This window comes from Podarcis vaucheri, assembly GCF_965113315.1.
Source record: "Podarcis vaucheri genome assembly, chromosome: 2".
In the NCBI taxonomy this organism is placed as follows: domain Eukaryota; kingdom Metazoa; phylum Chordata; class Lepidosauria; order Squamata; family Lacertidae; genus Podarcis; species Podarcis vaucheri.
This window is the reverse complement of record NC_138760.1, coordinates 117,581,399-117,721,878: the sequence shown is the minus strand read 5'-3', so window position 1 is coordinate 117,721,878 and position 140,480 is coordinate 117,581,399. Positions and strand designations below refer to the sequence as shown.

The following is a 140,480-nucleotide window of genomic DNA, read 5'->3' as shown; positions in this document are numbered from 1 at the left end:
TTGTACACTTTACTTGGCTGGCGAACGGTATTGCAAAAGCCAGAGGATTGCCAAATTCAAAGAATGGTTGTGTTTTACATAACATTTCAGAAAATGTGAATTGAGAACTTTCTCCTTTGTAAACCGCTTAGAGTTTTGTTTAAATATAAGCAGTATATATAATTCGTACAAATAAATAAATATATGTCAACTGAATCATATTTCTCCTCCAACCCTAACATAGACCTCCATCCCATGGCTGGAGGAGAGGAGAATACAAGAGTGAAATGAAGGGACTCCTCCACACATCCTGTTTATTTTGTATTCATCCTTGTTTGTCTACACAAAGCTAATGCTGAGGTTAGACCAGGCATAGGTAAACTCAGCCCCCCGGATGTTTTGGGACTACATCTCCCATCATCCCTAGCTAACAGGACCAGTGGTCAGGGATGATGGGAATTCTAATGTCAAAACATCTGGAGGGCCGAGTTTGCCTATGCCTGGGTTAGACTATGTCTGGCTTTTGTGAAGCATTCATTCCCATTTCTTTGCACTGAGGTTATGCAACAATATGCATTCATCCTCGTTTGCTATTGCACTGCTTGTACGCCTTCCTTTTCACCCCAACCTGCCCTTGTACAGTGGTACCTCAGGTTACATACGCTTCAGGTTACAGACTCCGCTAACCCAGAAATAGTGCTTCAGGTTAAGAACTTTGCTTCAGGATGAGAACAGAAATCGTGCTCTGGCAGCACAGCAGCAGCGGGAGGCCCCATTAGCTAAAGTGGTGCTTTAGGTTAAGAACAGTTTCAGGTTAAGAACGGCCCTCCAGAACGAATTAAGTACTTAACCCGAGGTACCACTGTATTTTAATGTTGTAACCCAATCTGGGGCCTTAGGGTGAAGGGCGAGTAATTCATAATAATGACCAGAAAAAGTGAAAAATTGCAAGCTAAAGTTACATGCCTGGGTAGGCCTGCTGGCAGGAAAACATTTTTATCAGGAGCCGAACACAGTACAGTCAATGGGCAGGGAGTTCCGGGGTGTAGGTGCTGCCACACGAAAGGATCGATTTCTTACAAGTGCATAAGGGGCCAGTTCTGCAGATCAAAGCACAGACTTCCTCGCCACTTCTCTGAGTCCCCAACTGCTTTTCAAAGAGCCTCTTTTTTAAAAACCTAAAAACAGATATCCCATTAAACAGATATTCGTCCCCTCTGCACAGCTCATATTCTAAGGCCTTTGGAAAGAGCTGGCATCACGTAAACCTATCACACATCTCCTCAAATGATTCTATTCAAGCCTGACTTCCAAGATCACTGTTCTCTGTGTCCATAAGGGACCATCACCAGGAAGCAAAGGCTGCAGTAGAAATTCGAGAGAATTGCAGGTAGCATCTGTTCTCTTGACCACCACATCCCTTCCCCCCACAGCCTCATTGCCACTCTGGGGCAGGTTAGCAAAGGGATTTCCAGGGCTCCATGCTCTATTCTGCAGCTGTTGCCATCTCGGCCCCTGACCCCCAAAAAACTGCAGTCATACCTCGGGTTACGAACGCTGCAGGTTGTGAATTTTCGGGTTGTACCGGAACAGGTTACTTCTGGGTTTCGGCACATGCGCAGAAACACAAAATGATGTCACGCACATGCACAGAAGCACCGAATCGTGTCACGTGCATGTGTAGACACAGCGCTTCAGGCTGGGAATGCTGTAGGTTGCAAACGTGCGTCCCGCACGGATCATGTTCGCAACCTGAGGTATGACTGTAATTAAGAAGGCATAGGGGAATGGAGAATCGGGGAGGGGGAGAATATGGGTGGTAGAACAGAGATAAGGTGAGGCCTGTTTGGAATGGGGAGGGGGCAAAACTCAGAAACATATAGCAGGGCCGGTGAGGATGCTATGGAAGTCTCCGAATATTTGTTATAGGAAATTGCAGGTTGTTATGCATTTATTCATCTTTTTTTTAAAAAAGAGAGAGAGAGAGAGAAAAGAGTAAACTTTCTCCCTTCTGCGAAATTGCATCATTATGTTTATTTATCTAAAGTATTTATACCACTCTTTTATACTTTTAAGCTTGTAACAATTCAATCAGTGTTGGTAGTAGCAGTACTATTCACACTGTATCTTCCTATATACATAGAAATGTAAGGTATCGTCACGCTCTGCAGTTTGCTTTGCCGCCAGTAGGTGGCCATGCCAACTGCAGCATGGGAAGTCGTAGGCAGGCCCAAGTGAGTTGTTTAACAGAGGAAAAGAGGCCTTTCACACAGCAGTTTAGCAAACCGCTGAGTGAAGCGTCTACCTTCCCTCTGTTAAATGCACCAGTAGTAAGAGGAGGGGCTTGAGGAAGTTGTGGGGGGATGTGGTGGGCTGTGGGTGGGTGGAGGCAAGGAGGTGGATGAGCTAAGGGGATTCCATAGCTGGCAATTTAGCATCCTTAGAAAAAGTTCTTTTCCTTTGGCCACCTGCTTAATCTCTGAATATGATCTTGAAGAATATTTGTATGCCAGAGAATACAATACCGTTCTTAATCCTAGAAGTGTGCTGTGATCTTTTATCTGTAATCTGTAGGGTTTGGAAGCAACCAAGCCTGGGATACACTCTATGCCAGTGGTGGCCAAACCTGGCCCTCCAGCTGTTTTGGGACTACAATTCCCATCATCCCTAGCTAACAGGGCTAGTGGCCAGGGATGATGGGAATTGTAGTTCCAAAACAGCTGGAGGGCCAGGTTTGGCCACCACTGCTCTGTGTAGTTATTCTGCTTTGAGGAGGTAGTTGGGTCTGAATCCGATCTATTAATTCCAAAGCTCTGTTTCCTCTCCCCCCCCTTCCCCATTGGTTATGGGGGGAAAACTAAAAATGGCTGTAATGTTTTATTTCCTCTTCACAGAAGTGGATGAAACTTTTGGGTAAAATTACAATTAACCAGTACAGTAAACACTCAGGTTGCGAATGTGATCCGTGCGGATTGCACGTTCGCAACCCGCAGCTGTGCATCTGCGCATGCGCGGGTTGCGATTCAGCACTTCTGCTCATGCGCAAAGTGCGATTTAGCGCTTCTGTGCATGCGTGACTGCCAAAACCCGGAAGTAACCCGTTCCGGTACTTCCGGGTTTCGGTGGTCCATAACCTGAAAAAAACGCAACCTAAAGCGTCTGTAACCTGAGGTATGACTGTATTTAAATCAGCCACAAAATTAAAAGACGCCTGCTTCTTGGGAGAAAAGCAATGACAAACCTAGACAGCATCTTAAAAAGCAGAGACATCACCTTGCCAACAAAGGCCCATATAGTTAAAGCCATGGTTTTCCCAGTAGTGATGTATGAAAGTGAGAGCTGGACCATAAAGAAGGCTGATCACCGAAGAATTGATGCTTTTGAATTATGGTACTGGAGGAGACTCTTGAGAGTCCCATGGACTGCAAGAAGATCAAACCTCTCCATTCTGAAGGAAATCAGCCCTGAGTGCTCACTGGAAGGACAGATCCTGAAGCTGAGGCTCCAGTACTTTGGCCACCTCATGAGAAGAGAAGACTCCCTGGAAAAGACCCTGATGTTGGGAATGATGGAGGGCACAAGGAGAAGGGGACGACAGAGGAGGAGATGGTTGGACAGTGTTCTCGAAGCTACCAGCATGAGTTTGACCAAACTGCAGGAGGCAGTGGAAGACAGGAGTGCCTGGCGTGCTCTGGTCCATGGGGTCACAAAGAGTCGGACACGACTAAACGACTAAACAACAACAACAACAAATAAATAAATAAATAGTTAAATGATGGAATCTGCTCCCCCAGAGGCGGTGATGGCCACTAACTTGGAAGGCTTTGAAAGAGGATTAAACAGATTCATGGTGGTTATCAGTGGCTGTTAACCCTGAAGGCTATTTTCCATCTTTACTGCTGGAGGCAGCATGCTGTTTGAATGCCAATTGTTGGCAACCTCAGAAAGAGAGAGTGCTGTTGAAGCTTTTAATTACTTATTTAGATATTGCTTAGTGCCGGACAAGGCTTCTGAGTGCTTTATTTTTAACTGCACAGCCATTGAAACATAAACATCCTTTCTGAACGTCAGCTTTTTTTAATCCCTCAAGTTTAACTTTCCTTCTTTTCCAACCCCCAACTCCCTTTCCTCTTACTAATTAATACGGGGACGTTTCAGCCAATGGCCACAAGGTGGAACATTTCGCATATGGCACAAAGCATCCGCTTCTCTTAAAATTTAAGGACAGGGTGGGTGCTATCCAGGCCTAAAGTACCACAAGAGGAAACTTGCAAAGCTCGATTTTGGACAAGATGCAGACGGGAAGGAAAGTAAGAGACACTTTTGCTTCCTGCACCCACTGTGTCAGCATCAGATCTGAAGCCTCCTTAACTTTGGCTGAAGGGTAAGTCACAAGGATCACCATCGTCAGCTAATATTTTCTTAAAACAGTTATATGTTGTTTTCCCAACACATGCTCAAAGCCTCTTAGAACAGCGGAGAGGGGGCGGTTTTAAAACTACAAGAATAAAATAAAAAAGCAAGAAAAGCACACAAACGGAGCAACTACACCAGCCGATCTCAGGGCTTCTTCAGATCACCTGTTTATTGAGAATTCACTTTGAGGTTAGACTATGTCTTCTGATTTGTTTGTGGGGAAGTTGCATGAGAACGAGCAGCCATTCTGATTTCCTCTCGATTTGCTTGAATGGTGTTAATACATCTTCCTGTTGATCCTTTGTTCACCTCACACTTTTCTAACAACAACAACAACAACTTATTATTATTGATAATTAATAATAATAATTTATTATATTTGTTAAACACGTTATCCAAAAGTCTCCAAGTGGCTACAATACCGTTAAAAACACAAATACAGTGGTACCCTGGTTCTCAAATTTAATCCGTTCTGGAAGTCTGTTCCAAAACCAAAGCGTTCCAAAACCAAGGCACGCTTTCCCATAGAAAGTAATGCAAAATGGATTAATCCCTTCCAAACAGCAATTTAACATGAATTTTGCTATCTAATGAGGCCACTGATCCATAAAATGAAAGCGATAATCGATGTACTGCACTATAAAATAAATAAGACAGTATTGTAGATGACAAAAATTAAAATTATTATTTTTTCTTACCTGCACTGATGATAGTCATTGTTTTATCCATTTCCGCAGTCACACAATCAATCAATCATAAAACGAAGAATGAACCACAGTCACAAAAATGAAAAAGCCACACAAACAAAAACGCAAAAGTATAGCAAAAACAAAAGCACCAAATATAAGCTCCAAATATCACCTCAGAACACTGCAATCAGAAATGGAAGGCTTCGATTGCATTGGGGGAGAAGCAAATTAGCAGCGCAACAATGAGAACAGAAGGAAGAAGGCTTTGATTACAATGGGGGGTGCAAATTAGCAGCACAACAGTAAAATCGGAAGCTCCGAAGCACGTTCGGGTTCCAAAGCAAAGTTTGCAAACCAGAACACTGACTTCCGGGTTTGCAGCATTCGAGTTCCAAGTTGTTCAGGAGCCAAGCTGTTCTAAAACCGAGGTACCGCTGTAAATACAGTGGTACCTCGGGTTACATATGTTTCGGATTACATACGCTTCAGGTTACAGACTCCGCTAACCCAGAAATAGTACCTTGGGTTAAGAACTTTGCTTCAGGATGAGAACAGAAATCGTGTGGCGGCGGTGCGGCAGCAGCAGGAGGCCCCATTAGCTAAAGTGGTGCTTCAGGTTAAGAACAGTTTCAGGTTAAGAACAGACCTCTGGAACGAATTAAGTCCTGAACCTGAGGTACCACTGTAGATGATAGCCAAAAATGAAACAATGGGAAACCACCCCTCATAACAGCCAAAGGAAGCCCTGTCAGCACATTAATAACAAACAATATCTTCGCACCATCTTAGTCTATCAGAAGCCTGGTGGGAAATGATAAGTCTTGCATTCCTCATCCATTTCCTAGTCACACTCTGACCTAACCACAAAAGCCCTGAGCAGATTTGTTGCACTAGGGCAGGGGTCTGCAACCTTTAAGACAAAAAGAGCCACTTGGACCCGTTTCCGAAGGAAAAAAAACTGGGAGCCGCAAAACCATTGCGACATTTAAAACAAATATATCTCCGGAGCCGCGCTCTGACAGCGGGCGGGAAGGTGACGTCAGGACGGTGCGTGACTAACGCACGCACCGCCCCCATGCGACGTCACAGCCAGTACAGCGCCCTCCACAGTGGGGAGTGTCGGGGCGCACAATGCGCCTCCTCCCCTCGTTAGTATCCGCCCCGGAGCCGCGGCAATGGTGTAAAAGAGCCACATGCGGCTCCGGAGCCGCGGGTTGCAGACCCCTGCACTAGGGCTACAGCGTGCTTTAATCCACTTTAATTGTGCAAACCTAAACTTCCGGTATGTGCTCTTGCAAAATGCCGACAGACAGACTGGAGGTGACCAGGGACATCCCTCTTTGTGAAATCCCATAAGCCAGACCAGAAGGAAGGTTGGGCAGCACTTTGGAAAGGCTAGAAAGTATTGATGCAGTCTAGGGAGTCAGTGCGTCAGACCAGGAACTGGGAGAACAGGGTTCAAATCTCCACTTGGCCATGAAGTTCGCTGAGTGACCTTGTGCCACTCACTCTGACCTACCTCATAGGGCTGTTGTGGCGATTAGCAGATGAGGAGGGGGAACTGTGTCCGCCACCTCAAGCTTTTTGGAGGAAAGGTGGGATTGGAAAGAAAGGTGAATAGTTCTCAAGGGAGCTCAGTCCTCAGATTCAGGGTGAGTCCTGCTTCTTGTGGCGGACATTATATTAACGTGGATAAATGTGATTGAAGCAAGTCTGGAGTCAAGGACTGCCAGAGGGTTACTAGAGGAAGAGACAGGGAACCCTAGCTATTCATTTGGTATCATATTAATCATCATCATCATCATCATATTTATACCCCTCCCTCCCCAGCCAGAGCTGGGCTCAGGGTGGCTAACACCAGTAAAATTAAACTAAAAACATAATAGGAAAAAAACAATCAATTTAAAATACAGGTTAAAATGCAATTTCAAATGCAGCCTCATTTTAAAAGTAGCCCATAGATCAAAACCATGAGAGGAGGGAAACATAATAATAATAATAATAATAATAATAATAATAATAATAATAATAATAATTTATAATTTATATCCCGCCCTCCGCAGCTGAAACCAGGCTCAGAGCGGCTAACAACAGTAAAATGATAAAACATTATAAAATCATTTCATTATAAAATTAATTCCAATCAGATTAATGGCAACCATTGGGCTAGAGTTCTGTGAGGATTGCCAAAGGAGGGAGTCAGACTGAGTCCAAACCAAAGGCCAGGCAGAACAGCTCTGTCCTGCAGGCCCTGCAGAAAGATGTCAAGTCCCGCAGCGCCCTAGTCTCTTGTGACAGAGCTTTCCACCAAGTCGGGGCCAGTACTGAAAAGGCCCTGGCCCTAGTTGAGACCCTTGAGGCCCTACTTGTGGCTGCCTACATGTGAGGGGGTCAAGGGTTCGCACCCACTCTCTGTGACCCCTGCGCACTGATGTGCATGCCAGCCAAACCTTTTGCAGCCAGGCGTTTAGCATTGACAGCCTTCTCAGATACAGAGGTGCACACGCAAGACTAACTCCAGACGGGCAAGAACTCTGGCCAATCAGGGGTTGTGTTCGCAGGGAGGAGTTCCTCCCTCCTGCATGTATTACCAAACAGGCAGCTGAGGGAAGGTTACCAGATGTCCCCGTTCCCTGGGGACAGTCCCCGGATTTACAAATCAGTTCACAGACAAAATCCATCTATTTAGTAAGAAGTTGAAAAGTGTCTCCGGATTCATTGAAAAAAATCTGGTAACCTTAAGCTGAGGGGTATGTCCATTGCAGGTGTAGGAATGCAGGGTAATTGGCTAATTGGCACAACCTCCCTTTTGCTTTTACACCTTCCACATATGACGTGTGAATATAGGGCTACAGTCTTGCAGGTATAGGGATCCCAGGGCATGCTGGGTTCGTAAGCCAAAACCAGCAGACTGATTTGGTCTGGAAATGCAATAGCAGCCAATATCTCTGACAAAGCAAAGATGGTTAAGGTTGCCAAAAGTTGTTGAGGGGTTTTTTGGTTTTTTTTAAATGGCGATTTTTCTTTTTACAGTGGTGCCTCAGGTTACAGACGCTTCAGGTTACAGAGTCTGCTAACCCAGAAATAGTACCTCAGGTTAAGAACTTTGCTTCAGGATGAGAACAGAAATCGTGCGGTGGCAGTGGGAGGCCCCATTAGCTAAAGTGGTACCTCAGGTTAAAAACAGTTTCAGGTTAAGAACAGACCTCCAGAACGAATTAAGTTCTTAACCCGAGGTACCACTGTAATAAAAATAACCACGCTTGGATACAACTTGTGCTTCCCTAAGATCCAAAGTGCCGCCTTTTGGAAATTTCCCCCAGACATCAATTCTGCCTTTGAAATCCTGGTAATAGCTGGGAAAATCTGGACGTATGGCAGCCCTACATTTGTATTCCAATTAATATCAAAATGATAATGATTCAGAGTCCCCTCTCTTTCTCTAACCACCACTTCCCCTATATTCTGGTTTTCATCCCCCATTCCTTTTCCTTACCCCACCCCCACCCTCGCATGCTGTTATTCGCCTGGCAAATCCCTTTCCACCGAAGGATGCTTAGCTTCTGCTTAGAGTGGCAGATGTTTTCTTCTTGTCTCATTCCCCTAGAGAGAGCAGAGGCAAGTTTTCAGGTGATGGGGGAGTGTTTACTGCGGGCAGATCCATAGCGCAGATTTAAAACACTTGTTTAAAAGCACTTTACTTCCCCAAAGAATCACAGGAACTGTTTGTCAAAGGTGATGTGAATACCACCTCTGTCGAGGGCAAACTACAGTTCCCAGATTCTGTGGGGGAAGCTGTGCGCTTTAAATGTGCATTGGATGTGCTTCAAATAAATGGTGTGGATATGCCCTTAGCTCAAGGAGCAAGAAAGCCTCAGCCTGATTCAGATGTAACAAATTGTAGTTTTGGGACTACAATTCCCATCATCCCTGACCACTGGCCCTGTTAACTAGGGATGATGGGAGTTGTAGTACCAAAACATCCAGAGGGCCAAGTTTGCCTCTGCCTGTTATAAACCACGGTTTGCCTGATTGGGAATAAAGTCATGGGCCCATGTTTTCCTTGCTTCATATTCTGCTTCAGCAAGAATTTCCAGGTTTCTCAAACCAGTTTCTGAATTGGGAAACTCTGAGCTCCTCAAGCAGAGGTGAACTAGAAGACAGACAGGCTGGGAATGAAATGCCCCAGTTTATTTCATGGCAGGGGAGATTACAGTGGTACCTCGGCTCGGATTAAGTGCTGAATTCGTTCTGGAGGTCCGTTCTTAACCTGAAACTGTTCTTAACCTAAGGTACCACTTTAGCTAATGGGGCCTCTCGCTGCTGCTGCACGATTTCTGTTCTCATCCTGAGGTAAAGTTCTTAACCCAAGGTACTATTTCTGTAACCTGAAGTGTCTGTAACCTGAAGCGTATGTAACCCGAGGTACCACTGTATATCCTTTATTAGAGTATCTCATATTTGCCAGTGCCTTACATGTTAAATAAATAAACTCTCCTCAGAGAGAAACCCAAATAATCTTAAACAAAAGGTTATGTTAGAATGCATGGCTTAAACTTATTTGAAACTGGTTGTCTGTTCAGAACCCAATTATTTAAATCATAGCGGTATGTGTACTTGGAAGGACCTACTATCTTACATTAATGGTACCCATAAAAAAGAGGGGAAGGAAGGAAGAAATAAGGAAGGAAGGAAGGAAGGAAGGAAGGAAGGAAGGAAGGAAGGAAGGGAGAGATGACCCCACTGACCCCAGCTTCAGAGTTCAGCTACCCACCAGGAGACTAAACCTTCTCTCTCTCTCTCTCTCTCTCTCTCTCTCTCTCTCTCTCTCTCTTTCTCTCTGCCCCAGAGGAGATGCCACCTCGTTAGACAGAGCCGCTAATCATCTGGCGTCCAGGGCGATTATCTGGGATGGGTCACATGATTCCAATCCCAGCTGACCCCCTCCGCACCCCCCCCCCCGCCCCTGCTGCTCCGTGGACCGGCTTGGCCAATCTGACTCAATCAGATATTCCGACTCTGACAAACTAGAGACCTCAGCAAAGCCCCAGAGCAATCCTGGCCACGCAGACGGCGGCGGCAGCAGCCGTAGCCGCAGGAGCCCTGGTTTCCTCACCCAGACCTTCTGCTGCTCTCTAGCCCACTAGCCTAGTCCCCTCCCAGAAAGCCCAGATGTCCTGAGGACACCCCCCCTGCCTGCCATCCCTCCCCCTCCAGAATTACTCTCCCCTCCTGGCCGCCAGCTCCACTGTTTCATTTCACTGGAATTAAGGCTTTCTCCTGCACTCTCTCTTGAATCCCAGTTGCTCCCTCTTTCCAGAGAAGCTCTCGGGGGTCCTCCTGGCTCCCCCTGCTGCGAATTCCCTGGCCTCCTGAGGACCCCTGAACCCCACTCCCAATGAGCTCTGGGCTGGCGGCCCCACCCCTCCCTCCCACCCCAGAGGACCCCCCTCCTCCGGCCCGAGGCACCCGCCTCCCGCGCCCCTTCCTCCGCAGCCTCCGGACGCTCTTCGAGATCCTGGATGACAAGCGGAGTGGGACCGTCCACGTCTCGGAAATCGAGAGCCGCTGGGGCCGCGGGGGCTGCGGGGTGAGCTCCCCGGGGGACAGCGAGAGGTGCCCGCTCCCTGGCGGTGTGCTCCAGGCCTTGCAGCAAGTGGCAGAGCCTTGCGGAGGGTATTTGAGTTTCCCCCGCCTGGTGGCCGGGCTGAGAATCGCCCTCCTCCGGGCCGAAGAAGAAGAGGAGAAGGAGGCCGAGAAAGCTGGAGAGTTGGGCGCTGGAGTCAGCGGGCAGGCCGGCGATGGGCAGAACTCAACTTCACAGTCGATGAAGAACTTGAGTCGGATACGTAAGTGAGAGAGGAAGAAGCCAGGAGGCCTGGGCTTGGGGTCAGGGGTGCTGCTGTGGGGCTGGAGCGCAAAACCAGGATTCCTGAATAGTGGGAACTGGGGTGCTTTTACAGTGGTACCTCGGGTTACAGACGCTTCGGGTTACAGACTCCGCTAACCCAGAAATAGTACCTCGGGTTAAGAACTTTGCTTCAGGATGAGAACAGAAATCGTGCGGCAGCAGTGGAAGGCCCCATTAGCTAAAGTGGTACCCAGTGGCGTAGCGTGGGTTGTCAGCACCCGGGGCAAGGCAAGTAATTTGCGCCCCCTAACCCGTGGATTTGCGCACCCTAACCCTAACCCCATATGTTGCGCCCGGTGCGGCCGGCCCCCCCTGCACCCCCCACGCTACGCCACTGGTGGTACCTCAGGTTAAGAACAGTTTCAGGTTAAGAACGGACCTCCAGAACGAATTAAGTTCTTAACCTGAGGTACCAATGTATTCTTGGGAAAGAGATTGTGGCAGGAGAGAGAAACCTCAGGACAGGAGTTGTAAGCCAACGTGGTGCCCGTCAGATGTTTTGGACTACAACTCCCATCAGTCCCAAGGAGCATGGCCAATGGGAGAGGACGATGGGAGTTGTAGTCCAAAACATTCAGCGAACACCACATTGTCTACCGCTGCCTTAGGACTCCTGGGTCCTCTGGGAATGTGTGTGCCAGTAGCTTTGAGGAGGTGATGGAGGGGAACTAGGCCTTCTGATGTCTCACTTGGGCTCAGTTTAATGAACTGATTACCAGAGGGCAATTAATTAAATTGGACTTGGACTTGCTAGCCTGCACCTTTCTGCCATGCTCCTGCTTCTGTTCTTGGGGGCGTGTCCTGCAGAATTGGGGATGAGCCTGCCCATGTGAAGACCACCTGGTGGAAACCTTTACACATATGGTTCTTAATTGTAAACTATATGCTGATCTCCGTCAGCAATTTCTAGATCAACTCTGCATCCCCAAATGGAAACCAGAGTTGGAGGTCATACATTTTCTATTACTGGGGATTGATCAGGAGCTCACCAAGTTAGTGGCTAAATATCTCTATTTGGTTTTTTGTCTTCGAAATACACTGCAGACGTCTGATCTCCCCAGAGACCTAGAGATGTGACGATAGACTGCTCTGCCTCCTTTCTTTCAGCAAATGTTTTGTGCCACTGGGGAAGTGGTAATTCTGTATGGATTTGTTTTGGATGTCTGTATGTGATGCCAATGGAAGGTCTGATGATGATGAGAATTGGGGAAGGGCAGAGCACATGGTTTTGCAGATTTAACCCCAGCCTCTCCAGGTAGGGTTGCTGGGGAGAGTTCCCCAAATGCTGCTGGCATTTGTTCTGTGTGGAGAATGTGCATAGCGATGAGCTCGGTGGACTGACTAAGCCCCTATAATCAAAGTGGGATGGGTGGTCCTCATCTGGCTGTTGCAGAAGAGAGTTGAGTTCCATTTGGCTCCTTCCGAATTGCTGGGTCTACAGGGCTTAAGCGACAAGCTGGAAAGCTGGTTATTGGGACAGGACAGGATGGGAGGGAGGTCAGGCAATGAGGAAAGTTGATAAGGGAATCCAGAGTTTGATGCGGGGGGTCTGTTCACATTATTCCCTTAGAGCACAGTGAAGTTGCTGGAGGGTTTTTGGGTGCGTTTCACAGCTCTTCTCGGCTGCTCACGTCGGCATAATGTATTTTCCTTGTGCAGACGTGGTTCCCATCTTGGGCTAGGGACGAATTAGGACTGCAGTCAGCACAGGACACATTTTGGATAATGTGCTGTGTTGGGGGATTGAAACCCCAGCATTGGAAATGCAGTGAGTACGCCGTGAACAGGAGTGTGAACACAGGTTTTGTAACACACACACACACACACACACCAGCAAGGCAGGAGACCTTCCTTCTTTGTTGAGTTTGTTTTCGCGTTGCCAGCTGTCCGGATCAGCTTGATGTACAGAAGTCAAGAGGTAATGCTTTTCAATGGCCATACCGCTTTCTAATGTTTCCCTAAGGAGTATCTGTGTTAGCCTTTTGCAGCAAGAACAACAAAGAGCCTTGCGTTTGCCCTTTTAAATGCTAACAAATTTATTGTGGCATGAGTTTCTGCGGACTACAGTCCACTTCATCAGACGTATGGGAGTGTCCATTAAATGGCACAGGAGCTTTAAAAGCCCTAGCTAGTGTGACTTGGGTTGAGAGAGACGGAGCAGTGCGGTGGTTAGCACAATGAAATCCCATGACATTCCCTGTGTGCCGCTGGGCAAGTCCCTACCTCCCCGCCTGATCTACCTCGCAGGGTGGTTGTAAGGATAAGAGTGGGAGAAGAATTATGTGCACTGCCGTGAGAAAGCATTGTGTTTCCCATACATTCTGATCAATTGTGTTGGGAGGGGAGGTTCCAAGTCAGACTGGCGCCCTCTCCTCTGCTCCTGTACTAGTTGTTGTTGTTGTTGTTGTTGTTGTTGTTGTTGTTCTTCTTCTTCTTCTTCTTCTTCTTCTTCTTCTTCTTCTTCTTCTTCAGCCAGTGCGGTGTAGTGGTTAAGAGTGGTGGACTCGTAATCTGGTGAACCGGGTTCGCTTCCCCGCTCCTCCACATGCAGCTGCTGGGTGGCCTTGGGCTAGTCACACTTCTCTGAAGTCTCTCAGCCCCACAGAGTATTTGTTGTGGGGGAGGGAGGGAAAAGGAGATTGTTAGCTGCTTTGGACTCCTTAAAGGTAAAGGGACCCCTGACCATTAGGTCCAGTCGCGACCGACTCTGGAGTTGCGGCGCTCATCTCGCTTTATTGGCTGAGGGAGCCGGTGTACAGCTTCCGGGTCATTTGGCCAGCATGACTAAGCCGCTTCTGACGAACCAGAGCAGCGCACGGAAACACTGTTTACCTTCTCGCCGGAGTGGTACCTATTTATCTACTTGCACTTTGACGTGCTTTCGAACTGCTAGGTTGGCAGGAGCAGGGACCGAGCAACGGGAGCTCACCCCGTCGGTGGGATTCGAACCGCTGACCTTCTGATCGGCAAATCCTAGGCTCTGTGGTTTAACCCACAGCGCCACCCATGTCCCTTCTTGAGACTCCTCAGGGTAGTGATAAAGCCGGATATCAAATCCAAACTCTTCTTCTTCTTCTCCTCTTCTATACGTGCCTTTCACCCTAAGGTTCCCAAGGCAGCGTACAGCATCAAAACACAATATTAAAAACAGTTTAAAACAACTCGCTACCATAAAAAGACCTGTGGGGGCATAGGGCGGTACCCAAATTTATTTATTTATTTAATAAGAGGGGTCCAAAAAACCCCCACATCAAACACCCCACACACCTCAGGTGTCAAAAGCCAAGGGAAAAGAAGTGCCTTTATTTTGCTTATTTGAGGCACAGGAGAGTCAGAAAGGAGCAAATAGTAGAGCTCTCTTGAGACGGTACCATTTTGGGTGGCTGGGGACATTGTCCTCTTCAAGTGCCCCACATCCAGAGCTCCCCCCAATAGAGAGAGCAAGCATGAGAACCCTGGCCCAAAACTATTCACCTGGACCTGTCGTTAGCTTTTTTTTTTACAGGCATAAAGTGTTTGTTGTGAAGTCCAGGTAGCAAGCTAACCTCCTCCCACCTATCACCACGCAAGATGCAAGTTCTGCCTCTCAATTTGGGGGTGCAGACCCTGCGGCCCTCCGGCCCTTGCCACACTACATCTCCCATCCACCCCAGCCGTGATGGTTAAGGAGTGATGAAGAGCCATCGTTCAGCAACACCTGGGTCCGTCCCCCCCCAGATTCACTCTAGACTTGCAACACTTCTTTTTAGGAGCAGGCCCATCTCTCTCTTCTTTGCTTGCGTGGCACGCTGCTTTGGACAGTGGTCAGCCAGGCGGGGCATACTGCAGGTTGTGGAGATTTGGGGCAGCTGCTGTTTTTGCAGCATGGCAACAGAAGGTTGTGTTTGTGTATGTCTTTGGAGCGGTGCGATCAAGAGGGAAAGGGGGAAATGAGAAATACAGTGGTACCTCGGGTTACAGACGCTTCAGGTTACAGACTCCGCTAACCCAGAAATAGTACCTCGGGTTAAGAACTTTGCTTCAGGATGAGAACAGAAATCATTTACTGGGCATTGTGGGGAGTGATATAAATAGAAAGGAATGTAAGCTCTTTTTATATGCAATAACAGCAGCAAGAATATTACTGGCCCAAAAATGGAAGTAAGAAGAATTACCGACGATTGAAGAATGGAGGATGAAGTTAATGGACTATGCAGAACTAGATAAACTAACAGGAAGGATTCGAAACCGGCGGGACCAGAAATTCACGGAAGACTGGAGTAAATTTACAGACTATTTGAAAAGTATTTGTGAAGATCAGACGGCGCTTGTAGGTTTGCAAGATGTTTTGTGAGGAGCATCATTGGAAGTATTGCAAAAATGGAGAAGGGGAAGGATGATTTGTTAAGAGATGTAAAGGCAATATAAAGTTAAGAAATGCCTAAGAAGTGGTTAAAACAGTGGATCATCAGAGGTGCTGATGGAAGTCTAAAAAGATTGTATGTGATAAGTTTTGTGGTACATTTTATAATTTATATGTTAAAATAAAAAAAAAGAAATTAAAAAAGAGAGAGAGAACAGAAATCGCGTGGTGGCAGTGAAAGGCCCCATTAGCTAAAGTGGTGTTTCAGGTTAAGAACAGTTTCAGGTTAGGAACAGACCTCCAGAACGAATTAAGTTCTTAACCCGAGGTACCACTGTAAACACAGCAAGGGAGAGGGGGAAGGTGGATGTGGGGGGGGGCACCTCTGTTTTTCCTCCTCTGCAAACACGCTCTTTCTCTCCCTTCTGCCTCTGCGCCTCTGGCAAGCCTGCGGCAACTCAGCCGCAGCACCATACGGCCAGGGGTTTAGCACTCCTGATCCTGTCTCCCCAGCCATAGAGACGACCAATCCTCTTAGCCGGCTTCTCTCATCCACCCCCTCCCACCCCCAGCTCCCCAGTAAGGCGCTTTTGTTAATGGGCCACGCATTGGACAGCCCCAGAGGCTGGAGTTGAGGAGTGGGAGTGGGATTAGACTGCATAAATAACCTGCCTGCCCACCCCCACATTTCTCCTCCGGCCTGCCCCCCCCCCCGGCAATATGTGCAGTTGACCATCATCCTTCGGTTTCTCTGTTAGGCATGCCAGGATTTCAAACAGTTAGCCCCACCCTGCTTGAAACCTGGCAGAGCTGCTGCCAGTCCGTGTGGGAAATACTGAGTTAGATGGACTAGTGGTCTGACTCCGCGTCAGGTATTCTTGCTGGCCTCTGTCTCGAGAGACAGCGGAGGAGTGCGCATTTGGGCAGGGGCATTCCCTCAGCTGGTGTGTTCCCATATCGCCTGCAGCTCTCTTTGCAAAGAGCAGTGACCACATTATCACATGAGCACTGTTCCGCAGCATTCAATATTTTCATTTACATACATTCATTTGAAAGGAGATGGGTTTATGAAGCAATTCTATATCCTCCCACCACGCTGGCAAAGAATTCTATGAAACAGTAGTCTATACAGTGATACCTCGGGTTACATATGCTTCAGGTTACAGACGCTTCAGGTTACAGACTCCGCTAACCCAGAAATAGTGCTTCAGGTTAAGAACTTTGCTTCAAGATGAGAACAGAAATCATGCTCCGGTGGTGCAGCGGCAGTGGGAGGCACCATTAGCTAAAGTGGTGCTTCAGGTTAAGAACAGTTTCAGGTTAAGAACAGGCCTCTGGAACAAATTAAGTACTTAACCCGAGGTACCACTGTATCCAGAATCACTGTTCAGTGTTGGACATCATATTTGCTGAATACACAAAGCTTCACAGCTTGTCTGTCATCGTACAAAGTCTGGTAGCTCGCTTTATTTAAAGATTTTCAGAGACTTTGAGACTAAAGGTTTCATTTTGGACTTGTTATGGTTTGAAGGAATTCTGTAAAATATTGTTTATTGCATATGTACATGGTCACTGTGTTGCCTAGACATTGCTGACATTCTCTTTGCAAAGCAAGCTGGGTGTATTTGGGTCGATTTGCCTGTGGTTCGTTCTCTCCCTGCACTCACGGCCCCAGAGTTGTGGTCAGGGCCGGATTGAGGTTTGATGAGGCCCTAAGCTACTGAAGGTGTTGGGGCCCTTTATATGTCCAGCTGTCCTTTGTCAACAACAAATTATCACTGTTTTTTGAGTTGAATATATGCTATATGGACCTAGCAGGCATCTAAAGCCATTTGCCCATGTTGCCATGCAACCAGTCCATGCAGAATGTTGGCACCCTATATATGGAAATGAGCAAACCTGTGATATTATAGGGACCAGGATAGCAAGCAGGGCCCATGATTTACATCATAGGAGCCTACACAACACAAAACACTGTAGTTGTATGTAGGTTTTCTTTTATTTGCTTTTTATCTTATATTTTGGAAATGTACATCCAGATTTTTTTCCCTTTAAATTTTTTGGGGGCCCCCCAGGGAGCAGGACCCTAAGCTATAACTTATTTAGCTTATACATAAATCCAGCATTGGTTGTGGTCCCTCACTTCTCACACGTCTGAAACCCTCCCCACCTCCTCCCTCCACGGCAGTGAACTTTTCTCTCCTGTGTCTGCTGGATTCTGCAACACATTCATCAGGGTGGATTTGATTTAAATCACTAGACAGAAAGACTTGTTTTAAATATTTTCTTTTTTCTTTTTTACAGAAAGACTCATTCTCGCTGGTCTAATCTTAATATTTACAACCAGATGAATGTTTCAATTTTGGTAGTTCAGTGTAGTTTCTACCGTTATATCAGAAATTACTGATTTGGTTATACTATTGGAAATGCACAGACAGATAATTGTGAAATTATTGCAAGGTTTAATAAGTTAACTGTTTCTATTTGGGCAACTTTTCTGCTTTACTTTATTGGAAGGAGAAAAACAATCATTTCCTTAATAACAATTTAAACAATTTGTTTAACTAAAACAATAACATTATAGCATATGTATCCAGGTTTGTTAACTGATGAGGTTAAACAATTTTTTTAAAAAAAACACAACTTAGACTGAGTTTTAGTACACATGAAAAGCAAATCCTTATTTCCTGATGAATAGCCTTTGGACTGTAATGCAACTAAATAGAAAACTATCTTTAGGGGGGGAAAATCTCCAAAACTTTTTTATTTTAAAAATCCAATTTAAATTTAAAATATCCAATTTTTAAAAATCCGATTTTAAAAAAATAATCATTGATTTTTATCCACCCTGACGTTTATCCCTCCATACTAAGTACGTGAAGAAGAGCCCTGCTGGATCCAGCGAAAGATCCACCTTGTCAAAGGGCAAAGGACTGTAACCATGAAATTAGTGGGGGGTTTCTTGCGGAGGGCAGGAAAGTTTCCCTGAGAGGTGTCATCAGACCCCTGGGTTGGGGATGAGCCCCCTCTTTGTGAAAGGCTTGCTGACACGAAGAAAGTGAGCAGGTGAAACTCTGGATTAGGAGAAGCATCATCTGGTCCTTTTCTGTAGGGGAGTGGGGCAACCTTCTGGGGTTCACCTGCCAATGGTGGGTGGGGCCAGAGGGGAAAGTGGGTGGAGCAAAGCATGCGAATTTTACCTTTGTACGGCAGGCTGGTTTCTGCGCACAAACATCTCCGTTCTCTATCCAGGCAGACAAGACGCATTGTCAGAGTTCAAGGACACATTCCAGCCATGCAAAAAACACTTGAGGAGGGTGGGAGAGCAAGGCTGGTCAAGGGGTGTGATCTGGGAAGAGGGCGTGTGACTTGGGAAGAGTCTCAAGGTCCATTTGGTGAGGCCTAGAAGGATCCATTTGGCCCGCAATCATGACCGCCATGGTTGTCACTTTCAAAAGAGGGCAGGAGTGCACCTGTGCCTTTAAGATTTCTACAGAAGTTCAAGTTGCCCACTCTAAATACAGCTGTTGGAATGAGAAGTAGTTTATGAAATGAATGTTCTGGGCCAGGCACGGGCAAACTCCAGCCCTCCAGATGTGTTGAGACTACAGCTCCCATCATCCCTGTCCACTGGTCCTGTTAGCTAGGGATGATGGGAACTGTAGTTCCAAAACATCTGGAGGGCCGGAGTTTGCCTTTGCCTGTTCTGGGCCGTTGTACAAGTTAGCAAACGATAGAGCCGGGCCGGCACACAGACACACAGTTGTTGTTTTTCTGCATTAAAGGGTAACTCATTTTTGCTTTGGCATACATCAGTTTATCTTGGCATGTGCTTGCAAGGGGGCGGGGAGGGCAGGCCTTCTCCTTGCCTTAACTTGATCCTGGCGGGAGATTCGCAAATGCATGCCAAGTTGAATGAAATCAGAGCGGGGAAGAAGAAAAGGCAACGGGGGTCTTCAGATCCAAGTCGGTGGGAGTGGGAAGTTAGCACTGGGATAAGTAACAGGATTCTATAGGTTGGGATCGAAAGGCTCCTGGATCTATTGCCGACTGGCAGTTGATATCCCAGCTGCTGTCCGCAGCGGCGTAGGGGAGAGTTTGGCAGCTCTCAGTGCCTGGCGCTGGGCCACGGGCATCCCTCCATCTGCTGAGTTGGCCGGGAACTGCCTTATTGTCTGGGAGGCAGACACTCAATCTGTAGCAGCCGACTGGCACCATACATCCCGTGAACTGTGGATCTTGTGCATCAGCTGAGCTCTGAGCAGAGCTTTGCCGGGTGAGCTTCTGCACCTTCCCTTGCCTCCTTCTTTGCTTCCTCACTGCCACTTAATGGCTCAGACTGTGTGCTCCTCCTCAGGCAGTTTTCCTACCTGACTCTGGTTGAGAACCTGCAGAGATGTGGGTGCTTTTGGAATACATTTTGGTGCCAGTGCAAGAATTAGTGTTGGCGCTAAGGGATTCCCCAAACTCCTTCCCCCATTCACCCCCAAATCTGCTCTGTAGGGCTAGGAGAAAATTTTGGGGGGGCAGGGGATGCAGAGGGAGGAGATGGGGAAGGAGAAATCCTTGCACTGATAGAGAAAGATAAAGGTAAAGGACCCCTGGATGGTTAAGTCCAGTCAAAGGCGACTATGGGATTGTGGCGCTCATCTCGCTTTCAGGCCGAGGAAGCCAGCTTTCCGGGTCGTGCGGCCAGCATGACTAAACTGCTTCTGGCACAATGGGACACTGTGATGGAAGCCAGAGCGCACAGAAATGCAGTTTACCTTCCCGCCGCAGTGGTACCTATTTATCTACTTGCGCTGGGGTGCTTTCGAACTGCTAGGTTGGCAGGAGCTGGGACAGAGCAATGGGAGCTCACCCCGTCACAGGGATTCGAACTGCCGATCTTCTGATCAGCAAGTCCTAGGGGCTTGGTGGATTAGTGCCACATACATCCCATTTCATGTTTTTTTCCCTGTGAGAAAAGGATGTAGGACTTAGGTGGGCCACTGCCCTGATGCAGTTCATCTTACCTTCTTACAGTGAAGCAATTTATAAATTGTTTTGTTAAATATATGCTCAGTAGGCAGGTAGTCTGGAATCACCCTTATGTTGAAAAACCAACACCTTAAGTTTTGCCCAGAAAACAATAGTGAGAACAGGAGAGGAATTGGGATGGGGAAAATGTCTCCACATGGATTCAGGGCAGTTCTGTGGTCCTTAAGGCCTTGGAAAGGAGCCACAGAACCTCCACCTGCCTGACAGCCTTAATGTAGGGATGCTCTTAAAGGCACAGGGTCACGGCCATTTAAAAAGGGGAGAGAGGCCCCTATTTGTCTTTCGACGTGGTTCACTCCCCTTCTGAAATGGACTTCTCCCTCTTTGCCACATCCCAGTTGCTTTAATTAGAGCCACTAATTACAGGGGCTCATTGATTAACTGAGCCCAGGCTGGCGGAGGTCCAGGGGGATTGATTGCCCCGGCTGACTTTCCAGGGACAGAATTAATGAGGAACACAGCGGTCGTCGAAAGAAAAAGCAAAAAGCAAACTTAGGACCCAAGGGGCCTCTCCCCTGCTTTCTGCCTGTGTCCCTATATCCGGTCCTCCAACGCTTGCTGTTCCTGCTGCGTCGCGAGTAACCAGGTGCAAAGCAGGCCTGGCTTCTTCCATCCATCCATCGATGTGTCAGAGGAAAGTTGTGGCAGGAACATGTTGTTGTGCCAGGGTAGAAAAAGCAGCCATTAGGGACACAGGAAGCTGTCTTCTAACTGAGTCAGACCATTGGTCCATGGAGCTTGGCATTGTCAACACTTGAGTGGCCCCAGCTCTCCAGGGTACCAGGCAGAGGGCATTCCTAAACGGCCTTGGCCCAGTATACCTGAAGGAGCGTCTCCATCCCCATCCTTCAGCCCAAACACTGAGATCCAGTGCCAGGGACCTTCTGGCGGTTCCCTCCCTGCGAGAAGCGAAGTTACAGGGAACCAGGCAGAGGGCCTTCTTAGTAGTGGCACCTGCCCTGTGGAATGTCCTCCCATCAGATGTCAAGGAAATAAACAACTATCCTACTTTTAAAAGACATCTGAAGGCAGCCCTGTTTAGGGAAGTTTTTAATGTTTAATGATGTATTGTGTTTTTAATATTTGATAGGGAGCTGCCCAGAGTGGCTGGGGAAACCCAGCCAGATGGGTGGGGTGTAAATAATAAATTATTATTATTATTATTATTACTAGTATTATTATTCTAAGATAATATTATTATTCTATTATTCTAAGATTCTGAAGATGCTGGGAACTGAACCTGGGACCTTCTGTATGCGAGGCAGAAGCTTTGCCTTGGAGCTATGGCCTTTGAATGTTCTGTGGTGTGGAGAACATGGTAGAAGTGTGTGAAATTATGCGTGGTAGAGAAGAGAGCATTCTTGCCTTCTCCCATCATACTAAACCTCCCTCAGGGTTACCCAATGGAACCAAATGGTGGGATGTTCAGGATGAGCAGAAGAGTTAAGCTATGGAACTCACTTTGGTGGCTTTAAAAGGACTTTAAAAAATTCACGTAGAGGAAAAGGCTCTTACTCCATGCCCTGCTTGTGAACTGACCAGAAGTTTCTGCTTGGTCACTGTGACAAGTGGGATGAATTCTGGACTTGACAGACCATTGGCCTTGGAGGAACAAGGAAAGTCATGGCTTCCTTCCCCCCCCCCCGAATCCTGGGAGCTTGTAGTTTGTTCAGGGTGCTGAGAGTTGTTAGGAGACCTCTCTTCATTTCACTAAATGGTTCAACAGTCAATACCCCTTTCCTGTCAATTCCTCCGTAAGGGGAACCGGAGGGGGGGTCTCCTAGCAACTCTCAGCACCTTTAACAAAACACAATTCCCAGGATTCTGGGGGGGGGGGGGTCTTTAAAGTGGCATGTTGCAACATGAGTCTGCCAATCGAATCCCACCCCGAAACTGTAGCTGTCTGGGAGTGCCCTGAATTGCTGGTTTGTATTCAACATAGCACCTGCAGGTTGTTCCATCAGCACATCCTGTGGTCTAAACCAGTGTTTCCCAACCGGTGTTCCGCGGCACACTAGTGTGCCGTGAGACACCGGCTGGTGTGCCGTGGGAGGGAGGCGGGCGAGTCGGGCGGCGAGAGGCGGCGGCGGCGAGGATCCGCGTCGAGCCGGGGGCGGCTCCGCGGTGCTGGTGCCGAGCGGCGGGGCAGCGCGCGCAAAAGGGAGGAGCGCGAGACAGCGGAGGAGGAGGAGGCCAGCATGTCCGGGCAGCAGCAGCAACAGCAGCAGCAGCAACTCCCGGCGACGGCTCCTCCTCCGCCCGCTATCGCCGCCACCACCACAACAGCCGCTGCCGCCTCAGCTGCCGCCGTCCCTCAATCCCTCGCTCTGCTGCCTCCTCCCACCCCGGCAAGGGGAAGGGAAAAAACTTTCACTTTTGTGCGTCCCTCCCGGCGTGACGCTGCGCGCTGACGTCACGGGGCGGGGCTTTAATGGTGGTGTGCCGCGAGATTTTTTCCCGGTAAACAGGTGTGCCGTTGCCCAAAAACGTTTGGGAAACACTGGTCTAAACCACTGAACCTCTTGGGCTTGCTGATCAGAAGGTCGGTAGTTCGAATCCCCGCGACGGGGTGAGCGCCTGTTGCTCTGTCCCAGCTCCCTCACAGGGGTCACCCAGATGTCGGGGGGGGGCGGGGAGCCTGCAAGCGGTACCTGAGTGCAGCAGTGATCTCCCCACCTGTGATTGCTCAGCAACTGGTATTCAAAGGCATACCATTTCTGGAAGTGGTGGGGGAACATAGCCGTCATGGCTAGCAGCCCCTAATAACCTCAGCCACTATGACTTTGCCTTTTCTTCTTTCAAAGCTATCCAAATTTTTGGCCATCACTTTCTCCTGTGGCAGTGAGTTCCATAGCTGAACGATGCTCTCCATCGCTTCCTTTTATCTGCCCTGAACCTTCCGACGTTCAGTTTCATTGGATGTTCATGAGTTCTCATGTCGAGAGCGAAGGACGGGGGGAGGAGCTGTCAGTGCTGCAATTCCCAGAATTCCCTGGGAGGAGGGACTGATTGTTAAAGCACTCTGGGAACTGTAGTTCTGGGAGAGGAATAGCGAGTTCTCCTAACAACTGCCAGCACCTTTAATGAACTACAGCTCCCAGAGTTTTTTGTGGGAAGCCGTGGTGGTTTCAGCTCAGGGCCACCTCTCCTGGTATACATCCCACAGAGAACCTTAAGGTCTTCAAATAAAAAAGTCTTGGAGATCCTGGGCCACAGAGAAGCTAGGCTGGCCTCAACCAGAGCCACGGCTTTTTCGGCTGTGGCTCCGATCTGGTGGAACGCTCCGTCACAAGAGACTAGGGCCCTGTGGGACATGACATCTTTCCATAGGGCCTGCAAGACAGAGCTGTTCCACCAGGCCTTTGGCCAGGGCACAGCCTGACCCCCCCCCTCCTTCTGTAATCCTCATAGAACACTAGCCCAATGGTTGCCATTAATTTGATTCTGAATTGATTTTGGAATGAATTTATTTTAGAATATATTTCAATTAATTGATTGTGATTTTATGTAAACTGTGTTACTTTTACTGTTTTTAGCCGCTCTGAGCCTGGCTTCAGCTGGGAAGGGCGGGATATAAATAAAATATTACTATTGTTGTTATTATTATTATTATTATTATTATTAATGTATGGTGTGACTGTCACCAATATGGGTTGGTATTCCTACGAGGATTATATTGTGGCACGAAAAACCTGCATGAGGGAGCAAGTATGAGGACCACTGTAAATGGCAGGATGCTCAAATGTTTACAGTGGTGCCCTGCAAGACGAATGCCTCGCAAGACGGAAAACTCGCTAGACGAAAGAGTTTTCCGTTTTGGAGGTGCTTCGCAAAACGAATTTCCTATGGGCTTGCTTCGCAAGACGACAATGTCTTGCGAGTTCCTGCTGGTTTTTTTCCCCTTCCCCCCCTTTTTCTAAGCCGCTAAGCCGCTTATCAGCTGATCCGATCAAACGACAACAAATCAACCTGTAAGTTCCTTCCCCGACCCCTTCTTTTGAAAATAGGTTTATGGCATAATGAATCTCTTTCTCCAGGAGAATCCGATGGGAAAGGAGTTACGCGCTCCCGTAGCATCAACAGTTCCCTCTGTCAAGCTGGGAGGCGCCGGAGTATCCGACTTCCGAAGGAACCGCGGAGGCACACCATTTCCAATGCCTTGGAATATGATATGGTGAGGAAGCCCAGGGAATGGCTCCTGATGGCCCTTCCAGACAAGCTGGTCACTGAGCCTCATTTCTGATTTGTTTGCGGGGAGTTAATACGACATCAGAACGAGTGTCAAGCCACACGTTCCAAGTGCATCTTCCCATTCCTTTCTTTATTGGGAAAAGTCCGGCCTTGGGACATTCCAATCCACTATTAGTTGTGCAACTTAAATGTGATTAAAAAAAACCCAGCCAATGCTCTGCAAACATCCTAAGCGTCATTTTTAGTCAGGCATTCCACACGCCACACCTTTGTGTGCAAATGGAAAACAATGTCTTTTTCCCTCTTCTTTTTTTCCCAGCGACAGGAGGATTATTCAAGCCTCAAGAAATACAAATCAGCATCGTCAATTAATTTAAAGAAACCTGCCTCCGGGCTGCAATTGTCCTTTGAGGTCGCTCAGTCCAAGGTTGTGTTTACATCGCAAACCTCTTCCATGTGGTCCTGACTTGCGTGACCTCAAAAATTGTAGTTCTGCTGGGCAGCCAGATAGGGGTGAAGCACTCCGAGCACAACTCAAAGTGTTGGTGCTGATCTTTAAAGCCCTAAACAGCCTCGGTCCAGTATACCTGAAGGAATGTCTCCACACCCATCGTTCTGCCCGGACACTGAGGTCCAGCTCCAAGGGCCTTCTGGCGGTTCCCTCACTGTGAGAAGCCAAGTTACAGGGAAGTAGGCAGAGGGCCTTCTTGGTAGTGGCACCCGCCCTATGGAACGCCCTCCCACCAGAGGTCAAAGAGAAAAGTAACTACCAAACTTTTAGAAGACATCTGAAGGCAGCCCTGTTTAGGGAAGCTTTTAATGTTTAATAGGTTATTGTATTTTAGTGTTTTGTTGGAAGCTGCCAAGAGTGGCTGGGGAAACCCAGCCAGATGGGCAGGGTATAAATAAATTGTTGTTGTTGTTGTTGTTGTTACCTGCATTCTCTGCTGAAGATCATGAGGATGAAACCGAGCTCAGAATTAAGGGCATGAAAAGAGCCAGGGTGGCTTAATCAATACAAATGTCATTGTACGGTCTCAGACCCGACGAAAGCAAATAGAAATTGCAAAATCCTACGATTTCTGGCATGCACCGACTTAAAACCCATGGTACTTATATGAACTAAGGACAGGAACAATCCAAGATGCAATGAAACTAACTAAATTTGCAGCAGGAAAGAGAAATCCAGCAACAGTTTCTGCGATTTGTTTTGTGTCAACAAAGTAATTGTGTCAACCCCAAAAGTAGGCCAAATTCCCCCCCCCCAGCCATTTTGTCCCTATTCAAAATTGCTTTTCTCTCTCCCCCCCCCCCTTCCATGGCCACTCCCCTCACCCCACGGAGCTCCAGGTTCATGCTGAAAGGAGATGAGACAGACAAGGCCTGACTGGAAAGGAGTGCAGTTCATATTTGATTTTAAGTGTGTGTTTGTTTGTATTAATGCGCATATTGTCTAGCTTCCACACGGCTTGTGTTGTTAGTTGTTTCCAGGGTGCCGGTTGGACCTGAAAGGTATGATTACCGAAAGTTGCTTCCGGATGACCTGTTTAAAAAGCGTTCAGTCTGATGTGTTTGCCTTCTCTGCTCTGATCTGTCTGCCTTCTGTGGGGAAGGGCTGCCCTCCCCCCGTAATGAGCTTTGAAAAGCGCCGTCTGCAGCTGCCTGCTACATTTTTCAATGCATGCCTGCTTTGGCTCTGAAGCGGCTTCCAGGCATCCAGTTTTTATCAAGCATTTGTCCTGATTTGCTCGCACAGCGTTTGCAGGGAGGACAGACGACATCAACTGTTTATGAAGTGTTTGTGGTAGTTCGTTTGTGGGCAGGTTAGACCACGTTGCCTCAAGTGTTACCCCTCGCTTTCCAGTATGCATTAATAATAATAATAAATTTTTATTTATACCCCGCCCTTCCCGGTTCAAAAACCAGGCTCAGGGCGGCTAACAATAAAATTAAAACACTTAATTATAAAAGCAGCATAAAATACAGTATAAAAACATGAATAACAATAAAAATAAAAAATCAATTAGATAATCCCCAGGGCTAGCTGGCTAAATTGATCCTACTTGGGCCAGCGAGGAGGCCAGGGGAGAATTAGTTGTGGGGTCCCAGAGCAGGTGATGTTCATAAAAGGGGAGGGGGAGGGAAGAGAAGGGAAATAAAATATCAGGCTGAATTCAAATTAAAGGCCAGGTGGAATAGCTGTGTCTTACAGGCCCGACGGAAGAAGGTTAAATCCTGAAGGGCCCTAGTCTCATTGGACAGAGCATTCCACCAGGTTGGAGCCATCACTGAGAAGGCCCTGGCCCTGGTGTAGCATAGTCTGACTTCCTTAGGGCCCGGGACCTCTAAACTATGGTTATTCATGGACCTTAAGGTCCTCTGCGGGGCATACAATGAGAGACAGTCCCGTAAATATGAGGGCCCTTATTACTTCCCTTATTGCGAAAAGTCTAATTTTGGGGTTGGGTTGGGGGAAGTGGGCTTGTTGCTGTAGTTGAGAGTCCTGAACTAGATGACCCTCAGGGTCCCTTCTAACTCTACAATTCTGTGATACTGTTATCGCGCAACCGGATTTTCTGGCCTGTGATCGAAACCCATCTTCGGAAATCGCTATATAGCCTTGGAAGCACCCGAAATTAAAAAGTCACGTCTAAGACACCTTCAACCAGGGCCAGCTGGCACCACAAAAAGTTGAGGATATAGTTTTGAACAAGGCCTTTTCTTCATGTTGCAATCGTAAATTGGCAGAGCAGTGTGTTCTGCTCACCTCTCTTTGCACCCCAAGCGAATTCAGCCAGCTGGAAAGGCAGGGATTATGGCCACCATTGTCCGGGGCGACTGAGGCTTTAAAGCATATCCCACGATGCACTGGGGGGAAAGTGCTGATTTCAGCCAAATGGGATGGGATGGGGGGGGTAGATTCCGGACACTGTTGCTTTGCCCCCAGGGCAGAGGAGGGGTCTGAAGGGAAGAGGGGAAAGCAGAGGAGAAGGCCGAGGCGAGAGAAGGCGAGAGGTTAGCAGCGGAGGAGAGAAGGCAGCGCAAATCCATTTGAAGAAAAGAAGGCGAATGTGGAAGACCGGGCAGGCAGAAAAGTGCGAGGAAGGGTGGAAACGCTAGGAAGGAAGGAAGGAAGGAAGGAAGAAAGGAAGGAAGGGTGTGAATGAGGAGAAGGTTGATGGAGGGGTGTGTGAGACAGAAGAGAGCATCTGAAAGGGGCGAGAACTGAGGGATGGGAGAGGGAAGCCGCTGTGAAGGAAAGTCGAGACAGGATTTTGGGAAGAGGGTGTGACGGGAGTACAGCTGTCAACTTTCGGATTTGAAAATAAGGGATCAGCAGCCTCACCTGTCCCGCAGACAGTCTATGGGATATCTAGCAATCCAGGATAGCTGCAGGAAGCAGCGGGAAACGGTGCTGGAATAAGGGAATTTCCCGCAAAAAAAGGGGAAGGTTGACAGCTATGCAGGGGAGCAAAAAGTGCCTTAGAGGAAAGAGGACTGGCTGAAAGGAGAGTCCAGTGTGTGAGGAGAAATGAGGAAAGGCTCAGAGAAACGTTCCTGAAGGAATTGGGGAGGCCCTGGTGCGCTGTTTTAGTATTTGGCTGCCAGCGGCGGAGCTCTCCGTGACGACACTGGCCTGGAAGCAGGTGGGACGTGACTTGTGGGGAGAGAAGAAGAAGCTACGTTGTCCGAGTGTGACTTTTCCCCTCCTCAAGCAGAGGCGCCACTGTGAGGGGACCTCGCTGCCCCGCTGGGATGCCAGGGTGGCCCCCTTCCCTCCTGCTCTGGGTGTTGCTGCCTCCCGGCCCCCACTGCGCCATGATGGCGGTCCAGAGAGGCTACACCATCCTCATCGTCCCGTTGGGCACGGCCCTCAGCAGCCTGGAGGCCCTGCGCTTCTTCTTCTGGGTGAGTCTCTCTGCGGCTCAGGTAGCTGGGACCACGACGACACACACAAATATCCACACCCCTTTGTTCTGGCCTCCCTTAGACCTTACCTCGTCCCCAGACATCCAGTGTTTTGAAGTTCTAAAAAAGAATTTGTAGAACCTTAGAAATGAGGAAAGCCTTGTTCCTCATCCCTCGAGAGAGCCTGGAAGGTGTTCTGTGGGTAGCAGGGTCTTCTCCACGGTGGCACCTTGCCTTTTGGGATTCCTCCCACTAGAAACTCCATCGACATGCATCTCAGGTTATTCTCATGTTCATTCTTTTGGTATTGCATTGGACGTGCAGTTTAGCAGCCAGTTTTGTCGAAGGGGCTGTATTCTTGTCTGCAAACCGATGTTTTGATACGGGGTGCTGTTTTCATTGCGGTTTGGAGGTTTGGGGCATCTCATAGAACCATAGAGTTGGAAGGAGCCCTGAGGATCATTTAGTCCAAACCCCTGCAATGCAGGAATACGCAGCTGTCCCTTACGGGGATCGAACCTGCAACCCTGGCGTTATCGGCGCCACGCTCTAACCAACTGAGCTGTCTCACTTTCTGAGCTGCGTCGAGAATGGTTTTGAAGTGTGGTTTCACGTTACATTGAATATTTATGTCAAAATGCCACTTCTGCATATCAAAGTGATTGAGTAGGCGTTTATGGGGTAAGGTAGCAATTGGCAATGGGCTCCTGCCCTCCTGCTGCTGCTTTGGCAGGTGCCCTTTCCGGGGAGCTCAGAGGGGGTCGCTTTGCCCCTTCCTGCCTCCTCTGCTGCCTTGCATCATCTGAGGCCCTTCTTCATGTTCCTCCTCCACGTGAGGTCCAGAGGGTGGCAACACAAGAACGGGGCCTTTTCTGTGGTGGCTCCTCGTTTGCAGAACGCTCTCCTCGGGGAGTTTCATCTGCCTCCTTCATTATAAATATTTTTAAGCGCCCTGCAAAAACGTTCCTCTTCAGTCTGGTCTGATTAGCATTTTACAGCCTTTTAGATGTGTTTGTGGGAGTGCAGGGTTATTGATTTGTTAACTATTGATTTGTGCTTTTATCTTGTGGACCACCCTGAGAACTTTTGATGAAGGGCGATATATAAATCTAATAAATGATGATGATGATGATGATAATCTTTGGTGCCTGGGAATGAACTTGAGGCCTTCTGCGCCCAAAGCATGGGTTCTATACTCTTTGAGCTACGGCTCTTCGCTACTTTGTGCGTAAATGTTGACATCCTTCTTTGCAAGGTGCCTTCTCCCTTAGATGGAGATCTCCTGAGCATTGCAAAGTCGTTCTGTGCTGTTGAATCAAAGAAACCCACCCACCCTGCAAATCACAAGCTGGAATCTTGACTTTGCCCCCTGTGTTGCAGCTGAAGCGAATGCAGGAGCTGGAACGGGAACGGGATGCCTTGCTGCAAGGGCTGGAGATGGTTGAGCGGGTGCGCGACTGGTTTCAGCGCCACCTCCTGGAGGCCCAGAGGCGCCAGAAGCACATGGGAACGGAGGCAGTAAGTACCAGGCAGGGAAAGGCAGATACCACCCTTAGGTGGTATTTAAAGGTGCTAAGGGTGGTCTGGCTATTTTGGCACCTGGGGCAGAAAATCCCACAAGCACATCTTGCTTCCCAGGGCAGTAAAGCTGCAATAAAAATAGAATAGCTAACAATTGGAAGCCCTTTCATGAGACCCAAAATCAGGTGCCTGAGGCATCTGCCTCACTCTGCTCAAGGTAAGGGCCGGCCTTGTGTGATGATGGAGTATTTGTGGCGCGGCATTCAGTAGGCTGAGATACACATGAGGTTCTGTGGATTTTACATGTCCCCTTTTCAAAGCACATATGTTTAATTTGACAACTGTCACATTTAGGGAGCTCCCCAGCTCGGAATAAAAGGTAGCAGGGATTAGGAGACTAGTAAGAGCCAAAGGTCACTTTCAGTGTGAAATCTTTGAACTGGTTCACACAACACACTGAGCCAAGTCTTGGCTTGGCAAGACACTTGTTGATGCTGCCACACTAAGCCAAGCCAAGGCAGTTATTTCAGCTAAAGGTAAAGGTAAAGGGACCCCTGACCATTAGGTCCAGTCATGGCCAACTCTGGGGTTGCTGCGCTCATCTCACTTTATTGGCCGAGGGAGCCGGCGTACAGCTTCCGGGTCATGTGGCCAGCATGACTAAGCCGCTTCTGGCGAACCAGAGCAGCGCACGGAAACGCCATTTACCTTCCCGCCAGAGCGGTACCTATTTATCTACTTGCACTTTGACGTGCTTTCAAACTGCTAGCTTGGCAGGAGCAGGGACCGACTAACGGGAGCTCACCCCATCACGTGATTCAAACCACCAACCTTCTGATCGGTAAGCCCTAGACTCTGTGGTTTAACCCACAGTGCCACCTGGGTCCACATACACATTTTCACACATGGGCTAAAAGGTTGTATATTAATTGCAAACATCCTTATACCTTTTTTCTATTTACCTTTTTTTGAAAAACAACAACTCTTTGAATTGCAATCTTCCAATTTCTATACTGAGTTTTGTTTTGCTTTTCCCTGCTCACTGTTGTTCTTGCACAACCGCAGAGCTATTTCCCAGACCCTTACTCCAACCAGAGCTGCCTGCTGCTGGCCAAGATCCAGGAAGTGAACCTGTGCTTGAAAAACCTGCTGGCTTCTCCTGGAAAGGTCAGTGGGGACAGAGGGGAAGGGGAGGGCCTGGGGTTGGGGCAGTTCTGTCCTGGGGGGATATTGAAGCAGCAACTGCCTTGGGAGGGAGGATCGTTCACGTTTCTAGCACAAGGGGGTGGAAGGCGAAACAGACAGCTCTCACCTGTCAGGTGCAAGTTCACCTGAAGAAGCTCTACAGAAGTGAGCAAGAACTGGCTGAATACAGGTCTTTCTCATTTCCATGGGCTTTGCATACAGTAGCTTCCCAGCAGGCTGTATCCAAATGTTAAGCACTGGGAGGAGGGGTTGCCTCCCTTGGTCAGCAAAATGTGCGCTAAAATAGAAAAATAAGGACGTGGTCCATGTTGGAATAAGACTGTTTCGGATGGATGGCACATCTGAAGACACCTTTGACTCCTTTTTTACCTTGCTTGGTCAGGGCACATGCCTCTAAACACATCTGCACAGCGTCCGCCTGTGATCAGAGAACAAGCACTCTCATTTCATTTTGTTTCATTTCATTTCTACCCCGCCCATCTGGCCAGGCCGCCCCAGCCACTCTGGACAGCTCCCAGCAGAATATTCAAAACACAAGAAAAGATCAGCCATTAAAAACTTCCCTAAATACGGCTGCCTTCAGATGTCTTCTAAAAGTCAGATAGTTGTTTATTTCCTTGACATCTGGTGGGAGGGCATTCCACAGGGCTGGTGCCACCACTGAGAAGGCCCTCTGTCTGATTCCCTGTAACCTCGCTTCTCGCAATGAGGGAACCACCAGAAGGCCCTCAGCGCTGGACCTCAGTGTCCGGGCTGAACGATGGGAGTGGAGACGCTCCTTCAGGTATACTGGGCCGAGGCCATTTAGGGCTTTAAAGGTAAGCACCAACACTTTGAATTGTGCTCGGAAACGTACTGGGAGCCAATGTAGGCCTTTCAGGACCAGTGTTATGTGGTCTCAGCAGCTGCTCCCAGTCACCAGTCTAGCTGCCACATTCTGGATTAGTTGTAGTTTCCGGGTCACCTTCAAAGATAGCCCCACGTAGAGTGCATTGCAGTAGTCCAAGCAGGAGATAACCAGAGCATGCACCACTCTGGCGAGACAGTCCCCAGGCAGGTAGGGTCTCAGCCTGCGTACCAGATGGAGCTGGTAGACAGCTGCCCTGGATACAGAATTGACCTGCGCCTGCTTGGACAGCTGTGAGTCCAAAATGACTCCGAGGCTGCACACCTGGTCCCTTCTTTTTTCGTCAGTGTCTCAGAGGAGCAGGGTCTGCCAGAGTTGACACCAGGGTCTCCTCCAAGGGGAGAGGGTCAGGCTTCCTTGCTTGGGGGAAATGAACTCAAATGGTGACTCCAAATGGGTGGAGAATTGGATCTGGCTGTCGGGCTGAATCCTTACCTATTCCACCTCCCAGGTAGGTGGGTGGGGTCATTTGCCATCATGCAGATGACATCAGGTGACCTGTTTTTAGTTCTGACAGTCAGCTGATCCTCAGGGCTTCTGTGCACAGCACTGTAAAAGCCTCGACAATCAGCTGGTTGTTGGCACTCGCGTCTAGTTTTGAGAGGAAACAATTGCGCAGTTTCAGCTCTGTGCAAGTAAGGATCTTGTATGTATGCACCATTTATTAATTTACGGTGTTTATATACCGCTTTTTGGGCTGCTGTTCCTGTGTCCCTTTGCTCTTACCACGTCCTCGCCATACCTGAGCAGGCCCCAACTCTCACCTCTTGCCATGTCTATCTTGTCTGCTTCTTGGATATTGAGAGGCCCCTTTGCAACACAGGAGTGCTGGATTAAAAAATTGGGTGGTATGGTATGGAAGGAAGTTGCACTCAGATAGTTACGTGGGTTTTCCTTCTCCTCTAGCCTGAAGTCCCACCTCCTGGTTTTGGGGGGCCCCTTTATCCACCAGGAAAGAAGGAGTTTCAGCAGCAAGCTGTCACAGTCCTCAAGGAACAGAACCACCTGCTGATCAAGGTAAGGGACAAATCCACAAAAAGCCAAGATACACAAAGACAGAGTGGTGGAACTGAATGGGACGACACCCACAGGGGGTCCAATGGTCAAGAAGGCAGTTTCTGCACATGTTGTAGAGGGAAGTGAGGGGTAGGTGGGGCTCATCAACTTGGGAAGGGAGCCTGTCTAGGAGAAGGAAAACTCTGGTCTTAAACCTCCTCTGCCTTACAGTTATACACATTTGTGAGAAAGGCTTCGGGAGTAAACTCCAAGGAACAATCTGTGCCCGCTACTTTGGGACAAGAAAGGGCTAAGGACAGGCATAGGCAAACTCGGCCCTCCAGATGTTTTGGGACTGCAACTCCCATCATCCCTGGTCCTGTTAGCTAGGGGTGATGGGAGTTGGAGTCCCAAACCATCTGGAGGGCGAGTTTGCCCGGCTAAGGAGTAAATCCTAAACAAATCCGGAGTGGAATCCCTAAGGCAGTTAGATGGCGCCTTGTACGCCTCCTTCCGGCAACTCCTGCACCCAGCTGGTGTAAAAATGTATCGCTCTGCTTTCCTTTGGACCCCATCAGTGAGGCCGAGAGGGGGGTCTTGTCATCTGGCCAGCCCAGGACCTCCATACAGACACTGCCCAGGCTTGCACCCTGGAGAGGCTACTTCGGTGCTGCTAATGCAGCCGGTTGACTTCACCCCCAGAGGCACACTCCATTGTCTCTCGAGAAGGACGGATGCCAACAAGTCAAGCAATCGTGAAAGCCAGTGGCTGCCTCAGGACTCGCCCTTTGAGGAGGCAGACCAAGGCAACCTCCTGAGACACAGATTTTGGACACATTAAAAGGTGTCCACTTTGACCCCCCCCCCCAGAACTGAGTCCCTGTATTCCCCTCTCATTCATGAAGTCCAGTGCAACAACATAGCGGTTCTGTTCTTGATAACGCTGCTTGTCTGCCTAACAAACGGTCTCGGTGTTTCGATTTCTGGGAATGAAGTTGAGAGACGACCTAACCTGGGGAGAAAACAGCAAAGACCCGATGAAGTGAGCACAGCAGAGGTTTTATTTTCTGAGAATCCTCCGGAAAAACCATCTCTCAAAGGACCTGTTGATGGCATTTTACCATTGTACTGTTGAGGGTGTATTAACTTATGGTCTGTGAGTGTGGTTTGGGAGCTGCACAGCCAGGGGAAAAACAATGCTGTCCAGGGTTGTAAAGACTGCAGAGAGAATAACTGGGTGCACTCTTCCCATCTTGGATCAAATCTACGCTTCCAGGTGCCATAAGAAAGCTGCAGAGATAGTGCAGGATAGTGCGCACCCCGGAAATGATCTCTTTCAGCTTCTACCTTCTGGAAGAAGGTACAGGGTTATAAAGACTAGGACTAGCCACCTGAGAAACAGTTTCTACCCAAATGCAATTCTGGTTTTAAACGCAGTATAAGGAGTCTCTATAGGAGTATATTATATTTTAAAATGGGGTTTCAGAGTTTTTAGGGGTTTTTGAATGTCTTATCTAGATTTACCAGCTATACCAGCTGCACTGGCTCCCGGTGGAGTACAGGATCAGGTTTAAGGTGCTGGTTTTAACCTTTAAAGCCCTATACGGCTTAGGACCCTTGTACCTACGGGACCGCCTCTCCTGGTATGCCCCACAGAGAAACTTACGGGCTTCAAATAAAAACATCTTGAAGGTCCCAGGCCACAGAGAGGTTAGGCTGGCCTCAACCAGAGCCAGGGCGTTTTCGGCTGTGGCTCCAATCTGGTGGAACGCTCTGTCACAAGAGACTAGGGCCCTGCGGGACTTGGCATCTTTCCGCAGGGCCTGCAAGACAGAGATGTTCCACCAGGCCTTTGGCCAAGGCACAGTCTGACCCCCTCCTTTGGCAATCTTTACAGAACTTAAGCTTATGGTTGCCATCAATTTGATTTTAATTAATTTTTATAATGAAATGTTTTTAGAATGTTGCACTATTTTATTGTTGTTAGCCACCCTGAGCCCGGCTTTGGCTGGGGAGGGTGGGATATAAATAAATTTATTATTATTATTATTATTATTATTATTATTATTATTATTATTATTATTCAATTTCATTGTTCTGTATTGGACAATGACAATAAAGATATCGTATCGTATACAGGAAGTGTCTGAGAAGAGCGACCGCATTGCCCAGCTGGAACAAGAGAAAGCAGCTCTTTGCAAGCAGCTGAAAGAGACCCGCGGCTACAGACTACCCAGCCACAAGGAGTCCACCTTTATCTGACAGCCAAGGCCACACTCTGTCGACGGTCAGCGGCATGGCAATGTCCCTTTGTCCCCCCGTGCCCGTGACATCACTTCCTTCCACTGGCCACCTTTCAGACAGACCTTTCTTGTGAAGGGGGCGTCGCAAACGTTTTCTCCTTTATGCCATTTCGGCCTGCTCCTGCAGGAGGCGCTAGAGGAACGTTAGACCTCTAGTCATCCGGCCCAATCCTGAGGGGCCCGCAGCTCAGTCACAGAGCAGCTGCTTGGCCTGCAGAAGGTCACAGGTTCAATCCCCGATGTCGCCAAGTAGGGCTGTGAATGTCGCCCCCTCCCCGCCTGTCTGAAACCCTGGAGATCCACTAGCAGGCAGTGTAGGCCAGGACGGAGTTAGATGAACCAATTGTCCGACTCTTGCATACGTCAACCTCTTTACGTTGCTGTTCAGTGGAGAGCTAGCGGATGTGGGATGGTAGCCGTAATATGTGCATATCCCCTCGGTTTGCATCATTTGCTTGGGAGATATTTCGAGACAGAGGATTGCTGTTACTATGAAAAGCTGGAAACAAAGGGCTATTGACGTTCATGGAAAGGAGGAGGTGGGAAGGCAATTGGCCTGTCTGAGGGAAGGAGCCAGAGATGTGGAACATTGAGGGCGAGGCTGGAAAGAACGTTTCCTGGCCCAGGGCTGCCATTCAGAAGTTGGCAGGGTCAGGCATTGGGCAGGGCCCCGCTCCTGGGTGCCACAAAGCCCCTTGACTTGCTACACTGAGGAGGTGGACTAGGTGAGGGAGGCCGCTCACCTACCTCCACCCATGGAGGGTGGAAGCCAGTGTGGAGTAATGGTTAAGAGTGGTAGTCACATAATCTGGGGAACCGGGTTCGTGTCTCCGCTCCTCCACATGCAGCTGCTGGGTGACCTTGGGCCAGTCACACTTCTGTGAAGTCTCTCAGCCCCACTCACCTCACAGAGTGTTTGTTGTGGGGGAGGAAGGGAAAGGAGAATGTTAGCCGCTTTGAGACTCCTGAAGGGGAGTGATAAAGCGGGATATCAAATCCTAACCTTCTTCTTCTTCTTCTTGCTCAAAGCCCCCCCACAGCCTAGAACCAACCCAGCCCCGGTTTTTGCTCCATCAGCACAACTCAAGACGTTTCGCTCCAGCTTGGAGCCTAGAACCTCGTTTCCTTAGCATGAGTTCAGGACTTTGTGTTAAGACGCAACATTTCACACTCGGCAGTGATGCAGAAAACATGGCTGGGCTCGGGTCTGGTTCCAAGATGCTTTTTTCTGTCTGAGGTGAAGGACAAGATGGCACCTCCCCTATTCTGTGTTGGCTACACTGGCAGCTGAATCTTCTTTCAGCGCTGGTGACCAGAGAGGACACTCTGTTGCACCCGAAGGCGGCAGGCTAGAATCAGGAGGCACAGAGCAGACCCTATCCTCTTTGTGCCCCCTCAGCAACTGCCTCCTTCTATCTGAGGTAAGGCTAGCTCTGCCCGGGAACCTTGCTCACCAAAATGAATGAGACGCCCCTTTCCTTTGGGGCACTTTTGCTATGTGCCATATCCTAGAGCTTCTGAACACTGCCCCTCTTATGTTCCCACCCAAATCTTCCTTCAAAAGACGGGACCGTAACTCTCTCCTTGGCTGCCAAATTGCATAGACCTTGCCTTTTGATAATTGTGTACAGGGGTACCTTGGTTCTCAAACTTATTCTGTTCCGGAAGTCCGTTCCAAAACCAATGCGTTCCAAAACCAAGGCGTGCTTTCCCATAGAAAGTAATGCAAAATGAATTAATCCATTCCAGACTTTTAAAAACAACCCCTAAAACAGCAACTTCACATGAATTTTACTATCTAACGAGACCATTGAGCCATAAAATGAAAGCAATAAACAATGCACCTCAGTGACACAATCAATCAGTAGCTGAACTGAGTTCCACACAGTCACAAAAACAAAACAAAAAGAGCCACAAAAACAAAAAACGCAAAATAAATAGCAAAAACAGACAGACCTCAGCATAACACTCAAAATGGAAGTGTGGCACTCAAAACAGAAGCGTAACACTCAAAATGGAGCACGTTTGGCTTCCGAAAAATGTTCGCAAACCAGAATACTTCCAGGTTTGCAGTGTTTGGGTTCCAAGTTGTTTGAGAACTAAGGCGTTTGAGAACCAAGGTACCACTGTATAGCATTCTTAGTCTGGTTATATTTCCCTTCTTCAGTGAGGTAGGCCATTGCTATTGTGGGGAGAACCGAAATGAAGAGGTCATCTGCGGCCCCTTCGGGTGCTCTTTCCGTGGTCCAAAGATTAAACCAACGCACCAACATTATTATTCCTCCTCCTCTAATTCAACATCATTCCGTTAACTCTTGCCATTTCATTTTTGAAGAAGTCGCTTTCCTATTAGTCTTATTTTCTGATGGCCTTTGTTGACGGGACATCCATAGCCATGAAGTCGGCGGGAAACAGAGTGACACACAGCCTTTACTTCTGGTTCCCGTTTGAAAGACGGAAAAGCGGAAGAGCATAGCAAAGCCATGGCATCCTAACGCCTCCCATTAAAAAGATGTTAGGCTAGCAGGTAATGGGAGCAGCTAGGGCATGGGAGCTCAGTTGACGGAGCATCTGCTTTGCATCCAGAAGGTCGCCAGTTCAACCCCTGGCATCTTCAGCTACGGCTGGGAATGTTCCAGGAACCTTGTAGACCTGCTGCCAATCAGTGTAGACAGTATTGACCAATGGTCAAACTCTGCGGCAGCTTTCTTTGTTCCTGTGAAAAAGCCTGACTCCCTAAATATCCACTACCAGTCAAGGCAAACATGATTGTGGTAGACGATAAGCCTGACTTGCTGTAGGCAGTCTTCTACATTCCTGTATTACAGGGAGGGAAATAGGAAGCAACGCTCTACATAGGATTTGCCTATAGCAGGGGTCTGCAACCCTTAAGACAAAAAGAGCCACTTGGACCCGTTTCCGAAGAAAAAAAACTGGGAGCCGCAAAACCACTGCGACATTTAAAACAAATATAACACTGCATATATTGTTTCTTACCTTAATGCCCGATCTGACAGCGGCCGTGAAGGTGACGTCGGGACGCTGCATGACTAACACACGCACCGCCCCCATGCGACGTCACAGCCAGTACAGCGCCCGCCACAGTGGGGAGTGTCGGGGCGCACAATGCGCCTCCTCCCCTCGCTAGTATCCGCCCCGGAGCCGCGGCAAAGGTGTAAAAGAGCCACATGCAGCTCCGGAGCCGCGGGTTGCAGACCCCTGGCCTATAGATATTTGCCAGGGACCCTTCGCATAGGTATATGCATAATCTACTTATTTCTAGGGTGCCAAGAACTGGTCAGTTCTCTAGAATCATAAAATTGGAATGGACCATGAGGATCGTCTGGTCCAACCCCTGGCAAAGCAATAATAATAATAATAATAATAATAATAATAATAATAATTTATTATTTATACCCTGCCCACCTGAAGGAGCGTCTCCACCCCCATTATTCTGCCCTGACGCTGAGGTCCAGCGCCGAGGGCCTTCTGGCGGTTCCCTCATTGCGAGAAGCAAAGCTACAGGGAACCAGGCAGAGGGCCTTCTCGGTAGTGGCGCCCGCCCTGTGGAACACCCTTCCAGCAGATGTCAAAGCGATAAACAACTACCTGACATTCAGAAGACATCTTAAGGCAGCCCTGTTCAGGGAAGTTTTTAACGTGTGATATTTTACTGTATTTTTGGTTTCTATGGAAGCCGCCCAGAGTGGCTGGGGAGGCCCAGCCAGATGGGCAGGGTATAAATAATAAATTATTATTATTATCTGGCTGGGTTTCCCCAGCCACTCTGGGCGGATTCCAACAGAACACTAAAATACAATAACCTATTAAACATTAAAAACTTCCCTAAACAGATGTCTTCTAAAAGTTTGGTAGTTGTTTTTCTCTTTGACATCTGGTGGGAGGGCGTTCCACAGGGCGGGTGCCACTACCGAGAAGGCCCTCTGCCCGGTTCCCTGTAACTTGGCTTCTCACAGAGAAGGAACCACCAGGAGGCTCTCGGCTCTGGACCTCAGTGTCTGGGCAGAACGATGGAGGTGGAGACGCTCCTTCAGGAATCTTTCGAACCCACAGCCCTGAGATTAGGTGTCTTGTGCTCTACCAACTTAGCTATCCCTCAGGTCTCTGTGTGCCCATTTGATCACTGGCTCATGTTCAGTATTGGGTTATTTTGTTAGCCAGGGAAAGCAAAAATTGGGCACTGCTAGTTTCACATGGTCGTTTTCTACCCTCAATAGTTTTCTACCCTCAACAACTTCCACAAAACTGAAGTATACAGGGGTATTTTTTTCCACCCAAGCCTATTCAAATGTGTCTCAGGGTGATAAAATGTCTTGGAACAAAGCCATGTGTGTCGTGTGTCAGGAGAAAGGCACCTGTCTGCTTGCTTGGTTTGGGATTTCCTTGAAAAAAATACAACAGACACTGTTTGTTAAACCCCAACAGCAAAAATCAATAGGTGTCCTAAGTGTTTTTCATTTGCAGAACAGAAATGGTAAATGATAAGTGACTGAAATTTGGGGACAGGGCTTACTCCGGGCACAGGTGACAACAATTAAGAAGTACAGCGTGGGTCAGCTTCTGTGTAATTTCTAACCTGGGATGGATTTCAACCCCATTTTCAAACCTGGCATTTAGAGCTGGGTATTTAGGATTTTCCTAGTGATCTGAACCACTGGCCTCCAGTGCCTGACTCTACATAAGCTGCCAGGCCCTGCCCACTATAAGCAGGTATTTTTAAAAGCCAGCATTGATGATCTTAATTACTTTCTCATACAGATGCTAGCAGCCACCCAAACCTCAAATCACTGGCTCCCCCTGCTGGCTATAACACTAAAGGTAAAGGTATCCCTGCCCGTACGGGCCAGTCTTGACAGACTCTAGGGTTGTGCGCCCATCTCACTTAAGAGGCCAGGGGCCAGCGCTGTCCAGAGACACTTCCGGGTCACGTGGCCAGCGTGACAAAGCTGCATCTGGCGAGCCAGAGCCGCACAGGGAAACGCCGTTTACCTTCCCGCCAGTAAGCGGTCCCTATTTATCTACTTGCACCCGGGGGTGCTTTCAAACTGCTAGGTTGGCAAGCGCTGGGACCGAGCAGCGGGAGCGCACCCCGCCGCGGGGATTCGAACCGCCGACCTTTCGATCGGCAAGCCCTAGGCGCTGAGGCTTACTACTCAAGTGTTAATAATTTATATTCCCTATTTCCCTTTCGCAGCCCCCAATTCTCACCCCTTTTTTTAAACGTTTGTATAGAAAAGGACTGAAATGTATGCGTGATTAAAACATATTTGAATGCACTGGGTTATTTTAATTTTGCACCCTAATCTCACTTCCACACACCCCCGGGGGGCGGGGATCCTCAAAGCCTGTTGCACATTTCATTACTGAAATAGTTCAGGAGAAAAAAAGCAAGACAACACCATTCTACATTTCAGTTGACACAAAAGTCGAAAAATTTCCAAATGCTTCTTTTTATCCATTAAACAAATATCTATCTATATACAACAACAACATGAATCTCATACAGCGAAAACTAAAATATCCAGAACTTTAAAAAATAATTTGCATAAAAATATAGAGAGGACGATTTAGACCCAGTAGGCAAAAATATACAGTTCAAGTTTAACTGAAAGGAAGTCTGGAGACGAGGAACGCTTCATGCAGAGAAGAATCTCAGATCTTAAGGCACGCTTAAAGCCAAATTGGTGGAAGACCTGTGATCGATTCTCCTAACAACTTTTTCTTTACTTCACGGTGGCTGCGGAAGAGCTAGTGCTTTCAGCAGGAAAGCCACTATTTATTTCCTCAACTGAAATATCTGACATCTTCCCCCCACCCCACAATGCTGCTTCCTTTATGGAAAGTGGGACAGGTATATTGAGTTTGACCAGGAAAACAACACAGGGGAAAGTTTGATCATCACCTCTCCCAGCTCAGCCATATTAAAACTGAATGGCCCAGTTTGATCATCACCTCTCCCAGCTCAGTCATATTAAGACTGAATGGCTGCAGCTAACTAGCAGTAGCCTGATGGAACAGGGGTTACAGAGAGGGAGGGGGGCCTTGGCAGGGCCCAAGATGGGAGGAGGAGGCAGCAAGGCAGACCCACCTGAGCAGCAGAAGGGACCAATTCTGTTCCAGCCAGAATCCCCTGCACAGGTTAATCTAGGAACAGGCAACTGGAAATGGATTGGCAAGGCTTGCTGATTCCCAACTCTTTTCACAAGAGGAACCATAAAAGGGTTCTCCGGAAAGCCGGCTGGGCCACTCACAAAAAAGGAGAAGGTGTGGAGGTCTCAGTTCAACAGCTACTAGATCCCGGCTAGACTTCTTAAAGGGTGTCAGAGGACGCTCCGCTGTTTTTTTCCTGTGACAGACTAACTCAGTGATGAAGTGGCAGAGAGGCAGGAAAATAGGAGTGGGAAGAAAGGCACACATAAGAACAGGAGGAAGGAAGAGCGAAGGAAGATTTCCCGGGCCACCCCAGGACATTTGCTGCCTGAAGCAAAGTTGATTTTCCGCTGTCAGACCCCGATTTCATGCACAGAACCTAGCTAGACTGGCTACCAAACCTTGTTTCAACTCAGGCAATGGGACAGCTGCACACCTGAGAGGAGCAGGCTTCTTTTAGGGGGTGCAGGGCAGTCTGTGTGGGGCGTGCACCCAACTCTCTTTTCCAATGCTTTAAGACCCTTGGCATCAGCCTCCTGAGGCAGCCACCTCCCTCTGCCTAACAGTAGGGCCAGTCCTGAGAATTCTCTTGAGTACACAAAAAGAGAATGGAAATTGATCACTGATCAGAAGGTAACAGTGTACAGAGGGTGTCCAGGCAATGAGCACGGCCTGTGAAAAGTTTTATACAGCCATAGTAAGAAAGGAATTTAGAACAGGTGTGTGAAAAGAATGGAGGGGACTCTGGGGGCAAAGGAATGAAGAGGACGACAACTGTAGGGTAAACTGATTGGGGACCATTTCAGGGGTAACAGGAGACTTGGAGACCACCGAATATGTTTCCAGCTGGCAAAAATGAAACAGCCTTGCACACTTCTGGCGGTCAGGTCAAAATATATGAGGAGACGTACACAGAAGCAGAACGGGTAAGAACTGCGACACACAAGTAGAGGCTGCAGACAGACAAATGATTAAAAGGGAATGGGGGCACAGATAGGAAAAAAGCATGTGGGATGGGGGAAAGATGGCCTGTTCAGTCTGGCTAGTAATGCCCTTCTGCGCATGGAACTTATAGCAGCGAGGATGTGGGTTTGGGCCCCACACATCTCCCTCCAGGGAGCAGCCATGCCCCTCTGGTCGGTGGTTCTGCATGCGCAAGTCCCAATTTCAACCCTGCCGCTGCCCATTAAAAGGATCTCAGGTGGTTAAGGCTGAGAAGCCAGCAGGCACGCCAACCAGACAGCTCAATCTGGGCTACATGACCCAAATATCTGGCTCAGTTATACGGAAGCTCCTTCTATTGTTCTCTTCAAAGAGACTCCGCCGCCACAAAGCTCAAGAGCAGCTCAGATCAGGTAAAGAGGGTGGAATCTGAGGCTCGGAGCGTTTTACCACCTATCAATCAGAGTGCAACACACACGTCAGTAGTCAGGACCTGGCTTGTGCTTTGAAGGCCCAGAATTCAGGACCTGCCCATCTGCTTGGCATCTTCCAAGCTCATTCATTCTCTTCCTTGGGAAGGAAAAAGGCCACAATATCCCTACAGAGGGCAGCCTCTACAGTCAGAGAGGTCCTTCCTACAGCCGGGAGTTTCCCCTATGTGACACACATCGTCCATCCGGTTGCCATGGACACCATTAACACCCACCCCCAGGACGCAGCAGCCCCTGCTGCCGCCACAGGCTTCCTGAGGACCTCAGGAGGGGACGCTCTTGGCTTCACAGTAAGAGCAGGGGGCGCCGACACAACTTGGCACTGATACTTCTGCCCAAGAAGGTTGGTGACCGCCAGCCTGGCTTGCTGCGAGCAACAGTCTGAGGTGTAAGTGACGGACTCTGCCAGCCCGTCGGCGTGGTGAGCGACCACGGTGCCCCCTTCCACATGCACCGAGCGGACGCCAGCTTCGTCCCAGATCCGCAAGGTGGCCGTCCAACGCTGGTCGTGGCAAGGGGTCCTTGGTGGGCCACAGGTCCCGCCGACAGAAGTGACGTTGCAGACTGGGGAGGAGACTGGGTTCTGCACCTGTGGGCGAAGAGGAGCTTCAGAAATGAGGTGTTTGGATAGAGGGTCTGGTAACCAAGCCTGATGAGGAACAGATGAGGGAGCTGGGTATGTTTAGCCGAGCTAAGAGGAGACTGGATAGAATAGAATAGAATAGAATAGAATAGAATAGAATAGAATAGAATAGAATAGAATCATAGAGTTGGAAGAGACCACAAGGGCCATCGAGTCCAACCCCCTGCCAAGCAGGAAACACCATCAGAGCACTCCTGACATATGGTTGTCAAGCCTCTGCTTAAAGACCTCCAAAGTAGGAGACTCCAGCACACTCCTTGGCAGCAAATTCCACTGTCGAACAGCTCTTACTGTCAGGAAGTTCTTCCTAATGTTTAGGTGGAATCAGTGGCGTAGCGTGGGGGGTGCAGGGGGGGCCGGCCGCACCGGGCGCAACCTCTGGGGGTTTGGGTTAGGGGGCGCAAATCCACGGGTTAGGGGGCGCAAATCCACTGGTTAGGGGGCGCAGATTACTTGTCTTGCCCCGGGTGCTGACAACCCACGCTACGCCACTGGGTGGAATCTTCTTTCTTGTAGTTTGGATCCATTGCTCCGTGTCCGCTTCTCTGGAGCAGCAGAAAACAACCTTTCTCCCTCCTCTATGTGACATCCTTTTATATATTTGAACATGGCTATCATATCACCCCTTAACCTCCTCTTCTCCAGGCTAAACATGCCCAGCTCCCTTAGCCGTTCCTCATAAGGCGTCGTTTCCAGGCCTTTGACCATTTTGGTTGCCCTCCTCTGGACACGTTCCAGTTTGTCAGTGTCATCTTCAAATATCTTAAAGGCTGCCACATGGAAGGTGGAGCTAGCTTGTTTTCTTTTTGTGTTTATTATTATTATTATTTTATTATTATTATTAAAAATCTATTTTTGACAAAGAGAGCGGTCTGATTGGTTGTCTCTTAAAGATTCTATCGCATACACAGGATCATGGGTTTGGAAGCGACTGTCCTCCCCAAACTTGTAACGCTATGACCCATGAGTACTTCCTTGCTCCGTTTGACAAACCTGCGTCCTTCTGATGGTTTTGAAGCAAACCATGTGTATGGAACCTGTGCAGATATCTGTCGGACTACAATTCCCATCATCCACTAGCCATGCTGACCGGGGCTGATGGGATTTGGAGTCCAGCATCGGGGGGACACACACACCACAGGTTCCCCAGCCCAATATATAAACAAAGAATAACTCCAGGAATTCTCCCACGGGCACCCTGCTCCCCAGTTTTCTTCCCCCACAAGACTCACCAGAGGCAGAGGCATCACAAGCAGCTGTAGATGGGCAAAGCTAGGATCCCCAGGTGGGTGAAAGAAGCTGGCCTGCAGCGTCAGGGTGATCGCAGAGCCAGGATCAGCAGCATCAGGTACATTCAAGGTAATGAGTCCAGTTGCTGTTTGGTTAAAGTCCAATTGTAGCCTGCAGAAAAGGGGAGTGGAAGTTGTTAGGTTTCTGTTGGTGCCACTGGTGCAGTGCTTGGAGTCACAAGACTCTGTTTACATTCCAGGGATTCTAGACTGTTGGAAGTCTCACGGGAGACGTATGTTTATATTACTGGTTTCCTGTTCCTCTGTTTCGGTTGCCTCTCTGCTCTCACAGAGAGAGGATGTATTTCCTTTTCTGTCTGCGTGGTTAGAAATAAAACTCTTCGCAATGTAGCTCATATTTCTCGTCCTTCCCTGCTGCTGTATACTCTGCGTAATGGGGGAACGTGCCTGGAGCCTCATCAAATGCTCAGGTCATTAATCATGTTGGAGGACTCGGCTGGAGGAATAGTTTGGTCGAATGCAAGTCCGAAAGAAGTTAATATTTAAGAAATAGATGGGTGGCCTAAACATTATCAAGCAGCTTCAGTATTTTATCTAGCTGTTTAAAACAGGTATAGACTGTATTTCATATAAAACCAGGAGTTTGTAAGGTAAGATCATGGGTAGGCAAACTAAGGCCCGGGGGCCGAATCTGGCCCAATCGCCTTCTAAATCTGGCCCACGGACGGTCCGGGAATCAGCGTGTTTTTACATGAGTAGAATGTGTGCTTTTATTTAAAATGCATCTATGGATTATTTGTGGGGCATAGGAATTCATTCATTCCCCCCACCCCAAAAAATATATAGTTCAGCCCCCCACAAGGTCTGAGGGACAGTGGACCGGCCCCCTGCTGAAAAAGTTTGCTGACCCCTGGGTAAGATCAATACAATATGGTATGACCAGCAACAAAACTGCCTCCACCGCTAATCAGAGACGCAACACCCCTAATTTCTTTCCCCTCTAAACATGAGGAGGTAGGGGACAAAGACCCACACAGAGGCCTAAACCCACATCACCCAGCTTTTAAAAACATTCTCACGTGCACAGGCTCCAAGAAAGTTCACAGCCTTAGGATCTCAAAACATTTCTTATTTTGGAACGGAAATTGAGTTTTTAGGAAGTTGCATTCTGCGCAGTGCAATAGTGGAATGCGCACAAGCCCTGCCTTTGGAATGTGGGGCAGGGCAGGGCATAAATGACTAGAACACACCCAGCTACAATGCTAGGAACTGGTGTCTTCCATGGTTGCTCATTCATCAGAATTACCTGGAGCTGGAGATGTTGACCGGGAACCCAGGAACGCTGCTTACCCTCAGATCATACTGCTTGGGTGAGCCGGGATTCGTCACCTTCCAGGCAACGGCAACAGGTCTCCCTGGGAACACCGGAGCGTCTGTGCTCAGCTGGAACAAAGCAGGGCGTAGGTTAGAGCTCCCTAAAGGAAGGCATGCGCAAATGCTCAGGCGCATATTTGCAGTTAGGTTTGCACAGATGCGGGTGGCACTGTGGGTTAAACCACAGAGCCTAGGACTTGCCAATCAGAAGGTCGGCGGTTTGAATCTCCGTGACGGGGTGAACTCCCATTGCTTGGTCCCTGCTCCTGCCAACCTAGCAGTTCGAAAGCACGTCAAAGTGCAAGTAGATAAATAGGTACCGCTTCGGCAGGAAGGTAAACGGCGTTTCCGTGTGCTGCTCTAGTTCGCCAGAAGTGGCTTAGTCCTGCTGGCCACATGACCCGGAAGCTGTACACCGGCTCCCTCGACCAATAAAGCGAGATGAGCACCGCAACCCCAGAGTCGGCCACGACTGGACCTAATGGTCAGGGGTCCCTATACCTTTACTTGCACAGACCAAAAAAGCATGACAGTGTGCCCCTTGATTTATTTTTTAAAATGTCATTAAAAAAAGGAGTTTGCATCCATAAAACCTTACAATAAAAAACAGCAAAATGTTAAGAGCAGTGTTATGTACTGAAGTTCTCACCCTGGGCCAGCAGGGGGATACAGTAGATAGTTTTCACTCAGGTCCACGTCAGTTATTTTAGGCGGGGAAACCCTGGGTTGTTGTTGCTACAATGTTCACAGCTGGCTCCCTATAAAAGCAGGCCGGCTGAGCTGTTTGCTGTTGAGTTCTGTTCCAGCTTACAAAATAAAGAGCTGCTTTGGAGAAATCGCTGTGTCGTCTGCCATGTCGACCCACTATTCAACAAGCAGGTTTCAATTAACCCTTGGCAGAAAAGTATTTTTTTAATTGCCTGCACAGGCCTGGCAGAATGGCATTTTTCTTTCAGCAGGCATTTAACATCTGGCACAGAAGGCACCTGCTGAATCTCCCAAAGGACTGGGCCAGTGGCAGCCTCTTTCTTCTTATTATTCTTTTTTTGGTGACAAATTAATAATCATAAATAAATACGAATAAACATGTGCACCCCCACCACCGAGACCATTCCATTGTAACTATCCAACCTGCCAAAATTTCAACACCTCTTGCAGTGGTTTGACCCCTTTCTGTTTTAACAGTACAAATTCTCCTCAAAATCATTTCTCCTGCATATTCCCCCATCTTACCTTAATGGCACTTATTAATTTATCATTAATAGCTATATCCCACACCTCTTTATACCATTCTCCCATTTTATATTCCGCTTGCCCCTTCCACTTCCTGGCTATAAAAATGCATGCAGCTGTCAAACTTGTGAGCAAGTCCTTCATAGCCTGCAAACCTTCCACCCCATCGAAAATTGAAAATAATGCTACCTCTGGGCTTTTGGTCAGCTTTAACCCAGCGATTTCTGTTATCTCCTTAAACACCCTTTGCCAGAAAAATTGCACATATTTACACATATTACCCACCCCCACATGTGAACATAATTCCCTGTTTCTTGGCAAACAATTGCAGTTTCTGCTTTACAGGGAGTCGGACTAGATGACTAATCCCTCCCAACTCTTACAATTCTATGATTCTATGTTTATTTAAACTGCAGGTAGTTCAATTAAACTGTACTAAAAAGTTTTGTGAGCCCATTTTTTTTAAAAAAAACAACACCTCATATTTTTGTCTATCCCCTCAGTGATGACACCCGGGGCAGCCCGCACCCCCCCCTTCCTCCGCCACAGCAGCTTCCCCAAGTCGAGACGTATGGTTCTCTTCTTTGCTTCCCTGCCTTACCTCCAGCAGGGATGCCTCAACTGTGGTCGCCTGAGGGGCAGATCTCTCCACCTTCCGGCCGTCTCCATCCTGAGCACGCAGCACTACGGAGAAGCTGCTGTCGGTCATCAGGGTGGGAGGCAGCTTGGCCACAAGCAGGTCCGTCCGGTTGGCTCCTCCTTCCAGTTTCAGCTCCTCGAGGCTGCCTCCCCTCTCCTCCAGCTTCACAGCTTTCAGCTGAACCGAGCTGGCTTCAGGGGACCGCTTCAAACCAGTCGCCATAACGACCAGGTAAGTGGGCAGGCCTGTTGAAAGGAAAGGCAAAAAAGCTCAATGCAGAACTGGCAAAAACGACAGATAGATTAAGAGAAAAAGACAACAGCGACTTTGAAAAAGAATGGGAACCACTTACAGTGGTACCTCAGGTTAAGTACTTAATTCGTTCCAGAGGTCCATTCTTAACCTGAAACTGTTCTTAACCTGAGGTACCACTTTAGCTCATGGGGCCTCCTGGTGCTGCCGCCAGTGGCGTAGCGTGGGTTGTCAGCACCCGGGGCAAGGCAAGTAATTTGCGCCCCCTAACCCATGGATTTGCGCCCCCTAACCCTTGGATTTGCGCCCCCTAACCCTAACCCCCAGATGTTGAGCCCGGTGCGGCCGGCTCCCCCTGCACCCCCCACGCTATGCCACTGGCTGCTGCGCCGCCAGAGCACGATTTCTGTTCTTATCCTGAAGCACAGTTCTTAACCTGAAGCACTATTTCTGGGTTAGCGGAGTCTGTAACCTGAAGCGTATGTAACCCAAGGTGCCACTGTATATTATATTTGCAGAAACAAAGAAAGTCAATAGACTTGATGGCAGGATTTAAATAAACATTCACATTATTAGTATTAGAAAATAGTGAAATATTACGGTGTGTATTTACATTTATTTTTATGTTTTTAGGCTTCATGTTATGTTATTAATAACTTTTTCTGTTAGGAGATAGCAAAGTGGGTGAAAAGAGAAACAAACCAGAAGCGGAAGTTGGGGGAAGCCCTGGAGGGGAGGGAGAGAGGAATATATAGTAAATGTTAAGAATTTCGAGATGTATGTAATGAATGAAAAAGAAAAATGAATAAAAAAAATTAAAAAGAAAAAGAAATGAAAGGCAAAAGCTCATTGGACCACGCCTGTTGCTGGGAGAGTACAGGACGGAAGAGTAGGGACGCGGGTGGCGCTGCGGTCTAAACCAATGAGCCTCTTGGGCATGACGATCAGAAGGTCGGCAGTTTGAATCCCCGCAACAGAGTGAGCTCCCATTGCTCTCTCTCCGCTCCTGCCGACCTGGCAGTTTGAAAGCACACCAGTGCAAGTAGATAAATAGGTACAACTGTGGCGGGAAGGTAAACGGCATTTTTGTGCGCTCTGGTTTCTGTCACGGTGTCCCATTGCGCCAGAAGTGGTTTTGTCATGCTGGCCACATGACCTGGAAAGCTGTCTGTGGAAAAACGCCGGTTCCCTCAGCTTGAAAGCAAGATGTGTGCTCCAACCCCATAGTTTCCTTTGACTGGGCTTCCCCTTGGGGGCATCTTGACGGGACAATGTGAGAACAGGATGCCTGCCTCGATGGGCTGCTGGTCAAATCCAGCAGAGCTATTCTTGTATTTTTTGTTTTCATCCAATTCCAAAGATGCTAAGTGTGCCTGCTTATTAGCAGGGCCTCTGGAAGTATCCAAGCCTGCGATTAGGCTAGAAATTGGCAGCAAGCAATAATGTCTGAGGAAACAGGTGAGGCCAAGGTGTGGAATGGAACCAACAGAGGGATTGTTTTGTATCTGACTGCCAAAGAATATCGGACAGTTAATAGAGACAAAGGCTTGGGGGTGGGGGGAAGTATTTTCCAAAAACCAACATTATGAAAAAGCAGAACATAATAATAATAATAATAATAATAATAATAATAATAATAATAATAATTTATTTGTACCCCACCCATCTGGCTGGGTTTCCCCAGCCACTCTTGAAATTGAAATTCTACGGAGAGCACAGATGAAAAGCTAAACAAAAAATTATGAAAAGACAAATGTTTTGCGTTTTGCCAATCAATTTTTTAAAAGACAGGTGAAATCCTTTAAATGTCTAGGTTTGAGCTATAAAAACTCCGTCTTCTAACAATGTACATCCCACAAATGGTTTCCATATTATATCTTGGTGTTCTCCCATGAATAAACTCAGTATCGGGGGTTTTTTAATTTTTTTAAAATTCCTTTCTAAAATCATGAAAAATTTCCTTCCAGTAGCACCTTAAAGACCAACTAAGTTAAAGGTGCTACTGGAAGGAATTTTTTTATTTTGACTATGGCAGACCAACACGGCTACCTATCTGTAACATGAAAAATTTGATTGCTTAAATTGGGCCACTTTTCCCACAGGCCCACCACATACATTTAAAATGATCCCTTAATGGTTCATTCTTTCCAACACATTGGTGAACTTGTTTTTTCTGAATATTTGACACTCTCAGTGGCACAAAGCACACTTTTTGTGCAGATTTTATTGAAGTTTCTTTAAGCTGGGTGGAAGTAGACCCATAGGGAAATTTGCCCCACGAAGAAGACCACTTGTTGCTCCTCGGTGTCTAATTCCCAGTCCACTTCCTATAGTCTTTTAAGACTGGATAATGACAAGGACTTTTTAATTTTTTGAAAAAATCACTGTCACTCCCCAGTGCACCCCCCTTGCTGCTGCTGCACAGCTGTACAAAAACTAACACTGAGCCACTGAAGGAGAAAGATCCCATACATACCTTGCACAGGGGAACTATCCATCATAAAAAGCCCAGGGTGGCGTCCGTCCTTTGGAACCGCAAAGTAATACAGGAAGTCAAAGGTGCTCTGACCTGTCAACAAATACAAGCGTTTTTTCACGGAAATTTTCAGGTGTAAAAAAAAAGGGGTTATTTATGTGTTTTGTTAGCCCAAAAATGGAAAACGAGCAAAGTCCCAACTAAAGAAGAATGGCAACTTAAACTGATGGAATATGTGCAGCTTGCAGACCTAACATAAAGAAGAAGAGAACAAGAAGAACATATGTTTAGAGAAGATTGGGAAATGTTTATTGAATATATGGGGGGAAATTGTGTACACTTGAAAATGTTGGCAGCGTTAAGATAAATTCAACGGCGTCAACAAGTTTTGATGGATGTAATAATGGAACAGTGAATGGTTTAGTTTATGGAAAATATGCAGGGATTTTTGATGTGCAAAATGAACCATGGAAAGAGAAGAAGGGAAGTCACTGATATTTAAAGGTTGTTTAAATTAATACTCTAAATTGTAAAACAGAAATAGATAGATAGATAGATAGATAGATAGATGATAGAGGTAGAGAGATAGAGAAATAGATATAGAATTTCAGTAAGAACAAGAATAAAAGAAACTTCCCTGGAGAGAGCATTCCACAGACGGGGAGCCACTGCAGAGAAGGCCCTGCTCTCGTGTTGCCACCCTCTGGGCCTCACTAGAAATCATTTGCTCTAGAGAACAGAGTTTCACCGTGTCGGAGCAATCGTTCAAAGATCCAAAAAATATGGCCACTGTTTTAGGCCAATAATAGATCCGATGCAACTGGCACTCCCTAGCGCCTCCAGGTGTGTGCAAGATCATGCAGAGGAAAAATGGAGCTCAGCATTGTGGCCTCACTTATTCCAGCACCTCGGTTTAGCCTTTCCTCACCTTGGACGTGCACAGAGTAGCGGCCTTGCGAATGAAGTGTCAGCGTCCATTTACCAGCATGGAGAGGGGGAGATAGGACTGCTCTGTAGATGCTGCCAATGGACTGGATCTTGGCCAATGGACCGCTGGCTGATGAAGAAGCCTGTCTTACACCTGCATGGAAGGTCACAAGGGGAACATAATCTGGGTTAAATGTTATTCCCTTAAAATTGGCTGGACTGGATAAACGCTTCGATGTGGGAGCTTAGAACTGCAAATGGGTCCATTCATCATCATCATCATTTATACCCCACCCATCTGGTTGGGTTTCCCGTCACTCTGGGTGGTTCCCAACATAAGAAAAACATGATAAAAACTTCCCTAAACAGGGCTGCCTTCAGATGGGTAGTTGGTAGTGACCTTTAAAGCCCTAAACAGCCTCGGCTCAGTATACCTGAAGGAGCGTCTCCACCCCCATCGTTCTGCCCGGACACTGAGGTCCAGGGCTGAGGGCCTTCTGGCGGTTCCCTCACTGTGAGAAGCCAAGTTACAGGGAACCAGGCAGAGGGCCTTATCAGTAGTGGCACCCGCCCTGTGGAACGCCCTCCCTTCAGATGTCAAAGAGAAAAACAACTACTAGACTTTTAGAAGACATCTGAAGGCAGCCCTGTTTAGGGAAGCTTTTATTGTTTAATAGATTACTGTATTTTAATATTTTGTTGGAAGGCACCCAGAGTGACTAGGGGAAACCCAGCCAGATGGGCGGGGTATAAATAAGTTGTTGTTGTTGTTGATTTTCTTGACACCTGACGGGAGGGGTTCCACAGGGAGGGTGCCAACACCAAGAAGGCCCTCTGCCTGGTTCCCCGTAACTTCACTTCTCGCAGTGAGGGAACCACCAGAAGGCCCTCAGAGCTGGACCTCGGTGTACAGGCAGAACAATTCAGTAATTGCAAATGGCCCATTCACAACAGGTTATTTCTAATTTATCGGATTTTCTGCCAGGAGATTAAGTCAAGATTAAATGGAAAGGAGATGAGACATGCTGGTGTTCTGGTGCCAATGAAGTAGTGTGGGCCCTGTGATAAACTTGCACTGCAAGAGAAGGTCTGATCCCACCAGAAATACCTGCCTGGAATTCCCCTGTGACTAAGAGCCCATCCACAGGTCCCTGCCATTCAAGCCATGGGTCCAAGAGGTTTGCTTTTGTTTTAGTCTTGCTGCTTTCCCCTGGGAAAATCTACCGTTTACAGCTGAATCAGAGCAAACATTAATCCACAGAAAAACTTGATTGCCGTTTGTTCTGATTCAGCAGCAAACTAGGGGCTTTTTTCCTGGGGAAAGTGGCATGGCAAAAGAATGCAAAGTCTTGGAGCTGTGACTTGAAATCACAGGATAAACGGCAGTGTGGCTTGGCTCTAATGTAATCGGATTTCTCACCCTCTGCACAGCACCGAAAACATAAAGCAAGTAGAACCCAAAGCACAGAGGAAACCAGGGTGGATAAAAAAAACACCAATGAATAATTTAAAAATCAGATTTTTTAAATTTCAATCGGGGTTTTTTATTTAAATTGGATTTTTAAAATAAAATGCTTTTGGAGGAAAAATCTTTCTAAAGATAGTTTTCTATTTAAGTTACATTATAGTCCAAAGGTTATTCATCAGGAAACAAAGATTTGTTTTAAGTTTTTCATGTGTGCTAAAACTCCGTCTAAGTTTTTGTTTTTTTAATTGTTTAACCACATCAGTTAACAAACACGGATACATATGCTACAATGTTATTGTTTTAGTTAAATAAATTGTTTAAATTGTTATTAAGGAAATGATTGTTTTTTCTCCTTCCAATAAAGTACAGCAGAAAAGCTGTCCAAAAATAAACAGTTAACTTATTAAACCTCACAATAATTTCATAATTATCTGTCTATGCATTTCCAATAGTATAACCAAATCAGTAATTTCTGATATAATTGTAAAAACTACTCTGAAAATTTATTATTCCAGAAATGAAACCTTCAGCTGGTTGTAAATATTAAGATTACGCCACAGCAAGAATGAGTCTTTTTGCAAAAAAAATTGATTTAAATCAAGTCTTACTGTCTAGTGATTTAAATCGTGATTTAAATCGATTTAAATCAAATCCACCCTGGGGGCAACACACTTGAGAGAGCAGACAGGTGCCATTGAAAAGCCACAGATCGTGCTACCTGCAGGGTTCTGTATCTCAAAGGCCCGAACGCCCCCTTGGATGGTCAAGACCACTTTGTCCACCAAGCTGTCAATCCAGAAGGTGTGATCCTCCAGCTGCGCCGCTTCCTTTCTCCTCCTCCGCTGAAACCCCTTGGGGCTGAAGATATTCCCTTTCTGGTGGCGGAAGAGGGTCACCTGGAAAGAGTGAAGCAACGGGGAAAACATGTGAATAAATGTGTGGTTTGAAGCAGAATGTGTTTTTTCTGAATGCACAGCAACTTGAAGGCAGAGTCTTTCACAAGGCTTTTAAAAAAATAATTATGAAAATGTCGTTGAAGCCATCACATCGTAGGACAGACATAGGCAAACGCAGCCCTCCAGATGTTTTTGGGACTACAACTCCCATCATCCCTAGCCAACAGAACCAGTGGTCAGGGATGATGGGAGTTGTAGTCCCAAAAACATCTGGAGGGCTGAGTTTGCCTATGCCCGTCGTAGGATCAGGTTGGTTATCTCTCTCAAATGACAACAAAATCAGGGGCACAATTCATCTCTCTCAAACGATAACAAAATCAGGGGCACAATTCAGCTAACAAGCCCCAGCAGCCGAAGCCTGCACAAACACTTTTGCTAGCACAGTGGGGCTTGCTTCCCCTGCTCTTCCCACCCCCCATAGATGGCTGGGAGATGGGTCAGGAAAACCCCAGACAGAGGGGGAGGGGAGGGAGGAGAGGGCAGGCTGTTCCATCAGGCAAGCAGAAAGGCTTGCACTGATGATTGGTGTAGCACTACGTAGACTGGGATAGATCAGTCGGCAGAGCATGAGACTCTGAATCTCGGGGTTTGTGAGTTCGAGCCCCACGTCAGGCAAAAGATTCTTGCATTGCAGGGGGTTGGACTAGATGACTCTCGTGGTCCCTTCCAACTCTATGATTCTTTGTTATATTACTTCCCAAGGGCTGCAACTTTTAGCTGATCAGTTTAAGTCAGGAGTCAGCAACCTTTTCCAGCCATGGGCTGGTCCACCAGCCCTCAGACGATGTGGTGGGCCAGACTATTTTTTTTTGGGGGGGGGGAATGAATGAATTTCTATTCCCCACAAATAACCCAGAGATGCATTTTAAATAAAAAGACACATTCTACTCATGTAAAAACCATCCGTGGGCCAGATTGAGAAGGCGATTGGCCCGCATCCGGCCCTCAGACCTTAGGTTGCCTACACCTGGTTTAAGTAAACCAATTAAAAACATTTTTTATAAACTAGAAAAGTGTCCTAATGAATAGGCCAGTGGGTTTTATTTCACAATGTTTAAATGAGTACAGTAGTACCTTGGGTTAAGTACTTAATTCGTTCCGGAGGTCCGTTCTTAACCTGAAACTGTTCTTAACCTGAAGCACCACTTTAGCTAATGGGGCCTCCTGCTGCTGCTGCGCCATGGGAGCACAATTTCTGTTCTCATCCTGAAGCAAAGTTCTTAACCTGAGGTAATATTTCTGGGTTAGCAGAGTCTGTAACCTGTAACCTGAAGCGTATGTAACCTGAAGCCTATGTAACCTGAGGTACCACTGTACTTAAAAATAAGCATTCCCGCCTATTTCCCCCTCTCCCCCCCCCCATTACCGAAGATGTGCTGGATTCACCGATGATTTCCGACACCCGCTGGATGTTCTCGTTGTCCGTAAATATGATCTGGCCGCCGGAGCTGTGAGCTAGGCTGGTGTAGAGGTTGAATCGGTCTGGGGAAAGTGTTTCCCTTTTCACCCGCGTTCTGGAGGGATCTTCTGTTACTAGGAAGGTCACCTGACATCAAGTGGAAGTGGGGGGGGAGCCGCTTTATATTGGGTTCAGGGCGGACAGATGCTTCCATTGTGTTATTACACAGCTCATTTCACCCTGGATTTTTACAGAACCATAACAAAAATTACGCGGGTGGCGCTGTGGGTTAAACCACAGAACCTAGGACTTGCCAATCAGAAGGTCGGCGGTTCAAATCCCCGCGATGGGGTGAACTCCCTTTGCTCGGTCCCAGCTCCTGCCCACCTAGCAGTTCGAAAGCACATCAAAGTGCAAGTAGATAAATAGGTACCACTCCGGTGGGAAGGTAAACGGCGTTTCCGTGTGCTGCTCTGGTTCGCCAGAAGCGGCTTAGTCATGCTGGCCACATGACCCGGAAGCTGTATGCCGGCTCCCTTGGCCAGTAAAGTGAGATGAGCGCCGCAACCCCAGAGTCGGTCACGACTGGACCTAATGGTCAGGGGTCCCTTTACCTTTAACAAAAATTCAGATCCCTTATCAGTGTTTTTCAAAATCGAGCATCATGAAAAGCAAACAGCCCGGCCCACCTTGCATTTCTGTTCCTGGATGAGGGCTTCCACGCTGTTCTTCAGGTGTGCATCTTTAGCGGATGCATCAGTAAAGACGAAGATCTCGGAGTACCGCGGCGAGTTCTGGAGGGCAAGCTGGAGAAGCGGACAAGGACAGGTGAGATTCCTATCTGTTGAACCAAGGACAGCGTTCACCTCCTTGGTGATAAATAACAGCCAAAAATAAACCCCTGGAAGACCCCTGGAAGAACGGAATTCTCAGCAGTCCCCCCCCCCGTGTCTGCTTCGTTCTCTGACACGCTCGGACCTCGGGGGGAATTCGGGGGGAGGGAGGGGTTCCCCCCCACTCAACTGATGTATCGCCCAGCTGCTCCCTCCCTCCTGGTTGCTTAGCTACTATCTCACAGCTGGGGAGCTCCTCTCTCAGCTGTGCAGCTTCTGTGTCTGCCTGTCTCTGCTTCTGGAAATGCTGGACTCAGGGGAGGGGAATATAGAGGAGGGAGAAAGGTTGTTTTCTGCTGCTCCAGAGAAGCGGACACGGAGCAATGGATCCAAACTACAAGAAAGAAGATTCCACCTAAACATTAGGAAGAACTTCCTGACAGTAAGAGCTGTTCGACAGTGGAATTTGCTGCCAAGGAGTGTGGTGGAGTCTCCTTCTTTGGAGGTCTTTAAGCAAAGGCTTGACAACCATATGTCAGGAGTGCTCTGATGGTGTTTCCTGCTTGGCAGGGGGTTGGACTCAATGGCCCTTGTGGTCTCTTCCAACTCTATGATTCTATGATTCTATGATTCTATGAATATTCCCCCCTTCTCTTCTGTTAGGAGCTGATCTCCCTGCGATCGTATCTTCCGATCCAGACCAGCCCCTGACAAAGACAAGCACTTGCACATTACAAATTAATTATTTGCCCCTTTAAATTCTCTTCTTTCGGAAAATGCCCTAAACTTCTATCTCCTTGCAGTTGTGACATTCACGTGAAGCAGGTCAGTCAGAGAAGGTTGACTTCGCCAGATTGAAACTAAAAAAAAATGGGCATGTCTGTCACGGTCCGGTTCACAGGCGATCAAAATCCCGGCTGGGGACGTCGGGACCGGGGGCAAGATGGCAGGGTGGGAACAGGAATGGGAGTCCAGGAGGCAGGAGTCAGAAAGCCAAGGGTCCGAGAGGCAGGAAGCAAGGAGTCACCAAGTCAGGGGTCCGAGGATCAAGAAGCAAGGAGTCAAAGGCAGCAAGGCAGGGAACGTGTTGCTGCGGCAAAGAGCCGAAGGGAAAATGCTGACCTTATATCCCTTTCCAGCTCTTGCCACCAGGTGTTGTGAGTTACCAATTGGCCTCACCTGTGCGGCCGCGCCTTGCCTTTTCAGAACAAACTTAGGAAGCCCCCAGTCCTGCAGAGTCCTATGGGTCACAGGGCCTGGCTCCTGCACGCACACCTGACAATATCCTCCTCTTTATATGACCCCCTAAATCCTCCTCATTCTCTCTCATGGTGTGGGGCTTGGCTCTGGTCCTAATATAGAGCCCAAGAGCCGAAGGGAAAATCCTAATATAGAGCCCAAGAGCGTTCTTGCCCCTCGCTGTTTCCAGAAACAAGCAGAGATGTAGAATTCTCCTTAGAGTATCAAGGTGGTACAATTCCTTTGAGGTTGCAAGTTCACGAAAGGATCGCAGAATAAACATTTATCTCGGCAGCATTTATCTTACAGTACAGAGATCTAGAATACGACACAGACCTTAAAGATATCGCATGGATACTAACCTGAAGCGCAGAAAGGCACATTTCTGGCTCGTCTCCGCCTTTCAGAGGGCTAATGGTGTTGAGGATTTTCCAGAACTCATCCGGGTCGCTGGTCTTATGGACAGGGCCAAACTCTGGAGGGATGAGAGAGAGAGAGAGAAAGAGAGAGCATGAATGCCGATTCATGCAGACACATGTCAAATGAATAAATGAACTGTCTCAATGGAACAGCATGGCATCAGAGGCACTATGATTAAAGTTATTTCTTTTTTGACCTGCAACGGCAGATTCGTAAGTGTAAATCTACACATCAACCTGCAGTCACCAAGGGATGGACATGCATATATGAGCCAGCATCAACTAACAACTGTAAGAATTAAACTATAAATAATATTATATTATATTATATTATATTATATTATATTATATTATATTATATTATATTATATTATTATATTATATTATATTATATATTATATTATATTATATTATATTATATTATATTATATTATATTATATTATATTATATTATATTATATTATATTATATTATATTATATTATTATATATTAAAGGTAAAGGTACCCCTGACCGTTAGGTCCAGTCGTGACCGACTTAAGCTCAGACTCCATTTTTAAGCTGGACCTAGTATGCCTTTGTAATTTAATTACCGTTTTAAGTGTGCCCACATCAAGCTACTGTACCTGTCGTTCTTTAAGACTTATTCTGAGTGAGCAGATACTATTTTTGCCTCTTATAAGACTGTTTGTGTGAGATTGTTATTTTAAGGGGCAGAAAAGGGGGAAATACAGGAAAACCCAGTCTGCCTTAAAGTGTTCTGGATTGCCAACACTAAAAGGATAAACTAGCTTCCCTTGAAGCTGCAAAGGGATGGCACACTGATGAACTCAGTAATGTGAGGAAGGAAGGCTAGTATCTAATAAATATATCCTCTCCTAGCATCTAATCAAATGCCAACAGAAGGCAAATACAAGGCCTCCATTATAATGGCACTGCAATAGTTTCCTTATCTGGCTCTTGGCTTCACTGTCACCGAATAAGCTGGCTGTTCTTAGCTGTGCTTTTCCTCATGACGACTTCTTTTGACAGTTTAAGCCTTGTACTCCTGAGGACTTAATCCTTCCTGGCCTGACATTTACCTGGGCCTATAAACAGATCTTGGGTGGCATTTTCTATGCAGCGTTCCCACCTGCCAACTCACATTTAAGCACCGTGGAACAGAATATTCCTCAATCTGAACCTGCTTAACTGTTGCCTCTTAGCCTAGTGCCCTTCCAGATGTTGCTGAACTACAGCTCCCATAATCCCTTGCCAATGGCTGTGCTTGCTGGGGCTGATGGGAGCTGTAGTTCTGCAACATCTGGAAGAGTCAGAGGTCTCTCCCAGCTAAAACTCATACAAAGTCAGGAAGCTACGTAGAAAGACTGTGTTCCCCAAAAGTGCCTGCCCAGGGTCTTGAAGATCTTTGAGAGAGGAACTTCTTTCTAGCTGCCAGCATCTGAAGGGGGTTTGGCAGGAGACAAATAGGGGGCTTTCTGGTCACCTCATCCCAGGCTCTAGAGGTCCTTTATCAAGAGAAGCGAGTCTTGCCCAGTTTCCAGGAACCTCCCTCCCTCCAGCAACAAAAGCATTTTTATTAAAGCAGACTTTTCTCCAATAAACTGACAAGGTACAGCTCAGCTGACTGTTTTATTGATGTTTCATGTGCCTTATTCTTATGTTGACTTTGTACTTTACTTTGCATTATACTGCTTTTAATTGCCCTTCAAGCGTCATTCGCTGAAAAGGCAGGTACACAGTCTGCTGGGTGCTTTTCAAATCCATCTTTGTCACCAGAGACCTAGTCAACGCCTCAGTGGCTAGGAATGCCTTCTGCCAGCTTCAGCTGGTAAGGTGGCCATTTCTAGACTGGGATAGCTGGACCACTGTTGTCCACAAGCTGGTATGCTCCAGCCTTGATTACCGCAATGCAGTCAACGTGGGGCTGCCATTGAGGTTGGTCCGGAAGCTGTGGCTGGCTGATGCAAAACACAAAAGCTCAACGGCTCACTGGGGCAGGACATGGCCAAAGCGTTACTCCACTGTGGGAAGAATTGAACTGGCTGCCAATCAGCTACCAGGCCAAGTTCAAGGTGTTGGTTCTGGGATATAAAGGCCCTGTACCAGGGATGCATGAATGATAGCCTCACCCCTTATACCAGTGCTTCTCAACCTGTGGGTCCCCAGATGGTGTTGGACTACAGCTCCCATCATCCCTGAGCTCAGGCCTTGCTAGCTAGGGGTGATGGGAGTTGTAGTCCAACAACATCTGGGGACCCACAGGTTGAGAAAGGCTGCCTTATATAGTGGTACCTCAAGTTACAAACGCCTCAGGTTACAAACGCTTCAGGTTAAAACCAGTGGTGGAGTTTCATGCTCCGGCACCGGGGGCAGAGAGCAAGCAGGGAAGGACTGGCACATGTCCCAGGGGTGGGGCGCGCCTCCTGTGGGGGTGGGGCGTCTAGCGCGGGCTGGGGGGGCAGCCGCGACGGAACGCCACCGGGATTGTGCTGCCGGGGGTGGGGCACTCCAACCGCCCCTCTCTTCCTCTGCCAGTGGTTACAAAATCCACTAACCTGGAAGAGTTGCCTCGAGTTGAGAATTTTGCCTCAGGATGAGAATCAAAATTGTGTGCCGGCGGTGCAGCGGCAGCAAGAGGCCCCATTAGTGAAAGCACGCCTCTAGTTAAGAACAGTTTCAGGTTAAGAATGGACCTCTGAACGAATTAAGTTCGTAACTAGAGGTACTAGAGGTACCACTGTACAGTGGTACCTCGGGTTAAGTATTTAATTCATTCCGGAGGTCCGTTCTTAACCTGAAACTGTTCTTAACCTGAAGCACCACTTTAGTTAATGGGGCCTCCCACTGCTGCCGCACCGCCGGAGAACGATTTCTGTTCTCATCCTGAAGCAAAGTTCTTAACCCAAGGTACTATTTCTGGGTTAGCGGAGTCTGTAACCTGAAGCGTATGTAACCCGAGGTACCACTGTATAGCCAAACAACCACAAAGTCCTGCAGGAGAGGGTCTCTTGCAGACACCATCTTATCAGGAGCTCTGTTCCGTACAATTTTGGAAGGAGGTCTCCTCTTCAAGGATTAGGCAGGTACCATAAACCCTTCAAAGTTGAGATCTCTCTCTTTTTTTTTTTTAGATGTTCTTATTGCTTTATCTCTTCTTATTGGCCCCTCTTGGCCCCTCTGGAAGGGTAAGCTATAAATTTAATAAATCAATCAATCAATACTGTGTCAGATCACTGGGTCCAACAAGGTCAGTTCCATCTCCATTGAGCAGTGGCTCTACAGGGTTTCAGAGGAGAGGTTTCTACCAGTCCTACCTACAGGTCCTGGGGACTGACTCTTGGGACAGGAAACACTTCTTTCCCTGAGAGGATACCTCAGTTGGTAGATCAGGAGAACTCTTAACCTCAGGGCTGTGGGTTTGAGTCTCACGTCGGGCAAAAGGGGGTTGGACTAGATGACCCCTGAGGTCCCTTTTCAACTCTGTGGTTCCGATTCTTTGACCTTCTTCGTGCAAACAGATGCTGCTTTACCACTGAGCCAGATACGGCCTTTCCTCACATTTAACGACTACAGTGGTACCTCGGGTCACAGACGCTTCAGGTTACAGACTCCGCTAACCCAGAAATAGTACCTCGGGTTAAGAACTTTGCTTCAGGATGAGAACAGAAATCGCACAGCGACAGCAGGAGGCCCCATTAGCTAAAGTGGTACCTCAGGTTCAGAAAAGTTTCAGGTTAAGAACGGACCTAAAGAACGAATTAAGTTCTTAAGCTGAGGTACCACTGTATGTAATATTTATTTTTTAAAAACACTTCCCTCCCCACTGAAAATGGGCCCTCATCAGCCATCTCACCAGGGTCGTTGAAAGGGACTAAGAGATAGAAATCTGGCTCCTGGGGGGTGCCTCGGCGTGCCCTGATGATCTCCCAGGCTTGGCGCTTGGCTGCACTGATCTCCTCGCCCATGCTTCCAGTGGTGTCCACAACAAAGCTCAAGCCCGTAGCTGGACTGATATCCAGTAGCCTGGAAACAAAACGGCAAGAGCTGTGGCTTAGTCATTGTCCCTAGAACTGTCAATGTGGCACCCGTGGGCTCAGTTGCATCAGTAATAACTCTGTTTTCCCCCTCCCCCTGGAGCCAGAGCCACTAAGGTGCTGGATGAAGGCTCCAGTCTCTTCGGGGGGCACGGGTTCGAATCCCACTGCTGCCAGCAAAATTTGTTTTGTTTGGAATAGCTCAGTCGGTAAAGCGTGAGACTCTTAATCTCAAGGTTATGGGTTCAAGCCCCACCTCGGGCAAAAAAGGTTGTGAGCCTGTAGACCGGGGATTCAATACTGCCAAAAAGAAAAAGAGTCCCAAGAAGAAAGAGGTGTCAGGAGAAACATCAACATCAGTTTGATCAGACATCTTTGGCTGCACAGTTCTGCATTTCTACTCCTTGGCACCAAAGACAGAGAACCCTACTACCTCAAATGCAAATGTATGACGTACAGCCGTCAATGTTAATTATTCACTTGGAGTTGACGAAGGGTTGGGAACATTTTAATGGACTGAGGAGAAAGAGAGGGGGGCAGGAACACAGTAATGTTCGGCCTATTTTCAGTGGCTGTATTCCCTCACATAGTTTTAAAGATCATAAATATTATATTTATCCCTCACTCTTTCTCCCAAAGGATCCCGGTTTTATTGATTTGTTTGTTGTGTTTATAACTCGTGCTTTAAGCACGACGTTCTACAAGTTGTCGTCGTCTATTGTTTGGGATTCATTTGAATGGGAAGCGGCAAAGAAATCCATCAATCGCAGACAGGCAGATGTGAGCAGAGCAAGAAGCATTATGTATACATAGGCTTATGGAACGGGCAACATTACCTCATAAATGGCTTGCTCTTTATTTCCCGCCAGAGCTTCTCCAGGAAGAGTACTGAGGCCTCCTGGGCCATGGCAGCAGCTTCCCTGTGCAGGTAATTATGAGGCGAGAACAAGAACGAGGAGCTGTCCTTATTGATACCACCCCGAGGCTCCCTGTGGCGGCTGTCGTCAAATCTCCCGCCATGGCTGCACTTTCCTGGAAGACGGGGAAATAAGCAAACAGAAGAAGAAGATGATGATGATGATAGTTTATTATTTGTACCCTGCCCATCTGGCTGGGTTTCCTCAGCCACTCTGGGCGGCTTCCAACAAAGATTAAAAATACATTAAAATGTCACACATTAAAAACTTCCCTAAACAGGGTGGGTGGCGCTGTGGATTAAACCACAGAGCCTAGGACTTGCCAATCAGAAGGTTGGCAGATTGAATCCCTGTGACAGGGTGAGCTTCTGTTGCTCAGTCCCTGCTCCTGCCAACCTAGCAGTTCGAAAGCACATCAAAGTGCAAGTAGATCAATAGGTACCACTCCGGTGGGAAGGTAAACGGCGTTTCCGTGCACTGCTCTGGTTCGCCAGAAGCGGCTTAGTCATGCTGGCCACATGACCCGGAAGCTGTGCGCTGGCTCCCTCGGCCAATAAAACGAGATGAGCGCCGCAACCCCAGAGTCGGCCACGACTGGACCTAATGGTCAGGGGTCCCTTTACCTTTACCTAAACAGGGCTGAGAGATAGAAAATAAGACTGCCAACCCAACTGAAATTTGTGGAGCAAGAGAGAATTGCTTAAAAGGACCGTCATCTACTGCACGGCACACCCAAAAGCCCCATTTGCCACTGGATCACATAGTATAATAAAAAAACAGAATTGCCAACCAACCAACAAGGAACTTTCACAGGCCCAGACAGAATTCCATCTTTTTAGATAACTGTGGCAGTAAAAAAGGGGAACGTATGAACCTAAGATGAACCCTGCTAGTGGCCAGCCTACAGCCAGCGTCCTGCTCTCAGAGTGACCAACCTGATCTCAGGCACTTTACACCTGCAAAAAAGATTAATATTGATACACTGGAAGGACTAAAAAATATAGCTTCCTTTGATCCATAGAGAGACGACAACTCTTGAACAGACTGCTTTTCAATGAAGATCATGTATTGACAGATTTAATGGTATTTGGGAAGCATTTATCAAAACCATAGTTCGACTGCTGAACTGATGTATAATTATTATTTCTACCCTGCCCATCTGGTTGGGTTTCCCCAGCCACTCTGGGCGGCTCCCAACAGAATATTATAAAACATCAAACATTAAAAACTTCCCTAAACAGGGCTGCCTTCAGATGTCTTCTAAAAGTCAAGTAGTTGTTTATTTCCTTGACATCTGCAGGTAGGGCGTTCCACAGGGTGGGAGCCACCACCAAGAAGGCCCTCTGCCTGGTTCCCCATAACCTCACTTCTTGCAGGGAAGGAATTGCCAGAAGGCCCTCGACGCTGGACCTCAGTGTCTATGTTCATATACATGACATAGTTTTGGAACCCTAATTACATTCTAAAGGTATTTTGTTATGGTTATCCTCCTCCTTCTCTTTTTCTTATTCATTTTAATCTATTGTAAGGTTTTCAATAAAATATAAATGCGGGGGGGGGGGGAGCTACAACAATGACCAACCACCTGTCCATGGGAAGCCTGTAAGCAGCTCACGAGCACAATAGCTCCTCTCTTTGCCTGCTATTTGCAGCACCTGGTATCTAGAGGCTTACTGCCTCCAGCCATGAAGAGAGAACATGCCATTATGGCTGGCAGCCATTGATAGGCATTACTGACACCTACAAGAGAGAATCCCATAATTTAACTTCGAGCTGTGTGAAGGAAGCCCTGCCTTTTATCTGCCCCGAATATTCCAACATTCAGCTTCACCGTGTGTTCCCCAGGGGTGTAAAGTGTTCAGTGTTTTGAGCTGCCATTTCCCTATAATGTACCGTATTTTTCGCTCTATTGGACGCAGTTTTTTCCCCTCCAAAAATTGAGGGGAAATGTGTGTGCGTCCTATGGAGCGAGTGCAGGCTTGTGCCATAGCCGCGCGCAACCCCTCCGGCAGGGAGAGGCTGCACGGGGCTATGGCTTCTTTAGCCCTGCGCAGCCTCTCCCGGTAGGGAGAGGTGGCGTGGGGCTAAAGAGGAAGCCAAAACAGCGAGCGCGATTCATCCCGCTGGCTGCCTTGGCTTGTGCCATAGCCGCACGCAACCCCTCCGGCAGGGAGAGGTTGTGCGCAGCCAGTACGCTGCTCTTTGGGGCTGGGGGGGGGGAGTTTTTTATTGATTTCCCTGTCTAAAAACTAAGTGCGCCCTATGGTCCGGTGCGCCCTATGGTTCAAAAAATACGGTATTCTTATTCTTATTATTCAGACAGTGATACCCTTCAGGGGCACAGAAGAATCCTGTCGCTCTTTGCAAAGGTTCCTTTGAAAAGCTGGTCCTTGTCTTGAGGGCAGGGGGTGGGGTGGGGAAAAAACGTTTTCCACAGGCCCAAAAGCAACAAAGAGGAAAAGGAAAACAAAAAGTTGCTAGTTCCCACCATGAAGGCAACACACCTTTACACACTCTCCGGACACCGAGCTGAACTTGTCAGAATGTTTAAATGCAAAAGTTGGCAGCCTGATGCATTAAAACAAGAAGAAGCTGTCAGAGTGGGGCAGGAAAGAGAAACCAGTCCCGTGAGAAGAAACCTGAGAGAAAAAGCGCTTCTCTAAAACGAATTTCCATTAAATTCTAAAGGGTTTCAGTGTGAACTGCTGGAAGACGCAGGAGGAATACAAATGAAGAAGAACAAAGCCCTTTGAGTCTTTAGTACTAAACACACAGACACAAAACCCCAGGCCTCAAACAGAGCCTCCTGCTGTATTCTGGCAACAAAAGCATACCGATGGGCTTTTCAGGTTGGGCGCCATAGAAACCGGTGGTCAGGAGCCCCTTCTCAAGGAGACCTTCCAAGAGGTTTCCCCGACACGTCCAGTCAGAGCAGTCCGTGCAGGTTCGTACGCCGGCTGGAGGGGAGCAAGAGAGAAAGTCTACTTATTTTATTCTACTTGTTTTATTTATTATTTTATTTTACACAAAGCAAAGCTCTGAACAGTTTACGCAAAAGGTTGTCAAGCAAAAACAGCAGGCACTAAATTATTAAAATGTAGATAAAAACCGATCAGTTTTAAGAACAAAACAATGTGTCTCGATAAGCCCTACCTCAACAAAGCCTAACGGGGGTCTGCTGCAAGGGCTGGAGAAGGCTTAGGCAAACTCAGCCCTCCAGATGTTTTGAGAATACAATTCCCATCATCCCTGACCACTGCGTCCTGTTAGCTAGGGATGATGGGGGTTGTAGTCCCAAAACATCTGGAGGGCCGAGTTTGCCTATTCCTGGGCTGGAGCTTGAGAGTGAATTCCTGAGCCCTTACAGGACCAGCCAGAAAGCAGCGGGTGACGGGGGCAGCAGCTAAAAGGCCCCGAGGCCTGGACACCTCAGGTGGCATGGATATCCCTGGGTCCTCCAAGGCTGGTTCTCGACACCACAGCATCCGTTTTTCGGAGGTGGCCAGCCGGGCATCTGTATAGCTCCAGACATCATCTTGTAAAAGGTATTTCCTACAAGAAAATTGTGCTTATTCCTAAATAAATGTGTCTAGCATCAGAAGTCAATTTCATTTAATCCTGCAGTTCTGATGGTGGAATGATTTACGGTAAGTGTGGAACATGGATAGCACTGTGGTCTAAACCACTCAGCCTCTTGGGCTTGCCAATCAGAAGGTTGACGGTTCAAATCCCTGTGACGTGGTGAGCTCCCGTTGCTCTGTCCCAGCTCCTGCCAACCTAGCAGTTCGAAAGCACGCCCGCGCAAGTAGCTAAATAGGTACCATTGCAGCGGGAAGGTAAATGGCGTTTCCATGCACTCTGGTTTCCATCACGGTGTCCCATTGCGCCAGAAGCAGTTTAGTCCTGCTGGCCACATGACCCAGAAAACTGTCTGTGGACAAACACTGGCTCCCGCAGCCTGATAGCGAGATGAGCGCCGCAACCCAATAGTCGCCTTTGACTGGACTTAACCATCCAGGAGTCCTTTAACTTTACCTTTTTACCTTTGTGATTTAAGTGAGTTAAAAAAGACGAAGCTGCATATGCTCAGAGTATGTCTTTTTTTCAGAAGGATTGGCAAACTTTTTTTTTTTTTTTTTGCTTCAGCTTGTCAAGAATGTAGAAGTAATTGCAAAGCACAGGCAGGCAGCGGGAAGAAGAGAAACGATGTGCTTTATAAGCACGTACAGTCGACTTGCAAGTTACGTATTGCAACTTGTGAATTCAGCTTTATGTGTTTCATTGGGAAAAAATGTAAAAAAAGAAAAATAGGAGGTGGGCATCTGGGACAGGGGGATGTCAGCAATCCCACCCGCCGTTGCACTCACACTGGGAGAGTGTTTGGAGGTACAGGGAAAATGTGTTTTTATTATGTGTCCTTTTGGCTTTATGTGCTACCCCTGAAATGTAACTGCTGTGTAAGTTGGTAATACACATGGCTGTCTAAAGACTGTGTCTGTGTGTGAGTGTTAGTGCGCACAATACACACACGTATGTGTAATTTTAGTTCAGGGTCTAAAATCACCTGGTCTATCCACTGCCTAAGATAGCAAGCAAGCCAGGGACCCAGGAGTCCTGGGTTCACCCTACAGATGAAACAAAATACACAACATAGCACAGGCCTCAGTTTCTATTCCCTGAGGAGTTTTTGCACCAAGCCTCCAACCTCACCCAGCCCAGGAACCAAGAGAACAAATACTCCCCAAGTTGTGGTGGAACATCATCATCATCATGTTCTAAAACCACACCTTCTGCGATGGACTTGATTTCATGGCCTGGTTGTAGGAGGTGCGGGTGTATCTTCCGATGGCCAAGTTCAATCCAGTTGCTGTGACTGTAGAAATCCTAAACGGAACAGAAGCTTATTAGTGGAGACTGTTTACACTGTGACGGCCGCCTGTACTGTTAGCCCAAAGATGGAAAGAGGAAGCGGTCCCAACCAAAGACGACTGGCAAACCAAGTTAATGGACTATGCTGAAATGGTGACATTAACTGGGAAACTCAGAAATCAAGATGAATATTTTTTAAAGAATGGGAAAAGTTTATTGTGTACTTGCAAAAGGATTGTAAACAGGTTTGCAGGATCTGCTAAGGCACAACAGATTTGGATGGGTAGAGAAGAAAATAAAAGTTTAGACAGTGGGAAAAATAAGCTGGGAAAGCAAGCAATAATAAAAGTAAGAGTGATGTGAGCAAATGCCATAGAAATGGTGGAAAGAAGAGGACTTAAGTAGAGGATTCTACCCCACCGTCTTGATTGTGTGACTAAAAACACCAGTTCCTCTGAGCTTGGACAGAGTTCCTTCCCCTCATTGCTAAAGGGCTACAGCTGGCCCACAGCTCATCTCGAGACCCAGAATATATTATTGGGAGAGTTTCCCTCATGTAAATAGCAGGTGCAGAGAGCCTAATCTAATCAGGACCACAGTATGGGGGACAAAGGATTTTTAAAAAACCACTCACAGCATCTTTAGTCACATAACGTAATACAATAAAATATAAAACAATGCAAAACAAAGCCGCGCGTGTTGCGTGTAGGAACAGTTCTTATCTGCTTCTCTCAGTTGCTGTTTGGCCTGCATGGGTCATTTTTTAACCCAAAAGGTTAACAGCGGCTGGGACAACATCATGGAATATTTTTGCCCTTTTGGGTTTTTTTTAAAATACTCTCTTAATTTTGCCCATGGCTTAGAAAAGAATAAAACACAATAGGGGATAAATGGTGAATCGCATTATCATAAGGCAGTAGATATAAATAATATAAATAATAAGTGTTTCTTGTACTTTGCAGAAGGAATGCAAGTGCAGGAAGTGAGTTAAAGGGAAATGGGTATGCAGAAAATTGTAATATGACTCTACAAAAATCATACCATTTTCACATATTCCATATACCTGCCGAGGCTGCTGTCAAGGAGTGCAGGAGCTGTGCCCTGATAGTTCTGGTGCCTTTCATTTACAAAACAAAGATTACGGCTATAACCTGAGAGGAATTTTAACTTCGGCGCAGGTGATGAATTATGGGAACTTGTGCTGCAAATCTAAAGTAAAGGTAAAGGGACCCCTGACCATTAGGTCCAGTCGTGACCGACTCTGGGGTTGTGGCGCTCATCTCGCTTTATTGGCCGAGGGAGCCGGCGTACAGCTTCCGGGTCATGTGGCCAGCATGACTAAGCCGCTTCTGGCGAACCGGAGCAGCGCACGGAAACGCCATTTACCTTCCCGCTGGAGCGATACCTATTTATCTACTTGCACTTTGATGTGCTTTCGAACTGCTAGGTTGGCAGGAGCAGGGACCGAGCAATGGGAGCTCACCCCGTCGCGGGGATTCGAACCGCCAACCTTCTGATCAGCAAGTCCTAGGCTCTGTGGTTTAATCCACAGCGCTACCCGCGAGCTGCAGATCTACTACGGTGCAAATTCTGCAATGAACAGAGACCCCCTAGAGTGGATTTCAACCCTGCTTTCGACAAAGGTGGCTGGATCAAATCAGGGCTAGGGCCAAACATGTTAAGTTCTCTACCTCAAAGCCAAATGCCACCTTCCCCTCCTTCCAGCTTCTCCTACATTTTGGTAAGCACCTGTAAGGTATGGAGCAGCTGCCCCAGCTTGCCCCGGGCGATGACGTACTGCTCCGAACGCACAGCTTGAAGGATCTCTTTGCGGGTTTGCAGCAGCCAGCTGTTCGTGGAGTGGATGAGCTCAGAATCGAAGTGGAGCACAGGGTCGTCCCGCGTGGTGTTTGTGAAGTCCATGGCGGCATTGGCGTTGGCCACCTGGGCAATAGCCCCGCGGAAGCGCTTAGCTGACACCTCAGGACCATAGAAAGCGGCGAAGATGTCATCAGCCAGGAGGGTCCTGCCCTAGGTGAGAGACGGGAGGGAAATCAGATCAGGAGAGCCTTTCATCTGTAACAGTGGGTTACCAGGGCAGTGGGTACAGGCAGCACGGGTGCGAATGATGTATAACTGGCTTCTTCCTAAGGTGCCATTCCATTCTTAACCTGAAACTGTTCTTAACCTGAGGTACCACTTTAGCTAACGGGGCCTCCTGCTGCCACCACCACACGATTTCTGTCCTCATCCTGAAGCAAAGTTCTTATCCTGAGGTACTATTTCTGGGTTAGCGGAGTCTGTAACCAGAAGCGTCTGTAACCCGAGGTACCACTGTATAGGAAACCCTGAAGAGTCAGTTCCAATCGAGGTAGATGGGCCAAAGGCCTCATTCAGCACAACTCCCTGCACCCATAAATTGTGTGTGCCTGTTTTAGTGGCGGAGGAATTACATGAGGTCCAGCGCCAAGGGCCTTCTGGCGGTTCCCTCCCTGAGAGAAGCGAAGTTACAGGGAACCAGGCAGAGGGCCTTCTCGGTGGTGGCACCCGCCCTGTGGAACGCCCTCCCATCAGATGTCAAGGAAATAAGCAACTCTCTGACTTTTAAAAGACATCCGAAGGCAGCCCTGTTTAGGGAAGTTTTTAATGTGTGATGCTGTATTGTGTTTTTTACATTCTGTTGGGAGCCGCCCAGAGTGGCTGGAGAAACCCAGCCAGATGGGTGGGGTATAAATAAAATTATTGTTATTGTGATTGTTATTATATGTTCCACCTGCACCTTGGATACCAGCTGCTGCTCCTCCTGCTTACTTACGATTTCAGCCCACCCACCCCTAGGCTAGCATTATTTCATTTCATTTCATTTTTTTATTAAATTTATATACCGCCATAAACCCTGGGTCTAAGGGCGGTTCGCAGAAAAAAAATCAAGATATAAAAACACAAAATTAATAATAATAATAATAACAACAGTAATAATAATATTAATAATAATAAAAATCAATAATCTTCCCCACAAAAAAGCACATTTTAAAAGGGCATAGGATGTAAATCAGATCAAGCAAAGGCCTGGTTTAAAAGGAACAGTTTTTGCCTGGCACCTAAGGGTGTGTAATGAAGGCGCCAGGCAAACTTCCCTGGGGAGAGCATTCCACAGACAGGGAGCCACTGCAGAGCAGGCCCTGCTCTCGTGTTGCCACCCTCCGGACCTCTCGAGGAGGAGGCACATGAAGGAGGGCCTCAGGAGATGATCTCAGGGTCCGGGAAGGTTCATATGGAAAGACCTCTGTTTGTGACTCGAGCAGCCCTGCTGGTGTCCAGACCCGCCATTCCTCTCACCTTGAAGTCCTCCTCCCGGATACGTTTCCCCTTGTTGGGATGCTGCATCTCCACAAAGATGCGCAAGGTGACGTTGAGGATGGCCTCCTCGGTCATATCCTGGTGGGTGACGGAGTCCCAGGTGAAAGCCATGGTGCGAGACCAGAAGTTGGGGAAGAAGGCGTGGGCTCCTCGGGGAGGCAAATGCAGCAGCGGCAGCAGCCACAGGAAGCGCCAGAACCAGGCCAGGGGATGGTCCATATTGGATGCATTTATCAGGAAGAACAAGAATCCAAGGAAATAGTAAACCTAAAAAGAATTCAGAAACAAAATTCCAAACAATTCAGAAAGCACTTTTCAAACCCACTACATCACATTTCTCCTTGGGAGAAAGGCGATGGCAAACCTAGACAGCATCTTAAAAAGCAGAGACATCACCTTGCCAACAAAAGTCCGTATAGTTAAAGCTATGGTTTTCCCAGTAGTGATGTATGGAAGTGAGAGCTGGACCAAAAAGAAGGCTGATCGCCGAAGAATTGATGCTTTTGAATTATGGTGCTGGAGGAGACTCTTGAGAGTCCCATGGACTGCAAGAAGATCCAACCTATCCATTCAGAAGGAAATCAGCCCTGAGTGCTCACTGGAAGGACAGATCCTGAAGCTGAGGCTCCAATACTTTGGCCACCTCATGAGAAGAGAAGACTCCCTGGAAAAGACCCTGATGTTGGGAAAGATGGAGGGCACAAGGAGAAGGGGATGACAGAGGACAAGATCGTTGGACAGTGTTCTCAAAGCTACCAGCATGAGTTTGACCAAACTGCGGGAGGCAGTGGAAGACAGGAGTGCCTGGCGTGCTCTGGTCCATGGGGTCACAAAGAGTCGGACACGACTAAACGACTAAACAACAACAACACATCACAAAAGGAATTGCTTCCCTGAGTAAATAAGAAGCTCATCTTTTACAGCAGGAGCAGACTGACTTTAGTCTTGTTTGGGTCTACTTTATTTTTCCACCAGAATCCCATGATGCACTTTAAATTTACGGTGCAATAATGCCTGCTCAGGATCTTCTGAGCTGTAACTACCCTGTATTTGGTGATCCTGAGCAGGCAATTCTTGCTCAAGAACCGTAAGGAGTGCTTTGCTGGCTCAGGCCCAAAGTCAACTGTTTTGGACTCCGCAGCATTCTCTGTTCTGCAAAGTGGCTGGTGGTTTCTCCCCCGCTGCTTGGCAGGAGTGGCTTCTGCTAGGCCGCAGGGGTCTGCAACCTTTAAGACAAAAAGAGCCACTTAGACCCGTTTCCGAAGGAAAAAAAACTGGGAGCTGCAAAACCATTGCGACATTTAAAACAAATATATCTCCGGAGCCGCGATCTGACAGCGGGCGGGAAGGTGACGTCGTGACTAACGCACGCACCGCCCCCATGCGACATCACAGCCAGTACAGCGCCCGCCACAGTGAGGAGTGTCGGGGCGCACAATGCGCCTCCTCCCCTCGCTAGTATCCGCCCCGGAGCCGCGGCAAAGGTGTAAAAGAGCCACATGCGGCTCCGGAGCCGCGGGTTGCAGACCCCTGTGCTAGGGTACATTTGAGACTTCTTACCGGAATTGTCACCTTTGTGCAGCTAAACAATCACAGGACCTTTCCTGGAAGGCACATCAGCCCACTTCACTTAGCTTTTCAAGTGTGAATGTGGCCGTCCCCCTTGCAAATAACAACAATGTCCCTGCAAATGCATGCATTATATAGGTGTGCTCATGTGGGGGTAAGGCTAGGCCTCTGCACAACGAGAAGAGCCATCACTCAGTAGTGGAGCATCTACTTTGCAGGCAGAATATCCTGGGTTCAAATTCTGGCATCTCCTAAGCAATTGCCCAGCTTTCGCCAGCTTTGAGAAGGCGGCGCAAGGGGTGCGAGAGGATCAGATTTTGACCTTGCGCCGTATTACCAAGGTCCACCCTGCGGGACTGATGGGAGCTGGAGGAATGTAACGACAACAACAACAACTTATTTCCTGTACCTAGCCACTCTGAGGAGCTTGCAACAAAATACAGCAGCACCCCAAGGGCACCACGTTGGCGATCCCAGCCCTAAACCACCCAAGCAAGTGGATTCACACATGCCGAAGAGAAACTGTACATGCAGAGACTAAACACTTCCATACATTGATTCATCACAGCATCCACGTGATTTACTTACTTACAAGATATTATACCAACCATTTTTTTTTATTCTTCTTCTTTATTGATTAAAAATTTGCATATCTATACAAACTTTATATGCTATTTCTTTACCTATGAAAAAAAAGAAAATTATGTAGAGAATAGAAAATTTTTAAAGGAACAAAAAAGAGGAAAAGAAAAAATAAAGAAATAACAAATACACGAAGTAAAAAAAAAATCAAAAGAGGAAAAGAAAGGACAAGACAATATTATTTACACAATAAAAATGTTCGACACAATACTTCCCATCCTTCTCATTATACTGTAATATAAACATTCTTTTTTAACACAGATTTGTATTGTATAATATCATTTCTGCTTTGTATATATTCCTCTAATCGTTTTCTTTACAAATATCACTCAATTTCTGCTAATATGGAATTATTTGTACCATAACGTTTTACATGGTTCTTGAATATTATCCATTCTCTAGTTGTTTTTCGTTTCGATATTCCTCTAACTGATCCTGTCAGTTTTGCTAATTGTAGATATTCTAACATGAGTATCTGCCAGTTAGTAATCTCTGGAAGTGTGTCATTCTTCCAGTTCCTTGCCAACCATTAACAAAACGTTCTCTGGACAATTCACTGGCCTGCTGTGAGATGAAGGATGACCGCCATTGTGTTCCTACAGACCATTGATATTTTCATGCTAGAAAAACCTGAACGGAACTCCTCCTTACCTAGCAAGGGCTTCAGCCCAAGGCTGCATGAAACACACACACACACACACACACACACACACACACACACAGTGGAATCCGTGGTATCTGTCTCTTTTTGGTGGTCTCTTGTGTTTTTCTCCCCTTCTTCATGCGAACTCTGCATGTTGACCGTTGAGATCTGTGCCATTTCTTAGAACTCAGCTGGCAAGGAAAGCAGCTTGGGCTGAGAAGATAACAGCTCTGGCTACACTCCTGGATAACACACACGCCCCAAACTGACAAAAACAGCACAGAGAAACAGCGGGGGTGGCGCATGCTGCTGAGAGCACATGAATCCAAGTTCACAATGTTCCCAAGCATGGCTGATCCCAGCCCCCACCCCCTGTACCGACTGGGGGTGTGCCACAGAAAGATCTGATGGCACTGAAGGACTGACAGCACACACCCGAACTCTCAGCGAGCTGGAAGCCAGCCAAAGCAGCCTGGGCATTCCTTCACCTAGCTGGCACCTTTTGAGCTATATCTTGTCTGGTTGTGACTGGGCAAGGCCAGCCGTGCAAACTTAAATACAGTCCTGAATTCAGGGAGACCAGAACAGCTGTATTGCTGTATTACCCCAAAGTCCATCTAGCCTGCTTCTGTTTCCAACAGCAGCCAGAGAGAGCTTTTTTGTCCTGAATGTAGAGAGAGATCCAGTGTGGTGTAGTGGTTAAGAGCGGTGGACTTGTAATCTGGTGAACCGGGTTCGCTTCCCCGCTCCTCCACATGCAGCTGCTGGGTGACCTTGGGCCAGTCACACTTCTCTGAAGTCTCTCAGCCCCACTCACCTCACAGAGTGTTTGTTGTGGGGGAGGAAGGGAAAGGAGAATGTGAGCCACTTTAAGACTCCTTAGGGTAGTGATAAAGCGGGATATCAAATCCAAACTCTTCTTCTTCATCCACAGAACAGAGGAAGCTAATTTATGCAGGCGGACCACTTGGCCATGGAGCTAAACCAATGTCAACACTGGTGGGTAACAGTTGTCCTGTATTTCAAGCAGGGGACATTACCAGCCCCACCTGGATACAAAACGCCATGAAGGAAGGCATCTTCTCTCATATGTGGTGGACATATAAGGCATTCTGGGAAATGATATATAATGAATTGAAAAAAATGTTTAAAATAACTTTTGTAAAAAAGAAGCAGCAGCAGCTTTTTTTATTAGGAATTCTAGGTACCGACATTCGAAAGGAACAGAAAATACAGTGGTACCTCGGGTTACAGACACTTCAGGTTACAGACTCCGCTAACCCAGAAATAGTACCTCAGGTTAAGAACTTTGCTTCAGGATGAGAACAGAAATCGTGCGGCGGCAGTGGGAGGCCCCATTAGCTAAAGTGGTACCTCAGGTTAAGAACAGCTTCAGGTTAAGAACGGACCTCCAGAACAAATTAACCCGAGGTACCACTGTACTTTGCATGTATGCTGCAACAGTCACATGGATGTTGCTAGCCCAGAGGTGGCAAGAAGACAGAGTCCCTACCAGAGAGGAATGACAAACCAAGCTATTGGACTATGCCGAAATGGCAAATCTTACTGGAAAAGCTCAGGAACCAAGCAGACCAAAACTTCAACAAAGAATGGGGGGGAAATTACTTTAAAAACATTGTTGTCATTTTCTACAAGGTAGAATGATGTTTATTCCCAAGCATTAGGGTAGGAGAAAACTGCCTTTAAATTCAAACCACCGTTGAATGAATGAAGAGAATTTCAAATGCAAAATGGAATGTGCCTAGAGCCCTTTGAAAAAAAATTACTAGACTCCACTTCCCGCCAGCTCCTGCCCATTGAGGCTGATCGGAGTCTAACAATTATCCGGAGGCTCAGTTAATCTAGCAATTATCTGGAGGACCCCATCCCTGATCTTAGTGAAAGTGCTCCACGCTGGGCCTGGGGGGGATAGAAGTTGCAGTCCAAAACTTCTGAAGGGGACCATGTTAGCAAAGACTGCCCTATACCAACTGCGAATCTGGAACAAGAGGGCCAGTTTGTTTGTTTTTCAGACTGACTATTTTTTATTAACAGGCAATAGTCCAACACAGCTTATGCTATGATACAATTCACTTAAAGGAGCCACAAGTCTCCTTGTTTTGCTTTTTTGCTGTCTGGCTATACCTCTCAAAATACCTGTTTATATTTGCCACAGCAAAACCACATCAATCTTATCTTGTAGAAACCAGCTTACGCCATTGCCATAAGGATAACATTCTTAATAACTGCACACTCTCTTTAAGTGCTTTTGTTTCACTGACCCTTATATTCGCCACTGGGTCATTTGCCAAGCACGGGCAATGCCGAATAACTGCGTTCGACAATGTTTGCTATGGCCTGCGGTCATGAGAATAAGTTACCCACCTGAGATTTGTAGGCTATTAAGTAGTAGAAGAACAGTCGGCAGAACGCCGTGTGCTACACAAGCCGCACCCACCCCCTTTGCAGCTTTCAACACACAACACAGGAATAGCAACACACACTTCACTGTTATATGGTTACACATGAACAAGCAAAATGGGAACGAACACACAAGTCAATAGGCAGCGCTGTAACTAGGGGAGGGTAGTCAGATTTCTTGCCCGTGTGAAGCCTGTGTGTTTGTGTGTGTGTGTATGGACGCAAATTCACATGGGGTGGGGTGCCAAACCAGGTGAAATAAAGCCTAGTTTTACCCCTGCAATAGGAGCTGTTCAGGCACCGGGCTGGCCTGCAACTTGAGCCTCCTGCACCACTAAACCTGTTTTCCTTTACATTTTTAGCAATGATACAATGATACAATTATATATAGCAAAAATAAAATTTAAAAAATCCACACTCTCCAACATTTATCTGATGGAAATTGGGATATTATTATTATTAGCCCCTGCCCATCTGACTGGGTTGTCAGTCTGGGCAGCTTTCAACGTACATAAAAAACATAGTAAAACATTAAACTTTACAAAAAACAAAAAACTTTCCAATACAGGGCTGCCTTCAGATGTCTTCTAAAGATTGTATATTTGCTTATCTCCTTGGCTTGGGGGGGGGGGGTTTGCATACCTCCATAATACCCTCCCACATTTCTCCAATGGAAATAGGGCCGTCCTAATGAAAAGTGGATCAAATCAGAAACGGTTTCTGTGAATCCAGGGCTGTCGCTAGAAAAGAGGGACACTCTGAAAAGTATAAATGGGTTGATGGGTTTCCTACGGCAAGTGAGGACCAAAACCAGAGCCCAAATCTTTAAAAAAAAAAAAAGTTTAAGACTATGACAGCTTAATGATCGCCGAAGAATTGATGCTTTTGAATTCTGGTGCTGGAGGAGGCTCTTGAGAGTACCATGGACTGCAAGAAGATCAAACCTATCCGTTCTTAAGGAAAAAATAAAAAAATTCCTTCCAGTAGCACCTTAAAGACCAACTAAGTTAGTTCTTGGTATGAGCTTTCGTGTGCATGCACACTTCTTCAGATACACACTTCATAAGGAAATCAGCCCTGAGTGCTCACTGGAAGGACAGAACCTGAAGCTGAGGCTCCAATACTTTGGCCACCTCGTGAGAAGAGAAGACTCCCTGGAAAAGACCCTGATGCTGGGAAAGATGGAGGGCACAAGGAGAAGGGGACGACAGAGGACGAGATGGTTGAACAGTGTTCTCAAAGCTACCAGCATGAGTTTGACCAAACTGCGGGAGGCAGTGGAAGACAGGAGTGCCTGGCGTGCTCTGGTCCATGGGGTCACGAAGAGTTGGACACGACTAAACGACTAAACAACAACAACAAAGGTACCAACAAGTCCACCACATATGATAAATGGTACCATCTTTTTCTTTACATTTCCAGCAGATATTTGAACTTGTCCTATACATTTTGCGCCACACTATTTCCCCAGTAGTGACGTATGGAAGTGAGAGCTGGACCATAAAGAAGGCTGATCGCCGAAGAATTGATGCTTTTGGTGATGGATGAGACTCTTGAGAGTCTCATGGACTGCAAGAAGATCAAACCTATCCATTCTGAAGGAAATCAGCCCTGAGTGCTCACGGGAAGGACGGATCAAAACAAAAACAAACACGATCCCCTGGGAAGGAAGACACTCCGCCCTTTTATCGGATCTCCCCAGCCCCACACCCCTCGCCTCCCTCCAAGATCCCCTAAAAAAGACGCCAGGCTTACCGGGCAGGTTTCAGCCGCAGGAATGGACTCAGAAGCAATTCACCTGTCGCGGAGGAGAAGCCCCGGGAATGATAGGGGAGCCCACCACGCAGCGCCTCCTTTAGACTCTATCCCCCCACGCCTCGGCAATGCGGGGGGGGGGTGGGGGTGTTGGTGTTGTTGCCTCCGCGGGCGCCGCCCCTCTGCCGGGACACCGGATCTCCCGCCCCTATTAATAGAGGGCAAGAAGAAGTAGGTACGATGCCAGCCGGTGCCGCCGCCGCCGCCGCTGCAGTCACGGGCTATAATTACAGCGCACGTGAACGGAGGAGGAAAGGGGAGTGGGAGGGAAAGGGCGGGGCGCGCAGATCAAGCCCCCGGGTCCTGCCTGGGGGACCCAGGCGTCCGGGCTTGCCTCCCCCACCCCCACCCCTCTCAAAATCCACCCGCCTCCCCGGGCGAGGCTCTCCACCTGTTTTTATTTTTCTGGATGCGCCCTTAAAGGCAGCGCGGAGAGATCCTGCAGGTGCAATGCGCGTCCGTCCCTCCCATCATTTCTTCTCCCAAGGACTAGCCGGCCAGGGTTTCTGGTTAAAGCAAGGCCTGGGGGGGGGGCGTAGGAAAATTTGGCCCCCTGGTGATCCCGCCGACCCGGGCTGTGAAACTCTCCTCCACCCCAGCTGACCTATTAAATGCTCGGCCCCGTCCCGCGTACACAGTCTTACAAAGAGGATTTTGTTTTTTTGCACGGGGGCGCTTATTCCCAGTAATCCCAAGAACTGCACGTCTCGTTCTCCTTTTCCTCCAAATAATTAAAATAATCCAGTAATTCGAGGGAAGGGCAAGGGGGTGCCAGACATCTGTATGCAACAGTGGGCTGGCCTTGCAGTTGAAATTTAGGCCCCATCTTCATTCATTCATTCATGGAGGAGGTTGGAGGATGGATGGCAGCTAACAGATTGAGGTTGAATCCTGACAAGACAGGAGTACTGTTTTGGGGGGACAGGAGGCGGGTGGGTGTGGAGGACTCCCTGGTCCTGAATGGGGTAACTGTGCGCAGCCTGGAAGGACCAGGTGCGCAGCCTGGGAGTCATTTTGGACTCACAGCTGTCCATGGAGGCGCAGGTCAATTCTGTGTCCACCGCAGATGTTTATCAGCTCCACCTGGTACGCAGGCTGAGACCCTACCTGCCCATGGACTGTCTCACCAGAGTGGTGCATGCTCTGGTTATCTCCCGTTTGAACTACTGCAATGCGCTCTATGTGGGGCTACCTTTGAAGGTGACCCGGAAACTGCAATTAATCCAGAATGCGGCAGCTAGACTGGGGGCGGCTGCCGGGACCACATAACACCGGTCCTGAGAGATCTGCATTGGCTTCCAGTATGTTTCTGAGCACAATTCAAAGTGTTGGTGCTGACCTTTAAAGGCCTAAACAGCCTCGGTCCTGTATAGCTGAAGGAGCGTCTCCAGACACTGAGCTCTAGTGCCGAGGGCCTTCTGGCACTTCCCTCGCTGCAAGAAGTGAGTTTACAGGGAACCAGACAGAGGGCCTTCTCGGTAGTGGCACCCGCCCTGTGGAACGCCCTCCCATCAGATGTGAAGGAAATAAGCAGCTATCCTATCTTTAAAAGACATCTGAAGGCAGTGCTGTATAGGGAAGTTTTTAATGTTTGATGTTTCATTGTGTTTTTAATATTGTGTTGGGAGCCGCCCAGAGTGGCTGGGGAAACTCAGCCTGATGGGCAGGGCATAAATAAATTATTATTATTATTATTATTATTATTATTATTATTATTATTATTATTATTATTATTATATTACATGGGTGTAGCTGGGGGCGGGGCAGGGAATGGCAGCTGCCCCCCACTTAATAACATTCAATAAAAAGACGTAGCAATCTGAGGTTCTGCCCCCACTCCCTAATGAAGAAGAAGAAGAGGAGTTTGGATTTGATATCCCGCCTTTCACTCCCTTTAAGGAGTCTCAAAGCGGCTAACAATCTCCTTTCCCTTCCTCCCCCACAACAAACACTCTGTGAGGTGAGTGGGGCTGAGAGACTTCAGAGAAGCGTGACTGGCCCAAGGTCACCCAGCAGCTGCATGTGGAGGAGCGGGGAATCGAACCCGGTTCACCAGATTACGAGTCCACCGCTCTTAACCACTACACCACACTGGCTACGCTCATGATTTAATATACCAACCTTTGCCTTCTGAGGATCTCAAGGTTGTGTACACGATTCTCCTCACAACAACCCTGTGAGGAAAATTAGGCTAAGAGATGGCGACTGACCCAAAGTCCCCCCCCAGCGATGCTTCATGGCCTAGCAGGGATTTGAACCCTGGTCTCCCAGGCCTAGTCCAACACTCTTAACCATTACGCTACACTGGCATAACAGTAGCATCGTACCCCTTCTGCCTCCTCCCTCACACAAAAAACTTGGGAACTGTAGTTTGTTAATTATGCTGAGAGCTGTTACGAGGTCCATGCGCGCACAATTCCCTTCTGCCGGCCCACCCATGAGGCGTGAGGCGACCACCTCAGCCGACAAGATGTGCAGGGGCTGCAGATCTGGCCTCCAAGGAATTGCCGCCTGCTGCTGCTGCTGCCGCCATTACTGAGGTTTTAGCAACACCTGTGGTGCACTCCTTGGAGACGGGATCTGTGCCCTCAGTGCCACCTCCACTGCAGCCTCAGGGGCTGTTTCCCTCCCACCTCTGGCAGGGATGCCCTCTTGGGTATCCTGGGATCTGCACCCACCTAGTGGGATTCAGAGCAGTTCACTAACCCCCCACCCCACAATAGCCTTTGATCCCCACTTCAACTACTGTATAGGCCAGGATATGGGTGATCTGAGTTCCACCACCCTTGTTTTAAATTTTAAATTTATACTTTTCAGATATATACATTTCACTGATTTTACAATCATTTTGACATTTTCAAACCCGACTTCCTTCTCCCTTTCTGCGGTTCCTTAAATTTATTTTTAATATATTCTGCATATCCAAATTCACTTAACTTATTTATCTTCTTTAAATATATACTCTTATATTACAATAATCCTGCCAGTGTTGTTATCTTTTTGCAATTTATTTGTAAATATTCAACAAACCATTTCCACTCTTTTATTAAAAGTTTGTTATCTCGATTTCTTATTCTTGCGGTAAGTTTCGCCATTTCTGCATATTCCATAAGTTTTTGTATCTAGTCTTCCTTTGCTGAAACTACTTCTTTCCATTTTGGGGCAAGTAACATTTTTGCCGTTGTAGTCACACACATGAATAAGTTTCTATACAGTTTAGGTAGTTCTGTCCCTATAATTCCCAAGAGAGAGACTTCTGGTTGTTGTTTTTTACAAACGTGATTTTGAACATCTTTTTCATTTCCTTGTATATCATTTCCCAGTAAGCCTTACGAGTTCCACCCCCACCCCCTTGTTCCTGATGTGTTTTTTTATTAGCAGCTTGTTCCCCTTCTTCCCTGGCCATTTTGGGGTCTGCCTCAGGTGTCAAAATGTCTTGAGCTGGCCCTGATTCCCCTACCATTCCCGGGGATGATTTCTCTTCTCAAGGAACAGCATCCTGGCAATGGAAATTAGAGCAAGGTGGGTCTTATTTTCCCCAGAACACAGTGCTTCCCAGGTGTGTTTGTTAGAAAAGAGCCATCTTTCAGAGTGACAGAACAGGCCCCAAAGTCAACTGCTGGTATCTTCAAGTAGGACTGGAAATGCTACCCCTGACTGAAACTCTGGCTAGCTGCTGCCAGCCAGTGTATGAAATACTGAACTAGGTGGGCCAGTATTCCATGGATGCAGCTAGTCAAATGTCAGCCTCCTGGGCTTCCTAGGGGGAGAACAGGTCCCTTTTGTGTGCTGACGAGGGCATTTTTTTAAAAAAAGTACACCCAAGCATTCTCCATCACAGACACTCCTCTGCATTACGGCTAACCCACAAGAGAGCCATTTTCACCCATCAGGGACAAGGTTCTTACGCATTAAACTAAGTGGTTTCTTGGCTCAGAAGATGGAACTGAGTCATAGGGGCAAGAAACTGCTGGATGCTTTAAGAGGGCGTGGTGAGGGCGAGTTGTGAGAATACCAGAGGAGACAGGACTAGCAGACCAGGAGGCATGAGAGCCCAACTTTTCTGGGGTACTCGGACGATAACATTTAAGTTTGGCTGTCAAGTTAGGTAAGGATGCGTGCGTGAGAACTTGAGTTACCAAGCGGTTCCCGAGCTCTGCATTTCACAGCACCTGGAACTGTATTTGCAAATGTTTACAGCCCTGCTGTGCAAAGTTTTGCCAACTATATAATTCCACCAAAGTTTAAGGACACAGCTACAGAAGCAGAATAATTATGGAGCAATTCAGAAACCCTATTTCACCTTGCTGAAATACATATATGTGTGTGTATCTTGCTTTTAGAAATGCTTAGGGCAATTCAAAAGCTCTTCAGCTGGCATGTGAATGTACTCAGGAGAGAGAGAGAGACGTGATTAAACATTTGAAAGTTTTGAGGACCGGGACATTCCTGAGTGGATAAACTTACCACAGGTTCACGGGCAGAGGATGGGACAGGCAGAGCCTTTTAGCTAAAATTGGAGGTGAGGGGAATGCATAGACTTCTTCAAATATCTTAAGGGCTGTCACATGGAAGACAAGAGCAAGCTGGCTTTCCTCTCCTCTGGAGAGTCGGAACCGAAACAAGGGCTTCAAGTTACAAGGAAGGAGATTTCGGCGAAACATCGGGAAGAACCTTCTGAGAGTTAAGAGCTCTCTGAAAGTGGGACGGACTCCCTTTGGAAGGTGGACTCTCCTTCCTTGGAAATTTTTAAGCAGAGGTTGGAGGACCATCTCTCAGGGACGCTTTTAGCTGAGATACCTGCATAGCAGGGGGTTGGACTAGATGACCCTCGGGGTCTCTCCCAATGTCTATGGAAAGCATATCATGGTGAAGTGGGAGACCCACCATTTCACTATGCCTTTTGCAGCACATTCTTAAAGAGGCCCTATTTTTGGATGTTTTGGTGTAGGAGGGTCTGCTTCACCACCAGAAGCGTTATGCAGCACCAGAAGAGGTTTTTAAACGTGTTATAAGTTTCTTGAAGAGCTCTGGGTAACAAGCGACTAACACGTCTAATCATAATAATAGCAGCAATAAGATTACATAGAAATGCTATACAAGTTCAACCAAGGTCACTGGGGGGGGGGGAGAGACACACCAAGAACGCCATGTGTGAATTTGCCATTAGGACTGTGTGTGCATCACAGTTAGGGAGTGGATATAAAAGCAAAAGCGAAATGTCCCCTGCTCAACAAAAAAAAGCTAAGTGTCTAGTCTTTCAGGACTGCAAAATATATGCCTGAAGTATATAGGGAACGGACTCCGCCTTCTGAATGAGGTGGATGAGTTAAGATGATCAGGGTTTCAGTAAAAATTACACATGCACTAACGCGGGGAACCTATGCAAATTTGTATGGTTTATAGTGAATTGCACTGTTCTTGGTAATTAAGTGCAGAAATAACTTAAGCATGGTCACAGACGACACCTATATCAGACACCTCTTAGCTGACAAAGAGCCCGAAATTAACAGGTCTGTGGCAAAATATTGTTACATTGCAACAAGAATAAGACGAGCAATGATGTCTACAAAGGAGTCCAAACTGTAAACATCAAAGGAACGATATTAAACAGTAGCGACTCCTGAATTGAATTTTAAAAAACTTAAAACTCGAAACCTGGTCACAAATATAAGCACCAACTCTGAGAATTGGCCATATTTTTACTGCTACACAATATTACTCTCAATGTCATATTTTATAAATTGTTTCCTGGTCATTGACCGTATTAAAGATATTTGATTTTGATTTGATTAAGCATGGTCTTGACTCAACTCCAAACAGATCCACAGCATTGACTCCAATCCTATACAGAGCAGACCTGCTGAAATGAATGAGCCTAAGTTAGCCATGTCCATTAGCTTCAATGGGTTTACTCTGAGTAGGACGAGCCATGGCTACCTTTAATTGAGCTCTCCTTATTTTATTACCCTTCGTTTTGATTGCAGGTGGATGTACAAACCAACTCCACTAAACCTTTGCGTTTGAATGCTCCGAGATATCGATGGCCCATTCACACATACGGAGTCATCACTTGACGGCTGCAGCAAACAACTGACCAGTGCCAATATGTGAACCCACCTGCAGACCCAAAGGGCTAGGCATCCCCTCCTTGGCCATGCCTTGCGTTCCCTTGCTTCTTTCCACACCAATGACACCACAACCTTCTAACTCAGCAAAATATTTTAATGTCTCTGCAGAAAATAGAATAAACCAAGGAGAGCTGAACCGAAGACAAGTCTTCTTTTCTCAAGGTAAAAGGGCTTAACGTTCTCCTCTCCCTCCCACCCACCCCTTAGGATCAACGTATTCAGAGCATCTTCTTGAAATTCTCAATGGCTTCTTCCGACTTCCGCAATTCAGTCTCGCTTTGTTTCAGCTGGGGAAAGGGGGGGAAAACCGAACAATTTCTTTTTCATCATTCCTCCCCATTCCTAGAATGGGCACCACAAGCTACCTTGGGGTCCCTGATGACACAGCGTCAACGTGAGCAAAGCAGATGTGAGCGGGAAGCGCAAGCAACACAATTTTATTTAATTAAAACGGCTGAGACTAATGGCCTGGCAAGGCCATTGCATGTTAGGTACCAGATCCCAAAACCCAAGTGAGAAATCCTAGGGCAGGCTTCCTCAACCTCGTCCCTCCGGATGTTTTGAGACTACAATTCCCATCATCCCTGACCGCTGGTCCTGCTAGCTAGGGATCATGGGAGTTGTAGGCCAAAAAATGTCTGGAGGGCCGAGGTTGAGGAAGCCTGTCCTAGGGAGTAGGAAGCCTGTTGAAAGCTAGCGTTCAGCGCAGGAAAGCCTGAGGAGCCACAGTAAACAGGTTTGCAATTTGGGAGTCCTCCCAGATGCCGTTTAGCATCGGGTTACGGTGGCAGCAGTGGCTGGGGGGCATTTGCCCAGCTGAGACACGTGAGCTGCCTGCACCTCTTTTTGAGGAAGTCAGATGCAGCTGCACGCCTTCGTCCTACGGTTGGGAACCTCAGGTCTCTTAAACCTCTGATCCCAGCCCTTGGGATTCTCCCTAGGCCCCACCTCTAGCCGGTTCTGCTCTGTGCCCTCGTAGAGTCATAGGATTGTAGAGTCGAAAGGAACTACAAGGATCACGTGGTCCAATTCCCTGTATTGCAGGAAACTCTTGCCCTACGTGGGGCTTGAACCCACAACCCTGAGATTGCAAGTCCCATGCTCTACCGACAGAGCTATCCCAAATGCTCTGCACTCGGCTGGGGTGTGCTGTTGAACTGGGACAATCCCCAGATGGAGAAGTGTGCAAGGGGGCATTTGGGCCCCACAAGACCGACCCCAAGGGAACATGGCCCTCAGGCCGATTCCCCATCTCTTTCTGCCTTACTCACATCCAGGTTGGATTACTGCAACACATTCAACAAGGGGATTTCCTTTGGAGAGTTTGGGAAGCTTCACTGGGAAGCAGAACGTGCGTGGGGAACCTTTGGCTGCCCGGGTGCTGCTGAACCACAACTCCCATCAGCCCTAGCAAGCATGGTGAGTCATGCAGGATGATGGGAGTTGTAGTTCAGCGACACCTGGAGGGCCAAAGGTCGCTGGTCCAGAATGAAGAGGCAAGGATGGGAGGGAGAAAGGTTGTTTTCTGCTGCTCCAGAGAAGCGGACACGGAGCAATGGATCCAAACTGCAAGAAAGAAGATTCCACCTAAACATTAGGAAGAACTTCCTGACAGTAAGAGCTGTTCGACAGTGGAATTTGCTGCCAAGGAGTGTGGTGGAGTCTCCTTCTTTGGAGGTCTTTAAGCAGAGGCTTGACAACCATATGTCAGGAGTGCTCTGATGGTGTTTCCTCCTTGGCAGGGGGTTGGACTCGATGGCCCTTGTGGTCTCTTCCAACTCTATGATTCTATGATTCCATGATTCTATGATTCTATGATTCTATGATTCTATGATTCTATGTTCATGGGCCTAACCTGCAACACCTGCACTGGCAACCAACTTTCTTGCGGTCACAATTCAAGGCCTTTAAAAAGCCCTCAATGGCTTTGGCTCAGGCGACGGCAGCAGGAACGTTGCTCATCACTAGAGCCCCGGAGGCGTTGCATATGCGACTTTCAGAGGGTTGGGGGGGGCAGTTTTCCTTACCTTGGCTGCATCTGCCTCCTGGACCTTGGCAGGCACTTTGGCAGCGTAGTCCGGGCTGCCCATGCGCTCCTGCAGCCGGAGGATTTGCTTCTGCAGCTCTGCTTTTTTGCTCGCCAATTTGGAAATCTCCTTCTCGGCATCGATCAAGCCCTGGCACAGGAGGATGGAAAAGTACAGGGGATGGGGGGAAATGCAGAGTGCATCTTAGTTAATGGACAGCAGGGAGAGTCTATCTCTCTCTCGGCCTCCATCGACCGGCACGACACAAATGCCCCTACCTCCAAAAATAAGATACAGATCCCCACTAGTGAATACTGTACTGAAGAGTATCCACGCACAGGTTAATCAACAAAGCATGCACTGAAATCTATTAGTTTTCAGAAAAGAGTCCAAGTCCTTGTGGATTATTTCTTTTTTAAGAAAAGCTCAGAAAGGATGGCTGCCATCTGTTTCAGAAATGTATTATTTGTAATTAACAGCCATCAAAACAGCGCTGAACAGCTTATTCTTCCTAACATCTATGGCTACAGCAGTGTTTACCAAACTTGGGTCTCGAGCTGTTTTTGGACTACAACTCCCATCATCCCTAGCTAGCAGGACCAGTGGTCTGGGACGATGGGAATTGTAGTCCAAAAACAGCTGTTTGGGAAACATTGGGCTACCAGGCATGGCCAAACTTGGCCCTCCAGCTGTTTGGGGACTACAACTCTTATCATCCTTAGCTAACAGGACCTGTGGTCAGGGATGATGGGAACTGTAGTCCCAAAACAGCTGGAGGGCCAAGTAGACAGAGTTAGGCAACAGAGTGAGGTGACAGGGAATAGTGGTGGTTGCTGGTGGGAGAGACCGAAGAGCTGGGCTGTAGCTGATGCCAGAGCCCCAAACTCGCTGGCTGGTCGCGCAGGTGACGTTGCGTACCTTGAGCAGAAGGTGGACGGTGCATTTGTCGGAAGCGATGGCCACGGCACAACCAGGAGGGGGCGCTTGCCCAGGCTCCAGAACCAGCACTTGGTTGGAGGAGCTGAGAGTCCGGATGTAGCTGGAGCAGCAAGATACGGACCGTGCTGTTCCAGGATCCAGGCACTGCAGGTAACCTGGGAAGCGGAGGGAGAGGAGGTCAGAGCTGGAGAAATGGAGATGCTGGCCTGTCTGAACCTCCCTTGGCTTTTGCGGCTGACGTTCCTTGCAGGGCTGGCTCCTCCCTCAGGACCTCTTAGATCTCCTTTTCCATCCCTTGGTCAAATTAGGAAACCCATCCTACCTGGAGACACTGGGGATTGAACCTGGGACCTTCTGTGTGGCTCTGCCGCTGAGCCACAGGTCTCCTTTGAGTTCAAATCCCTGCTCAGCTATGAGTCCTGGAATGACCTGGAGACAAGCAGCTGCATTCTCAGCCTCACTCTGAGCCACAGGGCCCAAGCAACTGAAAAGCCACAACACACAGGCTGATTTATTCCGCCTTGAGATTTTGCCGCGTGTTCGGGCTCTGAAGACCAGTGGCAGCTTCCTTTGTTCCAAATGAAGACCCTTTCCCCCCCTCTCCACTCACAGTCAGCTTTGGTCTTGGTGAGGTTGTAGTCCGCCCGGAGTGATCGAACAGCCCTAATGATGCTCAGCGCAAAGTCCACGGAGTGGTCCAAGCCCTCGTCCCTCCAGCAGTACTGGGGTAAGGCGGGAAAAGGGTTAACAGTGCCCCGGTTTAAAGTGATGTTTTGGGTATCGCGAGTCAACAAATCAGAAGGGGATAAAGCAATGAACTTGACCCAAAAAGAGAGACTTCCTTTCCTGCTTTTGTAGGGAGAGGGACAGAAGGTTGAGCTTTCTTATATTATTATTCAGCCTTCGCGAACCTGGGGCTTTGGACTACACCTCCCATCAGCCCTCTGTGCTAGCTGTGACTGATGGGAACTGCGGTCCAGAACACCAGGGCTACTGAAGCTTTAGGAAGCCTTTCCCATCATCTACAGAGGATCGGTTTATATCTGATGAGACTTTGTTTCAGAGTTTGCCAAGTTGCTTATACAGACTTACTTCAGAAGGCGAATGGAATCCGTTCCGGAAGTCTGTTCGACTTCCAAAACCAAGGTGTGGCTTCTAATTGGCTGCAGGAAGCTCCTGCGGCCAATCAGAAGCTATGGAAGCCGCGCTGGATGTTCAGGTTCCAAAGAGCATTCGCAAACCGGAACACTCACTTCCGGGTTTGCGGCGTTTGGGAGCCAAAACGTACAAATGCCAAGGTGTTCGGCTCCCAAGTTATGACTGTACTGTTATTCACGCTTCCTTATTTTATTCTGTATTTCAAACTGCTCTGACGGCCTTATGCTGTGAAGCAGGCCTATAAACTTGTTCAATGACAGGATAGAAATGAAAAGGACTGGAGAGCGTCAGCTTGGCAAAGTGGCGTTATAATTGATTGAAGAACTTTAAGAAAACAAAACGCGTAAATAAGAAGAGTTTGGATTTGATATCCCGCTTTATCACTACCCGAAGGAGTCTCAAAGCGGCTCACATTCTCCTTTCCCTTCCTCCCCCACAACAAACATTCTGTGAGGTGAGTGGGGCTGAGAGACTTCAGAGAAGTGTGACTAGCCCAAGGTCACCCAGCAGCTGCAGGTGGAGGAGCGGGGAAGCAAACCCGGTTCACCAGATTACGAGTCTACCGCTCTGAACCACTACACCACACTGGTGTAACAACAATTTGTATGTTTTCTCTTTCTGTCGTTATTTTCCAGTAATTCATGCGCTTCTAAACTTTTGTTTCAAAACAAAGCTACACGATAAATACGAGCACATTGTTTCTAGGTTCAAGATTTCACTTCACGTTCCATTATGAACGGAAAGGTCCCTGCACCGCTCCATCCCTGACTCTGAGCTTGAGGATTTACCTGCTCTGTGGAGGGGTAAGGAGTGACGCAGATGCTGGGGGGGTCGCTGGGGGACCGTCGGGGCAGCCGCTGGAACAGCTCCTCCGTGACGAAGGGCATGAAAGGGCTGAGAAGACGGAGTCCGGCATCCAAGCAGGTGTAGAGGACGTTGCGGGCCGTTTGGATCGCGGCCTCATCTGGGCTGGCAAACACCGGTTTCAGGCACTCCTGAGGGGGGCGGGATTCAAAAGGGCAGAAGTCAGGAACAAGGGCCACATTCCCTCGCAGGCCAGCTTCCGAGGGCCACATTCAGGTGGTGGGTGGGGCCAAAGTGGGCGAGCCAATGGGTGAGAAGAGAACCTGCCTTGCCATGGAAACACAAACTTACAGGGCAATTAAAAAATAATGCTGGACTTTGACCAAGAGGGCTAGCAGACAAAGGGCAAATGAGCCGCCCCTCCTCTGCCACCCTGCCCACTCGCCTGCAAAGAACTCCATGTATTCGCCTACATGCAATTCCGTGCACCTGTGGCGACCATGCAACTTCTGAAATGCAAGAACAGTCTTCACAGTACGCCTGGGACGGTTAAAAATGTGCATTATGCGTCGGTATTACATCTGCACCTGTCTCTTCCTCCAAGACGCTCAGGTCCTCAAAACAGCTCTGTCAAGTAGATCAGGGTACTATGGTATTATTGATGGGGTTGTGGTCTACTCAGATTACTTTAAGTCTGCATGGTGAGCTTTGTGACTGAGCGCTGCTTTGCTGAACTGAGATTGCCACGTCCAAAAGTAAGACTCCAGGCAAGGAATGGGGAAGCTTTGGCCATTCAGATGTTGATGGACTCCGACTCCCATCAGCCCCGGCAGCAGGGCATCATGGGAGTTGTAGTCCCAACATTTCGTCTTGGAGCGCCACAGGTCTAATCTAGGCCTTCACACACACCCCTGAATTACATTTTAACGTATTCTTGGTAGCAAAATGACAAAACAAAAATGAACTATCCACCAGCTGCAGATGTCACACCTCCCCAGAAGGGAAAAGGGGCAAAAAAGGCTCAAAACAAAACCCTTCAGAAACCCCACTCACCAGGTAGACATCGCAGAGCTCATAGAGCCAGAAGTTGTAGACTGCTGTGGTGATGCCAGGGAAGTCGTAGGCCTGGAATCCTGCATTGCACAGCTCCACGGCATGGCTCAAGCGACTCAGGATCCAGCGGTCGATGAGGCTCTCCGATCCACTGGGCTGAAAAAGGCATTTCCTGTTAAATAAGGAATCGTTCCTGGTGGCCCTCGTCTGAGGGCAGGACTTTGAGGCGGGAAAGCGAGAGGGCACGTGATTATTTGCTCATTGGAATTACCTGGGAGTTCTCAGAAACCAACAAAACACTGCCATTTCTAAATGGATAATGCAATGTGTTAATTCCTAGGACTCCCGCCCCCCTGGCCTGGCGCACCCAAGCCTTATTCCTTCCACCAGCCTTCCTTCACGGAGCGCAGGGTGCCTCACAAGACTCCCCTCCGCTCCCCCCACTCCACTTTATCCTCACAACAACCCTCCGAGGTAGACTGGAATGAGAAATGACGACAGGCCTAACATCACCCTACGACAGGGGTCAGCAAACTTTTTCCGCAGGGGACCGGTCCACTGTCCCCCAGACCTTGTGGGGGGGGGCAGACTATCTTTTTGGGGGGAAATCCTCCCCCCCCACGACTCTCCCCTCCCTTCTCTACAGCACCAGACGAGGCCCGGTGGCTGCTTACCTGTGCCTTGCGAGCAGCAGGGGCTGGCGGCGGCAGCGGAGGGACGATGAGGGCTGCTTAAAATGGCACTCAGCCAACCACAGCTCAACAAAGCCCAGCCCCCTCCCTCCTCTAGGCAGGGCGGGGAGAAGCCAGGAGGAGGGAGGGAGGAGGCGATGCCGCGGTTTGTGTGAGGGAGACGGGGAGGAAGTGGCGCGGCCCGAATCATCAAAATCAGATCCACGCTGCAATTCCCAGACTGTCCGCAGGCCGGATCCAGAAGGCAATTGGGCCGGATCCAGCCCTCGGGCCTTAGTTTGCCAACCCATGCACTACGAGCTTCACAGCTAAGAGGGGATTTGAAGCTGCGTTTTCCCTGACAGCACTCTCAACCCCTGTGCCGTCCGGGATCTCCAAACCCTGCAGTCTGTGCTGAGCTCCAGGAGGCACTAACCGCGTCCCCCCCCCCCCATTTCCAAAAAAGATGGGGCAGGGGCGGGGTGGAGAGAATGGAGTAGGGAATCATTTGAAAAGAGGCTCACCTCTGGGCTGGGCTGCGGCTTGAACCCGTCCCCGAGACCGCGGATGGCGAACTTGGTCGCGTTCCACAGCTTGTTGCAGAAATGCCGGTAGCCTAGGATACGGTTCACGTCCAAGTTTATATCCCGTCCTGGAGGGAGCAGAGAATGTTGTGAAACACAAGCGGGAGAGGCACAAGAGCCCTTCTGCATCAAGGAAAGGGTCCACTGAAATTGAAATACTTGATTGTCACTTGTGCAACTTGTATACAGTGAGATTACACGGGCACCCCCCACTCAGCTCTCTTAGTCTGAATTCCCCTCGTTTACTGACGCACACCCACCCAAACCCCAAAGTCCGTTGCCCTGTTGTGATCTTTTCATTCAGCAGCCTAACAGCCCACGGATAGAAGCTGTTCTTTACCCTGTTGGTGCGACTAATCCTGCTTCTGTATCATCTGCCTGAGGGCAGGAGATCAAGAAAGTGCCGGCCAGGGTGTGAATCATCCCTGAGAATTTTCCTCACTCTCCTGAGGCAACGTTCTTCCGCTATTTCATCCAGCGGATTCAAGGGACAGCCCATAATATCTTGTGCTGTATTATATATCCAGCTCCTTGGATCGTTCCAGTTACCCTTTTGGGAACTTCTTCATGCTCAACATTAACTCTTTTTTGGAGCAGGGATAGAACAACAGCAGGGCCTCTTTCACTCAGAGAGAGAGAGAGAGAGAGAGAGAGAGAGAATGAAGTCAGGCAGAGGGATAAATTACCTTGGGATGTGTAGGCGCAGAGAGCAAAACGGAGGGCGTCAGTCCCACACTCTGGAATCCCGTTGGGATAATCCGACTTCTGTGAAGGAATCACAAGTAAAGTATTTAATCCTCGCCATTAAGTTTTCAGAACTGAAAGTGCTTATTTAGACTTGCTTCCAATTGAGAATGTGTGTATAACATGTAGACTTAAAGCTACCATATAATTCTGGGAGGGAGACTGTGTATGTGGGTATAGTTGTACCTTGGAAGCCGAAAGGAATCTGTTCCAAAAGTCCATTCGACTTCCAAAACATTCGGAAACTAAGGCGCGGCTTCCGATTGGCTGCAGGAAGCTCCAGCAGCCAATCGGAAGCCGCAGAAGCTCCATTGGACGTTTGGGTTCCAAAGAACGTTCGCAAACCGGAACAGTCACTTCTGGGTTTGCGGCGTTCAGGAGCCAAAGCATACAAGTGCCAAGGTGTTTGGCTTCCAAGGTATGACTGTATTTTGTTTATGAATCACTTCCCACAAAGCCTCCGGAAGGAATTTTACAATTTAATAACAAATACAAAAGCAGCTGCAAACAACTTTAAAAGACAATAAATACAAAAACAGTTCAAAGCAACAAGAACACGTACATATCGTCAGTTCAGATCCAGGACAGACCAACTGGGATGAAGGTGTTAGAAGCCTTGTTGAAAGATAAAATGCCTTCAGCAGGAGGCCAAAAAGGCAACGGAGAAGGTGCCTGTCTAACGTGCAGTGACAGGGAGTTCCACAGGACAGGAACTGCCGCCGCAGTAAAGCCCTAATTCTAACATTGTGTGGAAGGGACCTGGGCAGGACGGCACTTGCAGGATGCCCTCTCCTGCAGAACACAGCGCTTGGTTGGGTAGATAGGGGATGCGGCAATTTTTTTTGGTGTTCTGGTCTCAAGCTGCGTATTGTACACCAAGACCACCAGCACCTTGAACCTAGCATCCTAACTAATTGACATATATACAGACACACACACACGGCCATGTCATGTTGGTGTTCTTTGCAGCATCCATTACAACATCAGCATTAGTGGGAGGGAACTGGCGGCAACAGGGGGGAAAACACATTACCTGTCCTTGTTTTGCTCGCTCTGTCTCAGATGGGTCCAAATTGCTCTCTAGCAACTGTGCATGGAGGCCCTGCAGAGGCAGAAGAGAGAAAAAGGGTTGCATCTGGAGGTTGAGGGTTGAGGGAACCTTCTTTCACATGTGGTGGACTTGCAAAAGGGTAAAAGAGTATTGGGAAATGATCCATAATGAATTGAAAAAAATGTTTGAAAGTACTTTTCCAAACAAAAACAGAGTCCTTTTTGCTGGGGATAATTCAGACTGAAATTCCCAGGTGTCAAAAAAGGTTATGTATGCTACTACTGAAGCCCGTGTTTTATTAGCCCCAAAATGGAAAACAAAAGAGGTTCCAACTAAAGAAGAATGGCAGCTTAAGCTGACAGAATATGCACATCTTGCAGACTTAACATGTAGAATAAGAGAACAAGAAGAACATTTGTTTAGAGAAGACTGGAAAACGTTTATTGAATGTACGGTAAAAAATTGTGTACACCTGAAAAGGTTGGCAGCTTTAATATAAATTCAACAGTGTAAATAAGTTCTGATGGATGCAGTAATGGAATACTGAATGGTTTAGTTTATGTCAAATATGCAGGGATTTATGATATGCAAACCATGGAAAGAGAAGAAAGGAAGTCATTGATATTTTAAAGTTTAGATGAGTATTTTAAATTGTGAAACAGAATTTTTTAATAAAAATTATATAAAGTGGGGGGAAGGAAAAGGGTTTTTCTTCTCACTGGACGACAAAGCAGGATGTGCAATAGGGAAGACTTTACGGAGGCAAAAATCCCAGATAAGAGTCCTCGTTTTCCCAGCCCCACATCTGGCGTGTGTGGCCTGGTGGCTTCCCCCTCCCTGGCCTAAAACCATAGGTTACCTCCAGTGTAATGCCGGTAATAACATCCAATGGATCGATCACGTTCCCCAGCGATTTGCTCATCTTCCTGCCGTGAGCATCCCGAACGACGGCATGGAGGTAAACCTGGCAGGAGTCGCAGAAAGAGGGTTAGTTGGAGGAACAGGGGTAAAATGTACACTTGGGTGGCAAGAGGGGAGAGACTTGCAATTATGAACTTGGCCCAACCTCTCTCATCCTCAGGGAATGTTTTGAAATACTATGCATTAGCTGACCTGCAGGGGAAAGCATGAAAATGTTTATGAGCAGCTGACTGCACTCATCTCTTAAGGCATCTAACACTGCAGGAATACCTGGCTTCTCCATGTGTGTACATAAAGTAAAATGGCTACATATGATGATTTGCACGCCATTTTCTAACATTTTGCTCTGCAGGGGAGTGTTTTTCTTGTGGGAAAGGGATTGATGTTTCAAGTGGCACTCAGTTCCCCAGGATTTAGCAGGAGCTGGTCCTCACAGGGCTTCCGTTAGAGGAAAAACTAATTATGCTACAGGCAAGGGTTATGGCCTCTAAAACAGAAAAATGAAACTAGAGAAGAACTGCAACTTAAGGATCAAGTGGCTAGGCCTCAGTAAAAGTTCTGTGGTGGTATCAAGCAAATCTGTGGTTGGGGAACTGGCCAGCATGATATTTGGGTTTCCCAGCACTCCAAGTCTGACCCCAAGAACAAGAGGACTGGGTTCAATCAAGTACATTCGGGGGCAAAGATCATTAACACTGAAGTGATCAATAAGCAGCTGCATGGATAAGCATACCTGAAATAATAATAATAATAATAATAATAATAATAATAATAATAATAATATTGCACCCATCTGGCTGAGTTTCTCTAGCTACTCAGGGCAGCTCCCAACAGAATATTAAAAGCACAATAAAACATCAAACATTAAAAACTTTCCTAAACAGGGCTGCCTTCAGATGTCTTCTAAAAGTCAGATATTCCTTCCAGATTTATTTCTTTGACATCTGGTGGGAGGGCGTTCCACAGGGCGGGCGCCACTACCGAGAAGGCCCTCTGCCTGGTTCCCTGTAACCTCACTTCTCACAGGGAGGGAACCGCAAGAGGGCCCTTGGAGCTGGACCGCAGTGTCCGGGCTGAACGATGGGGGTGGAACGTCAGTGTTATCAGGTTTTTGTGTTACCTCCATGAGGACTAGTAACTTGGCTACTCTTTTTATTTTTTAAGTAAGCACTTCAAAAACCTTGCACAGCAAATGGCAGATTGCGTGCTTGTGCAGGGAACCTATGGGTTCTTGCATGCGACATAAGCCACCCTGAGCACACACAGTCATGAAGAATGGGGTTGAGGGAGGGACGGCCGAAAACCACACCTCTCTGAACGGCAACTTCCCCGTCAGCTTCAGGCCCAGCATGACCATGCGGGCTACCCAGAAGAACAGAATATCGTGCCCAGTCTCCAAAAGGGTCCCCGGGTAAAAAATTTGGAGATCTTCGCTCTAGAAGAGAAATGAAAAGTTGGAGAGGGTGAACGAATAAGAACGATGGTGGGGGGGGGGGATATGAATCCTGCATATTTAGTTCAGAAGCTCCCAACAGAACCTGAGTACAACAGACGTTCTTCTAAGCAACTAGGCATTCCTGAGCACACTGCCTCCGACAGGGGAAGTAGGACACAGCCATTATGGCTAGTAGCCACAGACAGGCTAAGACCTGAGGCTCATCATCAGGTTCAGAAAGGGGGAATCAGTGTGATCAAGGGGATGGAGAAACTACTGAGAAAAGGCTTCAGCATTTGTGACTTTTCAGTTCAGAAAAAAAGGCAGCTAAGAAGAGACATGACAGAGCTTTGCAACATCACGGATCGGGAAAGGCTTCTCTCCTTCTCTCGCAACACCAGAACTTATTATGAACTGTTGGAATGCTGTTACGAATGATGGAAGTTTCAGGGGCAGAAAAAAGAAAGTACTTCTTTGCACAGAATACAGTTTAACTGCGGAACTCACTCCCGCAGGTCCAGCAACGTGGACAGCTTTAAAAAGGTTCGAAAAATTAACAGAGGGTAAAGTTACCAGCTATGATGGCTCTGCTTAGTGAGTGCAGCTTCCTTCTAAATACCAGCAGCTGGAAACTGCAGGAGGGAAAAGTTGGGTCTTGAATTCAAATCCTGCTTTGCAGGTTTGCTACAGGCATCTGGCTGGCCATAACTGCATCTTGCAGAGAATTCCATACCTGAACTGTGCAAAGTATTTCCCTGAATCTCCCAACAGAGATTCTGGAGTAATACAAAAGGCCAAGACGTCACTAAGGCCTGACGGTCCTGCTTCACAAAGGGACTTACGGGGTTTGGCCACCCAAAGATGGAGAATGGAAACAGACCGGATGAGAACCAGGTGTCCAAGACATCCTCATCTGCGAAGGAGACAAGAGAAATATATAGAGTCATCTATTCAGAGAGAGAGAGATCAGGACCTTTGTTCTTTATATTCGAGCAAGTTTAAAGGTAAAGGTAAAGGGACCTCTGACCATTAGGTCCAGTCGTGGCCAACTCTGGGGTTGCGGCGCTCATCTCGCTTTATTGGCTGAGGGAGCCGGCGTACAGCTTCCGGGTCATGTGGCCAGCATGACTAAGCCGCTTCTGGCGAACCAGAGCAGCGCACGGAAACACCGTTTACCTTCCCCCTGGAGCGGTACCTATTTATCTAGTTGCACTTTGACGTGCTTTCGAACTGCTAGGTTGGCAGGAGCAGGGACCGAGCAACGGGAGCTCACCCCGTCGCGGGGATTCGAACCGCCGACCTTCTGATCAGCAAGTCCTAGGCTCTGTGGTTTAACCCACAGCGCCACCCGAGTCCCTTAACAAGCAAGTTTAGCTTTCATTTAATCCAAGAATAAGTAACTTTTCACCCTGTTCAAGGGGCAAATAAACATCAAAATTGTGCTTTGAGTATGGCACCCACACACTGTACATTTAAAGCATGCTTTAACAGCCATGGTGTACCCCCAAACAATCCTCTCTGGTCCTGGCTGGCCCTTCCCCAGCAGCAGCTGTGGCCCCCAACAGCTGCTCAAGCTGCGTCAGAGGGGACTCGCACTGCACAGCGCTGACAGGTCCCTTGAGCGAGTCCGTACTCCTGGCAGCCGCAAGAAGACTTTCCTGTAGCGGCAGGCAGCAATGATATTGAGGAGCGGGGGCGGGTTAGGCTTCTTGCCTGGGGGATGCCATTTTCCACCTCAGCTTCTGCCTCAGGCCTCCACCATGCCTGCCTCCCTGGGGGCCTCCTCTGGCGAGTGGCTCCGCAGTGACGTCAGGGCCTGCGGCCAGGCCGGGACCCAGAGACCACTGAAGGGAAGAGGAAGAGGAGGGAGGCCTGGTGAAGCTTTTAACTCAGAAAGGGGCAGAAGCGGGGTCTGCTCAGCCGGCCAAACTGCTCACCTGCTCCCTCAGGGCAAGCAAAAAGGAGAAGAAGAAGAACCCGGATGTTTTTCAAAATTTATAAAATCCACCCAGGTGGTGATTTCACCCTAGAAATCCAGGGCATGTCCAGGAAAATCTGGACGTATGGCAACCCCACCACCACGCTTTCCCAGGTGTGTGTGTGTAATGTGCGAGATGGGAGTCCCTCTTTAGGATGAGGATGGCAGCCAGGATAAGATGACGGCTCCCGCTGCTTCACAACCTCCTTGCAAATCTCCCACCCACCCACCTTATCCCTCCCCCTGCTGTACCTTGCCGGAGGGAGATTTTTTCCGCAGGCACCTTGAAGACTTTGGCTGCTTTCTCTTTGACCTCCTGCTCGGTTCTGCCGCTTATCCAGTATCTACCATCCGTATCCTGGGCAGAAGAGGACAGATTATTTAAAACAGTTTCCCCAACCTGATTAAAAACAAGGAACAATAAATCCAAGCTATAAAGCGGGGGGGGGGGATCTTCCAGCTCAGGGGCCACTTTCTTTTCCAGGCAACCTTCCGGGGGCCACATACGCCCCTCGCACACCCCTCTCTATCTTGCACCCATGCTCATTCCCAGAAGCGAGATAGGGATCATGCATGTACAGTCTCATTTTATTCCAGGGTAAGCTACCATATTCATTTTGCAAGGCTTTCCCAGGCATTTTGGTGCATGCTTCCTGACTTTGCCCATAAGCTTATTCCTTGTTTTGAAGGAAACAAGGTTGTTATTGTGCAGTCTGTAACAATAGCGCCCAATATGGCTCCTTTTCTTCCTCTCCCTTTTGTGTTGTTTCTTTCGCACTATAAACCAGACGGGCAAGGGCTCTGTTATTATTGATCCATTGCAAACCATTCTGGAAGCCTTTATACGGCTAAAGAATGTTTGTTGGGGTGTGTGTGTGCTTCAAATAAACAACAGCATTGCCCCTTAGCTTTCAGCTTCTCTTTGGAAATCTGAACTTAGTAACAGGGAAATACCGTATTTTTTGCTCTATAAGACTCACTTTTTCCCTCCTAAAAAGTAAGGGGAAATGTGTTTGCGTCTTATGGAGCGAATGCAGGCTGCGCAGCTATCCCAGAAGCCAGAACAGCAAGAGGGATTGCTGCTTTCACTGCGCAGCGATCCCTCTTGTTTTCCTCCTCCAAAAACTAGGTGCGTCTTGTGGTCTGGTGCGTCTTATAGAGCGAAAAATATGGTGTCGTTCTTTTCCAGGCATTCCTTCAAACCCTCTAATCCCACCCTGGGCTACCTGCTCAGAGAGGACCATGGAGATGGCCGTTTATACATCCCAAACATTTTCCGTGTTTCGTTTCCTCGGCTGTCTGGTCCACCATCTGCCCTCAGTCTTACCTCTCCTGGTGGCACGGAGGGGTCGTTAACAGTCACAAAATATGCCGGGATACGGTGGCCCCACCACAGCTGCCGAGAAATGCACCAGTCCCTAGAGGTGGAGAGAGAGAGAAAGAAAAGAGTCATAAAAGCCCTCTGCACAGAACACTAAAACTTATGGAGAATCTGGATGCATGCGCACAGCACACAAAAACCAAAGGACCAGCAGGCACACAGAAATCTCGCCGGAACAAAAGGACATGGCTCTTTCTGTCCCCTTTGCCTGCCTTTAATGCCCCCCACCCACCCACTGCATTCAGCGCCCTCCCCCTACAGCGCCACAGAAACTGGGCAACCCCACAGCAACCCTCACCTGATATTGTCCATCCAGTTGAACCAGGTCTTGAGGTGGAAGTCCGGCACGATGCGCAGGTCACCCCGGCGCACTGCCTCGGCCGCTCCGCGGGCCATCGTGTCGCAACGCACGTACCACTGGGGTTTCAGGAGCGGCTCCACCACGTCTTTGGAACGGCTGCAGGCATCCGGGGGGCAGGGGGGAGTGGGAAACAGAATTAGCTCCGGCAAGCGAGTGAAGCCGGCGCCAATGGATGGCAGAAGGATCTGCTCCCCGCGATGATAAAGGTTCCTACTAGAACGATTCATTGCTCTTCCTATTTAATCTCAAGGTCGTGGGTTCGAACTCCACATCGGGCAAAAGATTCCTGGATTTGCAGGGGGTTGGACTAAATGAAGCCTTGTGGTTCTTTCCAACTCTACGATTCTCCACACCAGGCAAGGTATTTCCCACCTTTTCTGCATACAGAATGCCCTTCCATCTAACCAGTTTCGAAACCCTCCTCCCCTCAGAATCCTTTCCCCCCAAGGTATCGCACCCTTTCAAGCTTCCCCCAACTACTTCTGAGCAGACATGGTTAGGATCTCACCGTAAACTAAATAGCATAGCCACGGGCCAGTAACCACCTCTGGCGGTTCATACGTAACCATGGTTTGGCCAACAGGGTCACTGCTTTGAGCTTGCACACTCCTTTGACCCCCTTAGGTTATGGGCCCATTGCCTCACTCACAACCGGGTTCGAGCAAACCGTAGTTTGCCGTTACATATGAAACCGGATAGAGTATGGTTTGACTCTACATTTGTAGCAGTGCTGCAACTAGAACGGGCTGCCTCCTTTCCTGGAGGCAGTTCAGCAGAGGCTGAATATCCATCCGTCAAGGGTCTTGCAATTACATCCGGCACTGTAGATCCCGCACTGAGGAAGGGGTCAGGGCTGTAGGGCCTCCAAAGTCCCTTCTGACTCTCTTTTTTTGGATTTTGCGCACCTCAGAACACACGTCTCCCATAACATCAACACCCTTTTCTGACAGATGGTACCCATTGTGTTAGGTGCAACCTAAACATCCATGAAGAGGTCACTTCAGAGAAGAGGGCTGCCTGCCAAAAACCAGAAGGTCCCACCACCCAGATCAAAATTATTCCTCTCCCCCATCCTCTTCTCACCTGCAGATCGGTACCACCATGGGATTGTCCTTCACATCCCTCACGAGCCCCGCGTCCTTCAAAAGTTGGAACACAGCACGACGAGCATCAAACCGCCTCATACCCTGGAAACGGGATAAGGAGAAGGTAATTTGGTGGCAGGATCTGCAACAAAATGTTGCAGCGTGGAACACTGCTTCTCGGGAATTCCAGAAACTTGGCTCCTTTTTCCACACGTGCGCCTCCAGTTTTCCTCCCTTTCTTCTCCTCACAACAGTCAGTCACCACAATAGAGCTACTGAGCAAGCTCAGGCCTCTCTTGGCTGTTGTTGGGTTTTGTGGGAGGCAGGGAGTCCCCTACCTTAGGGCGGCTGCTGTTTTGCCTAAACGTATTTTGGTACTTCTGAAAACCTTGAGGTTCCCCAAAGCATGCTGCTTACCTTTAGTTATAGTGCCGGGGGTTAAGCAAGAAGCACTGAACATCAGAGTAATAAAAATAAATAAATAAAAATAAAAATAAAAATTATTTATACCCTGCCCTCGGTGGCTAACACCAAACGTAAACTACAATAAAATGTAATAGAAAACAACAACAAACAAACAAACAAACAAACAGTTAATACGGCTTAATACAGCTTAAAATGCAGACTCATTTTAGTAGTAGCCCATAAATCAAGACCATAAAAGGAGGAAACATCAGATATTCCCCCGAGCCAGCTATCCATGCTGGTCCTACATGGGCCAACAAAAAAGCCAAGGGAAAATTAATATACCAAATCCCATATAAGGGGTCAGAGTGAGTCTAAGCCGAAGGCCAGGCGGAACAGCTCCATCTTGCAGGCCCTGCGGAAAGATGTCAAATCCCACAGAAGAAACGAGAGGACTGGAAGGTCCATGTCAGTGACCTAGTCCCAACTCACTGAGATGGGATCCTCACACTCCTAGCGGATGCCAAACCCATCCTTCAACCCATTACAAACAGGGACCAGGCATAAACAGATTATAAACATCTAAGAAGAGGATTAGTCCAAGGACCCATCCGGTCCCAGCATCTTGTTTTCACAGTGGCCAAACAGATTCTAACCTCAAGCCCTCAAGAAGGGGCTGAATGCCATAGTCACCCTCCCCGCCTGCGACTCCACAGAGAGGCCTACCACTACCTCCAATACTGGAGACAGCAGCTACCCACAGCCTTATCCTTCCCAGATATGAAACCAGAGGCTGCTTTGTCCAATCGCAACATTAAGAACCGCCTGGTGTGCCAGGCCGAAGCCCCACTGAGTCCAGCATCCTGCTCTCACAGGTGCCAACCTCTGGGAGACCTGCAAGCAGGGCCTGAGGGCAACAGCTCCCCGGACCCAGTGGAGTAGGAAGGGGGGGTGCAGGCCACCCCAGGTGTTATCACTCAGGGGGGTGACAAAATGGCAAAAATGTGTGTGTGTGTGTGTGTGTTTCTTTAAAAAATGGGCTCACAACATCTTTTTTTGAAAAAATAACTCCCGCACCCACTGCACCCCCCTTCCCGGGCCCTAAGGAAATTAGATTATCCTCCGCCAGGGCCTTCTCAGTGATGGCTCCGACCCCATGAGACCAGGGCCCTGCAGGATTTAACTTCCTTCCGCGGGGCCTGTAAGACAGAGCTATTCCGCCTGGCTTTCAGTGTGAACCTGGCCTGATCTTTTGTTCCCCTTCCTTCCCTCCCCCTCCCCTTTTTATGAAGATTACCCGCTCTGGGATCCCACAGCTAATTCTCCCCTGGTCTCCTCGCCGGCCCAAATAGGACTAATTTAGCCAGCTAGCCCTGTTGATCATCTAATGTCTATTGGATGGATTGCCCCCCTAAATTGATTTTTGAATTCTGAATTTATTGTTATTCATGTTTTATACTGTCTTTTATGCTGGTTTTTTTGTAGCATCAATTAAGTGTTTTAAATTTGTTGTTAGCCGCCCTGAGCCCGGTTTCCTGAACCGGGAAGGGCAGGGTATAAATAAAAATTTATTATTATTATTATCATGATTCCTACGCCACTGGAAGCTAGGTGAGGTGGGGGGCACTGGGGGGCACTGTGATCCACACCATGGGGCCTTCAGCATGCCTGAGCCACGTGTCTCTCCTGGGGTGGGGGGAGGCGGTGGGCAGACTGCCTGCAAGCTCCACACCAGGCACCCAAGCGGCTAGCTACGCCGCTACCCAGACCCACTTGTGGTTCTCAGAAACTGGCACCGAGATCCACCGTACAACCCGCTCCTCCCATCCATACCTGGAAGGTGGGGGGCACGTTGACGAGGCAGCCGGTTTCGTCAATGATGGTGATGAAGTCGAGCCCGTGGCGCAGGCCCACCTCGTAGTCGTTCGGGTCGTGGGCCGGGGTGATTTTCACAGCCCCTGAGAGACGCAGGAAGAGGAGGAGGAGATATTAGAAGAGGACGGCATCCATCCTGCCTTTGGATCTAACTGGTGGCTGTTCAGGCTGCTTCCCAACTGCCCACCCCACGGTCTCTTAAGTGCAGCTGAAGGCATGCAGTTGGGCAGGTGCTTTCCCCAGCCTTCAACCAGAAGGCTCTTCGAGTTACACCTGGCAGTGCAGCTGCAGACCCTGAGGTGCTGAAGTTCATCAGGAACCAATAAATTTGAGGACTTTTTTTTTTTTTACATGATCAGGCAGTGTATAAATCCTATTAAATACATAAACAGCATGCCCCTAAACGCCAAGTCACCACCCAAAGGAGGACAATTCGAAAGTGCAGATAGCAAATGTGTTTGTGTTTCTCTCTCTCTCTCTGTGTGTGTGTGTGTGTGTGTGAATTAATACACAACCAACAAGTCTTTCAAGAGGGAGTCCCACAGCAGCGCAAAGGTTATAAATGTCTGTGAACCAAGGCTGCTGTGCCTGCGAGTCAGGCTCACGAGCTCAGGAGAACTTGCCTGAGCTTTCACAGAAGACCTTCACTCAGCTGAAAAACCAAGCTTGCTGTCAGAAACACAAAACTAAACTTGGAGGGGGGAAAGTTTAAATTTAAATTTACATTGGCTCCCAGTACATTTCCGAGCACAATTCAAAGTGTTGGTGCTGATCTTTAAAGCCCTAAATGGCCTCGGCCCAGTATACCTGAAGGAGCGTCTCCACCTAGACATACCAGTTCTTTTGGGAAATAATTTATAATAAGTTGGAAAAAAATGTTTAAAAACACTTTTCCAAACAACAACAACCAGAGTCCTTTTTGTTGGGGATAATTCAGATGGAAATTCCAAGGTGTCAAAAAAAGTTTATTTATGTATGCCACTACTGCGGCCCAACTAAAGAAGAATGGCAACTTAAACTGATGGAATATGCACATCTTGCAGACCTAACATATAGAATAAGAGAACAAGAAGAACATACGTTTAAAGAAGATTGGTAACTGTTTATTGAATGGGGGGGGGTTGTGTACACTTGAAAACGTTGGCAGCGTCAAGATGAATTCAACAGTGTAAATTAGTTTTGATGGAATACTGAATGGTTTAGTTTATATAAAATATGCAGTGATTTATGTTATGCAAAATGAACCATGGAAAGAGAAGAAGGGAAATCACTGATATTTTAAGGTTGTTTAATTGAATATTCTAAATTGTAGAACAGAAAATTTAATAAAAATAAATTTATACAGTAGTACCTCGTTTTGTGACCGGGATCCATTCCAGAGCCCCAGTCGCTGGCCGAAAAGGACACTGGACAAAGTGCGCGGAGCAGTTTGCACTTCTGCGCATGCACGAGCGGCGAACCCGGAAGTAACCCATTCCGGTACGTCCGGGTTTGCCGCAGACATTGGACGGAATGGGCGCTCAACAAGGCAGACGCACGACGAGGTACCACTGTATCTATACATATATATATATATATAAACAGACATACCAGTTCCAAACTCCATGTCTACAAAGTCATCGCAAACTATAGGCAAGCACTTAGCAGTGAAGGGATGGAGGACTCTCCGGCCGTGCAGGTGCTGGGAGACAAACAGAGAGAGAGGAGAAAAGTTTAGCTAAAGTATTCCCAGATCACCCGAATAAAGAATACTCCAAAAAGGTAATCTGAAGTAGAATCTACTACCTACATCCAGTCCTTAAGAGAAGATCCATTCCACGCATTTGCAGCCCAACCAACTCAGCTCTCCATTCCTGTAACACTCTTCCTATGGCAAAATATCCTATATTTTCAAGTGTGGGGGAGCCTGTTCCTGAACTACAACTCCCATCATCCCTGGCCATTAGGGTCATGTTTGACAGGGCTGATGGGAGCTGGAATTCAGCAACACCTGGAGGGTCAAAGGTTGCTCACACCAGCTGTGTTTGAACTGCCTTCTCATCCTGTTACAACTTTCATCACTAACTAAGGTGCCATATTCCACTGAGTGAAACGAGATTACTTGTTCTTCATTTATTCCAAAAAGAAAAAGTGGAGGGAGCTTTTAAGCAGCTTGGGCAAATACAGGAAATGCTCCCTCATCCGCCTGGGCATACTGACCATATCTGAAAATACAGAGGTCACCAGGCACAATTGAGAAAAAGCACCTTAACTCTGGTACTTCCTTCTTTCTTTGGCGATCACTCGTAGCCGAGTAAGATTGTCTTCCCTAAACACGGTTTTAATAATGAGTCCGTAAGTGACTGTGGAGGCCAGTTCTGGATCCACACGTCCTTCCACGGTGGGGACACAGGATTCCGGGCGGAAGTTGATCATGGTGTGGATTTGCCAAGCGTGCCTTCCTCTTAGCACGTTTCTCCCTTGCGTCCTGAGTTCGAGTGTCTTCAAAGTCCATGACACCTTTGGTAAAGGCTGTTCTCCAAATGGAGCGCTCACAGGCCAGTGTTTCCCAGTTGTCAGTGTTTATACTACATTTTTTTAGATTTGCCAGGAGATAGTCTTTAAACGTCTTTTGTTGACTACCAGCATTACGCTTTCCATTTTCAAGTTCAGAATAGAGTAGTTGCTTTGGAAGACGATCATCAGGCATCCACACAACATGACCAGTCCAACGAAGTTGATGTTGAAGAATCACTGCTTTGCAACTGATGATCTTTGCTTCTTCCAGTACACTGATATTAGTTCGCCTGTCTTCCCAAGTGATGTGTAAAAATTTTCAGAGACACTCTGGTACTAACCCTATGCTTGCAATAACCCTTTCAAATAAATCTAACCTAGCACACTACAGGTGTTCATTTGTCTTTCACTAGGAAGTGCAGCAGCAAGAATCATTCAGCCAGCAATCATTCATGCTATTACAGTATTAGGCTGGATGGAAGAAGATGCTAGGAGTTATATGTCAAAGCAACAACAAACAAACCTATGGTCACGTAAAGCATACTCAATAAACACAGGAGACGTAACCGGCTGTGTTCTTAGATAAATAAGATATACGATTCATAGTATCAAATTGTAAATTTCAACAACTACTACTATGCCATAGGATCCACTATCCCGTAATATCATATATGAGCTTTAACTACTGATGAAGCCCAGGACGGCGAAACAAGGCCTATATTCCAGAAATCCTTGTCTTAGACTTTGTGGAACTGTAACAACCTTTCATGTGGATGGTTTGGACTTTATGAACAGACAGGTGGAATGGATACCATTACACGGATGGACCTTAGGCATGAACTGACTATAGAACGATCTGATCCACTGGGTCTCCTGTTTTGTTTGTTTGTTGAACTTTATGAGTTAACTTCTGTTGAAATTTACAATTTGATACTATGAATAGTATATCATATTTATCTAAGATAAATACGGTTACGTCTCATGTGTTTATTGATTGGAGTTATATGTCAGCCAGGAAAACTTATTGAGATTTGACAATTGGTGGAGTTGGGAAGGAAAAGTTGTTCTGATGGAGTTTCTTCCCCGACAAGACCTGTTTATTTCTCCTCATCCCAGTACCCTTTGTAAAGTCTTATTCATTCTTATTGCTCTGCAGACTCCGTTTTAATTTCAGTCGCTCTCTGCTAGCAGCCCTGACGGTTACTTACTTTGTACCGGGGATCCTTGGGGTGGACAGCCACGGCAGTGTCCCCCAGCATCGTCTCAATACGGGTCGTGGCCACCACCACTTCTTCATCTAGAGAGGAAGGAAGGAAGGAAGGAAAATGGCAGGTCAGTGCTCCTCTCTGAGAAATGCTCGTCCCACAACGGAGCGAGCCAAGAGTCAGAGAAAAAAGAAAGGGCGTCAGATCACAACCCAACTGCCCACCAGGTCTCCTGACTCACCGGAACCTTCGATCTTGTACGCGAAGAAGACCAGCACCCCGAACTCAACCTTGTTCTCGTAGCCGGGGACAGGTAAGAGCGTCCGGCCCGTAAGCTCCTTCTTGTCCACCTGAGGAAGAGGAAGGTGCCCAAGGTGTGTCACCCTCTTCTCACTGGGCCTAACACAGGGGCAATAGCTAGCCCTATGCCCATCCTGCGTTCCCTCCCACCTGCCAGAGGGGGCAGGTGGGGAGAAAGTAAGGGGGCAAACAGTAGGGAGAGCGGGAGCCAATGACTCTCATTTTGTCCTCCTCTTCCTTCCTTGGGGAGTTCAACAAAGGCCACATTCACACTGTACATTCAAAGCGCTGTGATACTGCTTTAAACAGTCACGGCTTCCCCCTAAGAATTCTGGGAGTGGTTCCCCCTCAAACAGCTGCAATTCCCAGAATTCCCTGTGAGGAAGGATTGTTAGGCCACTCTAGGAACTGCAGCCTTTGTGAGGGGAAACGAGGGTCTCCCAATAACCCTCGGCACCCGTAACAGACTGCAGCTCCCAGAATCCTCTGCCAGAAAGCCATGGCTGTCTAAAGTGTATGTATGGTGTGACTCTGGCCACAAAGGCAACGCTAAGGCTGAAGAGGAGGGAGCTGACATTCAGGGCCACACCTGGCCAGCTTGAAAGTAGGAAGGCAAGCAAGTGGGGTTTGCTGACCAACTAGGGCAAACTGAAGTTGGGGCGGCAGCATCCCATTTGCCCAGCCTCTCCCGACCCTGTCACCTCTATGTCGGAGATGGCCGAGTTGAGGGCACACGACCAGTTCACGAGTCGCGTGCTTCGGTAGATGACGCCTTCCTCGTGCAGCCGGATAAAAGCCTCCTGGACGCTGTTGGAGAGTTTCTGTGGACAAAGCAAGGGAGAAGTTCAGTTCAGCCCATTCCACCTCTTGCAGGACGCGAACAAAAGCACAGTCTGTTTGACTCTGAAATAGAACTGCAAAATCCAGTTGGTGGATCTTGGGGTTTAGCCAAAAAACAACATTGAAAAAACAAAAACCCAAAGCAGCTCCCATAAGTCTAAAGTCTGCCACTGCTGTCCTAGAAGACTATTGGCACGACCAGTCATTTCCTGAACTGGTCAGCGATGATTAATAAAGGCGTCCCATCAGGTTGATCTTTTCCGTCAGGCCCAGTATACCTGAAGGAGCGTCTCCACCCCCATCGTTCAGACCAGACACTGAAGTCCAGCTCCGAGGGCCTTCTGGCGGTTCCCTCATTGCGAGAAGTGAGGTTACAGGGAAGCAGACAGAGGGCCTTCTCGGTAGTGGCGCCTGCCCTGTGGAACGCCCTCCCACCAGATGTCAAGGAAATAAACAACTATCTGACTTTTAGAAAAACATCTGTTTAGGGAAGTTTTTAATGTTGGATGTTTTCTTGTGCTTTTAATATTCTGTTGGGAGCTGCCCAGAGTGGCTGGGGAAACCCAGCCAGATGGACAGGGTATAAAGGTAAAGGACCCCTGACAGTTAAGTCCAGTCGTGAACGACTCTGGGGTCGCGGTGCTCATCTCGCTTTACTGGCCGAGGGAGCCAACGTTTGTCCGCAGACAGTTTTTCCGGGTCATGTGGCCAGCATGACTAAGCCGCTTCTGGCGAAACCAGAGCAGCGCACGGAAGAAGAAGAAGAGTTTGGATTTGATATCCCGCTTTATCACTACCCAAAGGAGTCTCAAAGCGGCCAACATTCTCCTTTCCCTTCCTCCCCCACAACAAACACTCTGTGAGGTGAGTGGGGCTGAGAGACTTCAGAGAAGTGTGACTGGCCCAAGGTCACCCAGCAGCCGCATGTGGAGGAGCGGGGAAGCGAACCCAGTTCACCAGATTACGAGACTACCGCTCTTAACCACTACACCACACTGGCTCTCACGGAAATGCTGTTTACCTTCCGGCTGGAAGTATTTATCTACTTGCACTTTGATGTGCTTTCAATGGGCAGGGTATGAATAATAAATTGTTGTTGTTGTTGTTGTTATTACCGGGTCCATTGTAAAGCAGGCTCTGTCCCAGTCCATTGAGGCGCCCAGTTTCTTCAGCTGGTGGTAGATCCGATCGCCTTTTCTGCAAGAAAAGAGCCAGAGGGAAAAAGCACCCTGAGCACATCATGTCTCTAGAAGACGTGACAAGGCACAGGGACGAGGTTCAAGGCGGTCAGAAAAACAGGGCCAGCCTTGAAACAACTCACTCGGTCTTCCATTTCCAGACGGCCTCGACGAACAGCTCGCGCCCGAGGTCGTGCCGCGTCTTCCGTTGCTCCTTCCACAGCTTCTTCTCCACCACCACTTGCGTGGCGATGCCGGCGTGGTCGCAGCCGGGGTTCCACAGAGTGGTCTCCCCCTTCATCCGGTGCCTGGAAGACACAGGGGCCGTGAGCAGCTGTTCCTCAGGCGACGTCGTTCAGGAACAGCCAATGCGGCGTTCTCTAGGTGCTGCCAGGCTACAAATCCCATCATCCCCGACAACTAGGGCTGATGGGAATTGGAGCCCAGCAACACCTGGACACGTTTTGTTGGCTATCCTCCTATGACAGGCATGGCCAAACTCGGCCCTCCAGAAGTTTTGGGACTACAACTCCCATCATCCCTAGCTCAGTGTTTCCCAAACTTTTTTGGGCAACGGCACACCTGTTTACTGAAAAAAATCTCGCAGCACACCACCATTACAGCCCCGTGACGTCAGCGCGCAGCGTCACGCCGGGAGGGACGCACGAAAGTGAAAGTTTTTTCCCTCCCCCTTGCCGGGGAACCTCCAAGCTTTGGGGGTGGGAGGAGGCAGCAGAGCGAGGGACTGAGGGACGGCGACAACTGAGGCGGCGGCGGCTGTTGTGGTGGTGGCGGCGATAGCGGGCGGAGGAGGGGGCGGCGGCGGGGCTTGAGGAGCCGTCGCCGGGAGTTGCTGCTGCTGTTGTTGTTGCTGCTGCCCGGACATGCCGGCCTCCTCCTCCTCCGCTGTCTCGTGCTCCTCCCTTTTGCACGCGCTGCTCCGCCGCTCGGCACCACCACCGCGGAGCCGCCACCGGCTCGATGCGGATCCTCGCCGCCGCCGCCTCTCACCGCCCGACTCGCCCGCCTCCCTCCCACGGCACACCAGCCAACGTCTCACGGCACAGTAGTGTGCCGCGGAACACCGGTTGGGAAACACTGCCCTAGCTAACAGGGCCAGTGGTCAGGGATGATGGGAATTGTAATCCCAAAACATCTGGAGGGTCAAGTTTGGCCATGCCTGTCGTATGACATACAATGTCAACCTTGAAGGCTGTGCTCCTGTTTGGGGAACCCTGGGGTTCCCCCCCCCCCAGCGTTCAAAGGGTGGCGTACTCGTGCTCAGAAAGTGTGGTTCTTTCTCCAGAATACCACAGAGGCAAATGGGCAGGGACAGGGGAATTTTGAATAGGAAAACTAGCAGTGGGAAAAGGTCCAAGCCACATTCCTGTCAGTTTGCATTTACAGAAAGTATTGATCTGATGTGCAGAGATCTTTCCTATTCTAATTAATTCAAGGGGGTTCTGGAAGCTTCTCTGTGTGAGAGATACAAGCAGAAGGTCCATGATGTTTGGGTTACTCCTTCGGAGAAGCTGAGTACAGCTGGCCTAAACTGGTTCTCTTATGTCTTTCAATCAAAGTCATGTTGACTGTAAAAGTAGGGCCAGAAGGAGCCAGGGTTTCACTTTCTCTATCTCTTTTCCTTCTGGTGCGGTGTTCTGTACATAGTACAATTAGTGTTAAGGTTTAGACTTATGATAAGTTATTGTAAATTTAAGTTAAGTCTGCTGCAACTGGATTTCTTATGGACAGTGCCAATCCTGAATGTATTGGATTTGTGACCATTATGCTCATTTGCCTTCAGGAAAGCTCTGCTGGATGAAATATAATTGCTTCTGGTCTAAGGGAGCTGGGCATGTTTAGCCTGGAGAAGAGGAGGTTAAGGGGTGATATGATAGCCATGTTCAAATATATAAAAGGATGTCACATAGAGGAGGGAGAAAGGTTGTTTTCTGCTGCTCCGGAGAAGCGGACACGGAGCAATGGATCAAAACTACAAGAAAGAAGATTCCACCTAAACATTCGGAAGAACTTCCTGACAGTAAGAGCTGTTCGACAGTGGAATTTGCTGCCAAGGAGTGTGGTGGAGTCTCCTACTTTGGAGGTCTTTAAGCAGAGGCTTGACAACCATATGTCAGGAGTGCTCTGATGGTGTTTCCTGCTTGGCAGGGGGTTGGACTCGATGGCCCTTGTGGTCTCTTCCAACTCTATGATTCTATGATTCTATGATTCTATTTTTGGGGAATCCTGCAACGTGTTTCAGTTTTTACACTGTTAACTATACGTTGAGGCTCTGCTCTGGATCAATATTGAGTAGAATTCCAGGACAAATCCCTCTCCTAGGAATCCTCTGGTTGAAAGAGTAGCCTCCTGAGGCTACTTTTCATTTAAAACGCAAGCCTCCATACCGGGAACACCACAATTCTTCAACCTGTACAAATTAGGTAAAGGGTAAAGGGACCCCTGACCATTAGGTCCAGTCGTGACCGACTCTGGGGTTGCGGCGCTCATCTCGCTTTACTGGCCGAGGGAGCTGGCGTACAGCTTCCGGGTCATGTGACCAGCATGACTAAGCCGCTTCTGGCGAACCAGAGCAGCGCACGGAAACGCCGTTTACCTTCCCGCTGGAGCGGTACCTATTTATCTACTTGCGCTCTGACGGCTTTCAAACTGCTAGGTTGGCAGGAGCAGGGACCGAGTAACGGGAGCTCACCCCGTCGTGGGGATTCGAACCGACAACCTTCTGATTGGCAAGTCCTAGGCTCTGTGGTTTAACCCACAGAGCCACCCGTGTCCCTCTGTACAAATTATGGTAGTATATTTAGCCTATTCACCATTTTGCATACCTTTACATAACCTCTGTTTAGGTTAGCCATGGGGAGAGAAAGGCACTACAGAGGCCGCAGAGGTCTGAACACCCTTTCAAGTGTATATTTGAGACAATGAGGGTTAGGAACTTGAACTTGTTTTGTTCCAATCGAAAGCGCAGCGATTCTCAGGAATCTGAATTCTGTGCACTGTCGCCCATTCTGTGGACTTATGTGTTAACGACCTATACAAAGCCCCATGCCCCTTGGGAGTTGGGGCTACCCGAATCAGCTCTCAGGCAGGGCAAAACTGGGGCGAGGAGGAGTTTGGATTTGATATCCCGCTTTATCACTACCCGAAGGAGTCTCAAAGCGGCTCACATTCTCCTTTCTCTTCCTCCCCCACAACAAACACTCTGTGAGGTGAGTGGGGCTGAGAGACTTCAGAGAAGTGTGACTGGCCCAAGGTCACCCAGCAGCTGCATGTGGAGGAGCGGAGACGCGAACCCAGTTCACCAGATTACGAGTCCACCGCTCTTAACCACTACACCACGCTGGCTATCAGCGATCAGGCAGGGCAAAACTGGGGCAAGGCCAAAGAATGCCAGTTAAGGGGTGGGGCACAGAGGGTCCAGGTTGACAGAGACGTCTAGGAAGGGCCCTAGCGTAAGGCCAGAAGGCTGTAGTCAAGGCAACTGAAGGAAACCTCACCATCGGGTCAGAGAGTCCTGGATGGCGTTGGTGAGGGCGTGGCCAAGATGGAGGGATCCAGTGACATTGGGAGGAGGGATACACATCATGAAGAGGCCTTTGGAGTTTGGCTCGGAGACGCTGCAACGCTGGAAAGGAGAGCAATTTTTGTGAGGCAGGCGGCCCTCCGGGTATCAGCCACAGAGCCAGCCCAACCATGAGGCAAGGCGAAACAACCGCCTCAGGCAGCAAGGTCCGCTGGGGCGGCGGATCCCAACGTAGATCTTTATCCACCCCTGCCCATCCGTGGTGTAATCTTCCCTCGCCCCTTCTTCCCTGGCTGAGGGGTGTGCGTGTCGGCCATTTTGTTGTCGGCTTCAGGCGCCAAAAAGTATTGGGCTGGCCATGTTACCTTCCCGGGGGGATGGGGTGAGAGAATCCCACCCTGCAGTCGCCCCAGGCTCAAACTCACCCCATACTCTGGTTTGAAAAAGCCCTGGCTCTCCCACCACTGGTACCAGGCGGCTTCAACGTACTGGGGACTGTAGGAGTCAGGCATTGGGCTCTCCACATCTGGAAGGAGAAAAGAGACTTTGAGGCCTCCTAATACCTCCCTGCGGTGTTTGGGTGCTGCTGCTTCGGCTACATTACGACCCCCGCTTGGGTTAACGGGCTTCGCAGTTGGCATATCGGACACCTGAACGCAGTGTGGGGCAGAGAACTCCAGCCCTGCCCAGCTCCCTCCCACCCCCACCCCACTTACATTACCTTTTTTCTCTCCTGGGGGAGTTGGGATGTTGTAGGTTATGACCCCTAGATCCTTCTTCTCTTTCTTCTCAACTTTTGGCTTCTTCTGCAAAGAATCAGGATGGGGGCAGGAAGGTGGAAACAGGCCCCAAACACTATTATCGCCCCTTGCCCCAAGCTCTTTGCTATTTTCCTGAATTCAGGCAAGTTGGGCGTACAATTTTTTAAACCTCACCTTTTCCCGGTTTTATTTATTATTGGAAAAAGGCGAGGTTTAAAATCAATTTTATTTATTTAGTATAAGTGATACACACATATATATACACGTACTCACCAACTTGAGGTGTATTTTAAGAACCCACTCTATTCTGCTGACTGAAAATTGTTTGAAATGACGTTTTATATTGATTCAACCAGCCCTGGGAACTTACAGTGACGGAGTAGGTAAGAAAACCCGGTCAATAATAAAATAATTAAACAAAAGTTGGGGGACATCTATCCAAAACATTGCATGCGTAAGTGTCATGTAACTTGTCTTCCCTTTCCTTTCCCCAAACAACTCCCAAATCTGCTCAAATCTTGGCGAGACCAGAATCCCTCAATTCCCAACACACTAGTATTCCACATGCAGGGGGCTCTTTTTTTGGAATAGATAGCACTGAAAAATATCTCTCTCACACACAAGGATCCTATTTTCTTCTTTTCTGGAATATTTAAATCTTCCCTCACTCTGTGCATGCACATGAAAGCTCATACCAATAACTAATTTAGTTGGTTTCTAGGGTGCTACCGGAAGGATTTTTTATTTTTATTTTTTTTATTTTTTATTGCTTTTCTTACCTCCCCCTGTTGTTGCTGCTGTTGCTGCTGCTGGCTTTTTTCCTTCTTCTGCTGAAACTTCTCCAGTTTTTCTTTCTTTTTGGCTTCTTTCTTTAGCTGGGATGCGCTTTTGGGCGGCTCTGTGAGCTCCTTGGGCTCTGAAAACTCTGCCTTAGGTTCTTAAGAGGAAAGGAAATAAACCAATGCGCAGCAGCCTTGTTAATAAATATTGCTTAATTGCCATCTGCCCTCCAGAATGGGGTGGGGGATCTGCAGCACTCCAGAAGCTACTGGGCCCCAGCTCGCATCAGCTGCAGCCAGCATGGCCAATGGTCAAGGATGATGGGAATTGTAGTCCAGATAAATAGTTGGGAGGGCTGCAGGTTCACCACCCCTACACTAGACCCACATCTCCTCACCGCTGCCAAAAAGTCTGTGCCTCTATGAGCAACATATTTTCGACCACAATTCAAAGTGTTGGTGCTAACCATTAAACTCCTATATTGTATACATGAGGGAGCATCTCCACCCCCATTGTTCAGCCCAGACACTGAGGTCCTTCTCTGAGGTCCTTCTGGTGGTTCCCTCACTGCGAGAAGCGAGGTTACAGGGAAGCAGGCAGAGGGCCTTCTCTGTGGTGGCACCTGCCCTGTGGAACGCCCTCCCATCAGATGTCAAGGAAATAAACAACTATCTGACTTTTAGAAGACATCTGAAGGCAGCCCTGTTTGGTGTTTTGCATTTCTGTTGGAAGCCACATAGAGTGGCTGGAGAAATCCAATCAAATGGGCAGGGTATAAGAAATATAATATGATTATGTCATCGTCATCATTATCATCAGTGCTTTCTTCCGGGGGTACTAATGGATACAAGGTACCAGCACCTCCCCCCCCCAATGTTAAAAGTGTGGCACTTACTGTAACAACTTCATGGTAAGTAAAGGTAAAGGGACCCCTGACCATTAGGTCCAGTCGTGACCGACTCTGGGGTTTCGGCACTCATTTCGTTTTATTGGCCGAGGGAACCGCCGTACAGCTTCCAGGTCATGTGGCCAGCACGACTAAGCCGCTTCTGGCAAACCAGAGCAGCGCACGGAAACGTCGCTTACCTTCCCGCCGGAGAAGCACCTATTCATCTACTTGCACTCTGATGTGCTTTCGAACTGCTAGGTTGGCAGGAGCAGGGACTGAGCAACGGGAGCTCACCCCGTCGCGGGGATTCGAACCGCCAACCTTCCGATCGGCAAGTCCTAGGCTCTGTGGTTTAACCCACAGCACCACCCATGTCCCTTTCATGGTAAGTATCAACACCTTATTTTCCTTTTTTTAAAAAAAAACACTGCTGATTATGATGACTATTACTAAATCAGAAGGATGCCTGACTCTGCGGCCACCTATTCAGATTGAGGGCGACAAGAACAGAAAAGCCTTGCTAGGTCAGACCAAAGGCCTACTCCGTTCAACATTAAATTGTCACAACAACAACATTCTGTTCTCCCAAGCAATACAGACTGTAGCTCTGCTTTCCTTGAGGTTTCTTTGCCCTCAGCAAATTCACAAGGACAACGGTAGCAGCACCTTACCTCTGAGATCTGATTTCAGGGTCCCCACAACAGTCGTTTGCTCACACAGCTTCATTGGACCCAAGATAAACTGGAATTCTGGCTGATTGACACAGGTCAGGAACCACCGGGTGACATTGGTGTATGAAGCGCGGAGAGCTTGGTTGAGAACCTAGAGGAAATGTCAGGACAGGAAGAGGGGGGGGGGAAACAATCATTTGGGGATGAGGAGAGGAACACAAGAGCAAGATATACCATTATGAATACAGGTGAGAAGAAGGTCAGGGACCCAACAACAGCGTTAAGGCAGAACATCTGCAAAGCCACTGATTCCCTGCCCCATCAAAAGCAGAGTAGTAGAAACTGCTGCAAAATTACGCTACTGATGCCCCATTGGAGCAGAGGATGGGAGGGATACTGCAGGGAGACTCACATATTTATACGGCAGCAACAGAGAAGACGCAACCGTCACGTCAGCCAACGTCATGGCTTCGCCCACCAGGTATGTTCGCAGCTTCAAGTGGCCGTCCAACACCGCAAGGAGACTCTGGAGCTCTGTCACAGCGCGGTCTATCACCTGGGCAAGAGAAGAGTGTGTGATCACACCCGCAAACCACCACCCTTTCTGCATAAGGGGTCCCTGAATTAAAGGTGACCCTCCCGCTCTGTTGAGGTACATTGGCACTACTCCCTGCCACTGTGTCCCTTCCACCTTGTATGTGGTCTAGCTCACGAAATGCCCTTGCTCATGATTTGGGGGGGGGGGGTTAAAATCAAACAAAAACAATGAATTAAAAAGTGTAGTGTTTAGAGTCTTGTTAAACACGCTGGCGCCATGACCTTTGGATCCTGCAAAAGTAGGGAAAGAAAACAGCACAGAGCAACGTGGGGCTCAGCTGCATAGTGTGCTTGCTTATTTATTTATTTGGCAAAATGTACCGTATTTTCCGCTCTATAGGACACACTTTTCTCCCTCCAAAAATTAAGGGGAAATGTGTGTGTGTCCTATGGAGCGAATGCAGGCTCTTTGGCTTCAGCGATAGCAACGCGAAGCCTCCGAAGCGCAGAGAGAGCGCTCCCTCCCCGCCCCTTGGCTTCGCGTTGCTTTTGCTGAAGCCTAGAGACCGAGAGGGGTCAGTGCGCACTGCGACCCCTCTCGCTCTCCAGGCTTCAGGGATAGTCGCCTGAAGCCTTCGGAGCACAGTGGGAACTCGCGCTGCGCTCCAAAGGCTTCGGGTTCCTTTTGCTGAAGCCAGGAAAGCAAGACTCTCCTGGCTTCAGCAGAGAGGGAGAGCTCCGTTTCTCCTGCCGCTTCGCTGAAGGGGCGCTGAGCAGAGAGGGGGAGATTTTTTTCTTCTTGTTGTTCTCCCCCTCTAAAACAAGGCGCGTCCTATGGTCGGGTGCGTCCTATGGAGCAAAAAATACGGTATATAGCGCACAACTGTTAAAAGAAAATCCTTAGAGCGGATTGCGAAAAGAACAGAGCAATAAAATTATCAGTCAAAGCAGTTAAACGCAACTATTTTAAACTTTCAAAAAAAATAATTAAAATCAATGAAAAGCAGGAAACCAAATTAAAACACAAGCCAGCATTACACATGCCTGGATAGGCTGGTCTAAACAACGTTTTGGGCGGGTGCTGAAAAGTGTACAGCACTTGTATGTATGTTTATGCTTTTCGTTTTGTTCATTTGTCTCAAATAAACGAGAGTTATTTCTCAGAGCTTTTTTTTTTTTTAACACTTCCTCCCCCGCCCTGCCCACTTTCTTCCTGGCTCACAGCTCACTCTATTAACCACTACGCTATGGGTTAGACACAGTACCCTACCCCGTCACAGCAGAGTTAGCCTGCCTCTCACCTGTTTGCTTTGCTTGGAGACCCCCAGCACAGAGAAAGCAGCTGCGGAGGCCGCAGGAGCGATCTCCAAGTCTGCGAAACTGACCCACTGCCGTACCAGGGCGCTGGCTTCTGGGCTCTGCCCTCTCATGGCATCCGGACACAGCAGGTAAGAAACAGCCGCTGCGCCAGAGACACGGACGCCCGCCTGGGTCTCCAGAGCTGGGAGTTTGGGCACAGAGAAGGAAGGATTCCCCAGCTCCTTGTCAGGAGGCAGAGCGACCACCCTGGGCTCGTGTCGGCCATAGCGGGCCGCAACCAGCACCCGCAGATTCTGGAAGTTATCCGGATGAGGGGAAAGGTACAGAGTTGGCATGACGACCTGGAAAGAAAGGGCAATGAAAGCGTTAAGAGGGAGGATGTTAAGCGCCCTCTTGGAAAGACAACAGGGCTGTCATGAAGAAGAGGGAGAAGACGTTCTCTGCTCCTGCAGAGGGCAAGACTAGATCGAAGGAACTTACGCTACAGGAAGGTAGGTCAGAGACGGGAAGCGGGTAGTTTGGGGTCTCCTGCCAGATCTCTGGGTGATCTGAGGTAGACTGGTGAAGGTTTCCAACTCCTAACTGTTTAACAACAATTTAAGGACAAGATACAGTGGTACCTCGGGTTAAGAACTTACAGGTGAAACTCGGAAAATTTGAATATCGTGGAAAAGTTCATTTACAGTGGTGCCCCGCAAGACGAGTGCCTCGCAAGACGAAAAACCCACTAGACGAAAGGGTTTTCCGTTTTTCGATGCGCTTCGCAAGACGAATTTCACTATGGGTTTGCTTCGCAAGACGAAAACGTCTTGCGAGTCTTGCAATTTTTTTTCCGCTCCCCCCCTTTTTCTAAGCCGCTAAGCTGCTAATAGCCTTTTAGCCGCTAAGCCGCTAAACCTTTAATAGCCGCTAAACCGCTAATACGCTAATAGGGTTGCTTCGCAAGACGAAAAAACCGCTAGACGAAGAGACTCACTGTAAATAGTTTGCACCAAAATAAAGCCGCCGTGCTATTTCTGTTCTCATCCTGAAGCAAAGTTCTTAACCCGAGGTACCATTTTTGAGTTAGCGGAGTCTGTAACCTGAAGCATCTGTAATCCGAGGTACCACTGTACTGTTGAGATTGGGGCGGAGGAAGCTGAGGGAGGGGATAAACTGGGAGTGGGGGGGGAGAGAGAGAAAGAACTCCGAGCTCAGCTCAATGCTGTCACATCAAACCAAATCCCTGAAATCAAAATTATTTTACTTGAGGCTTCAGTTGGAAGATCTCAAGGTTCTAGCAGAAAACGAGGCCAGTACAGTGGTACCTCGGGTTACAGACGCTTCAGGTTACAGAAGCTTCAGGTTACAGACTCCGCTAACCCAGAAACAGGGGTTAAGAACTTTGCCCCAGGATGAGAAGAGAAATCGCGCGGCGGCAGCGGGAGGCTCCATTAGCTAAAGTGGTACCTCAGGTTAAGAACAGTTTCAGATTAAGAACGGACCTCCGGAACGAATTAAATTCTTAACCTGAGGTACCACTGTACTACAAACCTGATTTCTGTCCACCTGAGGTGATGCAATATGCAAAGAAGGATTCATCGGTCTACTTACTTAGGGCAAATATACAAATGCCACAGATGGCTAGAAGAGACAGCTCTCTCCTCAGGGTTTCCAGCCTCCAATATGTTTGTCCACAGAGTTAAGTATAAAAGGCCTTACAACTTTATGGGTCTTTTTTTAAAAAAATTTCCACCACCGTATGGAGGAGAGGAGTTTAAATCGGCAAGAGCCCTCGTCCCCAATTCACCTTCAAACCCTTTCTATGTCATGGGAAGCCTGCCTTTCAGCAATTTCATCCCTGTTGTAAACTGTCATTATTACTCTTGCTATTCCCCAGTCCCACCCTGAGAACTCAGGAGTCCTGGCTCCCAGATCTGACTCTCTCAGCTCTCCCTCAGGCACTGGGGTGGGGGAACAGGTTCAAACAGCAGTTGGGTGAAAAAGCCATGTGCAATTTGAAGCATAGCCATGTATATAGTTTTATTTTAAACTATTTCGATGTCACAGGCTCCGAGGACTTGTAACCATGACATGTCAAAAATCCAAATAAATTAACTCGCGTAAGTACAAAGGGACCTTATTCTGCTGGCATGAGGCAAAGGATGTTAAATCTGCATCCCGCCAACTCAATACAGTGGTACCTCAGGTTAAGTTCCGGAGGTCCATTCTTAACCTGAAATTGTTCTTAACCTGAAGCACCACTTTAGCTAATGGGCCCTCCTGCTGCCACCGCACCACCGGAGCACAATTTCTGTTCTCATCCTGAAGTAAAGTTCTTAACCCGAGGTAATATTTCTGGGTTAATGGAGTCTGTAACCTGAAGCATATGTAACCCGAGGTACCACTGTACGAATAATCAAACAACAGACCTCGGAGTTTACATCGGAAATACAACAAGTTATCTGCATGTGAACTGGGGTGGGGGACAGATGAGAAAAAGAACTGTTTAAATCTGGACTTGGGATCAGATTTTTCTTTAATAAGTAGAGAATAGGAGAGAAAGAGAGACCGGCTGATTGACGAAATTAAAACTAAAGTGAGGAGCAGGTAGTAAACTACTCTGGGATGGGATAGTGACCTAGGAAGCTGCCTTATATTGAGGCAGGCCATCGGGTCCATATAGCTCTAGTACTGAAATGAGGCTGAATTTTAATGTTGTATTTTAATCTTGTTTTTTAAGCTGTATTTCAATCGTTTTTCTATTTGGTGTTAGCCGCCCTGAGCCCGGTCTTGGCTGGGGAGGGCGGGGTATAAAAGAAATTTATTTTTATTTATTATTATTACTGCCTTACACTGACTCTGGGAGAGGGCAGGGAAGTGACTGGCGGCGGGGTCTTGGCAGCAGCCGGCAGTTTTGGATCGCGGGAGGAAATCCATGAGCAATTTTGTGGGTTCTTTGGGAGGAAACCAGAAACTGCAGTAAACTTGGGAACAGGAGTCGAAACTCCCAGGTTTTGCTGGAGACAAATGGGGCGCTAGAGGGGGTGGGTGGGAAGGGGTTGGACTGAGAATCTGCAATAAGTCTCTCTCCGACAATGAATGAAATGCTTGGGGGGGTCTTTTTCTCGGGGTGGGGGTGGGGGAACCCCCCCCCCCATGGCAGGACTCCTGGGTTCAGGGGAAGGGAGGGGGCGGGGTCCTCCTCTTACCTGCAAGTCCAGCCGGTTGCAGCTTCTCCCCCCCACGTGCTACTTTCCCATTGCGGAAGGACCCCGCCTGTAGCCGTCTGCTGCAACGCCTGCGTCACCGCCACCAATTTGCAGCGCATGGCACTTGTAGAGTTGGAAGGGACCCGAGGGTCATCTAGTCCGACCCCCTGCAAGGCAGGAATATACCCGTGCTTAGAAGACATCTGAAGGCAGCCCTGTTTAGGGAAGTTTTTAATGTGTGACATTTTAATGTTTTTTTAATCTTTGTTGGAAGCCGCCCAGAGTGGCTGGGGAAACCCAGCAGATGGGCGGGGTAAAAATAAATTATTATTATTATTATTATTATTATTATTATTATTATTATTATTATTATTTCCCAACTGGTGGCTTCCTTCCTTTCTTCCTTTTAAGAAAACAAGGAGAAGCGTTATGCACCTCTGCCCCCTTCCAGTTGTTAGGATCTACGGGCCTGGACTCCGGTCTCCCTTGCCTAGTTCAGCACCTCGACCCCTGCATATTGCCCTGCAATAAATATTCTGAAATCCCTGTAAGAACGCTATTGATTGACTCCTTTGTTCGTTTCATAAAAATCCCCGCACTTTATAACGCATGTGAAAAGAAATACTAAAACACATTAAAGCTACCTCAACCATTAAGCATCTGGGTAGGCTCCTAAAACAGGAATATTTTCAGCTGGTGTAGAAAGGGGTGTGGCGAAGGCGCGCCTGCTTGGTCTCAAGGTGCAGGGAGTTCCGCAGGTGCTGCCACAGGAAAGGATGGAGTTCCTCATATGAAGGATTAACATTCTGTGTCCTTTTAAATGTCTTTGTGGGGGGTGAGGGTGGAGGAGGGTTATGGGCTTGATTTGTTCTTTATATTCTGTCCTTTGTGGTCGTATTCTGTATTTTTATGCTGTTAAACCCCCCACCCCACCCCCAAGATGTTCAGATGGAGGGTGGTATACAGTACTGAGTAAATAAGTAAATAAATCAATGAATGTGGAAAGAGCAGTAGTAGTGCCACTACCTTTATTAAAGGTAAAGGGACCCCGGACCATTAGGTCCAGTCGTGACCGGCTCTGGGGTTCGGGTGCTCATCTCGCTTTATTGGCCGAGGGAGCCGGCGTACAGCTTCCGGGTCATGTGGCCAGCATGACTAAGCCGCTTCTGGCGAACCAGAGCAGTGCACGGAAATGCCGTTTACCTTCCCGCCGGAGCGGTACCTATTTATCTACTTGCACTTTGACGTGCTTTCGAACTGCTAGGTTGGCAGGAGCAGGGACCGAGCAACGGGAGCTCACCCCGTTGCAGGGATTCAAACCACCAACCTTCTGATTCGCAAGTCCTAGGCTCTGTGGTTTAACCCACAGCGCCACCTGTGTCCCTTTAATAAACTACCTTTATTAAAGGTAAAGGTACCCCTGCCTGTACGGGCCAGTCTTGACAGACTCTAGGGTTGTGCGCTCATCTCACTCTATAGGCCAGGAGCCAGCGCTGTCCGCAGACACTTCCAGGTCACGTGGCCAGCATGACGAAGCTGCTCTGGCGAGCCAGAGCCGCACATGGAAACACCGTTTACCTTCCCGCTAGTAAGCGGTCCCTATTTATCTACTTGCACCCGGGGGTGCTTTCAAACTGCTAGGTTGGCAGGCACTGGGACCGAGCAACGGGAGCGCACCCCACCGCGGGGATTCGAACCGCCGACCATGCGATCGGCAAGTCCTAGGCGCTGAGGTTTTACCCACAGCGCCACCCGCGTCCCCTATAGACCTTTATTAGGCCAGCATAAAAGTCACGGAATAGTGTGCAAGTTTTTTTTTAGTTCTCCAGAACTCTTCATCAAGCTAAATGATTTGGTGGTGGGGGTGGAGAGGAAGAAGGGGGGGCGTCGTGGAAGGGAAGATACTCCTTTTGTTTATTTAATTTTGCTTTATTAGTTCCAACAACAACAAAAACCAATCAGCAAAAAACACTTTAATACATCCAAATATAATAATTTCCTAATACATATGTATACCTAATCAAAGCTGTTACTGCTGTTTTAAAGCATTGCTCGCCAGATGCAGCTGTGTGGACGACACACGAATATATGGGGGACTATTTCCCCCTAGAGGGCATTCTGACCTGTTTTTAGCATTTAAACTTTTGTATGTTTTTGATGCAGGGTTGCCAGTTTATTGCTTTATCTTTTTTGTAAACCGCGCTGAGGGTTGCTGCTTTGTTTCTTTCATTTGTTTGCTTAAGCGGTGCATAAATGTTCTGAAGCAAATAAATAAATAGACGTCCTGTATTGCAACCGACTTGCATCATACATGTTCTTACACAGGCAGTTCCGTGGCCAACCCTCGGTGGAAAAGGACCCTAAAGCCAGACTTCCGCCTCCCAATTCTTATAGAGCAACACGTTGCTCACACCAGCCCGGTGGAAGGCGCAGTGTAGAGAGACACATAGCGCGCACTTCCGGTAGGGCAGCTTTTACCTGTTAACGAGGATACGTAGTGGGAAACAGGACCGGAAGTACCTATTAAGGACAGCTGGTGATGCCACGGCTGAGAAAGGGAGCCGTGAACGTAGAACTAGAAAAATCAGAGCAGTACACGCGGGTAGGCAGTTAGGCTGCCTTAGGTTAGAGGCTGCAGTTTTTCCAAGTCGAGCGGTGGAGCGCCCCCTCCTGGCGGGAGGGCCGCTAGTGCCGCTCGGATGCCCCGGGAACGCGGGCGGCAAGGCAGCCGTCGGCTGAGAAGTACGTCGCCTCCGCTTTTCCCCTTGTTTCCAGCTGCCCCCCCTCGCAGCTTGGTGCCCCTTTTTGCAATGCCCCGGGAATGGCGACCCTGCAGCGCCCGCCCCACCTCTCCCAAGGATGCTGCTGGTTCCCGCCAGCCCCGGCTAAGGATGCAAGTTGGCGTCTAGCAAACACCTGGAGGGAGACCACGGACCCGCCATCCTCCCCGCCTTGCCGGGTGGTCCTTCCTGAGGGTCGGGCGGACAAAAGCCCTCGTCCTCAAGGAGCCCCGGTGGCGCAGCAGGAGGAGGTGGCATCTGAAAAGTCACTTGCTGGCCCGCACGCCGGCCGTGGGAAAATTTTCCGCCACCGTGGGAAAATGGGCTTTGAATTTCCCACGCGCACTGGATGATGGATCTTCATAGCTTGGGGTGGTTTTTTTTTTGGGGGGGGGATCTGGCGGGTTAAATCGAGACGGGCAGAAAACCGGATCTGGGGTAGCGCAAGATGAGCAGAAAGCAGGGAAGCCTTTGGCCTTTCAGGTGGTGTTGGGAGCCCATGTCCTTGGTCAAACGTCCTGGTTCTAGACTATAGCAAGGCTTTGGGACTGGAGACAGGGGCGGCCTGAGAAAGGTTCACACACACGCACACACCCGTAGGGTAAGACCTGTAGTCTTGCTCAATGCAATGAATGGCCTTATCACTTCTAGTGTGACCATCTCCACTCCTGAGTTTCTCAAACTTGGGTCTCCAATTTTTGGACTACAACTCCCATTACCCCTGACCCCAACCACTGGTCCTGCTAGCTAGGGATGTTGTAGTCCAACAGCAGCTGGGGACCCAAGTTTGGGAAACAATGTCCAAAGCCTTGACCCTGGGACTGGGAATCATCCCTGCAACTCCAATGCTTGGTGTGACATAAGCAATGAAACTTGTGTGTCTTCCCTGAAAGGGCAGAGTTGGGTTGACTGCAAATTCCAGTGGCCTACCAAGGCTCCTCAACATGTGTGGACCCTGGCCAAAAAACAAGGCGCTAGTTCTGGTTTTTGTTTTGCTGGGCACACCTCTTTTGCTGAATTTATACTGTTCCATTTTGAACTGTTTTATTACTGCATTAATTTTATCTGTTTTCATAATTGTATATACATAGTCTGTTGCTCTAAGGGACATGGGTGGCGCTGTGGGTAAAACCTCAGCGCCTAGGGCTTGCCGATTGCATGGTCGGCGGTTCAAATCCCCGTGGCGGGGTGAGGTCCCATCTTCGGTCCCAGCTCCTGCCCACCTAGCAGTTCCAAAGCACCCCTAAGTGCAAGTAGATAAATAGGTACTGCTTTATAGCAGGAAGGTAAACGACGTTTCCGTGTGCTGCGCTGGTGCTGACTCGCCAGAGCAGCTTCGTCACGCTGGCCACGTGATCCAGAAGTGTCTCCAGACAGCGCTGGCCCCCGGCCTCTTAAGTGAGATGGGCGCACAACCCTAGAGTCGGACACGACTGGCCCGTACGGGCAGGGGTACCTTTACCTTTTTAGTCTGTTGCTCTAGCCCACTCATGGGGACTTGTGGTGAAGCATGGGCAATAAGTTTCATAAATATATGTAATCTAATTTTAGGCAATTGTCTCATCTTTCCCTCAGGGAACAGCCCCTCTCCTCAGCCTAGGAATATCGCATTCCACCTGTGACGATCAATAAGAGTGAGAAATCCACCCATCGCCTCATCAAGCCTGTGCATCTTAACTAGGAGTGCCAGTTAAGTTCCCCACCTCCACCCTTTGGAAGGACAAAATGGCTGCTGAAAAGGGAGATGTGTCAAGGCTGCCTCTGCCGCTCCAAGCAACGATTGAGCAAGGATTGAAAATGGAGGAACCGGAGCTTGCAGACCCTGGGCCAAGGAATGGTGCGGAAAACAGCCCTTGTGCCGTCCGTGTGGGGAGTTGTGGGGATTTCAAGGAAATAACCATTTTGGATGAGATGAAGCAGGAACCTCCTAAGCAGCTGCAGGAGCGCTGGGAGGCTCAGCTACAGGAATTTATTGAAAGGGTTGAGTTGCCCTGTTCAGAATGGAGGCACCCACAATTGCCGGGGGCCGCACCAGCCGATACGAAGACTTTTCTGTCCACCTCTGAAGGAGCAGCCCATGCCATTGAGGAGCCTGGAGCTGCGGGGCGGTTATCCCAGTTCCTGCCAGGCCTTGGCAAAGACGCCAAACAGTCAGACAAAGCCGAGGCAAATGGCATGAGGGTGAAAGAGGAAGACTTGGAGGAGGAGGACTCCGCCATCTTGGACGCAGAGGCGAAGCGACGACGCTTCAGGCGGTTCGACTATCTGGAGGCTGATGGCCCCCGAGAGGCTTGCGGGCAGCTCTGGCAGCTTTGCCGCCAGTGGCTGGAGCCAGAAAGGCACACGAAGGAGCAGATCCTGGAGCTGGTGATTCTGGAGCAGTTTCTGTCTATCCTGCCCCAAGAACTCCAGAAATGGGTGAGGGGTGTTGCACCACAAACCTGTTCCCAGGCCGTGTCCCGGGCAGAGGATTTCCTGAGGCGGCAGCAGGATGTTCAGGTGAGAGAGCCAGATGCTGGTTATTGAGAAACAAATAATAATAATAATAATAATAATAATAATAATAATAATTTATTATTTATACCCCGCCCATCTGGCTGGGCCTCCCCAGCTACTCTGGGCAGCTTCCAACAGAACATTAAAATACAATAACCTATTAAACATTAAAAGCTACCCTAAACACGGCTGCCTTGAGATGTCTTCTAAAAGTCTGGTAGTAGTTGTTCTCTTTGACATCTGAAGGGAGGGCGTTCCACAGGGTGGGTGCCACTACTGAGAAGGCCCTCTGCCTGGTTCCCTGTAACTTGGCTTCTCGTAGCGAGGGAACCGCCAGAAGGCCCTCAGAGCTGGACCTCAGTGTCTGGGCTGAATGATGGGGGTGGAAGCAAAATCCCTGCTCAGGTTTAGACTTTACCCCATGCCTTCAGTTGGGTCTCCTTGGCTTTTGCAGGGACCAGGGCCATTCAAGGTGGCAGCCGTACATTGCGCAGAGGCAGAGAGTGACGGTCCATCGGATGCCTGGCAGAAACCACCCTGCAGAGAACTCAGCCAGAAGGTTGATGGTGATGCCAGCTCCCCAGGTGAGGAATTATTGTGACTGGGTCAGCGGATTATCTCGAGTCCTCGAAACGAGCTACAGTGGTGCCTCGCAAGACGAAATTAATCCGTTCCTCGAGTCTCTTCGTCTTGCGGTTTTTTCGTCTTGCGAAGCACGGCTATTAACGGCTTAGCGGCTTAGTAGCTATTAGCGGCTTAAAGAAAAAGGAAACAAACTCGCAAGAACTCGCAAGACATTTCATCTTGCAAAGCAAGCCCATAGGGAAATTCGTCTTGCAGAATGACTCAAAAAACGGAAAACTCTTTCGTCTTGCGAGGCATTCGTCTTGCGAGGCATTCGTCTTGCGAGGTACCACTGTACAGTTTAGGTTGTCGTTCAGTTCTCGGTGTCTCCGATTCCTGCCTGCTCTTCTAAATCCGTGCGGCTTGAGTGAAAGTGGCACGAGCTTCTTCACAAACGTTTTCAATCAAGGCGTTTAAAAAAAATATGGAAACCGCCATTCCGAAAGTGTTTGCGCGAGGTATTTGTACGTCTGATTCCAGGCGGTGAGCAGAAAAACAGGGCATCGAAAGACACACACAGGAAGTTGTGGAAGTGGTGAGGTGGAAGCAAAAAGCGAGGCCTTCTAAAGCAGGATTACATTTGGTCCTTGGGCACAAACTGCCAGGTTCTGAGAGAAGGGGGGGTGGTCTGGAATGCTTTCTAAAGACACTGAGTCTATCAGCTGTCTCTCCCCTGGTGCTGCTTCTTGCTCCTTCTCCTCCTACTCTCCCATTATTTCCCAGCTTTCCCCCTCATCTTCCTCTGAGCTGTGACCTCCCTCAAACCCCTGTTGTAATTCTGAACAGTCTTCTTCTTCTCTGGAAGAGTCAGGCTGGGGAGGACGGTCTCCACCACTCCTCCTCTGCCCAGTCCCTGACAAACAATAACCTTCACGTTACAAACTCTCTCCCAATTCTAGGAGAAGATAGGAAGCGTCACGCAGAGGAGCAAAACCAGACAGAGCACCCTGGGGATAAAGAACCACGTCGCAAGTTGCCAGGAAGAGGCCAAAGAAATGTTTCCTGTGGCCTTGACCAGGAAGCAACATTTGCGCAACAGCAAGAAAGCTGCTCGGACAAGGCAGAGGGCCGTCGCCTTCGTGGCGGACACCCAGAGCATGAAATTTCCCAGCCAGAAGGGAAGCGGTGCGCGTGCTCTTTCTGCGGGAAAAGCTTCAGCCAGAGGTCGACTCTCACCATCCACGAAAGGACCCACACGGGGGAGAAGCCCTTTGAGTGCCCGGCTTGTGGGAAAGGCTTCAGCCACCGCTCAAACCTCATCGCCCACAGAACGGTCCACACGGGAGGCAGGCCGTACGGATGCCCCGACTGCGGGGACGCCTTCCGCCACAGGTCGCACCTCATCGCGCACAGGAGGACCCACACGGGCGAGAGGCCCCACAAGTGTTCCGACTGCGGGAAGAGCTTCGGCCAGAGGTCGACGCTCACGGTGCATGAGCGGACGCACACGGGAGAGAAGCCATACCGGTGCGCCGACTGTGGGAAAAGCTTCAGCCAGAGGTCCATCCTGAACGCGCACGCCAGGACCCACACGGGCGAGAGGCCCTTCAAGTGCTCCGACTGTGGGAAGGGCTTCAAGCAGGTCTCGGCGCTGACGGCGCACGCCCGCAGCCACACCGGGGAGAGGCCGTACCACTGCTCGGACTGCGGGAAAAGCTTCGCGCGCAGCTCGCTGCTCGCCAAGCACAGGAGGACGCACACGGGAGAAAAGCCCTACGCCTGCGCGCACTGTGGGAAATGCTTCCGTCAGCGGTCGCAGCTGGTTAGCCATGAAAGGACCCATGCCAGCGCTTAGAGTACGGAGGGTGCGTGAGCACATTGGGAGAACCCGGAAAAGGAGAGTTGGCCAACGTTTTTGGCAAAAAACCAAGCCTAGAGTACGGGCGGCGGGACTGGGGGGGGACCTTTGGCCCTGCATGTGAGAGGAAGAAGCCAGCAATAAATCACACTGAGCAACTGGGAGTTAACCCTTCATTAGCAAAAACAGGAGTGTTGGGCCTCATGAGCACAACAACTCGTCTCCAGCAGATTTTGCTCCCATGAAGCATTTGCCGAGACTGAAGGTCCCTGTCAGATGTCTGTTGCGGTTGCTCGAGAGCAACCAGGCAGGACTCCAACCTGTCTTTGACAGGCTTTATTTTGGTGCAAACTATTTACAGTGGCGGGGGTGGCGCTGTGGGTTAAACCACAGAGCCTTGGGCTTGCCGATCAGAAGGTTGGCGGTTCGAATCCCCGCGACGGGGTGATCTCCCGTTGCTCGGTCCCTGCTCCTGCCAACCTAGCAGTTCGAAAGCACATCAAAGTGCAAGTAGATAAATAGGCACCGCTCTGGCGGGAGGGTAAACGGCGTTTCCGTGCGCTGCTCTGGTTCGCCAGAAGCAGCTTAGTCATGCTGGCCACATGACCCGGAAGCTGTACGCCGGCTCCCTCGGCCAATAAAGCGAGATGAGCGCTGCAACCCGAGTCGGTCACGACTGGACCTAATGGTCAGGGGTCCCTTTACCTTTACCTTTATTTACAGTGAAGAGTGTCATAAGTTCATGTCTGGCTCAATCGCTAGCAGAATCTGGGAGTGGTCTTTTTTTGTACCTCCCCCAACATAAAAGTTTCGTTACCCCCCCAACCGTCTCCACCCCTCTCTGCGCCTCAGACTACTGCGCAGGATGGGTGATGGCAAGGGCGTGCTTCCCTCCCCTCCGGCTTGCTCAGGAGCGGTGTTAAGGCTCTCACTAGCATCCTCTGGTCCTTGCACTTCTTCCCCACTGCAGGTGGGGCTTTCCTCCTCCCCGGAAGAGGAACTGCTTCGCAAGATTTTCGGAGGCTCCCTGTAACGCAACTGCCCTTCTATTTCTCGCCTCTGAGCCAGTGGCAGTTCCCTGACAGTCCCCGTCTCCCCACAGTTCTCTAGGGTTTCCCCCCAAGCAATCTTGAGACTGCGCCTGCATGAAGCCAACTCCTCTACCCTCTTCATGCCTCTCCTGCTTCTGGGAGACCAGGGCTGAGGGGAGCTTGTCGCACCAGGAGGGGGAGACACCCATGGCTCTTCACCAGCCAGACACATCTCTGCTGCTTGACCTCCCTCCTCTTCTGGTTCAGCTTCAGCCTCCGATTCTGGACTTCTGACATGGACTCCCCCTCCTCCCCCAGTTCACTAAGCCCTGTTACCTCTTCAGCTTTAGACATCTCCTCCTCCCAGTCTTCTCCCTCTGACCACTCACCATTGTCCCACCACCTTTCCCTTGGCTCTGAGCCTTCTTCCCTTGGGGGCTCCCCAGCTGGTGCCCCCCACCGTTCCTGTGACATCATTTGTCAGGGCTGATGGGAGATAGCAGTTGGCAACATTTGGAGGGCCAAAGGTTCCCTACATCTGCCCTATGGTTTTACAAACACCCCCGGAATGCTTTAGTCCAGGCTTCCTCAACCTCGGCCCTCCAGATGTTTTGAGACTACAATTCCCATCATCCCTGACCACTGGTCCTGCTAGCTAGGGATCATGGGAGTTGTAGGCCAAAAAACATCTGAAGGGCCAAGGTTGAGGAAGCCTGCTCGTTTCTCTCCAATACAGACACCCAGAGCCCTGTGTATCTTTCTCCTCTGACGAGCCTCGGAGGATACAGGAGTGTAGCCTTGGCTGTGTGCCTTGTTCAAAGTAGCAGGCCTCCCTGCTGTTGACCACAAGCCTTCTGAGATGGTCAATAAGGCCACTGAGGAGGAGATCCATCCTTTTAAGTCATCAGACTGCCAGCGGGAAGCAAAAGTTGATAAATCGGCAAATCTCCAAGCTGGTTTTTATGTTCCTTATTACATGCAGAGTATCAGCAGGGCGTGTGTTGGTATGTTGCCCAACTTTTTTTTTTCAGCCTTTAAGAACTCCACAAAATAAGCTAACAAGGAATTGTTGGGAAGGTCACAGCACAAGGCCACTGAGTGCAGTATCCAGTTTCTAAAACTGACCCAAGTTTGCAAAGCAGGATGTGGCGATGATGAACAGGAAGGGATTGTTGTTCTTTTGCAAAGGGTTGCAGTTCAGCGGCAGAATATCTGCTACGCATGAAGAAGTTTCAATTCCCAGCTACTCCGGTTAGTGGTAGGAGAGACCTGGAATTCTGGAAAGTTGCTGCTAAGTTAGGAAAAACTACCAATGATTTGCTAGTTATTTGACTCTGCATAAGGCAGGTTCCTAAGAGATGGTTTTCCCTAGAGCTGGATTCCGTGCACAGTAGAATCTTCCATTCTTGGAAGTCCTGGCTGTGTCTTCTTCTGCATATGTATTCCAGAAACCAAACAAAGCAACACACAGGATATATGGTGTCACTTGGACTACTGCAATGCACTCTACGTGGGGCTACCTTTGAAGGTGACCCGGAAACTACAACTAATCCAGAATGTGGCAGCTGGACTGGTGACTGGGAGTGGCTGCCAAGACCACATAACACCGGTCTTGAAAGACCTACACTGGCTCCCAGTACATTTCCAAGCACAATTCAAAGTGTTGGTGTTGACCTTTAAAGCCCTAAATGGCCTCGGTCCTGTATACCTGAAGGAGCGTCTCCACCCCCATCGTTCTGCCCGGACACTGAGAACCAGCGCCGAGGGCCTTCTGGTGGTTCCCTCACTGCAAGAAGCCAAGTTACAGGGAACCAGGCAGAGGGCCTTCTCGGTAGTGGCACCCGCCCTGTGGAACGCCCTCCCACCAGATGTCAAACAGAACAACAACTACCAGACTTTTAGAAGACATCTGAAGGCAGCCCTGTTTTGGGAAGCTTCTAATGTTTGATGCATTACTGTATTTTAATATTTTGTTGAAAGCCGCCCAGAGTGGCTGTGGAAGCCCAGCCAGATGGGCAGGGTATAAATTATTATTATTATTATTATTTTATTGAATGCTGACAAACAGGTGTTCGGTCTTCCTTCTCACACAGTTGCTTTACGTCAAGGGATAGGAGGGTTGTGCAGCGGCAGTCGGGTTACATAAACACAGGAAACACATTAGGATATAAATGTGTGTTATTTCCCTGGCTTTCACTGGTAGAAAGAACTTGCATACTTGCAAAACGCATGATGAATTTATTGGTGTGATTATGTGAAAGCGAGGTTCTAGCCATCATTGCACGAAGACGGATTTGGAAAAAGGAAGGGGCAGAGCAGTCCTAAAAGCCAATAATCCAGAGAACAGCTGCAGGGCATGGAAAATTAAGTGCATGGCCTTATTGTGTGTCATGCACACAGAACCATGGTTGTGGTATATTCCCAAAGTCCTAGACTGAGCCCATAACAACCACAATCTTTCAAATGCAACCTTTTTATTCTTCCGCAACTTTACATACAATTTCTTTTTCAATTTGCCCTCTTAAAAAAAACACCAAAATACATGAGGAAAACAAAATACAAGAAAATACAAACATGGGCAGGTCCCGTATTTGCGGGCCAAACACAAAAGTTGCTATAAAGCAGGGTTTCCCAAACTTGGGTCCCCAGCAGTTTTTGGACTACAGTTCCCATCATCCCTCCCCACTAGTTCTGCTGGCTAGGGATGATGGGAGTTGTAGTCCAAAAACAGCTGGAGACCCAAGTTTGCTTAGAGAAAGTTGGCTGGCCCTGGGGCACCCCCCGCTGGCCAAAAGGACCATTGCCACAGAATCTGAACCACCCCCAGTACTGATAATTGGAATTTATAGATCGCAGAACTCAAGTCTGCACCACCTAGAATACCCCCAGGATTGTGGCCTCTACCGGCAACACAGGTAGGAGAACAAATGAAGGAAGGACAAAAACAATGGGTGGGGAGGAAACCCGGAAAGGACATATGGTGGGATATTAGCCCCCCTGTGAAGAAGTAACGTTTCCCACTACTGAACAATGCCACAGATGAAAAGCTTTTGCAGGGGCTGTGAAATTGAACTACTGGCTCAAAATAATTACTTTTTTTAAAAAAAGTCGCTGCCATTCCCATGGAAGGGGGTTCCGCGTCCCAACCAGGAACGGAACAGGAGTGTGCAGACAACCTCCTTGAACTTAAAGCAAAAGAGAAACCAGATTTGTTGCTTCTTGCAGGGTTTCGATGCGCTTGGAGCAGACCCACCAAAATCGTCGGGATTTCAGGGAGCCGCGACTAAATTCCTATTGATTCCCATGGGCCTTCGTAAGTCTGGATCCAGCCCATAGGAGGCAGGCACCAACTCTAGCCTGGGGCACGCATTCTGCCTCCCAACGGGTGCAGGACTGGGGTGGGTGGGTGGGTGCACACAGAATATTGGTGGCGGCTTCCATGGCACGGGGGGCAGGTATGGAAGCTGGGTCTAGCTTCCCCACATCTCCATTCAACTCTTTCCCAGGAAAACCACGCAGTGCAGAAAGGGGGAGGGGGGGGGAATGAAAGCAGGAGGCGCCCTCACTGCTTCTGCTGCAGAGCTTCCTTGCGGGCAGCATCCTGCAACAGCTGTGTGTCGACCTCGTCGGCTGGAAGCTGGACGTAGCGGACGACGGAGCCACGAATGAAGCAGTTCTTGACGGACAACTGGAGAGGAAGAATAGTGTTACAGGGTGCAGAGATCACAAGCGTCCGGACTGGACTAGGGGGACGAAACAGTTCAAATCCTCCACTGCGTGACCTTGTGGCCAAACAGCTCCCACCGATCTACCCCACAAAGTTGTTTTTGAGGTGGGGGGAGGTGACAGAGCATGAGATGGGGGGTGGGTGGGAAATTAACTCCCTCCCCAATTAATTTTCAAAAACGTCATTAACTCCTGTTTCTAGGAGGCTAAAATGAGCCTGGGGTAGAACATCATCTATTACCGGCTTCAGGTGTCTTTTTGCCCAGGCTTTCTCTGAGCCTAAGACCTCGCTATTTCTGAATCCCTGATTTTATTTGTTTTAATAATTATTATTTTCATTTGGTTGTAATTTCTGGATAACACCTTGAGATTTTTTAAAAATGCCAAGTGGTTTTGAATGGCTCTAAAACAGGGGTCAGCAAACTTTTTCAGCAGGGGGCCGGTCCACTGTCCCTCAGACCTTGGGGGGGGGTCGGATTATATTTTTTTGGGGGGTGAAATGAACGAATTCCTATGCCTCACAAATAACCCAGAGATGCATTTTAAATAAAAGCACACATTTTACTCATGTAAAAACACCAGACAGGTCCCACAAATAACCCAGAGATGCAATTTAAATAAAAGGACACATTCTACTCATATAAAAACACACTGATTCCTGGACCATTTGCGGGCCAGATTTAGAAGGCGATTGGGCCGCATCCAGCCCCCGGGCCTTAGGTTGCCTACCCCTGCTCTAAAACAACAAATAATCAGGGTAAGCCTGGGGAAAGTCGGAGTAGATCTTGCGGGTTTTATAAAGGTCCCTCAGATCTCCCCCAACCACCACCAAGAAAAATTCCTGCACCAGTTATGGGGCTCTACAGGTTAAAAGCCAGCAAGAGAGATACCAATTTCTACCTCGGCATTTATCTACACTTCTCACGCCTGCCATCCCAAATCCCCCCTTTTGCCCTACGCCCATCACTCACCATGTGAGGGTATTTCTCTGGATCGGTCACACTGATGTCTGTGAGCTTGATATTCAGATACTGCAAAGCCAGAGAAGAGAGAGGGTGGGGCGGAACTAAGCAAGCAAGGTTCAAAAGTAATACAACATTCTGCCTAGCGGCCTGTTCATTACCCCTTTGCTGTTTATCCACCTTAATCAACACCTCTGGTCAGCTTTCACTGAACACAGAGCCCTGTTGGCAGCATCTGTTTCAGCATCCCGTCGTCACGGTGACCAACCAGACACCAACGAGAAACCCTCAAGCAGAATCTGAACCCAATAGCCCATTTGCTTTTCCACGCAACTGCTATTCAGAGGGGCGCTGTCTCCCACGGTGGACGCAGAATACGGCCGGGAAAGGTAGCAGCCATTAACAATTATATTTCCCCATGAATTTTCCTCATCTTTTGAGTTGGTGGCCATCGCTGCTCTTTGTGGAGTGAATTCAAGCATACGCTCTGTGGTGGTTTTTTCTTTGCCCGTCCAGAGTCTTTCAACACGTTCTGCTTCGCTGGGTGGCCCCATTAGTATTATGAGGGAGGAGGAAGGAAAACTTCTCCCTGTCCAATTTCTTCGTGGCAGGCATCATTTTACACATCTCTGTCACACCCCACAATTAAAATAAATAAAACCTTGTAAATGCACTACTAAAGAGACGTTCTGCTTTCTGCAAGTCTGCTTGCACATATCGTACAGTCAAACAGGAAGCCCTTTTGAGAACCAAAATGCACATATTTTTCATAAAACCTAGAACGTAACATAAGCAAAACCTGGTAGATCAGACCAGTGGCCCAGTTAGTCCAGCATCCTGTTGTCACAGCGGCTGAACAGATGTTTGTGGGAAGCCCAAAAGCAGGGCATGAGAGCGACAACACTCTTGCCCACCTGCAATTCTGTCTCTTAAGACAGAACCTAGTCATCATGGCTAGTAGCCACAAGTAGCCTCCTCTCGTGAATCTGCCAGACCCCCCTTTAAAGCCTTCCAAGTTGCTGGACATCACTGCCTCCTGTGCGAGCAAGTTCCATAGTTTTAACTATAAGCTGCGCCTACGCAATCCACAAAGAATTGGGGTAGGATATAATCTGTAAACAAGGGACGTGGGTGGCGCTGTGGGTTAAACCACAGAGCCTAGGACTCGCCGATCAGAAGGTTGGCGGTTCAAATCCCCACAACGGGGTGAGCTCCCGTTGCTCGGTCCCTACTCCTGCCAACCTAGCAGTTCGAAAGCACGTCAAAGTGCAAGTAGATAAATAGGTACCTCTTTGGCGGGAACGTAAACGGCGTTTCCATGCGCTGCTCTGGTTTGCCAGAAGCAGCTTAGTCATGCTGGCCACATGACCCGGAAACTGTACGCCGGCTCCCTCGGCCAATAAAGAGAGATGAGCGCCGCAACCCTAGAGGTGGTCACGACTGGACCTAATGGTCAGGGGTCTCTTTACCTTTATAATCTGTAAGGAAGAAATAGGCTTTAGGTGTAATTCATACCTGATCCACGGAGTGCAAGGTCCCACATATACTGTAAAAAAGCAGAAAAGGCACAATAAAAAGCCAGCCAGGACACACGGGATATTTGGGGAGGGAGGGAGGGAGGGGTGCAAAGGCTGAGAAATAATTTTTCTTTTTACATCTGAAGGCAGCCCTGTTTAGGGAAGTTTTTTAATATTTGAAGTTTTATTTTGTTTTTAATGTTCTGTTGAAAGCCGACCAGAGTGGCTGGGGAAACCCAGCCAGATGGGCAGGGTAGAAATAATAAATTTTATTTTATTTAATTTTTTTAGAAAAGGGTTAGGATCCGGGACCAAGGCTCCTGGATTTTCCCCAAGGAGAGCAAGATGTGTTTGTACCCAGTTGTACCTCAAATCATTCTTCAGTTCAACCACCACGTCCTTCCCTACCAGGGACTTGAAGAATGAGTAGAAAAGCTGCGATGAAGGAAGAACAAATGTTAAGAGATCACCCAGAGCAGGGGTCAGCAAACTTTTTCAGCAGAGGGCCGGTCCACTGTCCCTCAGACCTTGGGGGGGGGAGCGGACTATTGGGGGGGGGAGGGAAATGGACGAATTCCTACGCCCCACAAATAACCCAGAGATGCACTTTAAATAAAAGCACACATTCTACTCATGTAAAAACATGCTGATTCCCGGACCATCCACAGGCCGGCTTGAGAAGGCGATTGGGCCGCATCCGGTCCCTGGGCCTTAGGTTGCCAACCCCTGACCCAGAGACTCCCTTGCACTTAAACACAAGACGGCCTCGCACAACTTTTATTCCACTGCTCAGCAGGAAGCAGTGTGCGCCAAACACATCACGTATATACACATCAGCTTCCAACAAACGGTGGGAGCGCCCAATGTTTTGGACTACAACTCTCATCGTGCCCCTGTCAGTGTAGAGGCCCAGAAAGGAATAGGACCCAGAGTCTGAAAAGAGGTTTCTAGCCCCAGTGGCAACAAGTGCTCAACTACAGGTAACTGAAATACCCATCATTCTTTTTCCTCTGCCCATTCACGACTCAGTTTCCCCTTTGCTCCACTGGTTCCTTGCCTCTAATTTACGCTAAAAGCCCTTCAGGGTAGGAAACAGTGCTCTTTGCCAAGTCGTCATACACTAATACGGTGTTACACAGAACAACAATAATGGTGCAATTATCACCACCATTATTAAATATATTACCCGCCCTACACCAGCAGGCCCCAGGGTGGGTTACCAACACTTTTCAAATTAGCAAAAATTAAAATGGATTACAGTACAGTGAGATTAATTGGAAGTCAGTTTTAAATTTCTTTTCTATAAATTTTAAAATTGTGTTCAATACCAGGAGTATATATGATAATTATATTAATCTTCTTATATCTTATAGTGTGGTGGTTTGTTTGATTTTTCTGTTATTTGTTTGTTTGATTGTATGTTTGTTTACTTGTATGTACGTCTGTTTTTTATAAATGTACAATGGTACCTCGGGTTAAGTACTTAATTCGTTCCGGAGGTCCGTTTTTAACCTGAAACTGTTCTTAACCTGAAGCACCACTTTAGCTAATGGGGCCTCCCGCTGCTGCGCGATTTCTGTTCTCATCCTGAAGCAAAGTTCTTAACCCGAGGTACTATTTCTGGGTAAGCGGAGTCTGTAACCTGAGGTACCACTGTATTCATTTTAAATGAATAAAGATATATTTAAAAAATAAAATAAAACGGATTACAGTCATAGAAATAGGGTGGACCCTGGCAACACATTATCTCTGATGTCTAAGGCCAGTGCAAGGAAGTGCTTAAAGAGATTCAGCTGAGGTTGTGCATGAGGCTCTTAACTCATAAGGGTTGTGGGTTCAAGACCGACGTCGGGCTAAAGATTTCTGCATTACAGGGGGTTGCACTAGTAAATAACCCTCGTGGTCGCTTCCAACTCTACTATGAAAAGGAGAACATAAAAAGCATTGATCCTAATGATGATGGCGACGCTGTTAGTATTTAATGTGCATTTTTAAACTACCCTGCTGCCTGCATTCATCGCCTGAACACAGGCTGCTCTGCTCTTGAGTCCAGAAATTAAAAGCAGGAAAAGTTCGCCGACTCCCCCCGACCCCGACTTGCAAGCGCCTTCCCTGACTGCAGACTAATAATAATAATAATAGCCCCCCACACCATTGCCTCCTGCACCCTGCTTTTAGGGGTGCGGGGAGAAAAAGCAATGGCAGCTGCGTCACAGAACCAGCCCGTGACGTCACAAACTCACCATCGCCGCCGCTCGCCAGACGCAGCAGCAGCAAAGAACCCGCGTGGACCAAACCTCAGAACCCAGAAAGAACTTCCCGGGCTGCGCATGCGTCGTGTGGGCGCTCACGGAACGGGGAAGGGGGCGGGACAACCAGACGCGCTCGGAAAGCGCGGAGGAAGGAAGGTTTTTATTTAAAGGGGCCGCTGCCTAATTATGCCTCGCCCCGCGCCTTAAAGGAGAAGGAGGCTTGCTGCTCAATTGCCCTTTGCGGGTTCTATGAATGTATAGAAAACTCGTTTTAAACTCTTCAGATTTCCCCTCTAAAAGTGGCCTTAAACACCTGGCTATCCTGGCTGCTGACAGAAGCGAATGCATTTCTAGCCATTAAAGCAGAAACTCTTTGTAACGTGTGCACCGGCTGACGCGGGTGTCCGCAGACCTGATTCTCCAGTGCAGTGGCTAGACTAGGACCTGGGTTCGAGTTCCCACTGGGCTATGAAGCTCACACCGGGTGCTGTTCGGCCACTCAGTCACTGCCTTTAGCCTACCTCACAAGGTTGTTGGGGGGGCGTGAAGCTGCAGGGGGCAGGGCCGGTTAATGTGCACTTTACATCCCATTCGCACATGGAGCTGTGACATTTGGAATTTGGGGTTACACGATCCAAGCTCTCCTGCTACCAGCAATATCTAGATCCATAGCTGTCAACCTTCCCTTTTTTGTGGGAAATTCCCTTATTCCAGCACCGTTTCCCGCTGCTATCCCAGATTGTTAGATATCCCATAGACTGTCCCTGGGACAGGTGAGGCTGCTGATCCCTTATTTTCAAATCTGAAAGTTGACAGCTATGTCTAGATCATGGGTAGGCTGTTAGAATTCCTGCTCCGTGATTGCAGTCATGGGATTTTTGTCTTTCACATGACATATGTTTTGACTCCACAGAGTGGGAAGTGACAGAGAGAGGTTGATTGTGTTACTGTGTTCCATGAAGGGGACTATTGTCCTTTGTCCTTTTTCTCTTTGCTAGAGAGAGAGAGAGCCATGTTGCAGTGCTCCATGTGTGTTTATACGTAAATTAAGTAGATTAGCCAAAATGCTGAGTTGCGGAGGTCTGTCACGCGCATGATGCGCAAATTCTGCGGATCCCTAAGTGTGCCGGTGTTGGTTGGCATCGGTTGCTGTGATTTTTGGACTGAAGAAAGCTTATGAAGCTCCCGAACGATCGAGTGTAGGCTGAACTCCTGACAGCTAAGGCCCGGGGGCTGGATCTGGCCCAATTGCCTTCTAAATCCAGCCCGCGGACAGTCTGGGAATCAGCGTGTTTTTACATGAGTAGAATGTGTCCTTTTATTTAAAATGCACCTCTGGGTTATTTGTGGGGCATAGGAATTCGTTCACCCCCCAAAAAAAATATAGTCTGGCCCCCCCCCCACAAGGTCTGCGGGACAGTGGACTGGCCCCCTGCTGAAAAAGTTTGCAGACCCCTGATCTAGATCCAGATCAGCAATGACAACCCAAAAGAAGATCACAGTGGTGTTTGGGGCCACAAGGAAATATCAAAGCAAATTCCTCTTATTTATTCAACAGGTGTCTCGCTGAATTCAGTGACAATTCCTCATGAGGAAGGCGGACTCAGAGGTTCACCATACCCAAACTGTGCCCCCGTTGCAGATCTTTGCTTTAGTTCATTTGCTCTTCAGTCTCATAAATGCCAACTAGTGCAAGACCAGGTGGCAAGATCCACAGGGACAGCAGATCTGGCCTCAAATGAATTTATTGCTGCGGCCGCTGCCACAATGGTAGTGAAATATACTCAGAGTCGCAAAGTGATTTCATGCTCTTTATTCAGCTCATAGTGGTGAGGAGGAATGAATGAATGTCCCCTCACACTATCTGCTTTATATACATTATTTACACAATGGGCTGCGCATGATTGGCTAATTCCGGAATTCTACTGTAAGCCAATCAGGTTGTGGATTCACTTCTATCTGGAGCAGGATTGGGTGGTTCCTGCCAACCAATCATACTGCTGTATTGTTCTAGGACCAATCAGACTGCTGCATTCTGAATCCTATTGTTCTAGGACCAATCAGACTGCTGCAGTTTGGATCCTATTCAACTCAGTACATAATAGGTAGCAATAGCCAATGCATGCTTCTTGGAGACCAGATTTGCTGCCACCTCGACAGTCCCCCCCCCAAAAAAATGCTGCCTCTGCAGTGGCCTCTTGGTGAATAGGAGGCACCGCTGGTCTCCTACCATCCCTAGGGTGGGCTTGGTCCTCTGAGGTGTCCTAGGCTTGCAACTGCCCAGCATGTCTCAATATTTTTTGGTTTGCTTTAGGTGCCAAAATATCTTGTGCAGGCCCTATGCAAGGCACGCCACAGGAACTTACTGGGTTAGTATGAAAAATTATAATATACACCAGTGTGCCAATCCTGCAAAATTTGCAAGGGAAATTCTCCTCAAGAATTGTGTGTCTGTGTGTTTGTAAATGCTCACCTTCCCTTCTCTTGCCTTTATAGGTGGTCATTGAGGGATTTGCGCTCCCAGGTATTGCACCAAAGCACAATCTGACTCTTGGTTTCCCCTTTCTCCTACTATTGCGGGGGG

At 48.4% G+C, this 140,480-nt stretch overlaps 5 protein-coding genes and 1 long non-coding RNA gene across 13 annotated transcripts; 3 read left to right on the top strand and 3 right to left on the bottom strand.

The window, feature by feature from the left end:
* Positions 1-10,482: 10,482 nt before the first annotated feature.
* SAPCD1 (suppressor APC domain containing 1) lies at positions 10,483-36,254 on the top strand (the record flags this gene model as incomplete). The annotated part of the gene is made up of 6 exons (XM_082210469.1): positions 10,483-10,933; positions 24,415-24,551; positions 29,858-29,995; positions 31,064-31,165; positions 33,018-33,128; positions 35,247-36,254. 6 exons carry the CDS (start codon positions 10,483-10,485, stop codon positions 35,367-35,369), a joined length of 1,062 nt encoding a protein of 353 aa, XP_082066595.1. The 3' UTR covers positions 35,370-36,254.
* Positions 36,255-40,687: 4,433 nt separating this feature from the next.
* VWA7 (von Willebrand factor A domain containing 7) lies at positions 40,688-78,492 on the bottom strand. Of its 5 annotated transcripts, none has more exons than XM_082209368.1 (18): positions 78,336-78,492; positions 71,285-71,572; positions 69,695-69,976; positions 67,864-67,960; positions 65,911-66,033; positions 62,996-63,191; positions 61,979-62,148; positions 58,067-58,179; positions 56,322-56,438; positions 55,600-55,779; positions 53,996-54,173; positions 51,811-51,963; positions 50,883-50,975; positions 48,116-48,399; positions 46,214-46,350; positions 44,890-45,058; positions 41,384-43,663; positions 40,688-41,333 (listed from the first exon to the last, which is right to left on the bottom strand). In XM_082209368.1, exons 2-17 carry the CDS (start codon positions 71,522-71,524, stop codon positions 43,178-43,180), a joined length of 3,018 nt encoding a protein of 1,005 aa, XP_082065494.1. In that variant the 5' UTR covers positions 71,525-71,572; positions 78,336-78,492; the 3' UTR covers positions 40,688-41,333; positions 41,384-43,177. The 5 variants fall into 5 exon arrangements, with proteins under 5 accessions (XP_082065494.1, XP_082065497.1, XP_082065496.1 ...); XM_082209371.1 differs by having other exon boundaries at positions 41,384-43,597; XM_082209370.1 differs by having other exon boundaries at positions 41,384-43,603; positions 78,336-78,491.
* On the top strand, positions 78,482-84,662 carry LOC309525529. 2 transcript variants are annotated; one of them, XR_014216385.1, is made up of 2 exons: positions 78,482-78,570; positions 84,383-84,662. It is a non-coding gene; the product is annotated as an uncharacterized lncRNA (long non-coding RNA). The 2 variants fall into 2 exon arrangements; XR_014216386.1 differs by lacking the exon at positions 78,482-78,570 and adding an exon at positions 81,751-82,503.
* Positions 84,600-120,806, bottom strand: VARS1 (valyl-tRNA synthetase 1). 2 transcript variants are annotated; one of them, XM_082209253.1, is made up of 31 exons: positions 120,711-120,806; positions 117,501-117,860; positions 116,075-116,218; positions 115,663-115,813; positions 114,102-114,259; positions 113,283-113,367; positions 112,987-113,087; positions 112,536-112,663; positions 109,161-109,325; positions 108,955-109,036; positions 107,701-107,820; positions 106,941-107,049; positions 106,703-106,791; positions 104,589-104,679; positions 102,957-103,081; positions 100,717-100,820; positions 99,571-99,729; positions 99,219-99,309; positions 98,144-98,249; positions 96,756-96,826; positions 95,788-95,913; positions 94,417-94,521; positions 93,540-93,608; positions 92,449-92,527; positions 91,703-91,830; positions 90,508-90,663; positions 89,439-89,645; positions 88,103-88,214; positions 87,472-87,647; positions 86,554-86,703; positions 84,600-84,813 (listed from the first exon to the last, which is right to left on the bottom strand). In XM_082209253.1, exons 2-31 carry the CDS (start codon positions 117,852-117,854, stop codon positions 84,745-84,747), a joined length of 3,810 nt encoding a protein of 1,269 aa, XP_082065379.1. In that variant the 5' UTR covers positions 117,855-117,860; positions 120,711-120,806; the 3' UTR covers positions 84,600-84,744. The 2 variants fall into 2 exon arrangements, with proteins under 2 accessions (XP_082065379.1, XP_082065380.1); XM_082209254.1 differs by having other exon boundaries at positions 113,283-113,364.
* A 2,435-nt stretch (positions 120,807-123,241) lies between these two features.
* Positions 123,242-131,391, top strand: LOC309524806 (uncharacterized protein). Of its 2 annotated transcripts, XM_082209873.1 has the most exons (4): positions 123,242-123,452; positions 125,066-125,989; positions 126,441-126,570; positions 127,510-131,391. In XM_082209873.1, the coding sequence occupies exons 2-4, from the start codon at positions 125,216-125,218 to the stop codon at positions 128,403-128,405; spliced, it is 1,800 nt and encodes a 599-aa protein (XP_082065999.1). In that variant the 5' UTR covers positions 123,242-123,452; positions 125,066-125,215; the 3' UTR covers positions 128,406-131,391. The 2 variants fall into 2 exon arrangements, with proteins under 2 accessions (XP_082065999.1, XP_082066000.1); XM_082209874.1 differs by lacking the exon at positions 123,242-123,452 and having other exon boundaries at positions 124,824-125,989.
* Positions 131,392-131,893: 502 nt separating this feature from the next.
* Positions 131,894-138,019, bottom strand: LSM2 (LSM2 homolog, U6 small nuclear RNA and mRNA degradation associated). The gene is made up of 5 exons (XM_082210907.1): positions 137,888-138,019; positions 136,012-136,079; positions 135,643-135,673; positions 134,137-134,196; positions 131,894-133,127 (listed from the first exon to the last, which is right to left on the bottom strand). Exons 1-5 carry the CDS (start codon positions 137,888-137,890, stop codon positions 133,002-133,004), a joined length of 288 nt encoding a protein of 95 aa, XP_082067033.1. The 5' UTR covers positions 137,891-138,019; the 3' UTR covers positions 131,894-133,001.
* Positions 138,020-140,480: the final 2,461 nt, after the last annotated feature.

What these genes read in the sequence shown, in the direction of transcription:
- VWA7 (XM_082209368.1), bottom strand. Translation starts at nt 71,524, where the DNA reads ATGGACCATCCCCTGGCCTGGTTCTGGCGCTTCCTGTGGCTGCTGCCG. An exon ending in AGTCCCTTTCAACGACCCTG is followed by an intron (nt 58,180 to 61,978) that starts GTGAGATGGCTG and finishes TCATCCCTCCAG; the next exon opens with AGTTTGGCCCTGTCCATAAG. An exon ending in TTGTGATGCCTCTGCCTCTG is followed by an intron (nt 43,664 to 44,889) that starts GTGAGTCTTGTG and finishes GTTCCTCATCAG; the next exon opens with GCTTGGTTACCAGACCCTCT.
- VARS1 (XM_082209253.1), bottom strand. Translation starts at nt 117,854, where the DNA reads ATGCCAACTCTGTACCTTTCCCCTCATCCGGATAACTTCCAGAATCTG. An exon ending in AAAAATCTCCCTCCGGCAAG is followed by an intron (nt 96,827 to 98,143) that starts GTACAGCAGGGG and finishes TCTCCTTCGCAG; the next exon opens with ATGAGGATGTCTTGGACACC. An exon ending in GGAAGTTGCCGTTCAGAGAG is followed by an intron (nt 94,522 to 95,787) that starts GTGTGGTTTTCG and finishes GACTCCTGCCAG; the next exon opens with GTTTACCTCCATGCCGTCGT.
- LOC309524806 (XM_082209873.1), top strand. Translation starts at nt 125,216, where the DNA reads ATGGCTGCTGAAAAGGGAGATGTGTCAAGGCTGCCTCTGCCGCTCCAA. An exon ending in GGCGGCAGCAGGATGTTCAG is followed by an intron (nt 125,990 to 126,440) that starts GTGAGAGAGCCA and finishes TGGCTTTTGCAG; the next exon opens with GGACCAGGGCCATTCAAGGT. An exon ending in TGGTGATGCCAGCTCCCCAG is followed by an intron (nt 126,571 to 127,509) that starts GTGAGGAATTAT and finishes TCCCAATTCTAG; the next exon opens with GAGAAGATAGGAAGCGTCAC.
- LSM2 (XM_082210907.1), bottom strand. An exon ending in GAACTGAAGAATGATTTGAG is followed by an intron (nt 135,674 to 136,011) that starts GTACAACTGGGT and finishes GCTTTTTTACAG; the next exon opens with TATATGTGGGACCTTGCACT. An exon ending in CCTTGCACTCCGTGGATCAG is followed by an intron (nt 134,197 to 135,642) that starts GTATGAATTACA and finishes CTGGCTTTGCAG; the next exon opens with TATCTGAATATCAAGCTCAC.